The sequence below is a fragment of the Symphodus melops genome, assembly GCF_947650265.1.
Source record: "Symphodus melops genome assembly, chromosome: 18".
In the NCBI taxonomy this organism is placed as follows: domain Eukaryota; kingdom Metazoa; phylum Chordata; class Actinopteri; order Labriformes; family Labridae; genus Symphodus; species Symphodus melops.
In genome coordinates, this window is record NC_136708.1 from 7,166,350 (window position 1) to 7,294,526 (window position 128,177).

General features: G+C 40.4%; 9 protein-coding genes and 1 long non-coding RNA gene across 22 annotated transcripts; 7 read left to right on the forward strand and 3 right to left on the reverse strand.

Annotated features, from left to right (window-relative positions):
- Nucleotides 1-5,294: 5,294 nt before the first annotated feature.
- LOC306839879 (uncharacterized protein) lies at nucleotides 5,295-8,388 on the reverse strand (the record flags this gene model as incomplete). The annotated part of the gene is made up of 4 exons (XM_079368823.1): nucleotides 6,955-8,388; nucleotides 6,571-6,729; nucleotides 6,312-6,404; nucleotides 5,295-5,621 (listed from the first exon to the last, which is right to left on the reverse strand). The coding sequence occupies exons 1-4, from the start codon at nucleotides 7,942-7,944 to the stop codon at nucleotides 5,295-5,297; spliced, it is 1,569 nt and encodes a 522-aa protein (XP_079224949.1). The 5' UTR covers nucleotides 7,945-8,388.
- Nucleotides 8,389-14,414: 6,026 nt separating this feature from the next.
- kpna6 (karyopherin alpha 6 (importin alpha 7)) lies at nucleotides 14,415-31,516 on the forward strand. Its single transcript, XM_079368697.1, has 14 exons — nucleotides 14,415-14,625; nucleotides 16,538-16,671; nucleotides 16,765-16,857; nucleotides 18,769-18,868; nucleotides 18,975-19,069; nucleotides 20,026-20,157; nucleotides 20,308-20,396; nucleotides 20,513-20,612; nucleotides 21,124-21,287; nucleotides 21,387-21,465; nucleotides 21,709-21,834; nucleotides 26,959-27,086; nucleotides 27,822-28,006; nucleotides 28,594-31,516. Exons 1-14 carry the CDS (start codon nucleotides 14,622-14,624, stop codon nucleotides 28,779-28,781), a joined length of 1,617 nt encoding a protein of 538 aa, XP_079224823.1. The 5' UTR covers nucleotides 14,415-14,621; the 3' UTR covers nucleotides 28,782-31,516.
- Nucleotides 31,517-42,661: 11,145 nt separating this feature from the next.
- Nucleotides 42,662-45,389, forward strand: LOC306839802 (E3 SUMO-protein ligase ZBED1-like). Its single transcript, XM_079368702.1, has 4 exons — nucleotides 42,662-42,713; nucleotides 42,825-43,322; nucleotides 43,414-43,553; nucleotides 43,623-45,389. The coding sequence occupies exons 2-4, from the start codon at nucleotides 43,187-43,189 to the stop codon at nucleotides 44,367-44,369; spliced, it is 1,023 nt and encodes a 340-aa protein (XP_079224828.1). The 5' UTR covers nucleotides 42,662-42,713; nucleotides 42,825-43,186; the 3' UTR covers nucleotides 44,370-45,389.
- Nucleotides 45,390-45,648: 259 nt separating this feature from the next.
- On the forward strand, nucleotides 45,649-62,180 carry txlna (taxilin alpha). Its single transcript, XM_079368699.1, has 11 exons — nucleotides 45,649-45,786; nucleotides 47,287-47,470; nucleotides 55,584-55,832; nucleotides 55,966-56,057; nucleotides 57,363-57,533; nucleotides 58,169-58,363; nucleotides 59,144-59,263; nucleotides 59,354-59,428; nucleotides 59,683-59,775; nucleotides 60,239-60,334; nucleotides 61,122-62,180. The coding sequence occupies exons 2-11, from the start codon at nucleotides 47,296-47,298 to the stop codon at nucleotides 61,443-61,445; spliced, it is 1,590 nt and encodes a 529-aa protein (XP_079224825.1). The 5' UTR covers nucleotides 45,649-45,786; nucleotides 47,287-47,295; the 3' UTR covers nucleotides 61,446-62,180.
- A 1,794-nt stretch (nucleotides 62,181-63,974) lies between these two features.
- Nucleotides 63,975-76,190, forward strand: eif3i (eukaryotic translation initiation factor 3, subunit I). Its single transcript, XM_079368705.1, has 11 exons — nucleotides 63,975-64,094; nucleotides 64,374-64,466; nucleotides 66,417-66,504; nucleotides 67,251-67,316; nucleotides 67,452-67,601; nucleotides 74,252-74,379; nucleotides 74,650-74,760; nucleotides 74,890-74,979; nucleotides 75,545-75,618; nucleotides 75,741-75,833; nucleotides 75,939-76,190. Exons 1-11 carry the CDS (start codon nucleotides 64,092-64,094, stop codon nucleotides 76,018-76,020), a joined length of 978 nt encoding a protein of 325 aa, XP_079224831.1. The 5' UTR covers nucleotides 63,975-64,091; the 3' UTR covers nucleotides 76,021-76,190.
- Nucleotides 76,191-82,252: 6,062 nt separating this feature from the next.
- Nucleotides 82,253-84,079, reverse strand: marcksl1b (MARCKS-like 1b). The gene is given in 3 exon segments (XM_079368667.1): nucleotides 82,253-82,824; nucleotides 82,827-83,025; nucleotides 83,956-84,079. Coding segments are annotated over 3 exon segments (600 nt in total). The 5' UTR covers nucleotides 84,043-84,079; the 3' UTR covers nucleotides 82,253-82,510.
- A 1,719-nt stretch (nucleotides 84,080-85,798) lies between these two features.
- LOC306839449 lies at nucleotides 85,799-88,467 on the reverse strand. Of its 6 annotated transcripts, none has more exons than XR_013781192.1 (7): nucleotides 88,369-88,467; nucleotides 87,311-87,356; nucleotides 87,146-87,211; nucleotides 86,570-86,641; nucleotides 86,285-86,440; nucleotides 86,117-86,203; nucleotides 85,799-85,865 (listed from the first exon to the last, which is right to left on the reverse strand). It is a non-coding gene; the product is annotated as an uncharacterized lncRNA (long non-coding RNA). The 6 variants fall into 6 exon arrangements; XR_013781194.1 differs by lacking the exon at nucleotides 88,369-88,467 and adding an exon at nucleotides 87,682-87,742; XR_013781195.1 differs by lacking the exon at nucleotides 88,369-88,467 and adding an exon at nucleotides 87,682-87,703 and having other exon boundaries at nucleotides 87,311-87,353.
- A 7,681-nt stretch (nucleotides 88,468-96,148) lies between these two features.
- On the forward strand, nucleotides 96,149-99,042 carry LOC306839880 (uncharacterized protein; the record flags this gene model as incomplete). Its single annotated transcript, XM_079368824.1, has 5 exons — nucleotides 96,149-96,244; nucleotides 96,351-96,464; nucleotides 96,989-97,042; nucleotides 97,213-97,299; nucleotides 98,620-99,042. 5 exons carry the CDS (start codon nucleotides 96,149-96,151, stop codon nucleotides 98,728-98,730), a joined length of 462 nt encoding a protein of 153 aa, XP_079224950.1. The 3' UTR covers nucleotides 98,731-99,042.
- Nucleotides 99,043-99,705: 663 nt separating this feature from the next.
- Nucleotides 99,706-102,625, forward strand: LOC306839881 (uncharacterized protein; the record flags this gene model as incomplete). The annotated part of the gene is made up of 6 exons (XM_079368825.1): nucleotides 99,706-100,936; nucleotides 101,157-101,288; nucleotides 101,381-101,434; nucleotides 101,733-101,903; nucleotides 102,504-102,512; nucleotides 102,615-102,625. 6 exons carry the CDS (start codon nucleotides 99,706-99,708, stop codon nucleotides 102,623-102,625), a joined length of 1,608 nt encoding a protein of 535 aa, XP_079224951.1.
- A 3,454-nt stretch (nucleotides 102,626-106,079) lies between these two features.
- Nucleotides 106,080-119,906, forward strand: LOC306839227 (uncharacterized protein). 8 transcript variants are annotated; one of them, XM_079367798.1, is made up of 12 exons: nucleotides 106,080-106,201; nucleotides 106,982-107,084; nucleotides 107,406-107,513; nucleotides 108,824-108,916; nucleotides 109,350-109,463; nucleotides 111,313-111,641; nucleotides 111,725-111,805; nucleotides 111,964-112,026; nucleotides 112,128-112,187; nucleotides 112,589-112,648; nucleotides 112,931-112,978; nucleotides 119,012-119,906. In XM_079367798.1, exons 6-12 carry the CDS (start codon nucleotides 111,464-111,466, stop codon nucleotides 119,230-119,232), a joined length of 711 nt encoding a protein of 236 aa, XP_079223924.1. In that variant the 5' UTR covers nucleotides 106,080-106,201; nucleotides 106,982-107,084; nucleotides 107,406-107,513; nucleotides 108,824-108,916; nucleotides 109,350-109,463; nucleotides 111,313-111,463; the 3' UTR covers nucleotides 119,233-119,906. The 8 variants fall into 8 exon arrangements, with proteins under 8 accessions (XP_079223924.1, XP_079223923.1, XP_079223926.1 ...); XM_079367797.1 differs by having other exon boundaries at nucleotides 107,430-107,513; XM_079367800.1 differs by lacking the exon at nucleotides 106,982-107,084.
- The last annotated feature ends 8,271 nt before the right edge of the window (nucleotides 119,907-128,177 follow it).

Sequence of the window (128,177 nt, forward strand, 5' to 3'; positions counted from 1 at the left end):
TCTCTCCTCGGCTTCGTTTCCTCCGTGCATCTCCGGTGGGTGGGACTAAGACGCAAGTGGAGGAGACAGCTCGGAGGACACTCGGTGCAAATAAGACACTTGGGATGTACCCTGTGTCGTCCACACTCCGGAGCGGAGGTTGGGGTAGGGTGCATCCCAAGTGTCTTATTTGCACCGAGTGTCCTCCGAGTTGTCTCCTCCACTTGCGTCTTAGTCCCGCCCACCAGAGATGCACGGACACACACTGTATTATTTCTAATCAAACACACACAGTTACAGTGTTAAAACACCTGAAGAACAACCTGCAGTCTACTCATAACCAAAAGCACAGTTACTACTGACTAAAATATTTCATTTTTAATTGTCTATAATTATTGATTATTATTAAACAGTTTGGACTTAACCTAGCCTGTATTTAGACAACGAACTCTGTATTTTATAAACGGATATTTATGTGTCAGGATACTGAAAATGATTGATTAGAATCTAAATGATGAAACTTTGTGAAGATAAATAAGTGTGAATGTAAAACGGACTCCTCTTCATCAAACTGTCATCCTCATCATCATCAGACATTCAAACAGTCTGAGGGATGATGAACAGAACATGAAGCATGTATTGCTTTGATAGAAGTTATAGAGCTTCATATTTGGTTGTTAATCTTCATGTCAGACTCTGTTTAATCCCAGCTCATCACAGACCGACTCTTTACAAACTCACTGATGTTCATCATCTGTTTAAATGTCCCACGCTCCGTTTAGCGTCTTTTTAATATCTGTCTTTTCTCCCGTATTAAACTCTGCTCATGTTGAGAAGTTTCACTGAAGTCTGATCCTCTGCAGCGTCCAATCAATGAGTGATATACGAGAAGGGGCGCGTCTGTCAGTGAAAAGACTTCCGTGAAGTCAGCTCTCGTGTCTCCTCGGTCATCGCTCCTCGGATCAGCCTCCTCTCTCCTCGATCCTCTCTCCTCCGTTCGCTTTAAGAGCTTTGGGACGATCCTCAACATGGCGGCTTTGGAACTACTTCCGGTTCGGCCGAGGACCGAGGAGACTGCAAATAAGACACTTGGGGTCTTTTTCAAATCGTCCACTACACCCTAGCCCTACCCACTACCCCTCCGTTTGCGGAGAATCAAATAAAAGCCTCCTCTTCTTTTCTTCCTTCTGTTCACCTGTTTATTTCATTGTGTTTTATATTTAAAGGGACTGTTGCAAAAACTAAAGAATATGAAATGATGTTGCAGACAACTTCTCACTGTTATTTATTTATCATTGTTCTACTTTTGATTTCTTTGTAAAACTTAATTTAGGGACTTCCTGTTAAGGCGGCCATGTAACAAGACGTGTTTTTGACCGCTCCGCTGTTCGTGCTACATTTTTGTACACATTTGTACTCTATACCGCATACTACTGTTTGCATTGTCTGTGGGGACAAATAATGCCACCTAAAGTAGCTAAAGCCATTCAAGAAACCAGCGTGAAAATAAAACAGCCAAAGCTGACGGACTACGGCCTTCGAAGTGAGACCCAGAAAGCTAACGCTAGCGATAGCATCCCTCCCGCAACAACGACGGTGGAAATGGGTGAGGAAAGATCCCAGAGCAGCAAAGTGGATGAAATACTCTGCATAGTTACTGCCATTAAAAGTGATCTTGACAGTATTCGGGAGGATATTAAAGACTGCGTTGAGCGGGTGACACAAGCGGAAATACGCATATCTAGCAACGAGGACGAAGTTGAAACCCTGCGGGCTAAAGTTGACACATTGGAGTCGAAGCAGAAAACCTTGGAGGACAAAGTAATGGACTTGGAGACACGTTCAAGACGAAATAATGTTAGGCTTATTAATTTGGCTGAATCTACAGAGGGAAGAGACCCGTGTAAGTTTTTGGAAAAGTGGCTACCGGAGGTTCTGGGCATCACTTTACAGAACCCGGTGCTCATTGAAAGGGCGCACCGAATTGGCCCACGGCGAGAAGGCACCGCGGCGCCCCGCACGTTGATAATGAGATTCCTCAACTACAGGGATAAGGAGACTATCCTAAACGCAGCAAAGGCTAAAGGGGACATTCGCTACGAGGGACAGTGGATTCGGCTTTATCCAGACCTTGCCGCAGGTGTGCAGCAGCTCCGGAAACGGTTTGACTCTGTTCGGGAAGACCTGCGTAAACTGGGACTGAGACACGGCGTGACACACCAAGGGAAGCTACTGGTGACCTACAAGGAGAAGACTTACTCCTTTACGTCCCCAGCTGAGGCACGTGTGATGATAAACAAGATTCAGAAGAAGGGGGAAGATAATAATACGATGGACTGAAATGACTTTCTGTTTCAACAGTGAGTAATCCTAAACTACTAAAGTGAAGAATGGGCACTAGTTTTCATAAGCCAAGCAATATTTTCGTTTATTATCTGTTTGAAGTTTGCACAAAGCCAAAGAGATTGTATCAGTGCCTATGGACAATATTGTGTATTTCTTTAGGATATAAGGCGTGCAAATATCATGAAGACGGACTTTTCATGCAAGTTACTTTATAGACTAGCGGTAAAGAGTAAACAATTACTTATAGTTAAGCGCGAGCGGCGGCGGGTTTGTTGGTTTTGTTTTGGTTAGAGTAGAGTGGTTAGACTGCTCCTCACATTGTGTGGAACAGCCACACGCACTAATGGGAGGTGTAAAGAGGAGGGAGGGTCACCTGCAGAGGTGGGGAATGGTGAGGGAGTTTGTTTCAGTTTGTCGTGTTCTTGTGTTGGGCCATGTTAAGCTTCTCAAAAAAATGTTGTTATATTTTTATGTAATCATAAAGAATGTGACATTTACTTGGTTGAGCGAGGTAGTACTCAGCTTTTCGTTAAATTTAATTTGAATTGTTAAAATGGTACATGGAAAAGATATTAATTTTGTTACATGGAATTGCAGGGGACTTCAACGTTTTAAAAAGGTAAAACAAGTCATGACGAAGTTAAAGGACATGGAATCTAAAATTATATTTCTGCAAGAGACACATTTAGTGGAGGAGGATGAAAAAAGGGTTAGGAGAAGGTGGCAGGGTCATGTATTTACAGCAGCATTTTCTTCACGGTCAAGAGGAGTGATGACTCTAATACATGAATCGGTTCCATTCTGTGTCAACAATGTTATTAAAGACAAGAGGGGCAGATATTTGATAATTCAAGGATCCATATTGCTAGAAAATTTAAATTTGGTAAACGTGTATGGTCCTAACTCAGATGACTCAGGGTTCTATGAGGACCTGTTTCTTTTGCTTGCAACACTGCCGGGTCAATATGTAATTGCTGGGGACTTTAACTGTGCGCTTGTCCCGAGCTGGGATAGGTCTACAGGTGCAGACCAATCTCCTAACAACAGCAGATTAACCATAAAAAGATTCATGAAAGATTTAAAATTGCTTGACATTTGGAGAGAGCTACACCAACAAACCAAAGTTTACTCCTGTTATTCTGCAACATTCCAGACATACTCACGGATTGATTATTTTTTAATCTCTTCTGATTTATTATCTAAGGTAAAAAAATGTTTATATGAAAATATTGCAATTTCAGATCATGCTCCGTGTTGTTTAGTATATAGGGATGAAACGTTATGTACTGATCCACCTACACTGTAAAACATAATAAGTTGACCTTACTTAAAAAAAGTATGCAAACTCGTTGCCTCAAAAAAATTTAGTAAAGTTGACTTAAATATGATGAGTAAAGACAACTTAATTATTTTGAGCGTGCAATACTTTACTTACATATTTGTTTTAAGTTCATGCAACTTAGGTCATTCTTTGTGATAACTTAATTTTTTTGTTTTTTCTGCACTGATTAGAACAAATTTAACGCTACTTAAATCAATCAATAATCACAACTTAACACTTAGTTCTAATCACTCATTATTTTTTATGTTCACCTAATTAAAAAAATGTGTTTCCCTGAAGTGAGAGAAACAAAATTTAATTTATCTATAAATACATTATGTGAAATGTAACTACCTTAAAACAATGCATTGAAAACACTCTTTAGTTTGATTCTGTAGCATTAAAACATTTATTTTCAAATGCACAAAAGTAATTAAACCAAAGTTGAATATTGGATAGATATGGGCTGAACAATAAATGTGTATAATATTGCCATTTTATTATGATTTCAACACTGTCCAATTTAAAATTTACTTTTGCTTGCTTTGTATTTTAAATCTCAATTCTTTTATAATGACCTTACAACTATCAATAAAAAAACTGTTCTCCATCCTGTCATATGTAAAATGTATTTTTAAACTACTTTTAAATTGTCTGTAGTTTTTGTAATGTTAGTTACACTTACCATAGCAATATGAATTTCATCTATTGTTCAGCCTCAAGAGTGCAGTATCATGTCCCCAAATATTAATCTTGTGTATATTCAAGTATGTAACCATTAGCTCAAACAACAGCGGAACATGAAATGTGCATATATTGTATTATTGTAGTCAAGCAAAATGAAACCCATTTTTATGGATTTTTCCTTGCACCTTAATAGAAAGACCTATATAACAGGGGTGCCCAATCCTGGTCCTCGAGAGCCCCTATCCAGCATGTTTTAGATGTTTCCCTCTTCCAACACACCTGATTCAAATGATCAGGATCGTTATCAGGCCTCTGCAGAGCTTGATGATGAGCTGATCATTTGAATCAGGTGTGTTGGAAGAGGGAAGCATCTAAAACATGCAGGATGGTGGCCCTCGAGGACCAGGATTGGGGACCCCTGACCTATAAGCAATCTGGTGTCGTGGCACCTGTTCACCACATGACTGTGAAAATATTTAAGTGCATTTCTGATGAAACGGATTACAACAAACAGTTTTTTCTCAAATTTAGCATCAGTCCTGGGTTCAAACAAAACAACACTTTCCTAGAAAAGATCAACACTTGTAGGTATTTGGATCACATATCAGAAGAACTTGATTAAAACTTTCCAGAGTATAAATGCAAAACCATTGCTCGATGCATTGCCGGCCATTTTATTCTTGCCTCCTTTGTCTTACTTTTCAAAACACTATCACAAAACTCTGACTTTTCTTTCACAAGTAAAAATTCAAGTATTTAACTATTCCCTCATAACAATAGAGAGCAATATTTTACAAAGTATAAAACTTTACACTTGTAACAGTAGAGTGTAACATTTCACAAAAGCTTCTAACTTTTCTCTCACAACAGAGAGTAACATTTCAAAAAGTATTCAACTCTTTTATCACAACAATAATGTTTCAACCAAGTGCTATCTGTTAGCGTATGAGTCTTCACTGGTCTAAGCCAGTAGACTGTTTTTCAGAGTAAGCAGTTTTGGCGGGAGGGTTTTCTTCCCCAACCCAAGCATTACAGTCTGAATGAATTTGAGTGTATTTTCCATGCATTTTGGGTAATCCAAGTGTAAAGCATATGTAAGCCCAAATAACAGGCAAACTGCTTGAGGAAAGTCTTTAATGTTGTCGATGACAATACCTCCCTCAAGTACGATTGCTGTGGAGATGGGCTGAAGGTACATTGAGCTTGGACCCTCTTGAAGACTGTCTTCACTGAGAACAGTAAGCACACCAACCGTAACAGATGCTAGGGCCTCATCTCTTGTTGAATCCTACAAAAGAAACACAACATATATCAGCAAGTTATGCTTGTATCCCAACGGATTTAATCTTCTTCTTAGAATATTTTTGGGTGTTTTTCATTTCTTGGAGAATAGAGCTCTGAATATACATGCACGCTGCACTGTAGCCAATAAAATATATGTGGCATAAAAAACAAAAGCTATAGAAGCATAGTAGTAAGTACATTTTTGACCAGTGACACTGATTTTTTACTACTGATTACAACTCCTGCAATTGTATTACCTCCGCCAAGCGCGAAGCGGAGATTATGTTTTTGCTGGTGTTTGTCTGTCAGTCTGTTAGCAAAATAACTTGAAAAGTTATGAACGGATTTTGATGGAATTTTCAGGAAATGTTGATAATGGGCCAAGGAACAGGTGATTAAAATTTGGTGCCCCCCCCCCCAAAGTATATTCTTCATTAATTGGACCCCAACATCCATCGCAGCGGCTTACTTTTTACATTTTGGCGCCTCGCACCCCCCCTCCCTACCCTAGTTAAATTATTGTTTACATATCTATCAGACAAGTGGAGGAACTTGAGCCCAAAACATGTGTCGCTGTACAGAAACCTACAGACTTTCCTGATTATTGTGCAGATATAGTTGCATTGCTCTATTCTGAGTAATGAATATGATTTGTCAAAAATGTATTTGTACTTTTTTGTGTGGAAGTACTTACCAAGCATGTCTTGTAGAATTCACTGGAGTCATCGCCAACTACAACGGGAATGCCTTTGAGGACAACGGAGCGCAGTGAAGTCACATCTGATGTCTAATGATAGAGACACAAAAGATCAGCTAGGAGACAAATTTATAAAGGCACAATCCAAGTCAGACAAGGAGCAAAATAGGTTAGTCTGTATTAAGGTTCTAATTTTGAAGTAGTGTTATAAATATACATTAAATTAACAATACCTTAACGATATGAAATTACTTACCACCAAGTTGATTTGCTGCATTAACTCCGTCAGTTTCTGTCCAACAGTTCCCTTTTTGGATCTGAAGAGTTTGATGAAACGTGGCGTGTGCTGGTCAAGAGCCTCAAAGAATTCTCCCTCAAGATTCTTGCTGGCAATTCTATTAAACTCAGCAAATACCTGAAAAATAAAAGGGGAATGTCTGCTTATAACATAGAAAGTTGAGGTATGCTTCCAGCTTGCTAAATGTGTAACACTGTTTTCAAACAAATGAGAATAGTCCATGCCACTTTTTTACCAACAGAAAATATTGATTTGTATTATCTTGTGTAAAACAAACAAAACAACAGAGTTTATGATCCTACAACTGATATTTCTGGCCTCATGGCTTTGATCATGGCTTACCTGTCTTTCCGTGAACAGTGCTGGCCATCTTTCAATCATGTTCTTCACCTCAGGCTCATTTTTAACTATCTCTTGTCTGCGTAGTGGGAATGTCTGGTCCATCATTTTGGAGATGAGGATGCCATTTGGTCTTCTTTTCTTCATTTCCTCAATGAGAGTCTGTCTGTCATTTTCAAGACTTGTTTCATTATGTCCTTCAGGTAAATTCGGCAGATAGTTTGCTTCGCCTCTTTTTGGCCGTTTAATGTTCTTGCTGGATGAGTCTCCCTCTGGGTTGCCTTTACTCCTTTTACCCCCATTGATTGAGACATCCTCACATCCAGCTTTTCGAAGCTTAGTTCGGTAGTTAGCCATCTTAAATTTAAGACTGTTCTTCCAGCCGTACCATCCTGGCTGAGAACCAGGCTCAGTTAGGCCAGGGTGCTTGCTAATCAATGCTTTTGCAACACTGCTGAAGTTGTCGTCTTCAGGATAAGCCTTGTAAGAGTACATTGTCTCTGCAAGCTTTTCCAGTATGTCATGCTTCATATCTCGAGTCAGAGCTGTTCGTGTGCCATCTTTCATAAAAGCAAGATCTCCTTGTCTGAGTCTGTATGCAACATCAACTGAGAAATTGGGTATATCAAAGAATTCTGGCCACCGTTTTCTCAACAAAGGTGATGTTGCTGGGCTAGAGAGAATCTCAGTGTCTGCAGTGCTGCACTCAGTGTCTGAAGTTGTGGTTGGCGATGGCAGGGCTGTTACATGCAGAGTCATGAGAGGGATGATTTTCAGTGTAGCTTTATCAGGCAAATCTGTTATTTCAGTGAGATTGCAAAGAGCATTGCTGAAGTCTTGATCTTCATACTGCAGTTTAAAGTCATATTGCAGCGACAGTTTATCCTTCAGTTGCACTTTTAAATCTTCAATAGAATCCGGTCTCTCATTTAAAGTTACTTTTCTAATATCCTCTTCATCAATGACAACTCTCAGCAATAACTTTTGGTCCATTTTGATAACTTAACCTGAGAAAATAGGAGAAATCTGTGTTAGATTTTCACATTTCAGTGTTACATTTCAGCATACAATGTACCGTTTCAAAGTAACAAACTGTTTCCCTCTAACTCTGTAAAGGGACAAGGGGAAAATATCATTCAATTCAGACATCTGGGTTACCAAGAGGGCGGACAAATGGCTGCTGCAGAGCTCATATGCTCGAAGATGCTCATCAAACCATGAGGTCATGTGTCTGCAGACAAATATTATGTCGGTATTGATCACCACAATCGTTGCTATTTGTCTGAATTCTGGAAGCCCAGAGCACGATCCAACTGAAATGACCATGTCAGCACTGAACTTAATGCCATCAATGCAGACAGAAGATGCTACAAGGACTGTGTTCTGCTGGGCATTCCTCTCATGAAGAAAGTGCTGCACATTTTCTGGAAAAGTGGCAACCATCAGACTTGACTTTATTCATTTCAACAGATGGTCGGAAAAAAGGAATGGGGACAGAAAAAAACTATTCATGGCAACTTTAAAAAAAAAAAGTTGCAATCACAAACATGACCAAACCTCACCACACGTCACATGTACTGTCTAATGCAAGTTTAAGGATATATCAAAGACATTTCCAATATTTACATTTATATATCTTTGACATAAGCAGCGTAAACAATAATCTAGCAAGCTGAGTATGACACCCCAATATCTTAAGTACCTTACCAGGTTATGTAAAATTGAGAATAATCAATTTACACTTTGAAATATAAAATAACAGCTTTAGTTTCGAGATATTCAAGTTTAGTTGATTTTGTCATTGAGTTCTGAGATGAAAAAAATCCATCAATTATTTTTAACTGTCCAAAAAAGAATTAAAAAGAAATTTCATGGTACATGAAGCCGTCTACATTTTTTTCGATCCAATTAGTTGAGATAATAAGGGACTATGTTAAATGCATACCGAAGGACGAGGCCAAAGCGACATTTGAACTTTTGAATTTACTGCTTGATAACTGCCCGGGTCTCTGGATATGCAGCAGCGGACTGAGCTGGGCGGCTGCAGACCCGCTGCTCCGGCAGACAACGTGGCCGAAATAAAAAGCAATAAGTATCGCGACGCACACGGACTGCATGCTGTGGGGTCGGGTGTGTTAGCTAGAGCCCCCAAAAAACTTTTTTTTACCGTCATGTTCCACACGATGTCGCCACCGTTGTATGGCTCAGTTAAGCTAACGTTAGCCCGAATTAAAAAGTCAATGAACTGCGCACTTATTAATAAAAAGACAATCGCTCAGTTGTGAAAGAGTAAAGAATTTACTTACCAAATAAGTGTTCCAAGCACAAGAATCAAAAGAATGCCAACAAAAGTAACCACTGTTGTTGCACGGACGTCCTGCTGCACCTGGACTTGCCCGCACATGATCCGGAAGTTAATGAGCGCCAAGTAGATGAAGGCTTATTTGCGCATGTGTGAATTGATAAACTAAAAACAAACTTATTTTTTCTATGTCAACCCAGCTTAGATTTACTGAGTTGTTCAACTTTTTAAACTTCTAATTACAGGTTACTTGTGTAAAATGAGTGTTGATAACATATTGATGAAAAGTGAGTTAGGTTCACTTAGTATTTTTTATTAAGTTCCATGTTATGCTTTACAGTGTAGATGGCGTTTTCAACATAAATGGTTGCAGGATGAGGAGTTTGTCATTTATATAGGGAAGCAAATAGATGAGTATTTTCAAATAAACACTAACCAAACATCAGCATGTACAAAGTGGGATGCCTTTAAAGCATTTCTCAGAGGGCATATTATTAGTTATATAGGTTATAAATCTAAAAAAGCAAGGCAGGATAAACTACACTTGGAAAACAAAATAAAATACACCCAAAAGAAAGTCTTTGAAAAAAGTGACCCTGAAGCCGAAAAGGAATTATTGCTTTTAAGGGCGGAATGTGAGAAACAATCAAGCTTCAAAGCAGCATCCAGCCTTTTACGGCTGAAACAGACGTTCTATGAACAAGGGGACAGAGCAGGAAAATTATTGGCGTGGCAAATTAAACAGCTAGAAACTAAAACATCAATAACATCAATTGTTGACAATGGCCAAACAATAATAAATCCAAAAGATATCAATGATGCCTTTAGGAATTACTATCAGAAATTATATGAAGCCGAAAAAAATTGTAGCTTACAGGATATTAATGTTGCGTTAAATAGGCTAAATATCCTAGTCATTCCGGACGATGTCAAAGCAGACTTAGATTTGGAAATAAGTAAAGAGGAAATAGCACAAGCCATTGATGGAATGAAATCAGGTAAACAAGCGGGACCGGACGGTATTCCAACAGATATTTATAAAAAATTTAAGGATAAATTATTAATACCACTTTTAGACATGTTTAAAGAAACGCTTGAAAAGGATGCACTTCCCGATACTTTAAATCAAGCATTAATCATTCTCCTTCCAAAACCGGGTAAACCTGCTAACAAGTGCGAGAATATGAGACCTATCAGTCTTCTCAATTCTGACCTTAAGATTGTTTGTAAATTATTAGCAAGACGGATTCAAAAAATACTTCCTGATATAATAAATAAAGATCAGAATGGCTTTGTAAGTGGGAGACAAGGGTTCCATAATGTAAGACGGGTATTAAATGTCCTTTATTATAAAAAAGAGGAAAAAGATACGGCTCTCCTGTCACTAGATGCCGAAAAGGCCTTTGATAGGGTTGAATGGCCCTATCTTTTTAAGGTTCTTGAGAAATTTGGGATGGGAAACAATTTCATAAAATGGGTTAAGATACTTTATAGTAAGCCTACAGCAGAAATTTTAACAAACAAAATTTTTTCCAAGCCAATAGAAATCAAGAGAGGTTGTCGACAGGGATGTCCTCTCTCTCCCCTGCTCTTTTCTTTAGCAATTGAACCATTTGCGTTAGCTATTCGTGCACACTCTCAAATTTGTGGAATTACTATAGGACCCACTGAACATAAGATTTCTTTGTTTGCTGATGATGTAATATTGTTTTTGTCAAGGCTCAGCTCTTCAATCCCGGCGGTGTTGGAAGTAATTCAGCTATTTGGAAACATCTCGGGTTATAAAGTGAACCATACTAAATCCTCTATTTTACTGTTAAACACGACAGAACGAGCAAATCCTGTTCCACAAATAATACATTTTAATTTTAAAATAGCTGAACAATTTGAATATTTAGGGATACAGATAGTGCCAAATATAGAGCAGACTGTTAAAATTAATTATGAAAAAATAAAAGAGGAAATTGATAACTCAATTGACAGGTGGATGAAGTTGCCTTTATCAGTGATGGGAAGAGTTAATGTCCTCAAAATGACCGTACTACCAAAGTTGTTGTATCTATTCCAAAATATTCCTTTGCCTCCTCCTCCTGATTTGTTTAAATGGATAAAAAATGTTGTAACCAATTTTATTTGGAACAATGGTAAACCAAAACTCCGCCTCTCCCTCCTGTACTTACCATTTGATGGAGGGGGGTTAAAATGCCCAAATTTTTTATGGTATTACTGGGCCGCACAACTTCGCTCACTGACATTCTATTTTTCAGAAAAAGTTAACCCACACTGGGTAGAGAATCACACTGGAATCACAGAATTTAAAATTACCTCTTCCCTCATTTCTATATTCTGACACAGCTAAAAAAAAATGCTTAAACAGATCAGAAATCCAATTCTGAGACACATGGTAAAGGTCTGGAATGATGTCAGAAAATACCTGAAACTTCAAACTTCTTGTCACAGTTTAGCCCAGTTTGGGGTAATCAGTCGTTTATACCTGGGAGGGCAGATGTTGCATTTAAAATGTGGGCATCAAGGGGACTGAAAACGATTTGTAACCTTTACCCTCCACAGTCAGATGTTTTTATGTCATTTGGGGAACTACAAGTGAGGTTTAATTTGGACAAGAAACACTACTTCACATATTTACAGTTAAGAAGCTTTGTCAATACCAATCAAGGTGGTCTTAACAAGGTTCCTCACACACAACTGGAAAAACTGTTTGTAAAGAATGCTTTGAGGAAGGGTGTTATTTCAGACTTTTACAATTTGTTGCAGTGTAATACATCAGAAAATTCAACAAAGAAACTAATTTCTTGGAACGAAGATCTATCTGCGAATATCAGTGAACAGGATTGGGAAAGAGCATGCAGCAAAGTCCATACAATGTCAATTAATAGTCGCCTAAGGATATTACAATTCAAATGGCTAATGCGTATATATACAACAAGTGTGAAATTAAATAAGTACAATAGGAACATACCAGACACATGTATAAAATGTGGCTTAAAAGGTACGTTAATACACTGTATGTGGGAATGCAGTCGAATAAAAACTTTTTGGGTAGAGGTGAAAAACTTAATTGAAAAGATCATTTTAAAACAGATCATGTTGGATTCCAAATTATTTATAATGGCTATATATCCAGATAGACATATCTTCAGTAAAGCAGAAAGTACTTTTATTGATTTCAGCTCATTGATAGCAAAAAGATGTATTGCTTTAAATTGGAAAAATATGAATGGACCTGGCGCTTCCCAATGGTTAAAACAGATGTTGGCTAGCTTACCTTTGGAAAGAATAACATATATACATAAGTCAAAGCAACATGTATTTGAAAAGATTTGGAGGCCCTTTATTGACTTTATTAAGGACATGGATATTTCTGATGACTTGACTAATTTTTGAATCCCTTGCAGCCATGTACTGTATCTAGTGATGATTACCTCCTAAATACCAAAAGAGAAGCTAGGTTTGTGAAAGGCCCTGTTTTATTTTGTTTTATGTTTTATTTTCGGGTTATGTTATTTCTGTTATTGCTATTCTTTCTATATTTAGTTTCTATATATGTACAAAAATGTGATACTGAAATGCTTCGTAAATACAACTATAATTGAAATTGTATCACTTTGAAAAAACCCACAATAAAAATATTTATGGAAAAAAAAAACTTAATTTAGGCTACAACAAAAAAAAATAAACGTTTTGCTGCTGTTATGTTCATTTATAGTCCTCCTTGTCTGTGCTTTCATTTAAGACAACCTGTTCTTTGATATTATAATAAATTAACTTAACATTACATTATAAATTACAATAAAGAATATGGGCTCCATCTGATCGTTTTGCTATAAGTCTACGCTAATATAAATTTACTAGAGAAAAATAATCTACATAATGACTTTTACAGAATGTATTACGTACATTAATAATAAGCCGTTCCCCCAGGATGCCGCTGAGAAACCATGGTAACACACACTTCCTGTTTCCACCTGAGAGAGTGAAGTTTGTCCCCAAGCCTGTTGCTGTATTTCTACCCTACACCTGGGGTACGTCTCACTTTGCTTATTTGCAGTCTCCTCGGTCCTCGGCCGAACCGGAAGTAGTTCCAAAGCCGCCATATTGAGGATCGTCCCAAAGCTCTAATAGCGAACGGAGGAGAGAGGATCGAGGAGAGAGGAGGCTGATCCGAGGAGCGATGACCGAGGAGACACGAGAGCTGACTTCACGGAAGTCTTTTCACTGACAGACACGCCCCCTTCTCGTATATCACTCACTGATTGGACGCTGAACAGGATCAGACTTCAGTGAAACAGAGTTTAATAGGGGAGAAAAGAGGGACATTAAAAAGAGGCTAAACGGAGCGTGGGACATTTAAACAGATGATGAACATCAGTGAGTTTGTAAAGAGTCGCTCTGTGATGAGCTGGGATTAAAAAGAGTCTGATGAAGAGGAGTCCGTTTTATATTCTCACTTATTTATCTTCTGAACGTTTCATCATTTAGATTCTAATCAATCATTTTCAGTATCCTGACACATAAATATCTGTTTATAAAATACAGAGTTCGTTGTCTAAATACAGGCTAGGTCAAGTCCAAACTGTTTAATAATAATCAATAATTATAGACAATTCAAAATGAAATCTTTTAGTCAGTAGAAACTGTCCTTTTGGTTTGAAACAGACTGCAGGTTGTTCTTCAGGTGTTTTTTTATCAGGTAAAGACACTAAACACTAACTGTGTTTGATTACAAATAATACAGTGTGTGTGTTTGATTAGAAATAATACAGTGCGTGTTTGTGTGGACATAAACAGCTGTTCGGTTGATTGACAGTTGAACGTGATCAGCTGATGTCGCGTCATGTGACGCTGTCGAGGAAACGACGTCTCGTGTGTCTTAAAGCTGATTTCCTCGGTCCTCTCTCCTCGGCTTCGTTTTCTCCGTGCATCTCTGGTGGGCGGGAATAAGACGCAAGTGGAGGAGACAACTCGGAGGACACTCGGTGCAAATAAGGGAACTGAGAAAGGCCCCTGGATGGAGGGGACTTCATTCAGCTGCCAGTGTGACTTCTGACGGAGTGCACTCCGTCACGGAGGGGGAGTGTGTAGGGGTTGGTTTGAAAAAGGCCCTTGGGATCCACCCGTAATGAACCCACTACACTGGTTGCAAAAAGAAGAAGAAGACGAACAAGAGTCACTTTTTAGGTTGTTGCGTCCCCAAGTGGCAGTAAATCGGCATTACAGTTTGTCGTTTCCGTCATTGGCAGACATATTGTTTAGAGGAGCGAATTCTGGAAAGCAACAAAAAAGAGAAAGGATTGAGAATTATTTTTGAAATATCACTACTCGACACACGCGAACCACACACGACACAATGGGTAAGCTTTTCGATAGAGCATAAATGTGCTTCCAGGTTGTGATCAGATCGGCTGGTACAGTCAGAAGTAATGATGATGAAATCAGAAGTGCTTAGCTAACGTTAGTTTGCTAACTCATTAGCTGAGGAGCTTGTGGACTGTTACGCGGTGGGGCAAATCCCCTTGCTATATTTTAATCCGACGCCGAACTTTTTAGTCCTGTGACGCTGTCTAGTCTATTTTCATATATCGAGCAAGTTATGGTAACAACACAACCCGTGAGAACAGTGTCATCTGTTAACTTCAGAAAACTTGGCTAATAGCTTACCACATTAGCTCTGCGCTGTATCGTGTTCTTGAATGTGGTAAGACTCACGTCTCCTTTGTCCAAAACTGTTTACCCTTTTGTCAAGATATTGTTTGATCGTTGGCATTTGCAATCCACAGTCTGGGCGATTACGGTTTGTCTTTACGATCTTGAATTGTTACACCTTTTATTGTTTATGTTACGCTAGGGAGCTTAGCGTTAGTTGAGAATTCGAATTCAATGCTGACTTTAACTTTAGCAAAATATTTCCACTGACCCATAACCGTAAAAAATCAACACATATAAGGCTGGTCATTTGAATTTGTGTTTAATATGGACTCATACATGATGTTTTTATGTAGTGACAAGTGCTGACGTTAGCATAGCGCTACTTGCTAGCTATGTCTTTCTCACTGTTCAAGCTTGTTCGTTAAACCCAAATAATTATTTATTTAAATTGATCATTAGAAAACACTGAGTACGAACATTTTTCAACTACGTGGAAGTCATTAATCTACAAAATACAAAGCCATTGGGACATGGGGCCTTTTCTAGCGCTTGTTGTGTAAACATGACGTTGACATAAATGTTCAAGTCTTCATGTTTTATGAGTCATTCCGCTGAGGGTTATTCGGGCTTTTCTTTCCCCTAATTTTTCCCCTATGTGTTCCTTATTGTTAATTATACTGAGAGTACGAAGATATGAAGACAAATCAAAGGCAGCTTGTACACTATTTAATGATGAAGTGAAGTGTACTCATTAGGTTATGATTATGAGATGGGAGGAGATCATGTTCGGCCAAATTACAGTTGCTTCCATTTACTCTTGTTTTAAACTTTTCTGATTCAAACTTTAACATCTCCTCAAGAGACCTGGCAAATAGGGTCTAATCTGAGTTACCAAGGAAAACAGCTCAGCAGAGTTATCTGCACCATCCAGCCTAAACAGCAAACAGTTTCTGCAGCTAATGCTGCGTTCTGGTTGATCTCAGGAGTCAGGAACTCCAAGTTTCCAGTGTCAGCTGGAACACCCCGTGAAATCCTAATTCGGACTCTGAAATTCAAAGAAAATTCAGTAGCCTGAGTTAAAATCCAATATGGCTGTCACGTTTATCAACCATGACGTTAAAGCTGTTACTATAGTGTTTATCAGCAGCTTGTTCCGCTTTTTGTGTTTTCAATCACTCTGATAGTATTGTGCATTCTGTCTGTAGAGATGTTGTGATTGTATTTCTGTGCACAAACTATCACATAGTCTGGTGTTTACTCAGCACCCAATTGAGAGCATCCAGGCGTATCTTCTGCCTGTGTGTCATTCACCCCTGTGGCTTTACCATCTGGACACAACACAAATGCATAGACTTTTTTTTATAAGTGGTATTGCTAATGCCCTCAGACCATAACATGACCTTAATTTGTGCTACTTGTTTTGATTATTAAAGTAGGAATCCCCTACCGTCATAGGGGCTTTTGGTGCTCAAGGTTGGCACTGGTGACAGGTTAATGTGTTGTCTTTAACTCTCACTCTCTCTAAGTTCTACCTACATGAAATATGTTTGTTTTTTTTACATTGTCTCCTACCTCTCTTCTTAACCATGTCTTTTACATTTATCTGTGGCCCAAAAGAGCCGACTGCCAGTCCGGCCAAAGATAACTATAGGATGAACAGATATAAGAACAAAGCACTTAACCCAGAGGAGATGAGGCGCAGGAGAGAGGAGGAAGGAATTCAACTCAGGAAACAGAAACGGGAACAGCAGGTATTGAATCTGTCCATCCTATTCAACTTATTTGAAAGCATGCACTCTCTGTATACTGTTTCTAAGTGGGCTCGAACAATATCATAATTTCAGCTTTTCAAGCGGAGGAATGTGGATATTGTCAATGAAGAGGAGGCCATGTTTGAGGGTCCTCTGGTGGACTCGTACCTCAGCTCCCCGGTAACAGTGAGTGTCTGATTTCCTACAACCACACACTCACCATTATCAAAGCCATTTTAACCTATACACTCAAGAAAATATCTAGATTATTTCTTGAGAACTGCTTCATATATTATCCTGGCATGCCTGTTCACATAAGCACCTACCTCACAGCAGGAGACTACCCCTGTCATACAGGAGAGGGGGCGAGGGGTCTCCTAAGGTAAGACGTGAAGTGTCCAAAAGAAGTGGAAGTAACGGACAAAGCACCAGAGTGCGCTATATGATGCTACATGTCGGTCAACAGAATTAAACCATAAACAAAAGAGCAGACAACTTACTGAAGAACAGAAAACATGATGTGGCTGTTGAGTTACGTGCACAGAGATTGTGCAGACATTACATGAAGAATATTTCCCACTCAAAGGTGGGCCAACCAGACAAAAATGATTTGTGCATACATTTCCATCCATCTAAGATTATTCTCAGTGCAAAGTGAGATGTGCATGTTGAGTGTCACCACATGTGGTGACCTCAAATCAGTTATTATGTCTCTTTACCTGCTGACATAACTCTAAGCATGTGAAGAAGCTGCAGCACAAGTAGGCAAGTAATTTTAAACTTTTTATTGGCTACGTACTTACAAATTACGTCCTACAAATGATCATAATAAACTCATTTTTTAGTTTTCAGAATTACACAATTTCTGATGAGTCTATTTTTGGGGGGGGGGGGGCTTTTTGTTGGCCAATCATAGTTTCTGAAAAAAAAAGGTCATAACCCTAACCCTAGCAACAGGATCAACCAAGCCTCCTCACTAAGATACGGGTTAATGTCTTTTCTCTGAGTTGATCTGAGAGTGATCCTAAATCAATCCTGAGCTAAGAGTCCTTGCGAGGATTTTTAAGTTAAAGCCTGGTTCACACGGCAGGATAATTACGCCGATTTTGGCCCCGATTCTCCCCTTCCGATAATCTTAAGGACGCCCCGATCATCATAACATAATCTTATAAGATCATCCTGCCGTGTGTGGTGTGTTAAGACTGCTCTCGTCTGGTCGGAAGAATGTCGGGACCGCTCCGATCTCAAATCGGGGGTATTCAACATGTTGGATTGTTTTGGCCCGATCTCTCATCATGTGTGGTGTTTCCCCCCCGAGGAGAAAACGAGCACGAGCCTGTTGACTGTGACGCGTAGCCAATCAGAAAGCGAGGTGACGTAATAGCGAAAACGCCGGTAGCAAAACAACTACTCACCTCCATATCAACATGTAGCAAGTACAGTTCATGCCCCTGTAGTCTCCGCTCCTTTGACCGACGCCTCTTTTTAAAACGTGTTTTTTCAGATAAAAACAGCACAAACGATCCCTATTACATCCTCTTCGTCCCTTTGTTGACTCTGGAATTACGTTCGATCTCGAGAGGTTTTGCGAGATTTCCTGTCTGATCGGGGGACGTTCGCCAGTGAAATCGGTTCGTTTGTGGTGTGTTGCTGTTGCCGTGTGGCCGCACACCACACACTGTACAACTGAAACTATAAAAGCTCCGATTATTTATCGAAAGCGTGTGTGGTCTCTCAAGTTTGGGAAATCGGCCGACAATTTTAAAATCCTGCCGTGTGAACCAGCCTTAAGTTATGAACTATTTGAGAGGAATCTTAGAATGTTTGTGAATACTGGCCCAGGAGTTTTCTGCAAGTGTGAAAGCCCTTACAAGACAGGCTTACAAAGTAAAACATTTTAGGTTTGTGGTAGTAATTGTTTTTGTTTCTTTTGCAGCTTCTTCTTTTTTGGCGCGCAGCCCTTAAACTGTACTGTTTGGTGAAAAAGAATTTCCCCTCGGGGACAATAAAGTCTAAACTTCAAACTTTTTAGCCTGCAGGTTTGGAATTGTGTGGAACAGAGTGCTTTAAGTCTTAAAAATGTTTGTGTTTTTGCAGGAAGGAGTCATTACCAGAGACATGGTGGAGATGCTTTTCTCAGAGGACCCTGAGCTTCAGCTTTCCACAACACAGACATTTCGAAAACTTCTTTCTAAAGGTATACTCATTGTTGTGTTCTATAGTAATAAACTGTGGCACCCTTAATGATTGCACTTCATACCAGATTTAAATACTTAAATCTAGTATATCCTTATTTATTTTAGAGCCCAACCCACCCATTGATGAAGTCATTAACACACCTGGAGTTGTGGAGAGGTTTGTGGAATTTTTAAAGAAGAGTGTCAACTGCACACTACAGGTCAGTTTGTAAAGAAACTCACTTGGACAGAGTAAAATACTGTTTGTGTTGAATGTACGTTCAGTCCACCAATCAACAGTCAATAATTAAATCTCACCATAGAAAAATGTTTTTTAATATACATTCAAGTAATATTTCTTTTTTTTTTTTTCTTTTTTTTTTTTTACATTCAGCACAAAACTCATATCACAAACGTTGCAGTTCTATTGCTGCAAGTCACTAGACAGTGCCTGATGAGGAGTTAAACTGTATTTCTGTTTAACAAATTGTGGTATTCAATATTGTTGCCGTTTGACTAAGCAGTGATATGGCAATGCCTCAATCAAATCTTTCGTGAAATTAATTTCATTGTTAATTATATTCTGAGATGTGGTTTTTAAAGCAGGACTGTCTGTGTTATTGCATGAATCACAATGTGATCAAGGTTGGGAATTTGTGCATTTATCTTTAGTGGTGGCATTGGTCACAACCCATTTTGTCCCTTTTAGCCCATGAAAACTAGTGTAGTAAAGCCATGCAGTGTCTTCCTGCTCCTACAGTGATGGGAATGGCTAACACAGCTGTCTGTTTGAATGCTTCAAACTTCCGGAGAGCTCTCTTGATAAGGCAAAAGTAATATGCACCTGGTGACATCGAACATTCAAACTTTTTAATATTCCCTTTAGCTGTTTTCTGTTACTTTAAAATCTCTAGAAAGTTCCTTTTTCTGTGGTGAAATTAATACTCTGGGTTTTTATCCAAATGGGGGGATAAACTAGCCTAAGTGACAAAACAAATGACAAAAAAGGCATAACAAAAGATTATACAATTTTAAACATGAGATTAACTATTGAAATGTATAAATTAATGGCTATGTTATCATTTGACAGCCCGAGTTTAAAGATGTTCCCCATATCAACAATAACATTTCAAACTGTTTTTAAAAAGATTCAAATATATGTTTTATGCCCCTGCAGTTTGAAGCAGCTTGGGCGCTGACCAACATAGCATCAGGCACATCCATGCAAACAAAGACGGTGATCGAAGCTGGAGCAGTGCCAATCTTTATAGAACTACTCAACTCTGACTTTGAGGATGTTCAAGAACAGGTAACTCAGTGTTTTTTTTTGTCTGCGTTTAGTCATGGTTCTGTGTTAAAGGTTTGTAGTTGACGATGGTTTTGTGTGATTATTTTTTTTTTTTTTCCTTCTTTTTTTTTTTTCCTTCTTTTTTTTTTTTCCCTCTCCTCTCTCACACAGGCTGTTTGGGCCTTGGGTAATATTGCAGGGGACAGTGCAGTTTGCAGGGACTACGTGCTCAACTGCAACATCCTTCCACCACTATTATCGTAAGCCCTTATTATTCCCTCTGAAGAGGAAATTCTTTACTCTGACCTTTTCTTTCTGTTTTGAAAATGTTTGTACTATCACATGTATTGAGTTTTGCTTTTCTTTGTCGTTTCAGGCTTCTGACTAAATCTACTAGATTAACTATGACTAGAAATGCAGTGTGGGCTCTGTCTAATCTCTGCAGAGGAAAAAACCCTCCGCCTGCTTTTGAAAAGGTATCACTTCATTTTATTCACTTGTGTTCACGTAGCTATAGACAAGCTTTTTTATATATACGTTTTCAGTTGCAGGACAAATTCTTTTCTTACGGAATACACAATTTCTTGCAGAATCTTTGGTTTAGGGTTTAATTCTTAATTTACACTCCCTTGTGCCCACTATATTATGCCAATGTATGGTTCCTTGTCCAACCTTTACAATAAGGCCCTAAAACAATCGCTGGACTCTTCTGCTAGGTGGTGGAATGAGTTGCCAACATCTATTTGATCTGCAGAGTCCCTTTACCCCTCAGACCGCTCAGACTTAAAGTTGTTTTTACTGAAGTTGTTTCCTCCTCTTGAGAGCCTTGCTTGTGTTGTATTTACTCCTTGATGTACGTTGCTTTGGACAAAAGTGACTCCTAAATGAATTGTAGAATTGTGGAAGTTATGATTTAGGTTAATTGTCAGTATTACAACTCCCACCACCCTCATGCTTTTTAATATCAGTTACGTCCATGTGTTCTAGGTGTCACCCTGTCTGCCAGTGCTGTCCAGGCTTTTATTTAGCAGTGACCCAGACTTGCTGGCAGATGCCTGTTGGGCACTGTCCTACCTTTCAGATGGTCCCAATGACAAAATCCAAGCTGTAATTGACTCTGGTGTCTGTAGGCGCCTAGTAGAATTACTCATGTAAGTCCTGCCTCACTTTATTTATTCTTAGTCACAAATAATATAGCTTGTGATTTTATCTTTTTTTAATATTATCTCTATTATATTAACATTTTGCAGGCACACAGACTATAAAGTAGCTTCCCCTGCCTTAAGAGCAGTTGGAAACATTGTCACTGGAGATGACATCCAAACACAAGTAAGTTGTTTCTTCTTCTTCTTCTTCTTCTTCTCCTTCTCCTCCTTCTCCTCCTCCTCCTCCTCCTCCTTGTCTGAATGACCAAAATCTACACATAAAGCCACTATAGTCCTTAGCCTTCTCAGATGGGAGGAAGACGATTTTAGATGTTGTCAGTCTCTTTTAATGAAGCTTCAAGTACATCTTGCAGAAAGGGTTACTTTTTACCCTCACCACTTGTCTTCATCCCTTTTGCTATTATAGGTGGTGTTGAATTGCTCAGCTTTGCCATGTTTGCTGCACCTTCTCAGCAGTGCTAAAGAGTCCATCCGCAAAGAGGCATGCTGGACCATCTCAAACATTACAGCAGGAAACCGAGCACAAATACAGGTGATGAATACATTTCAATACACCTTTATAAATTACAGGGGACATATTATACCCTTTTTTCACCTTTTCAAACAGTCCCCTCTGCTCTAAATGAAACATCTGGCCCCAGAGAAGGTTTGTGACGGCTCTTTGATGTCTCTTTAAAATGCAACGACGGTTTCATTTTAATTAGAAGTTTCAATTATTAAGCTGGTCATACAAATCAAAAGTCACTTTGAACATCCTTATATATGTCATACATGTGAGCTACTAGTAGAGCTGGGCAGTTAATACAAAAAAAGAAAGACCTTCCGAACCTCTAACCGTCGAAATCTTGCATCTTCATGTCAATTATTTTCGTCACGTGACGACACGTCCAATCTGCAGCATGTCTGTTCTTAAGACACATTTTGTCTTCAGGGAAGATGACACCAAACTAAAAGAAGTCAAATGTAAACGATGCGGAAAAACTGTTTGAAAGAAATGCTTTCAAAAGTTATTTATTTTCTTCTGTTTTAGAGAAGTTAATTTCTATTTTAAAACTAAAATCAATCAATCAATCTATCTTTATTTATATAGCGTCAATTCATAACAGGCGTTATCTCAAGACACTTTACAAAAGCAGGTAAAGGACCTTACTGTTTGTCTGTTAACATTAACAAAAGAGCAGGTAACAAGACCATGCTCATCGTTATGTTTACAAAAAGCAGGTAAAGGACCTTACTTATGTCTATATTACAAGAGCCCAGCTTAATCCATCATAGCGTGGCAGGGATGGCCTGCCCTTGTTTGGGCAGGCCATCCCTGCCACGCTATGCAGGGATGGCCTGCATAGCGTATAACTGCCAGTTATCCTCACCAACAGTCCCAAGGAACCTAAGAGAGCTCAGGAGCTCCCAGAAAAAGGAGAGGTTAGAATATAAAGATGACAAGCAGTAATAAGATATGAAAGCTGGGCGAGAGAGAGGGAGAGAGAGATAAGAGATCCTGGTGCCAGTTCCCCCGGTAGTCTAGGCCTATAGCAGCATAACTATGAGCTGGTCCTAAGCCAGCCCTAACTATAAGATTTATCAAAAAGAAAAGTTTTAAGTCTATTCTTAAAAGTACCTAATGTGTCTGCCTCCCGGACCCTGACTGGTAGACGATTCCAAAGGAGCGGTGCCTGATAACTAAAGGCTCTACCTCCCATAGTACTTTTAGAGACTATAGGCACCACGAGCAGGCCTGCATTCTGGGAACGTAACGTTCTTGTCGGATAGTACGGTACAATTAACTCTTTAAGATACGATGGTGCCTGACCGTTTAGAGCTTTGTAGGTGAGCAGAAGGATTTTAAATTCTATTCTAGATTTTATAGGGAGCCAATGGAGAGAAGCCAATTCAGGAGTAATGTGGTCCCTTTTCCTAGTTCTAGTAAGAACACGATCTGCAGCGTTTTGGACGAGTTGGAGGGTCTTTAGAGATTTACCATAGCACCCTGCTAAAATAGAATTACAGTAATCCAACCTGGAGGTAACAAATGCATGAACTAATTTTTCAGCATCATTTTGTGACAGGATCTGCCTGATCTTAGCGATATTACGAAGGTGAAAATAAGCTGTCCTTGAAATTTGTTTAATGTAGGAATCAAAGGACATATCCTGATCAAACAGAACTCCTAGGTTCCTAACAGTGGTACTAGAGGCTACGCTAATACTACTAAGGGCCGTCATATCGGCAGAGAAAGTCTCTCTAAGGTTCTTAGGTCCAATCACTATAACTTCAGTCTTGTCTGAGTTGAGCAGTAAGAAGTTTCATGTCATCCAGGTCCTGATGTCTTTGAGGCAGGCTTCTAGTTTACGAAGCTGGTTGGTGTCTTCTGGCTTCATTGCTATGTAGAGCTGAGTATCGTCTGCATAGCAATGAAAGTTCATGGAGTGTTTTCTCATAATACTACCTAGAGGAAGCATATATAATGTAAATAGAATCAGCCCAAGCACTGATCCTTGAGGCACTCCATGGCTAACTTTGGTGTACAAAGAGGACTCATCATGAACATGCACAAACTGAGATCTGTCTGATAAATAGGATCTAAACCAACTTAAAGCAGTCCCTGTAACTCCAAGCAATTGTTCTAGTCTCTGTAACAGAATCTGATGGTCAATTGTATCAAAAGCAGCACTAAGATCTAACAGGACAAGCACAGATAGAAGTCCCCTGTCTGAGGCTAACAGAAGATCATTTGTTACTCTAACTAGTGCAGTCTCAGTGCTATGGTAAACTCTAAATCCCGACTGGAACTCCTCAAACAAGCTGTTGTTGTCGAGAAAATCACACGGCTGATTAGCTACCACTTTCTCTAAGATCTTGGAGATAAAAGGAAGGTTAGATATAGGTCTATAGTTAGCTAAAGTTCCTGAATCAAGAGTAGGCTTTTTAAGGAGCGGTTTAATTACAGCTACTTTAAATGACTGGGGTACATAACATGCCGCTAAAGATATATTGATCATATTTAGTATGGAGCTGCTAACTAGGGGAAAGACTTCCTTAAACAGCTTGGTTGGGATTGGATCTAAAAGACAGGTTGACGGTTTAGACGCAGAAATAATCGAATTTAGTTCTGAGAGGTTAATTGGAGAAAAACAGTCGAGGTTAGTATCAAAATTTGGAACCGTTTCTGCTGTATCTGCATTATAGGAGGAATCTGCACTTAGTACAGGTAGTAGGTTGCTAATTTTGTCTCTAATGTTTAGAATTTTATCATTAAAAAAAGCTCATGAAATCATTACTGCTAAGGGCTAGAGGAATAGATGGCTCAAACGAACTATGACTCTCTGTCAGCCTGGCTACAGTGCTGAAGAGGTATCTAGGGTTGTTTTTATTTTCTTCGATAAGAGACGAGTAATAGGTAGTGCAGGCCTGCCGTAGAGCTTTCATATATATATATATATATATATCATATTTAGAGTACGGGTTTCTGTGTTGTACCATGGAGCTGATCTCTGTCGTTTGATTGGCTTCTGTTTTAGGGGGGCGATTGAATCCAGAGTAACTCTAAGTGAATCCACCGCACTATCTACAAACTGATCTAGCTGAGAGGGACTAAAGTGATTATAGGAGTTTTCAACTGGGTTAGAGGATGGTTCTGAAACAAAGGCAGCTGAAATAGCTTCCTTAAATTTTGCTACAGCATTATCAGATAAACTTCTAGAGAGCACTTTTTTATTAAGAGGAGTTAAGGTTGGTAAGAAGAAATCAAAAGTTATTAGGAAATGGTCTGATATCAGAGAATTTTCCAGAAAAACCGACAAATTAATTTCAATACCATAGGCTAAAACAAGGGTGTGGTTAAATCGATGAGTAGGTTTGTTTACACCCTTGGTGAAGCCAATAGAGTCCAATAGTGACATGAAAGCCGTGCTAAGACGTTCATTAACAACATCCACATGGATATTGAAATCACCTACAACAATTATTCTATCACTGCTAAGAACTATGTGTGATAGAAATTCTGCAAATTCAGATAGAAATTCTGAATATGGGCCAGGAGGGCGGTAAACTATAACAATTAGAACTGGCTGAAAAGTTCTAGAGACTGGATGTGAAAGATTGAGTGCAAGACTTTCAAAAGAGGTATAATTCAGCTTTGGTCGAGGATTAATTATAAGACCAGAATTAAAAATAGCTGCTACTCCACCACCTCGACCAGTGTCTCGAGCTATATGAGTATTCAAATGACTGGGAGGGGTGGATTCATTTAAACCAACATATTCATCCTGAGAAAGCCAGGTTTCAGTTAAGCAAAGTAGATCAATATGATTCTCTGATATTAGATCATTTACCAGGAGAGATTTAGATGCTAGGGATCTAATGTTTAGTAAGCCGCATTTAATTGTTAGATTTTTTTGCCAAATCGTATTTGTAGTTTTGATTTTGATTACATTTTTATGATTTACACCTTTGCTTATAATGACAGGTCTGGGGCGGAGAACAGACACAGTAGCTATAGTATAAGTAGGGTTACAGCTATAAGAAGATCTAACTGAGTTACAGTTAGATTTACAGTCACAAGGACAGCTATAGTGGCAGGTAAACAGATCTAAAGGAAGCGCAGAGAAGTGTGTAAGACTGCAGCTCTGCATCCTGGTCTGAACTCTGATGGTTTGGGACTAATAAACTCTGCTACGTTTCTAGATAATAGAGCTGCACCAACCAGAGTAGGATGGATGCCATCTCTAGCTAGCAGACCAGGTTTTCCCCAAAAGGACTGCCAGTTATCTATGAAGCCCACATCGTTTGCAGGACACCACCTCGATAGCCAGCGGTTGAATGAAGACATGCGGCTATACATGTCATCACTGGTCAAATTAGGGAGAGGACCAGAGAAAACTACGGAGTCCGACATCGTCTTAGCAAAACTACACACCGACTCCACATTAACCTTAGTCATTTCTGACTGGCGAAGTCGGGAGTCATTTGTGCCAACATGAATTACAATTTTATCACATCTACGTTTAGCCTTTGTCAGCAGCTTTAAGTGAGCCATGATGTCGCCCGCTCTGGCCCCGGGTATACACCTAACTATTCCCACTGACTTCGCTAACTTCACGTTTCTGACTATGGAGTCTCCAATTATCAGAGTTTTTGTCTCAGCGGGTGCGTCGCTGAGTGGGGAAAATGTGTTTGAAACGTGAAGTGGTTGGTGGGGAGCCGTGAGCCTCGTTTTATGACTATGCCTCCCGCGGACAGTAACCCAGCCACTGCCTCCCGGCTGCTCGGGAGCTACCGGGGGAGATTTAACACTGTCGGCCCGCACCGGCTACAGAAGGCTGGCTAACTACTGCTGCGTAAGATGACTGTGACTCTGACTCAAAGGTGCGGAGCCTGCTCTCTACCTCAGACACAAAATGTGTCCTTTTCATTTCAACTAATGCTTGATTTCAGTTCAAAGTATTCAATAAATAACCACAAAATAGTTCATCAGATATGCACTCATTCATTGGAACACATATTCCAGCTTTAATAGTTGAGCACACTTACAGTAGAGAGCATATCTACATATCTAATAGCATATATTTTGTTCTTTTCAAATAAAAATACCATAAATTTGTTGAAGATACTTTTCAGATTTGCCCTTGAATTTAAATGTTATTTTTCCTCCCAACAGACAGTAATCGATGCAAACATCTTTCCAGTGCTAATCGACATTCTGCAGAAAGCAGAGTTCAGAACCAGGAAAGAGGCAGCCTGGGCCATCACTAATGCCACCTCTGGAGGAACACCAGAGCAGATAAGGTCAGAATAACGGTCAATCAACAAAAGTACCACCTTAGCTATAAGCTAATGGATCTGGACTAAATTGCCACATTCAACATCGCTCATTTAAAAAAAAAATTGTGCTTATTAATTTGGCTGAATTTCAACTAGTCAGATGGTCAATCTCTTAATGATAACAGCCGAAGCATGCATTTTAATGTGACATATTCCAATTGTTGTAAGCATTCTATAAACCTCCAAAACAGCATCTATAAATAAATTACAACAATTATTTCCCTGACAGTGAGGTTAAGAAAATGTTGTAAAGTGATGCTTTTAGAGTTCGAAAAGAACGACAAGTAGAATATCAAATTGAAATGCTTTTTCAAGCACATCCCTGTTATATATATATATTTTTTTGCACCAAATGATGGAGATTGGTATTCATAAGCACCATCAAAATCAATACAGATATATATACTATAGTTTACAACAAGACAAGATGGAGACACATTGCCCTTTCTGAATGAATGATCTTGACTATTTAGGATTGAATTGCATGCATTAAAGGGACTAAGGATGTTCTAAACAACTCACTGGTTTGCTTTAAACGTGGATAAGACCTTTGTTCTGTAATTCTTTTGATATTTTAGTAAATAAATGCTATGCAGTTGACATGTGTTGTAAATTGATTTGCATTCTGGTAAAATCTTTTGAAACACTAGGTGTCAAATCTTAAAACGTGTCATGTGCATTTGGTTTGTGTAAACGTAGATATCTGGTGAACCTTGGCTGCATTAAGCCCCTCTGTGATCTGCTGACGGTGATGGACTCGAAGATCGTTCAGGTTGCTCTAAACGGCCTTGAGAATATCCTGAGGCTTGGGGAGCAAGAAGCCAAGCAGGAAAACAACGGCAGCGGAGTTAATCCTTATTGCAACCTTATTGAAGAAGCATATGGTACTGGAAATGAGTTCCACTCTTGCACATACAGTACATTCTGCAACCCATTGTGTAGGATTTATATTTTGGTGGAAATACACACACTACCAGTCAAAAGCTCAGAAATACCATTTCAGAGACATTTTCATTCAGAGTTGTTAAAAGTTAAATGTTTGATGTGCTTCCGATAGAAATAGTGGTGTTGATACCTTTTGTTGGCATGCATTTCTATCCAAAACACAAATAAATTCAATGTTTGTTTTTTTTATATCTACTGTTCTAAAATGTGGAAAATATTAATAACGAAAACGCCTTCTATTACTAGGTGTGCCTTAGATACAGCTTACAGTAGCTGTATTATATTAGTATATATTATACTTTATTATTGATAATAATGTTACTTTGTGTTCAAACTTTTGACTGGTAGTGTAAGCAAACTGTAAACGCATTGTTTGTAACTTTCTGTTTGTATTACTGTTTGTAATACTTTTTTGGCCATCATACGTATTGAAATCCAAAACAATGAAAACAGACATTTATTCTCATGTGGGATTTCATCAGAGATAACACATTATCCATGATCTATATGTACTTGTTTTTTCCAGGTCTTGACAAGATAGAGTTCCTCCAGAGCCATGACAACCAAGAGATATACCAGAAGGCGTTTGATCTAATAGAGCACTACTTCGGGGTTGAGGATGAGGACAGCAGCCTAGCCCCTCAGGTTGACCAAGCCAACCAGCAGTTCCTTTTCCCCCAGCAGGAGGCTCCGATGGAGGGTTTTCAGCTATAAGTCAGCCCCCTTCTCTTCTAAAACACCATTGCCCTTCATTCTCCCCCATGTTATGGAGGGCCCTGAGATGCCCAAGACGTAAATTCATACCCCCTTTCTTGACCTGTCGTCTCCCCACCTCTACCATCACACATAGCCTTTATTCCTGAAGTCTGAAACGGTCTACCTGCAAAAGATGCTCCTCTCCCTCTTCATCCTCCTCTACCAGAGGCGCACCCCACATGCATTTAATAACAATTACAAATGGGAAGTGAACACCTCACAACCTGCTATTGTTGTAGCGTTTATATACTCTCATTGGCAGTAGTTTATTGATTGAAATGCTTTATTGCCTAAAATGTTCCTAAATTGTTTACGCAAGTTATCAGGATTACTTCTACATCTCAATACTAAGTCCACAGTGTCATGTGCACATACAACCAGTTTTGGATGTTGGTTTAACTTAGTGCAATTCAAACCAAAAAAAACAACTAAGCATTATCCCTCTTTGTTTGATAATGATTTAGTTCCCCATTCCTTAATTCAAATGTTCTTTTTATGTTTAAATTTTTTTTTTATTATTCTACTTGAGTTGATGGACAAAATAATGTATTGTGTTCCCTTATAGAGAGACAATTGCTCAACAGGCAACGGCCACAGTCTGATAGTCAGCTACGATCCCCTCATTCTCCCCCCCCTTTTATTTTGTACCTTTTTAATAGGACTTATTTTGTGGGCAGGCAGGAGAAGGGTATAACTTTAGGAATGCCTAAATATAGGATGGTTGATTTAGGTTAAGAGGATACATTTTAAGACAAAAAGAACAATATAGGTTTGAGATTGGAATAGAGTTAGAGTTCAAATATTTGTCGTGTGCTGTGTTTTAACAACAATATATTTGAATTATGAAGTGATCCAACTATGAAAATAAGGCATAGCTGTAAAATTATGGGCAAAATGAAACTTATTTTTACATTGGCATGCATTCAAGGGATTGCACATGTAAAAAAAAATATATATATATTTCTCTATCAACACAAACCAGGAATTTTAATGAGACGGACATCTAAAGTGAAGATTTTCTAATATTGCTGAAAACAAGTTATTGAAGGATAGCTCGGCCCTGTGCCTCCCAGATGTACACGGTGGTGTTTGCATGGCTTAGTATTACCTTGCTTTTTGTCACCGAGTATCCCTAGCCAAACAAACGGTTTTTACAGAGTACAGTGTGATGAGCTGCAAGACATTTTTGCACTGTGCTCAGTGTTTATTTTACAGAAAGCAGGAAGTGCGCCACAAGTGGTTTGTTTGATTGTTACCATTGATAAAGTTGTAGTGGTAATAGTGTTTATATGGTGGTAGAAGTGATTTATTGCGATACGCTTGTGGAAGGATAATTAAGCTGTTAATGATTTTGCGTGGGTTTCTACTGACGCATATTGACTTGTTATAAATAACAATATCTAATGCCTGCTTAGAGGTGTCGATGCTACTAATTTGTCCGTTTGTTGCTCTTGGAACAATCCAACCAGAGTTTGGCTTGGGATACAACACAAGTGACAAATATAAATATATTTTTGAGGGATGCACGCATGCATACAATGCCAGTAGACGGAGTATATCTCACACAGAGGAGTGGCTATAACAGATGAGTTTCCACAGCATTTTCAATGAGTTAATCTTTATTGTATTTTACCACAGTTCGTGGACATATTTTTTGTGAAAAAGCACTTTGTACATTTTCTTTATTTATATAAAAAAAAAAAGGTTTCCCTTTTTTCAGTTTAATTAAGACCCTGTTCTGTTTTCATAGAGAGAAAGAGGATGATTTTAAATAATTTGTGCATGCACATACTATGGGGAAGCTTTTTGTTGTTTCTAGCCACATGGTTTATGATGGTTTGAATTAGCTCTGTTGGCCTTGGCCTCAGACCAGCTTTTCCTGCAAGCAAGCTGTTTTTGGATAAGGCTTTATGCTTTGTGGATGCAGAGAGCTTCGTCCTGTTGTTTGTCTAAAAGGCACAGTGTGAGCAAAAGGTTGATTGACTCTGACTGGCCTGACCTGAGTCCACAAGCCCCACTCTGTGGATTACTGAACCAACCAAACATTAAATAATGGAACTGGGTAGAGAACGTTTATACTATTTTTTTTGATTGATCATTCTGAATATTGTTTATACTTGGATAAACATTTTCATCAGCATTTATTTTTTTAGATTGGAAAAAAAGTGTCAATATAAACATTTAAGTATAGCAAGGTGCTGCTTGACACAAGTGAGATGTTTCCATGAGTGAGTTAAAATCATGAATTACCAAGCTCTAAGAACAGATCTTAACCTCCAAATGACAGATGTATAGAGCAGCATTTATTACTCGACCATTTTAGACCATTCTGTGCTAGGTCTTCAACAAAAAGCCAGAACTGCAATGTAAAGTAAAAAGTGTATCAACAAGGACAAATTGTTTTTATTTCTGAAATGAAAATGCACTGCTTTTCACAAAAGTGCCAATTTATCCACAAAGACTGGAGGTTTCTATGTATCTGTGTTGCCCTGAAACTTTGTTTGCTTTTCTTTTTTACTTGAATGTGCACACACTTTGTGCAGAACATTGCTGCTTCAGTTTCCATATTTTTAAAGTAATACTCTTTTTTTGCATTTATTTGATTGAAGAAAAAAAAAACAAAAAAAAAACTGTGTCATTCAGTACTGAGGAAAGCTACATGGAAAATCAAATAAAGTCTGTTTAGTTGGTGTTATGGTTTCCATTAAGGCAGACTGGTTTTTACTATACAGTAGAGTTAAATATTGAGCATCGAGCCTTACATTGTAAACCAAAATAAGTTTTTGTGCCAATACAATTATTACAAATATATACAAACATGTTACAGTACTCAAATATGACACATGAAGCAAACAGAGAATATGCAAGGGACTATCAGATATATTTGTAGGCAAAATCCCTATTGTCCTCTTTCACAAAAGCTTTACATCCTGAAAACTGGTTGAAATTAACTGGATGTTTGTTTTTTTTCTAATGATTTAAGCCATTTCAAACGTGCGGCTTTTCACTACATGCTGCTAAAGCTCAGACCCTCTTTTATCACTACGATTGGTTTCTTTACTATAAATGTCAATAGAACTGAAATATCTCTGTAGTAATCTAGAAGACTGCAATAATAAAAATCAAAATAAATATTTTCTGAAATCCGGCACCCTGGAGATTCACCCCCCCCCCCCCCCCCCCCCTCAGAAATACTGCAATTATTTACATTAAAGTATTATAAGTTCACCTGTATGCATGTTCTGTTTCAATGACAGAGATCCAGATGCACACCTAATCACTTCTGAGAAGTGGATAAAAAGCCTCAGAACATGTTAAAGAAACAACAAAGACAATTAAATCAGAGACAAGGATACATGCCTCCTCTGCTTTTCATGATCTTTTTTTCTGATCAGGATATTCTTGGCTATATTTTTGGATAATTGTTTAGAGTAAAAGTTGGTCCTAGTCAGGATGCATGATTGGGAATCATTGTTCTCTAAAGGAGAATGAATAGACATCACTCAATATCTTAAATCTGACGTCTTCCGTCCTAGGAGCTTCTCATGTTTATCAAAATCTGAAGCCATGGTTGGCTTAATCAAGAAATGTCTACTCTGCAAATGTTTACAATGTTACATTTATGTAAAATACTTTTCATATGCCATCACTGGCCAGTGTCAGCTCTGGTCCTCTCATTTCTGTTACATGTATTTATTTTCACTACTCTTTATTTACTCAAAATACCCATCATAAACTGTGACTTGACTTTACCGACGGTATGAATGAGTGACAACAAACTAATAAACTTTCAACTGAACATGATACACATACATGAACATTACAAAATACAGGACAAAGCAAATATTGAAAGTTAAAAACAACATTGAATAGTTCAGTAAAAATACTGTACCAAACAAATAAAGCTATGTTGCAACTATATATTGTATGTGTCGTCATATATTAGTGGTATGTGTGTATGTCTGTGTCTGTGTAATAATTATAAATTCCAAGATGATTCTACAGAGAAGATTTAAGAATTTAAAAAAAATCTCTGTTTTTCTTAATCTGAAAAGATAATTATCTCCGAGTGAAGGCAAAGCTGATTGTCACTTGAGTTCCTATGTAGCAACCTAAATGCATTTTAGATGCAACAGCTTTTTATGAAACATGCTGATCCTGAAGAAACACAGATCACAACAGGATTTACAAATAAACTGCACCATCCTAATGTGCCTGTGCAAAGTTAACAAAATAATGCAAAATACCATCCATATTCCCAATTTAAATCCCGTGGCGGGTTTTTTTTACACAATTGTGACATTGTCACAATCAAAAAACAAGGGAAATTTTCCATGTAAACACGTTAAGATGAGAAAAGATACAACCAACAAAAACAAGTACTGTGAAATAATCTTGAATTGCCCCTCGGGGACTAAAAACGTTTTTTTGAATTTTAATTTTTGTTGAACTTGAGTATAAAGGACTCAAGTGAACTGTACAGGACAATTTAAAAGTTTAAGAATGTAAAATAAAAAGTGCTGTTAAATCACCTAATATTGTATAGTATCTACATATTGTGAATCACTTATTGGATGTCAATGGAGATGTTGTGATTCTTTATTTCAAAATATTGGAACGTTTGTGCAATTCATTGTTACACAGCTATAGGCCGCAATACTTTTATTGTGGAGAAACATGATTTGAAAAATCAAAGAATCATTAACTTGTTTGTCAACCTTGCAATAAAAGAGATCAGACAATGTTTCATCCATATAATTTTTAAACATACTAAAAGATATTTCCAATACTCTTCTGTCTTGGTTGAAAATGCTTCAGTTTATTCATAAATCATTGACTTCTACTTATTTTTGGGCATTTTTTTTACAAAATAGGTAAATCCAAACAAGAAAAAGGATGACATTTTAGAGAATAAAGGACGATAATAGTAAAAAGATTTTGATGAGGAGGAGAATATTTTGTATTTATTTTGGTAATTGTCCTGTTGTTGCATGTTTTTGGCAGCAGGTGGCAGACCAGCTAGCTGAACAAGTACTAAAGAATTAAAAATAAATAATATAATTACTAAAAAAAAAACTTGTATGAACTATAAACTATTCATTTCAATTGAAAAAAAGTTATTTGTCCACGGTGGGCAATTATAAAATAAAATATAGAAATTAATTACATAAAGTATTCATAAATTATATAATTATATATAACCTACATGTAACAGGTACAGGAATGTACCTGTGCACAGCTTAAAGTGTCTGGAGAAGATAACAAAACAGATTGAGTCGGCTGTTGTTGTTGCGTCTCTCGCTTCTGTCAGACTGTTTATTTAAACAAATGTTTAGATTAACAACATACTAACATGTATGTTAGTTATTCTCATGTGCAATTTAAACACAAATTTACAATACAACATATCCTATACCATACACAAGCATAAGATCAAATTATCTAAATTACTATTTTGCAACTGCAATATTATAAAATGGGCAAAGCCCATGTTAACTGGCAACTACTAGATAAACACAACATTGAACATTTAACTGTACAAAGAGTGGTTTTAACCAACATGAAGTCACAAAGTATTAAAACGGAAAATTAACGGTTACGCACGAGCCACTTTAGTTCGTCTGCTAGCTCTCATCTGTTAACACTCTGTAAACATAACTAATCTTTACAACGTATTATCACACAAACAAAACAATGACTATTACACATAATCCACCGGAAATGTGTGTTTTTAAACTTAAACTACTGACCTGGAGAAGATAACAAAACACAGATTGAGTCGGCTGTTGTTGTTGCGTCTCTCGCTTCTGTCAGACTGAAGCAGAGCGCTGTAACCATAGCAACAATACACAGCACGCTCAGCAGGGGAAGTGCTGCCCCCTTGTGGTTAAACAGAAATTACTCCAAAAGAAAATCTTTAACAAAAACAGAAATGATTCGTTTGTGTAACCTTTATACAAAACACCAAACACAATAACCAAAATGTGACAACACATTTCAGTGTGTCACACACACACATACAGTAATCAACTATGCTTACGCACCTTTGCATATACAGTACACCCAGGCACACGCTCAGACAAACATTTTAATTACATTGTATAAATACCATATTTTACAACAATCAATCAATCAATATTGCCCACATCCATAATTGTCAAAAAAAATATTAAATCATTTAATACATTTACTCATATTGTCAACAATAACATAAGTACACATTTATAGCAGTAAATGTCTTAAAGCAGGTCAAAGTAGTAATGTACCTATGAATCATGATAGGCAATTCTGAAGCACTTCAATGTGCTGTGGCTTAACTGCAGCACGCATGTGCCAGGCACCCATTTTTTTAATCTCGGCCTTACTAAGAAAGCCTACTCCTGACAAGATTAGGTTCACAGACTCAGTTCTCATAGTAACTGACTCAGAGCAAGTTGCCTCTCTTTTTGGAACGAGCTTTGGTTACCCCTCTTTCTTGGGTTTGAATGACCTCCCTTTATGAAAGGGAAAACCTACACTTTCTTTAAAACCAGGGTTAACAGACTCAGATTTTGCACTAAGATTGTGCTGACTGGAAACATCACCCAGTGGTACGGAAACAGCACTGTATGCGACCGAAGAGCCCTGCAGAGGGTGCCAAAGTCAGCAGAGCGCACCATGGGTAAAACACTCCCCACCCTCAAGGACATCTTCACAAGGAGGAGCACAGCCAGGGCAAAGAGGATCATGAGTGACCCCCACCACCTGGGTAACGGACTGTTTACATTTCTACCCTCTGCCAGGCACATTCGACACACCAAGGCGAAAACAGAAAGAAAGAGCTTCTTTCCTCAGGCTGTGCGGACTGTTAACTCCACTCTCCTTAGTTAAAAACGTAAACCTGCACATTGCACTTTGACACCCCTGGACACTGTTTACATTATTTTATATTTTCTACATTCAAAAATCCTTTTTTTTACATTTTTGAACATTTCCATTTAACTGGATCCTGGTCACTTTCCACTCTACACACTGACACTTTACACTGTTAATAATATTCTATTCTATATTTTATTATTTTGTACATTCAAATAACTCTTTTTTATCTTTTAGATTATAATCTATTATTATTAAATTGAGTGGTTATTGTTATTGTTATTGCATGGCCTTGCGGAACAGTCCTTACATTTCACTGCGCATCTGTATGAGCATGTGACAAATAAAAATCTTGAATCTTAAACCTGTTTCTGAAAAAACAGGGTATCTATAAGGATCCTTAATAAAGAACAAACATTTTCAAACTGCTCATCTCCTGGACTGTTTGGGGTTTCTAATCTATCAGTGAAAGTTTAGCTGTACATTTAGCTATAGATGCCTGTAGTTCTGTTGGCTGCTGGTTGCTTGTTTTTTCCATAGATTGTAAATGGTAATGGATAAAGCCTGAGTGACAATGGCGGTCGCCATTAAGGAAATGCTGTCTTGACCTAACTTTCAGTCACCCAATGACAGGCGAAGAGCGAGAGCTGACAAAACAGCTCAAGACAAACCGTCACACTATGCCTGCCTCTCAATCAGGTCATCTATGCCCTTTAGTGTGAACAATGCTTACCTTCGTATATCAAAACAGATCAGTTATCATAAAGTTCACCTTCTGTGCAGTGTGTGCCAATTGAAACATGAGCTTATCAGAACAATTTAGTTTTTGTAACCAGGTGGTAAACACGTTAATTTCTTCTTTTAAAAGAGGTGTATTTGTGTTCCGGTGCTCTTGCAGCCAGCCTCAAGCGGGAACTGGAAGAACTGCAGGAATTCGCACTCCCGCTTTTGCTTCATTTGTAAACACCAGAGAATGCCGCTTGAATGCATCCGGTATTGCCATTAGTCTAGGTGCAATCTGACATGTTTTTGTGAAAGGCTGTAGCTGACCTAATCAAATCAGAAACTCCACCTCCAACAGAGGATGCATATCAAAAAGACAAATTATCTTTGCTCAAGACTAGGGGTTCCTACTGTTCCTATTTCAGCTGGGTATGTCACACATTTACAGACCAGCTGACTGCCAGACAATTTTCAATGGACAGCTAAAAACACACATAAAAAAAAATACACCAAATCATCACTATTATGCTGAACTTAAAGCTGATATAGTCTGAACATTTCATTTACGGGTATGAATAATTCGCTAACTCAAACACATCTTAAAGCAAAGACATAGTAAAGAATTTCTTAAAGCAGACAGTGTCTGTTCTTTTGTGTTTGTGTTCTGAGTCAGAATTCAGCGATGATAACAGTTGCCAGGGATTAAATCAACACACCAACTTTAAGAACTTTAGCAAAGCCCTCCTGTCGCTCTACCTCATCTCCTCATCCAGACTGGTATAGTAATGACATATTTTTGTAGGCCAACCCGAAAAAATGGCGACGGTGGTTTCTACGAAAATTCGCCTATGGGATTTCTGCATTGGATTTTGGATGATTGCAGAAAATAAGCTCTGTGTCAAACACATGTTTCTGATGTGTAGCTGTTTTGTTCAGCGGGATAATCTTTACAGATGAACATCATTTATAGTAAGTTTGAAGAGTTAATGCAGCCGAGAGAAGTAAAAAGCTTACGTTATGCGCTAGCGAACTACACCGCGGTCGGTTTATAATGACGTCACGACCGTTAGGCCTCATCGATCTAATCAGCGGATTTGACAAGATAGCTAAACGTCAGCTTAATGAGTGTGAGCAAATACATCGAAGTGATGCTTCTGGCCACATCTTCAGTGATGTTCCTGGATTCATCGAGCATTTCGGGTCTTTCAACATCATACGCTCTCCTCCAGGCGACCCAGCTGGGGTTGATCAGGCCCCAGCTTGTGACCAGATGGCTACCTAGTTACTCTTTCCCCATGGTTCCCCTCTTTTTAACTGCTCATGATGTGCTCCAGTGATCCATGCTTCGAGCACAGTGCACATGCTGGAGATTCCACAATGCCCCAAGTGTGGAGATTGGCAGGGCTTGGGAGCACGTCGTACACTGCTTGGACCAGGAATTTAATCCTCTGAGGTTCCGCTTTCCACAGCTCCGCCCACGTCACTCGTCTCTGGATCGCACTCTCCCATCTTAACCACGCTCCTTGTTTGCCCATTCCCACTGCTCTGCATGATCTCTCCTCATCCAGGCCAGCTCGAACTTCCTCCTGGACTTGCTGCCGCTTTTCCGTACCTTTTGGTGCGCTCTTGGTCGGAACAGATCCCAAGCCGGCTCTTCCTCTTGTCACTGGCCCCACAAGCCTGTTGAAATGCAGCCTGGACTCTGCTTGTTGTACTGTCTTCTTTGCACACCACTTCCTCCCGGTCTTTACCTCAACACCAGCGTTGGATACCTTTGGATCTCTTGAGTCTCTGTATTGCAGCACCGCTCTGGTTTTTGTCACCTTGAATTCTTCCTCAAGGGATTTGAATGGCAGTTGCAGTTTGTTGCTGTTGCCATAGAGTGCAATGCTGCTAAGGCTCTTGGGTAGCCCCAGCCATCTTCTGAGGTGGCTGCTCACCTTCCACTCCAAAGTCTCCACCGTTGATAGAGGCACCTCATAGACCAGAAGTGGCCACAGGATTCTGGGGAGGATTCTGTGTTGGTACAGCCAAGCTTTAAACTTCCCCGGCAGCCCAGATCGCTCAACTGCTTTCAGCCAGCTGTCCAGCTCAGCGCAGGTTGTTTTAATGGATGCAGTGTCCCTTAATGAGCTGTCAAACATCTTGCCTAAGCTCTTAACAGGCTTCTCTGTTATGGAGGGGATTGCTGTTCCAGAGAGAATGAACCGGAACTTATCGTACCACCTTTCCCTTTCTCAGCACCATCGACCTTGACTTGGAAGGTTTAAAGCACATCCGCGCCCACTCCACAAGCTTCTGGAGACCTTGTAGGATCCACCGACAACCTGGGACAGAATCAGTGGTGACCGTAAGGTCGTCCATGTACGCTCGAATTGGTGGCTGCCGTTGAGCTGACTTAGTCTTGGGGCCCCTGCACTCTGGCTCAGCTGATTTCACTGACATGTTCATGGCCAAAGAGAACAAGATAACAGAAATGGTGCATCCAGTGATGATCCCAAGTTGAATCTTGTGCCAGCTGGATGTTGTCACTCCTGTTGAGACTCTTATTCTGAAGTTGGTATAATAGTCAGCAATAAGGTCTCTTACCCGTCCGGGAACGTGATGTTTTTCCAAAGTGAGCTCCACCAGCTTATGGGGCATCGATCCATATGCGTTTGCCAGATCGAGCCACAGCACCGCCAGATTGCCTCGGTTTTCTCTGGCCTCTCTGATGAGTTGCGTAACCACACCAGTGTGCTCCAGACAGCCCAATATTCCTGGGACCCCCCCTTTCTGGACTGAGGTGTCAAGGAAGCTGTTCTTTGCCAGATACACGCACAGCCGGTTGGAAACTACGCTAAAGAAGATCTTGGCTTCCATGCATAAGAGGGAGATAATCCGAAACTGGTCAACTAACTCACTTCCTGATTTCAGGACTCAAAACTACACCAGGCTATGGGTGCTGGTTAACCTGGTGGTGGTGTCTATTATGATGGCAATTGAAGAAAAAAACAAGGTACTACAAACCAAGGGAAACACAAACTTGAAGTGATTCTTTGACAAGAAGTTAGAACACTCTCAAACTTCTAACATACACTCAACAAAAATATAAACGCAACACTTTTGTTTTTGCTCCCATTTGTCATGAGATGGACTCAAAGATCTAAAATTCATTCCAGATACACAATATTACCATTTCTCTCAAACATTGTTCATAAATCTGTCTAAATGTGTGATAGTGAGCACTTTTGCTTTGCTGAGACAATCCATCCCACCTCACAGGTGTGCCACATCAAGATGCTCATCAGACACCATGATTAGTGCATAGGTGTACCTTAGACTGTCCACAATAAAAGGCCACCCTGAAATGTGCAGTTTTTGCTTTATTGAGGGTCTGGGGACTCAGAACCAGTCAGTATCTGGTGTGACCACCATTTGCCTCATGCAGTGCAACACATCTTCTTCGCATAGAGTTTATCAGATTGTCAATTGTGGCCTGTGGAATGTTGGTCCACTCCTCTTCAATGGCTGTGCGAAGTTGCTGGATATTAGTGGGAACTGGTACGCGCTGTCGTATACGCCGGTCAAGCACATCCCAAACATGCTCAATGGGTGACATGTCCGGTGAGTATGCTGGCCATGCAAGAACTGGGACATTTTCAGCTTCCAAGAATTGTGTACAGATCCTTGCAACATGGGGCCGTGCATTATCTTGCTGAAACATGAGGTGATGTTCATGGATGTATGGCACAACAATGGGCCTCAGGATCTCATCACGGTATCTCTGTGCATTCAAAATGCCATCAATAAAATGCACCTGTGTTCTTCGTCCATAACAGATGCCTGCCCATACCATAACCCCACCACCACCATGGGCCACTCGATCCACAACATTGACATCAGCAAAGCGCTCACCCACACGACGCCACACACGCTGTCTGCCATCTGCCCTGAACAATGTAAACCGAGATTCATCCGTGAAGAGAACACCTCTCCAACGTGCCAGACGCCATCGAATGTGAGCATTTGCCCACTCAAGTCTGTTACGGCGACGATCTGGAGTCAGGTTAAGACCCCGATGAGGACGACGAGCATGCAGTTGAGCTTCCCTGAGACGGTTTCTGACAGTTTGTGCAGAAATTCTTTGGTTATGCAAACCAATTGTTTCAGCAGCTGTCTGAGTAGCTGGTCTCAGACGATCTTGGAGGTGAACCTGCTGGATGTGGAGGTCCTGGGCTGGTGTGGTTACACGTGGTCTGCGGTTGTGAGGCCGGTTGGATGTACTGCCATATTCTCTGAAACGCCTTTGGAGACGGCTTATGGTGGAGAAATGAACATTCAATGCCCGAGCAACAGATCTGGTTGACATTCCTGCTGTCAGCATGCCAATTGCACGCTCCCTCAATGCTTGCGCCATCTGTGGCATTTTGCTGTGAGACAAAACTGCACATTTCAGAGTGGCCTTTTATTGTGGACAGTCTAAGGTACACCTATGCACTAATCATGGTGTCTGATGAGCATCTTGATGTGGCACACCTGTGAGGTGGGATGGATTGTCTCAGCAAAGCAAAAGTGCTCACTATCACACATTTAGACAGATTTATGAACAATGTTTGAGAGAAATGGTAATATTGTGTATCTGGAATGAATTTTAGATCTTTGAGTCCATCTCATGACAAATGGGAGCAAAAACAAAAGTGTTGCGTTTATATTTTTGTTGAGTATATATCATGGTGGAGGAATTCTTTTTCCCTGCCTTAAAAATAGGATAAAGACCTTAAACATCTAAGTCAGCCCGCAGTATAGGCAATATCAGTGGTCCTTGACTCGTTTTTTAAATTTGACATTTTAGAACGACATAGAAGTTAAACAGAATAATATTTTCGCATTACAGAGAAAACCTACTAATTTCTGTTTCCCCATGCAGGAAGAATCTAACCAGGACCCCAGGCTGGAGTCAACGTTTATGGGGGAGAATGGTACACGGGGTCTAGTCACGCCATCACAGAGGAGTCCGACATCAGTCAGAGGAGATATGTGAATGTAAAGTCCAAATACTTGGAAGAGAACACTGCAAGAGACTGATACCCACAGAGGCAGCAGCAATTGGCCCTGTGTTCAAACCTAAAAATATTTTTTCTTTGATTCTATTAATTTGTTGAATATCTATCCAAGTATGGCTTGTGTTTTTCCCCCATGTCTATTTTAAGTTTTTGTTTTTATCTTTTAACTTATTACTGTTTTTGTTTATTATTCAACTTTTTGTGTTGCCCTCCCTGCTTCTGCTTCCACTTTTTGTTAAAGCTCATTTCCAGAACGTCTTTTGGACACTTCTCTTTTTCTCTTAATCTTTAAAGGTTTTCCAAATAGGTTGATGTTGTGTGTCCTCTTTGGACTTCTGCATCGCCCTCTGTTTAGGTATAATTAGTCCATTCTTCACCCTGCACTTAGTGCTGCTGCTGCTGAACACTGTTTTAATACAACAGGACCACATCACATGCATTGTCCTCATTGCACAGTTGTCTGAAAATAACAACAAAAAAACCCTAGACAACTGAAATATGATATGCTACACTTTTTTTCCCATTGAAATGAGTTCAAAGGCAGCAAGACAAGTTAAAGGAAATACAAGTTTTGTCTTCTGCAAAGTTGTCAAGTGTGTTATTATCCTATCATAAGTATATGCACATACATACACATATATTGACTCTTTATCTTGCATTTGAGCTGGTTATCCTTCACTATGCACATTTCAGAGAGAAGCACCTGCTTACAGTGACTAAGTGATTCCTTTAGAGGGCAGTATCTGACTGTAGCTTTAAATTTATCCAACCTACTCCTGAGATTTCACCATAGACCGAATGTGTTGAATGTTTTAATTAGTGATGGGACAAATGAACTGAGGCATTGAGGCTTGTCTCGAGTAAAAGTGGGCGTGTAAAATGAAGCCGCGCTTAGAGGCCTGTATCGCTTCCGGAAAATGACGTAACCAATGACAAACGAGGCCTCGGTTTGGACAGATCACGTGATTGGTTCGTTCACCGTATCACTTCCCCATAAAACGTTTCAAACCTCGCGGCACACTGTGTGGGTGTAGTCGGCGTTGGTGAGAGGAGTTGGAGAGAGTTATTGCGAGTTTGAGACAGTTATTGCGAGTTGGAGAGAGTTAGTGTGAGTTGGAGAGAGTTTGTCAGGAGAGTAGGTGAAGTAGGATTAGAGTAGAATATTTCCCCCACTGTAGGGCGTTGATGTGAGATATAGTGTATATATATATATATATTTCTTTACTTCTACACTTGTGTGTGTGTGTGTGTTATTCTGTTTGTAAATGTCACTCTTGTATTTTAGTATGTCACCTTCTTCAGTCACATAAACTACACTCTACTTTGACTCATGTATGGGGGAGCCACGGTTTGACAGCAGTGTTACTCATTCGTAAAGACAACATGTTTAAGTGAAATATGTACAACTGGTTTATGTATCATGAATAAAAGAAGTTGAAAAAAAAAACCCACTGGTGTTGGGTAATGATTTATTCATGTGATGGTGCACGTATGTTATGGTAAGCGTGATTTTACAACAAGACACTAAGAGCATTTTGGTGAAGCACTGGAAGGAGCCAGTTTATTTTTTGTTTTGTTTTGCTACAAATCCCTTTTCTCACAGATGGAGCCAGCAAGAAAGAGGAAGTCCTCACCTGTATGGGAGTTTTTTGAATTGACTACTCATAACAAGGTTTGTATGTGTGAAAACTCACATACAGTGAAGTGAATATATACATTGAACTATCAGTCCTAATATGCATGACTTCGTTTAAGGTGAGGTGCTTGGTGTGTGACAAACAGCTTACATACAGCAACAACACTTCCTCAATGCTGCGCCATTACAGAGCCCTGCATGAGCATGCCCAGCCTGCCAACAGGCCAGATACAAGCCAAAGTACCATCACATATGTTTTTGCACGTTGACAAAATCTCATGTTCAGCTCCTACAACACAGCAGCATAACTGTTAATTTATAACTGTTACAGGTTCCAGAAAAGCAATGGTGGATGAGGCTGTGGTCAACATGATCATCAAGGACTCCCAGCCGTTCTCCATTGTGGAGGATGTGGGCTTCAGGGAGCTCATGCATTTAATGGATCCCAACTATATTCTCCCCAGTAGAAAGGTGTGTAAACAGAGCCAAAGTGTTAATTTTTATGTTGGTCATCATAACAGCTCTTCTTTTTACCCTCAGGCTCTGAAAGCAATGGTGGATAAAAAATATCATGAGGCCAAGGAGAAGGCCAGAGAGCAGGTCCAGAAGGCTGTGGCTGTCAGCCTGACGTCTGACATGTGGACATCCATCAATATGGACGCCTACCTCGCTGTAACATGTCATTTCATTGACGATGAAGACAAGCTCCGCACCAATCTGCTTGGGGTACAACATTTTCCGAAGGCCCATACTGCAGAAAACCTGGCAGCAGGACATGTCCAGCTCATGGAGGAGTGGGGCATAAGAGACAAGGTTAGGTGTCTTGTCACTGATGGTGCATCTAACATGGGCGCATGTGTGAGGCAATTAAATGTGAGGCATACAGTATGCATAGCCCACACCATTAACCTAATGGTTCGCAAGTCATTTGATGATGTAGAAGGACTGAATGAATTGAGGCAGAAATGCAGAAGGTTGGTGACTGTCTTTCGAACCAGCACTACTGCCAAAGAGAGACTGGTCCAGGTGCAGGTGCAGATGGCAAGGCAGCCCTACAAAATGATAATAGAAGTAGACACGCGTTGGAACAGCACATTCCTCATGTTGCAGCGGCTGTACGAGCTGAGAGAGCCAGTGGGGGCAGCCCTGGCGTCACTAAAAACAGACGTCATGCCCTTAACAGCAGCTGAGTATGACACGTCAACAATACTCTTTGTGTACTTGCTCCATTCCATCAAGCAACAACTGAGGTGTCAGCCGAAAAGCGAGTTTCTTCATCCAAAGTAATACCGCTTATGAAGATGTTGCATCACGCCATATCGACCAAGATGCAGACAATTACATCCACCATTGCGAGGCAGCTGGGGGACAACCTGTTCGACGTCTGAGGGACCACATCAATTCTGTTGAGTCCGCAGGTGCCCTGACAATGCCAACACTACTAGATCCAAGATTTAAAACGCTAGGATTTGAAAACGCCACAAGAAGACAAGAAGCAGTCAACAGGCTGAAAAATGAATGTGCTGTCCTCATAAGGAATGAAGCCTCTGCCTCCCCAGAACAGCTGCACACCCGCGTGGCTCAATCTGCAGGCAATAGTAAGTAACCCCATCTGTGTCCTTGATTATGATAATGGTATTGTGCTGTGTATGACCCCCCCCCCCCCTTTTGTTGTTGTTAGGTGAACTTTGGCAGCTGCTGGATGACGCAATAAGCAGCAGCGGGAGCAGCACAAGTGTGGTGGCAGATGCAATCATCGAAGTTGATCGATACATGGCGGAAATGAATATTTCCCGGGATGAGGATCCAATGGTGTATTGGCATGAACATAAAACTATGTATCCTCACATCTACAAACTTGCGTTAATGTGGTTATGCTCCCCAGCATCATCTGTGCCTTGTGAACGGGGTTTTTCCAAAGCTGGAGAAGTCTTATCAAAGCGAAGAAACCGCCTAAATCCAAAGACATTGGAAAAATTGTTGTTTTTGAATAAAAATATGAAGTCTTGAAAAGTTGTCATTGTTTTTTTAATTTAGAACAGAGCTCCATATCTGTGTTGTTTTCCAGATACTTAAACATGATCATACCATAGAAATATCCATTGTTTATTTTTTCTGCACACATAAGTAAATTATACATTTCAGCTCAGGTCACGGTACTTTGGCATTGAATGTAATGTTATTTTGTCCAGCAGATGGCAGTATTCACTGTTTCAATGAGGCCTCGAGGAGTGAACCTTTTGGTGAAGCAATTGGCTAGAAAGCCTCAGTGATTCATGGGGCTTCATTTGCCCATCACTAGTTTTAATGTGATTTGCACAGGATTCCCTCTCAAAAACTGCGATTGAATAGAATATTGTGAGAAAGGAGAACTGACCCGTATAGGATATATGAACTCGAATAGAGATGGAGTTTGGATTTTAGGGAGAAGTGAGTTTTCTGAAAGATACAGGTTTAGATTGTAAAATGTGCATTATGATTATCATTCATAATCATCATACTGCATTCATAATAAATGCCGAAATTCTCGGGGGGTGGGGGGGATATTATTAATCACTTACAAGTAATATGAAACCTGGTGGCAGTATCCTTTACACATTGGTTTGTGATCCGCCATTAAGCTCGAGAAGAAGAAGAAGACCGGAAGACATCTAGTTCACACCATTGCGGAAACACATTAGCCGTTTACTGCTCGAGCTTAAAGGTAAATAATCCCATTATATCTGAGGAAATTATATTTAAAAAGTTAATGTGTGGTAGCTTATGTTTATATTGTTTTGTTCTCTGTTTGCACGAGGTTGCATTGGCTAACTAGTAGTCGTCCTGGCACTTTGGTTAAACCTAAGTGCTATCAGACGTTAGCATGTGCTAGCTTACTGAAAACCTAAGTAGGGGGGAAATAAAAGCTTTTGAGTAATGAGCAGACTAAATGGAATGTGTTCCTTTAATAGACATTTATAATTCAGCCCACGTGAGATGTCACAGTATTTTGATGTTGCGTTAACGTAGATCTACGTTATCAAAAAAAATGCGTAGTTTTACTGACTCTAAATTAATGGTCACTTAAAAACCCTCGGGATACATTTCTGTCAGTGCATGTAGTTACTATGAGAAACTCACAGCCACTGGCAATTTCTTTTTAGCTGCTATGCTTAATTCCAACATTTACTTTTCGTACAAACTAGAGATCGTTAGCAATAACACGAGGTTCAAAAAGCGGCATGTGGCCTTCTCCGACTCTTTGGAAACATCTGCATGTCGCTGTTCAGCGACACTATGCCACTATACATTTCTATTTTGGTATTAATATCGGACTGACTATCGATTACACATGTGGTTTCACTGTAATTGCAGGCTATTACTGTGTTAACGTTATAGAGGCTGATCTGCTATGAGGGGGGCTCCATAATGACATTACTTTAGGACTCGTCATTCATTGCTTTCAACAGCCATGTAAAAAAAGATATAAAATAATGTATTGAGAAAAAAGATATAAAATAATGTATTGAGAAACAGTTGCTTTCACAAGGGCTTATTCTGTCACTGATCTAGAGCTGTATGTTAGTATCACCAACACATGGCTCGAACCCCTGACCTTATGGTACTGAGAAAAGTGTCCAGTGTTTTATTCACATCATGAAAGCAATCACATACAAGTTAGGGCTGCAGGAACTGAATTAAAATATAATTTGATAATTAAAACTAATAATATTAAAATGCTGATTTGCCATTCAGCTATAAAAAAGTGTTTCACATTCTGGTTTGCTTGTGGTTTTTCTTGCAGATTTTAGCTTTATCATGCCATCCTATCGGCTGTGATTTGTACTTTTGAGAAATTATCCTCTTTGAGCAGGGTCATAATGTGTTTTTTAGTTCAAACAATAGATTATTATTGGAAAGATTTGAATCCCACCAACACTAATGAGGCTTTTAGCCTAGATTATGTGTTTAACATCTTTGTGGGGTTTTTTTTTAAGATGGGAGACAGTTGGGACAACTGTGTCCCTTAAGAAGGGACACAGTTGTCCCTTCATTTAGTTAATTATGCTATCTGTTGCCTGTAGGCCAGTCCATGTGTAAGGTTGGTCAATTGCAGTAAATGCTGCCCATTCTTTGGGAATGTCTGTGTGGGTCATAGCTACATTTAGAAACTGTGTCTTAATGGGTTATTGAGTTAATTGCCATTGTTTTTCTATTCTAATAGAAACTGGAGATGAAAAAACAAGACACAGAAGAGTCTGCCTCCCAGAGCAGTGAGGAAGCTCTACCTGGGAAAGGAGGCATGGAGTCACCTACAGCTGCAAAAGTTAACTTGGATGGTGACAGACCCGAAGAGTCTCAACAAGACACAGACACACCTCCACAATGTGATGAGGTGGGAAGTGAAGGTAAAAATGTAATATTTACAAGGTAAATTGCATGTCAAATAGGGCTCGGGCAATTCATAGAAAATGAATTGAAACCGACATTTAAAACCTAACCGTTGTAATCTTCCCCATGTTGATTATTTTGATTTTTTTCTGGGGTCACATGACAACACGTCCAATCTGTGACGTCTGTAGTTTGGGCACATTTTGTGTTCAGGGAAGATGACACTGAACAAAAATGAGTAAAATATAAATACAGCAGAAAAATTGTTTACAAGAAATACAAGTTATTTATTTTCTACTATTTTAGAGAAGATGATTTCTGCTTTAAAACTGTGTTTTTTATTTCAAGCATATTGTAAAGTTTATGAAAAACATGTTTTTCAACACAGCACTTACAGCTGGTGTTTCATTTTTTAATTATTGAGAAACAACTATGTTCACTACAGGGACATAAGCAAAAGGTGACTTTTGACCCTCTCTAGCCTCAGCCAGTCAGCTACTTGACTCAAAAACAATGGATAGTAAATCAACATGACCCAGCAATAAAAGAGTAAGGATCCAGAAGTGCTGTGCATTTTAAATTTCTCTCCCAGGGGATCCTATCGTGTGAAAAGGGGGCATACTGCTTCACCTCTGAGCAAAAGCCACTAGTGTATGTGTGTAATAGTGTTTAAAATCAAATATAAACTTTCAAAAGTTTAACCAGCTGAACTCCAAATTGCTGCGAAAGGTGTAACCTGGATTTGTGTGTGTAATATTCAATGTGGCATGTTGGGCTGTAGCCAACCAAAGAAAAACTCAAACCAATGAATTGGTTTTTGACAAAATAAACTCATCTCTTGGCCAACCTCCTCAGCGATCGTGTTGACAGTGCACCCTGGCAGGAAGACGAAATGAAACTGAAAATGAGCATATGCCTTTTGCAGTATAATATATTGTTATTATTCATTAAGCGAAATACTGACCCAAAGCCATGCAAGATGCAAATGCCTATATTCATATGATTTCCAAACAAATATGAACTGGTGATGTCAGCTCAATAACTACTTGAGTGTTTGTGAAAAGAAGTTTTGCACTTTACTGAAGTTTTTCTTCTGTTGATCAGACTTATTTAAACCTACTCCCACTGTCATCTCCAGACAGCCTCCACAGATGTTGAATCGCTGACTGATATGACCTTTTTAGTAATTGCATTGTAAGAGTGTTATTTACCGACTAAAGGCTGGTTCACTCGGCAGGATCTTAAAATTGTCTGCCGATTTCCCAAACCTTACTGACCACACACAGCGATAAATAATCGGAGGTTTGACAGTGTTGGTCATACAGTGTGAACCGATTTCAATTGCGAACATCCCCCGATCAGGCGGGAAAACAGGGCATCCTTAAGATTATCAGAAGGGGAGAATCGGGGACAAAATCGTTCTTATTTTCATATGAACCGTCTTTTAATATAATGGCACTTTATTTTTAAGGTCATACAGGGTTGCATTAGTTTTCCTGATCACTGGAAAGTTTGTGTATGGTTCAGTTACCACTAGGGGTGGCAATTAACTGTTATCTCTGTAGTCGAGTACTCTAATAACCTAATGAAAGGGTACTCGAGTACTCACAGATTATTATTTGCATGATATTTATTTTTTATCATAAAAAAAATCTCGCATGAAACGCAAGATTCTTTTATGCCTGTAAAATGACAAACACCCAGTAAAATGCCTTTTATGCCTATTAGAGATTATTGCTTGGAGATTATTAGTGCATTAAAGACTGTATGTTCTGGAACACTTCATCCACACAGTTGCTCCGGTCAGAGAGAAAGAGGAAGGAAGGATACACCGGTCAGTCCTTTCATGTCTTTTATATGCAACGGCAAACAACCTTCCAGCTCCTTTTGAGATGATATGATGGTATTCTGGGAATAACAAGAGAATACAAACACTATGAATCACGTGACCTGCTAGTCACGAGTTAGCACAGCGCGAGTTAGCATTAGCTAATAACGAAAAGGCAAAGAAAACATAAGAAATTTATAACAGCCGCCCCCAGAATAGCATGGCTATTATGTAAGAACTTGTAAATTCCCTATGGGGCTGCAGAAGTCCCTCAGTCCGTACAGCCATCCAGAATGGCCGGTAGCTGGACCAGACGTGCCACTGGACGCAGGTAAGTCTTGTCCCCAACGTGGACCTCGGCAGAACGGATGCATCCACCGGAACCTGCATTCAGCTTCACTACCCTCCCGACCGGCCAGTGAGCTCGTGGTAGCTGAGGATCAACCACCATCACCACAGTGTCCTGGGCAATATTGTCAGCAGGTTGCCTCCATTTCTGGCGTACTTGAAGGGTCGGTAGGTAACTCCGGAGAAACCTCGCCCAGAAGTGATCCACCATAATCTGGCAGTGGCGCCATCGCCTCTTTGTAAGTGTGTCCGCTGCATAGGTCACCTGCCGCCCCATCAACAACATACTTGGCTTCACAGGATCCGGGTCAGCCACACCTGAAGAAACATAACCTAATGGTTTCGCGTTGAGGATGCCTTCTACTTCAATCAGGAGCGTCAACAAGACCTCCTCCTGGAGGGACTGTGTGCCGATGACCACCTGTAGGGCCTGCTTGACAGACCGGATCTCCCTCTCCCAGGCACCGCCAAAATGAGGTGTGGCTGGTGGATTTAACTTAAACTTAATCTGGTGCCTTTCAAGTCCTTCCTGAAGCTGTGGACCCATGGCCCCAAACGGATCAGGCCCATCGTGAGATCCATCTTGGGTGAAAGCATACTGAGCTTACTGCTTGGTGGTACTGGTTTCCCTACCCTGAGACACTTCATCTCCTCTGGAAAGCAGTCTGCTTGGCTGGCCTGGAGCTGGAGGGTGTCAGCATCACGAGGTCCAGGCAGATGTGCGGAAGAGTCCATAACTGCCTCTTGAGTGGCCTTAACCAGTTCCGTCCAACTGCTGAACTGTATGGCGTCTGGTGTCTTAGGTTTTGGGCCTGTCTGTGTGAGACCGCAGAAGATACTTTGCTTTAGCTCAGAAATGTCTTCTGAGCCTGCAGAGGAAGGAAGCGATGGCCAACTGTCATGGGAAGCATGCGGGAACGGTGGTCCTTGAATCCATCTGCTTGATGTCGCCAGCTCAGCCAAAGTCTTTCCACAGGTGAGGTCGTCAGCTGGGTTGTTTGCTGTATCAACATACCGCCAGGTGTGCGTGGCTGTCAACTCCTGAATCTCAGAGACTCTTGTACCCACGAAAACTTTAAACCTACATGACTCAGATGTCATCCAAGTCAGGACTGTAGTGGAGTCGGTCCATAGGAAGGTCTGAGTGATGTTAAGGGTGAGCTCTTGATGGATAAGGGACGACAACTGTGCACCAGTCAATGCTGCACAGAGCTCTAGCCGTGGCATTGACTGTTGACGCTTTGGAGCCACCCCAGCTCAGGAAGCTCCTGTTCCCAGCTAGACCAGGCCTCGACTATGTCCGGTGGAAGGTTTGGGTCGTCCCAACTCCTCTTTTTTGCCCACAACCTCTGAACAAGAATCTTGGCCCTGGTTGTGTAAGGTATAATCACTCCAAGTGGATCATTCTGTCGGGCTAACACTTTGTATATGTGCCGCATCGTGGGGGTCTCACGGTCCATGGCTTTGGACCGGTAGCCAAGTTGATCACTAGGACAGTGCCATCGCAAACCCAGAGCTGGCTCCTGAGGGTCAGTCTGCTTCTCAGCTAGCCAGAGTTCGGATCTGACCGTAGATGGTAGATGGGAGACGGGAGACGACTGTTGGGATGTTGCTTGCCCACTGCCTGATCTCAAAGCCTCCTGAAGCCAGGCACTGCCTCAGCTTGTCTTCCGGAAGGAGGCCAACCTGATGGAACATAGCTCGGATGTCTCCACTAATTGCTACTGCATACTGCCGGAATCGCAGGAGGACCCTGTATGATGCAAAGAAAACATAGGAAATTTATAACAATGCCAGTTATTCTTGTAAACTGACATAAACATACAATATTTAAAGATAAATATAAATAAATTGCCAACAACAGAAAGCGATCGTCATGTCACGATAGCAGCGTAGGCTATATGTACTTTATACTGTGTTGCTTAACACTCTAAAAGAGCAGCCTCATACCTGTTGTTCTCTGTGATGGCAGCTTGTACTCTGGCTCGTCAAACACCCTGAGGTCTTAATGGAAGTGTATCTCCAGTTACCATTTTGTTTATTAGCAGGCTAACGACATGACGCGAGACTGCCTGTTTCGGTCTCGCTGTTTTCCAATTGTGTTATAAGTATCAAACTAATATTTCTTAGGTATACAATTTTAACACCAGAAATCTTGCACTGAACATTCATTTCATCGTTTTGTCATCACTTTTCTTGACTGACATGTCGCAAGTGTAGCAGAAAGTTCTGTATTTGTTATGCTTTTGCTTTCTGTCTGATTTGTCCCTTGAGATTTGCCGTAGAGTCTATTGTTTTTGTTGACATCTGGCTCGTGTGTACTTAAGCCGTGGCCGGAGAAGTCATACTCTTGTATCCCGTTCATCATTTCCCGCGAGTATATTCAGTGAGGCGAAAATAAAAAGCTGGGTTACAAGAATAACGCTGTATGAGCCAAAAGCAGCGCGAGTAATGACTCGGAAGTCAAATAATCGAGTCAGTGGCGAGTACTCGAGTGCTCGTGCCCATCCCTAGTTACCACATAGTCTCTGCAAGCGGCTTCCCCTCCAATCTTAACTGTGGTTTCAGTCTCTACTAGAATGGGAGAGTCCAAAGTCAGCTGTTATGATTTAATAAAACTGAAAGCAAAAAGTATTTAAATAGTATTATTTATTATCAATTTTGTTTGCAACACCATATAACTCAAAATATACTAATTTAATCTAAAGCTGAAACGATTCCTCAAGTAATTTGATTTCAAAAATTGTTAGAGGAATTTCCGCTGCCTCAAGGCCTCATTTAGGTGTTTTTTTTTCGTTATTAATACTATGCTATGAGTATTAAACGCGTTTAATGTAGCTGCAGCTACCTGCTCCTCTCTTTGTAGCTGCAGCTACCTGCTCCTCTCTGCTGCACATGAAGAGTCTGACACGCAAACGCACGCACATACACACGCACTTGTGCACACACACACACAAGCACAGCGCTGATGCACACAGTTGAACCATGATCTTTACATCAGAGTCGGGAACACGTGATTCGGTCAAACGGCGGCTTTTTTCCGTTCACTCTCACCATGTCTGCAGCTAACGTGACAATGGCAGCATTCTCTCACAGTCTCTGTAGTCTTAGCCTGTGAGCGCGCTGAATGCACGCACAGCATGATAATAGACTGGTATAGTAATGACGTAATTTTGTAGGCCAACCCGAAAAAATGGCGACGGTGGTTCCTACGAAAATTCGCCTATGGGATTTTTGCATTGGATTTTCGATGATTGCAGAAAATAAGCTCTGTGTCAAACACGTTTCTGACGCGTTGTTTTGTTTAGCGGGATAATCTTTACAGATGAACATCATTTATAGTAAGTTTGAAGAGTTAATGCAGCCGAGAGAAGTAAAAAGCTTACGTTATGCGCTAGCGGTCGATTTTTAATGACGTCACGACCGTTATGCTTCATTGATCTAATCAGTGGATTTGACAAGATGGCTAAACGTCAGCTTAATAAGTTTATCAACCTAATATTTGCAAGAGCACTGAAAAACATGACTAGAGGCTGTAAGGAGGATTAGGGAGAGAGTTCCCGGCGTGATGACGTTTAATGTCTGTGACAACCACTGTAGTTTCAGTTAGATACTCGTTATCAACCGGCGTTTAAAGTTTGCGTATAAACTTTAAAAGTCACAAGTGGGGTCTTAGGTGACGTAGTTTTTCTCGTCTAACAAAACGTCAACATCTCTTCAGCTTGTTAACCACAGACCTTTTTTCAGGCGTCTACACACAAACCCATTCAAAATCCCCATTGACTTTTAGAGTTAGGAACCCATGGCGCTAAAATGCTAACTCACTTCCTGGTTTTAGGACTCAAAACTACACCAGTCTATGAACAGACTGATTTATATTAAATGTCTAATGTTGTCAAAGCTAAATCAAGAGAGAACTTGTTTGGTAAATTAATAATTAATTATTCTTTGATGGATCTAAGTTTTTTGTCTATAATGACGTTTAATGCAGGGGGGTTCAGAGAGCAGGGGGCTCTAGGAACTACCGAAGGCAAGCAAATATATATTATAATATATATATATAAAGTTTCTCAATTTCCTGATCTGATAAAATTACTGAATCTATGACACAGTCAATCTGTGATTGATTCAACAGAACATAATGCTTTCTCAATTAGATGTACAGCAACAGATGTTTAGGTGACACAAAAACACTATCTGTTATTTCAGCCATTAAAACATGTTTGGCCTGTATTTTTCATCTCCCTGCCACATTGACCAGTAAATCAAAAAGTTAATTTGGGATCCGTCAGTAATATGGTGAGCATCAGCAGCTGTAGAGCAGAGGTGGTTGGTTGTAACGAGCAGGTGTTACCATGGTAGCTGCAAAGACTACAAGCAGGTTTGTAAGGACTACCCAAGACGAGTTTAACCTTAATTAAGCAAAAGTATGATTTACTCGTATTCAGACCCCTATTAAATGTTTCACTGTTTAATTGCAGCCATTTGCTATTTCTCATTCTCTATTTCTCATTAATGTACACTCGGCACCTTATCTTGACAGAAAAAAAACAGAAATGTATACATTTTTGCAAATGTATTAAAAAAAGAAAAATATCACATGGTCCTAAGTATTCAGATTCTTTTCTGTGACAATCATATTTAACTCACATGCTGTTTCTTCTGATCCTCCTTGAGATGGTTCTGCTCCTTCATTGGAGTCCAGCTATGTTTAATTAAACTGATTGGACTTGATTAGGAAAGGCACACACCTGTCTATATAAGACCTTACAGCTCACAGGGCATGTCAGAACGAATGAGAATCATGAGGTCAAAGGAACTGCCCAAGGAGCTCAGAGACAGAACTGTGGCAAGGCACAGATCTGGCCACGGTTACAAAAGAATTTCTGCAGCACTTAATGTTCCTAGGAGCACAGTTTAATCCTTAAATGGAAGTTTGGGACGACCAGAACTCTTCCTAGACCCTTCCGTGCAGCCAAACTGAGCAATCGTGGGAGAAGAGCCTTGGTGAGAGAGGTAAAGAATAACCACAAAGTCAACTATCTCTGAAGCCCTCCACCAGTCAGGGCTTTATGGCAGAGTGACCCGACGGATGCCTCTCTTCAGTGCAAGACATATGAAAACCCGCATAGAGTTTGCCAAAAAACATGAAGGACTACCGGACTATGACAAAGAAGATTCTCTCGTCTTATGAGACCAAGATTGAACTTTTTGGCGTTAATGCTAAGCGGTATGTGTGGAGAAAACCAGGCACTGCTCATCACCTGCCCAAAACAATCCCAACAGTGAAACATGGTGGTGGCAGCATCATGCTATGGGAGTGTTTTTCAGCTGCAGGGTCAGGAAGACTAGTTGCAATTGAAGGAAAGATGAATGCAGCCAAGTACAGCGATATCCTGGAAGAAAACCTCTTCCAGAGTGCTCAGGACCTCAGACTGGGCCGAAGGTTCACCTTCCAACAAGACAATGACCCCCTAAGCACACAGCTTAAATAACAAAGGAGTATCCGGTCTGAATACTTACGACCATGTGATATTTCAGTTTTTCTTTTTTAATTAATTTGCAAAAATGTCTGCATATGTTTTTTTTCTGTCAAGATGGGGTGTTTAGTGTACATTAATGACAAATAAAATGAACTTTTTGATTTCTAGCAAATGGCTGCAATGAAACAAAAAGTGAAACATTTAAAGGGGTCTGATACTTTCTGTACCCACTGTATATAGCAATGTGTATCGTGAAAGGAGGACTTATGGCATTAGCTAAACTTGACATCATTTAGTCCACAAATACTGTGAGATAGATTTAAACTTTAGCAATCAACTGGTCTGAATTTAAATTCCTGTTCAGTCAATGGGAATGTCCCTTGTACAAAATGATTTCGGTGGTTGTCAGATTTTTATAAATAAATAAAAATTAAAAAAAACTTAACCTGTCATTTATTTACCCCCCTGTAGATGCAGAACTGACTCAATGTGACATGGCTGAGGAATTGAGCAGGCAGTTGGAGGACATTCTTAGCACCTACTGTCGTGAGAGCATTTCTGCTGATGCTAGCACCCTGCCTAATGGCCAGACACACAAGCTGGAGCTCAATGGCCTGACCAATGACAGGGAGGATGAAAAACCTGGGAAAGTCAATGGAGCAAATGAGATGCAGAAGGAGCAGAAAAAAACTCAAGAGAAAAAGAAAGTAAAGGCTCTGGGTAAAGAACTCACTCTTTTTGCAATGGATATACTTTATAAAGTCACTTTTGCTCCCAGACCACCTGAAGACAAAAATAGGAAATTCACGTCTAAGTTGTAATTTTCCGTGCTTGTTTTTCAATTTTTTTACAGGCAAAGAGATCACTCTTCTCATGCAGACTCTGAATACATTGAGCACCCCAGAGGAAAAGCTTGCAGGTCTTTGTAAAAAGTATGCAGAGTTGGTGAGTGTTTCATACAAGGTTTTTAACTGGTGGAGTAACCTTGTGGCACTAAACTGTTGTAAAAATGTGCAGATTTTGATTTCAGGTCATATAGATCCCTTCTACTGTGTATATATTCTTCTAGATCAGAAAAAATATAGAATACATGGTTATTTATAATTGTCAGAAATCTACAATTGTATAGGTTATTTTAGACTGTTACTTTTTTGTTTTAAATGTGACTAAATTCGCCACCTTATTTCAGTGTTTAAAACTTATTGCAACGCACCAAAACAATAAAAAAAAGATGACTTTGAGGCAGGTAGGGAATCAAGGGATTGATTATCTCTGATACTACCGTGGATGAAAAAAACTCCGAGTTTACAGTCGCAAGATGAAACAGAGACTGTGTACCGACGATGTATCCAGGTATAATTTACATGACATTTTTATCACAGCAGCACATACAGCAACAGTGTGGCAGGTTTTAATAGAAGCTCCCGTTTCCATGGCAATGATAAACATGTCTGTCATGGCTGCCTTTTAAAACTTTCAAATGAAGGATTTCTCTGGCTTTGATAACTGTTGGAAATGTTAAAGGCAATGTTAGTATTCAACAACAAAACTATTTCACATAATTTTAATCAATATTTAATTAATAATGATATTTTAGTGTAAATATTTTACATATTACCCAGTGGTGACCATATGAGTTATAAGTTTATGAAAAAATCATTAGAATGAATAAAAATAAATGTTTGGGGCACATAACAGAAATGACTCAACTTTAGGAGCTACTTGTGTTTTCTAATCTTCTACCATCACTTTCAAACCGCATGTTTCACCAAAATGCAGGTGTGGTAATGGTGAAAGGATGTTTGACATGTTGTCATTCAAACAGATGCTGATTGGCCAAAAAGGAATACAGTTTATTTATTTAAAACAGGCACAGTGCACATTTATTAACATAAATGTTTATATGCCATATTGTAGCCATAGTCAGAGATATATTCAATGACGAGCAAAAATGTCAATGAGTTAAAAGAGACTCATATAAAACCATTAAAAGTGCATCAAAACAAACAAGGATAAAAAGACCTTTAGAGTTCAAGTGCTGCTACAGGTGGCGAATCTTCGCTCAGTGGCTCTTCCATATCAATTTGATGTCTCAGAACTTGATTTGAATTGTGAAAACAAACTGTTGAACTGTAGGATAAAACACGGTTGAATTCAAACTGAATTCAATTGTAGAATTTAGCAGAATGGTTTCGATCTGTTACTTATTTACTATAGTGCAACCTCAACATGTGTTCATGTGTTTGACAGCTGGAGGAGCATCGCAACACTGAAAAGCAGATGCGTGTGCTGCAGAAGAAGCAGAACCAGCTGGTCCAGGAGAAAGACAACCTGAGGACAGAGCATAGCAAGGCCATCTTGGCTCGCAGCAAACTGGAGAGTCTCTGCAGAGAGCTGCAACGACACAATCGCACTCTAAAGGTACAAATTAGCCCCAATTTTTAGGCTTATTGATGTGTGGATTATATGTAACACAGTATATGAAAAGCATTGATATTTACTTTAGGCACCCCTTACCCACCCTTGAAAGTTAAGTTAATAAAAATAGAAAAATAACTTATTTTAGAGATAGGATAGTGACTAGAGTCGGAAATCAGGGAAAGGGAGTGGGAAATGCCGTGAAGGAAAGGAGCCACATGTCAGATTAGAACCCAGGCTACCTGATTGTAGGACCAAAAAAAAAAGCTGTAGACCTTGGGGAAACACTGATCTCCCATTACTTTGAGCAGCTAATGTTGGCTGATTGGCAAAGAATTTGGATCCATGGCAATTTTTACATGTAACTATTTTACGTGGTGTTTCGGCAGTCTTGTGTTGTATTCTCATCTAATTAACTGTAAAAAATGGTTAGTCTATACTAATGTTTAACAACCTTTAGTTTGCAGATACTCATTTCAAGAGGAGGGAAATGTCTTTTTTAAATTACTCACAGAATGTATCTTTTAAGCTCAGATTCTTAAGGAAACCAACTTCCCAGGGTTGAGGCGGGCATTGCATTGTGAATGTTCTCCTTCACAAACATAATGAAATAATTTTCAATGTCTTCCCCTCTGCAGGATGAGGGAGTGCAAAGAACACGGCTAGAGGAGGAGAAAAGGAAAGAAGTGACTTCCCATTTCCAGGTGACACTAAACGAAATCCAAGCTCAGATGGAGCAGCACAATGAGAGAAATGCCAGTCTTCGACATGAAAACACAGAGCTGGCTGAAAAACTGAAAAAACTTTATGACCAATATAAACTACGAGAAGAGGTGGGTGGTCATGTGCATAAGGAAAACTGCTTTGTGATTTCAAACTGAAATATCTTCTGGCTTGTTCTGACGAAACTGTTCAAGTTGTCTGAGAAACTATCTGGAAATTGTTTTCTGCAAAAGCCTATCAGTATTCAACATTTCATGGTGATCAGGGCCATATCAAAAATGATCAATATTGCCTCCTTGCAATTATCTACCTACAAAGGAATAGCCCATACCACAGACAGAGTGAAATCTCACCTAGCTAGCAGGTCATCAAATTGAAACCTTGTCAGTTTCAACTGGATTGAAGCATTTGAAGATGCTTGTATTTAATCATGGAATGGCAAATGTTATTTTATCTGGGCTTGCTAATTACGGAAATGACACAAATGGCAGAATTATAAACTCAGCCTCTCATCTGCTGCTCCATGTGGTTGCAAGCCTGTGTCCATGTAAATGAAACCATTCTGATCGCTCCACACTTCACACTTGATAACAGCAGTATAAATTGTCTGACTTTGTGTGGTTGTATGAGTGGGATGTACCTCGCCCTCAAACAACAATGCACTTGAGCAGCAATAAATAAAATAGGTAAGGCAACGAAACTGACCATTCTGTGTTACCTCTGATGGGTTGTATGTACTTAATCACAACTCTTTATTTTGTGAACATAATACATCCCCCAGTTTCACCCTGTATAACAACCTCACTCAAATTTATGGAAAGTAATAATCAGTCTTGCAAATTAATGGGTATGTTTTTGTTTTATCTCTGTCCCTTTGAAACCATTACCAGCACATTGACAAAGTTGTAAAGCACAAAGACCTTCAACAACAGCTGGTTGATGCCAAGCTGCACCAGGCCCAGGAGCTTCTGAAGGAGTCAGAGGACCGCCATGACAGAGAGAAAGACTTTGTAATTATCTGCTTCATAATACAATTGCACAAAATAATGGGACAAAATACAAATACAAAAAAAAAATGTTTTGTCTTTCTTTGGTCATAGCTGCTGAAAGAAGCAGTAGAGTCACAAAGGATGTGCGAGTTGATGAAGCAGCAGGAAGTTCACCTCAAACAACAGGTGTCCTACACTTTCTATTCTGTTTCTATTAAATGTACAAACGTGTGGAATTTAATTGTATTAAAATACAGGATAAGCACTAGGTAAAAAAAGACACTTTTAGAATTTTGATATTTTTTAAATGTGTAAATATAATCCCACATTCTTACTGAGACATCTAAATATTGGATCTTAAAAAGTATAAACATTTTAATTTAGTACATATCCTACAATCACAAACGTATATTGATAATGAAAAGTTTGTTGTTTTCCAGCTTTCATTGTACACAGAGAAATTTGAAGAGTTCCAGACAACATTGTCAAAGAGCAATGAGGTCTTCACTACATTCAAACAGGAAATGGAGAAGGTAAAGTAAAGGGTTGTCAAAAACCAGAAGTTGTCCTTATCATAGTGGTATTAAAACTATAATGTCTTCTAGATCCATTACAGAAGATGGACAAAAGTCCTATGCAGACAAAAACAATAGTTTTTTTTTTATTTATTTTTTTATGTAGAGCTGGGAAACATGACATTTAGTAACTGCATTATGTTGAGGTCTTTGACCCCACTCAAAGTGGACAGAGTGTGCAGACTAGGTGTGGACGAGTGTGTTGGTTATTTGAACCGAGCCACCATTAAAGACTAATAGAATCATGCTTGCTTTGCAATTTTAAGTTTAGAAGTCTGATTGTAAAAATGCTATTTTAAAATATATTCTCTCCTTTCATATTTTTAATCCTGTAAATGTAAATTTGTCACAGATGTTCTTATAAACAACCGGTATTGAAAAGGTTTTATGTCTTTAACTATTGATTCTGTCCTTTTTGTAGATGACTAAAAAGATTAAAAAGCTGGAGAAGGAGACAGCCATCTATCGATCCAGATGGGAGAGCAGCAACAAGGCTCTACTGGAGATGGCAGAGGAGGTTAAGCATAATTGTACCCTGAACTTGCCATTTTGGTCACTTGCTGAGTATCCTAATATGAAGCTTAAAAATGCACATGGACATCTGGCTTTAGATGGCTTGATTGAGAGAAAAAAAAAGTTGATATTTAGGTCTATTAAAATGACCAAGAACTTGTAATGCATTTTATCCAGACATAAAATGTAAAAATAGTTGATGATTTTGCCAGAACTTTACATTATTACGCACCATATGATTCAATTTTAATGAATTGACTGAAGAAAAAATGTACATGGCCTGATAAACATAATTGGCTTGGGAAAACTTAATTTCATAGTGTATTAATGAACTTTTTAATTTTGTCAGGTATGTGACTCTTCCAGAGAAATCAGTAATTCTGGAAGAGGTTCTGTTGCCCATGTCATACATGATTTCTAAAAACAAATTTTCAAAGAAGGGGGTGGCTTTTTAGCGAAGTATGGACAATTTGGGGAAATCTACAAGCTAATAGTTTAATGTACACACACACACACACACACACACACACCTGTGATTTCTTACAGGGTGTGGTTCCTGCTATTTTGTCTAATGCAAATCACATGCTTGATATATAGATACATTTTTATTTGTTGAGGGACCTTGTTCAATATTTAACATAAATGAAATAAAAGGCTATTTGAGGCATTGTAGAAGAGATGGCTTAGAGCTTGTTTACATCTGCAGTCTCAACAATTCACAATTAAAAACTCGTACATATCCCTCTAACAAACAATTTTTATCATTTTGTGTTTTTTGGGGGGGAATGCAGAAATCAACGCGGGACCGGGAATTTGAGGCACTTCAAGGTAAAGTCCAGCGCCTTGAAAAGCTGCGGCGGGCACTTAAAGTAGAACGCAACGAGCTCAACAAGAAGGTTCAGAAGCTTGGTGATCCTCAAAGTGGCATTGCTAGTGCCTCTGTGTCCAACCCAGGCACTGAATCACCCTCTCCACCACCTACAGACTCTTTGCTGGAACTTACTAGCAACCCAGACACCATGCCCTACTCCCAGCCCTGCCACTGTGATCCAGAACTAGACGTAGATGCTACATTAGAAGGGGAAAATTCACAGTCCATAGCTGTACAGGAATGAAGCAATAATTCTTACATTCTTTTCGCTCCCCTCCAGCATCAAGTCAGCAAACAGCACATTCCCTGTCTGCAAACCACTACTTTCCCTTTGGTGAGCTGATGTTAAACATCAGTCCAGAGCAGGTGAAATTACAAGGTTAAAATGTGTCCTACAAGTATGCCTTGCAGGTTTTTATATGAATGATTAGAAGGTTGGGTTGCACACCTTTCATGATGTTTGCTTTTTAAGTTTATTCATGAATGATTTCAAGTTATTCTATTGCTACAAATATTATGGGGTTTCTTTTGTATAGGAAAATACTGAAAATTGAAAGAAATTAAGCATAAGATATAAAGTGTTGAAAAAAGCTAGGTGATAAGTTATCTTGCTCACGATAGCTGCAAGAATATGTTTTGCAAGTGTATCTTACAAGACTATGATTGTCCCCTCCCAGCTCTAATAATTTCAGTTCAAAACAAGTTTACTTGAAGAATGTTCAAGGAAATCTATGCAACTCTTGGCTCTTGTTTTGTTTTCTTTATGTGGCAGTCTGACTTGGCTGAGAACATGTATTCATTATATCCACTGTCCTACATGAATGTATTGCATAAACAGACAGTTGTAGTTTTGCTTGGGCTTTGAACCTGTCATTGAGTCTCACTATCTATTTAACTTAATTTTGTGCATTTCTCTTCTGATTTTAAAACATGCACTGACGTAAGTGAGTTGGAATAAAGAAGGGAATTTAAAAATGTATTGTTGGACCACTGAATTGTTTCTTTCACAAAAATTGCAAATTTCTTCTCATTCCTAAAAACCATTTTATACATTTAGCGTAACTTCTGGAATACTTTTCCAATTAAATTGAAATGGAAAATCTTACTGTCTTCCCATTTAATGGCTGGACTGATTCACAAATTCATTGTATCTCTGTGGATATGAAGATTCACTGACTATGTGAAGTAACCAAATGTCCGTTACTAAATGTATCTGGTCTTGTATATTTTGTTTTATTGTTAAATAAAAGATTAGACAGTTACAGTTTTAGTAGGTTGATTACATTTTTTTGCTATTGAAGGAAAAAAATGTTAAAACATTTAACATCAAGATGAGTGCAATCTTGGAACCAATCCATCGTCTTTCATTTCTGCTCCTGTCTACATTAAGGGACTTTCAGATTTGTGGCTTTAAGACGAGAGCAGTATCTGAAGACAACCTTGAAGTTATGGTGTATTGTTCAATGCTTAAAAATCAGCATGGAGTTGGAATCATTCTCTATACCTATTGTCAATGCCTTATGGTTTCTTTTTATGGTCTTTTGTTCTTTTTATGGTTTCCAGTCAATACCAGTGTTCCTCAGGGTTCTGTCCTGGGTCCCCTTCTGTTCATCATCTGGCATTGTCTTCTGTAAGTTTAACATCTAGTTCTATTGCTATGCAGATGACACCCAGCTCAACCTGTCTACCAAACCCAACTCTTCCCTCCCACCTACTTCCCTGAATGACTGAAATAAATTCCTGGTTCTCCTGCAACTTTCTCATATTAAACTGTGACAAACTGAGCTTCTCCTCATCGGCACCAAATCCACAATTTCAAAACTTGACCGCTTTTCACTTACCATTGATCACTCCACAGTCCCTCCCTCCCCTCAGGTTAAGAGTCTGGGTGTTGTCCTTGACAACACACTGTCTTTCCAAGCTCACACCAATAATGTTACCCGGACTGCATATTTTTGTCTGCGTAACATTAATCGCCTCTGCCCATCCCTCACTCCCAACAGAACAGCCATCCACATCAACACCCTGGTTACATCCTGCATTGACAACTGCAACTTACTTCTCTTTGGTCTCCCTCAAAAGTGCATGCATAAACTTCAAATGGTCCAGAACTCTGCAGCTCTCCAGAACCCCCTCTGTTAATCACATCACTCCTGTCATTCAGCAGCATTAAGGCCATCCATAACCTCAGCCCGCTGTACCTTTCTGAACTCCTGCACATCAACACACTAACCCCACTCTCAGGTCTTCGTCTTCTCTTCAACTCACTACCACCCTCATGCCTGTCCAACATGGAGGCCAAAGCTTTTAATTGACCCCCCACCCCACCTCCAGTACTTCCTTCCACCTCACATCCATAACATTAACTCTCCATTTTTAAATCTCATCTTAAAACACGTATTTTTAAACTTGCCTATTCAGTCTTCACCCTGTAATTGTTACTTTGCTGTTTTTGTCTTTGGTTTGTAAGGAGACCTTGAGTTTTGAAAGGCGCCTTCAAATAAAATGCATTATTATTATTAAGAATACTGTCCCCTTCTCATCCTTTTAATGACTGGAATAAAAACTTGACACATTAAATCAATTTGATTAAGTAATTAAAATAGAAATTACGTGGATTTCCAGAGCAAGCTTAAGGGCTTCGCTTTAATGGCGATTTGATCATAATCTTTCGCCATTTCTTTCAGGTTGGCCTACAAAAATACGTCATCACTATACCAGTCAGGGCGTACTCGGGCATGGCTCTGCGAAGACTCGCGTACAAAACACTTTGACACCGGAAGTTAAATCCCTATTTCCGCCACAGCTCTGGCGCTGGAAACACGAGTCTTTTCTGTATTACGGGAAACCACTTAACAGAGCAATTTGAGGCAATACCTAGACGACAAAAATGGTATGTATATTTCTTGGTGTCCGTCTGCTACAAGATTTACATTCTCCCAAAGATTGTGTTGTTTTAACTGTTTACTCCATTTGAGATAGAATGTCTACCAAGGCTAACGCTAGCTTAGCCTTTAATTTAGCCAATCTTAACCGAAATGATCGCCAAAAGATTATTCAAGGAAACTAAGTAAACCCTAACGATAGCTTGCTTCTTGTCATAGATTATAGCACAGTATTATTCGTTGTGTTGTTTGTTTCCTGATTGGTCAGACTCTCCTCTTGTTCTCAGAGACCCATTCTGCTCCAGGGCCACGAGAGGTCAATCACTCAAATAAAGTACAACCGAGAAGGAGATCTGCTCTTCTCCGTAGCGAAAGACACGGTAAGTTTATGGTTTTTCATGTAACTTTTCTAAGTCAGAGAGATATTCACAGATTTGGCCGGGTCAATAACTCATGAGCGGAACACTGTTTTCCAAAACTGACGTTTCTTTTTACTTATAGTAAGGTAGACTGTAAACTAATGTTAACATAAAAACATCTTAAATTGCACTAACCACATTTTGCTATTGTGATTGCAGTAGTTTAACCAAGAGAAGACTAGTTAACAATAAAACTGCACTGCAAGTTTGGTGGCACTCTCATAGCGCAGTAAGTGATGTAGTTCAACCAGGAGGACATTATTGTAGTGCCACCAAATTCATAGTACACTTTAATAATGTTGCAGTTATTGCTTATTTTAACCAGACACAATCCTAAAATGACAAAGCACATTGCTACTAAGTGCTGTAGTGTAACTGAGAGGAGAATATTTACTTGAACACAATACACATGATAGTAGGTCGGTTTTACTTTATAAAATTATTCAAAAAAATAGTTGTCTGAGACTTTGAAATGTAGTATAAACGAAGATATTTTTTGTAACATTTGATTAGAGTGTGACCCTATGGCTTATAGTAGCAGTTTATTATATGTAATATAATGTTTTATTCTTGGGAAAAAATGTCACCCTGCAGCTTATTGGGGATTTTATTGAACATTCTTGTGAAAGATTAAATCAAATTTTGGCGACTACTACCTGTGGCTCCTTTCCCCACATGTCATTCCAAATTCTCTCCTCGATTTATGACTATGCACTCGCCACTGTCCTGTCCCTGAATAAATGCAAAAACATCCCAAAAAGAACTTCAAAATTATGTGAAGGTATATTTTTCCAAATTATGACATGGTGTATAAGCAACATGAGTTCATGTGTTTTAAGTGATTTTGTTGACTACACCTTTCCAGTGGGAAGTAGTAGAATATTTCTGATGCATCTAGTATCGCTATTGCAATTTGCAGATGGTCCTTGAACATTCCAAACACAGCTGGTTGTGAATTGAGGCCAAGGTAAGCTGTCCTGCGTTGAAGAGGGCTCATTCTGAGGAAAACAAGGGTGTAGCTCAAAGTTAACCTCACTGCAATTGACTATGTGATGGTTTTGCTATACAACTGTAACCCGCGTCTAGTTTCTGCATTGTTATGGTGTTTTGGCAATGACTCGAAGACAGCTTGTGGTTTCTGGTTTATATTCTGTATTCAACAGAGAAAAAAAGCACAGATCACCAAGTGGTTTGTGTTGGAGTCAAGCATCTCTCTTCGGACTAAACTGTCAACGACTCTCTTATTTACAATAATACATTGCACATTAAGTACAACATGAGAAAATATGTAGAAAAACAAACATATTATACACTAAAACAGCAAATAATTCATATGAAGCCTGAAATATCTACACAGAAAAATCCATTCAGCACTTATGTATACAAATTCACATTAGTAACACTAATATTTATATAAATCACAGCTGATATTCATCAAGCAATTAACAATTTACATGTACTAAGAAATGAAAGCCACCTCTCCATACCAAAACTGATGAAGGTTAAATCTAATATGATCGGAAACAAATCACTGTTTGCTGACATCTAAACAAAAAATATATACTTTTAAATAAGTCTAGAGACAGAACGTCAATCATTATTAAGCTAGCTCAGACCAAACTGTCAACGGCTCTGACCAGAACAAGCACTGCGCATGCACATACTGCGCACACACCTCCTTCATCACGCACACTACTTACCAGGCAGGAGGATATATAATAAGTGTTTTTTTGTGAAATTCATGTCAATATCAACCTGTTACACGTTTGGCTCCAGGAAAAGAAAATTCTGTGAATATCTTCCCAACTTACTGAAGTCGCAGAGTCCTGCCATGAACTAACTTGAACAACTATAACTTTGTTTGGCAAGTACAAAAAATTGTTACATTTATTTTTTGTTCTCCCGTTGCAGGTAGCCAATGTGTGGTACTCCGTCAATGGCGAGAGACTTGGAACATACAATGGACATACAGGAGCTGTGTGGTGTGTTGACTGTGACTGTATCCTTTAAAGAAATGTACCTGTTCAAGGTGTATAATTACAAATACAATGTTTGCCCTGTGTTTTTCACAGAATGACGTTATACCTTAGGGGTAGGGTTGGTGGGTGCAGGGTATCGGCATACAATTTTTTAATCTTGTGGTATATTTTAACATTGTTTATTTTATATCAAATGTCTTTTGCCTTCTAAATTGATCTGGCAATAAATAAATCTGCCCAATTTATCCACACACCCGCACAGACACGAACACCAGAAGTCCTCCCTGTGTTTTGAGAAGTTCCATTGATAGGAGTTCAGCACAGCCTCAGCAGCAAGCACCTTTACATTGACATTATTCAAACAAAGCCATGAGAAGCTTCAGCTTTGATATGGGCAAGGCAACTCAAGTGGTGTATTTATGAGAGGTGTACAGACGGTGGACCTTTTCTTGACCACACTCTCTTTCTCTGAAGCTAATGTGATTTTGCTGTCTTGATTTGGCTGTGTCTTATCCCTCCGCATGACTGAAGTTTAAAAAAAACAAAACCGTGTTGCTGTGAGCCCCTCATGGCACTCTCTCTCTCTCTCCTTCGCTCTCCCATGCACATAATAAGTTTAGGAATAAATAAGAAAATAAAATAAAAACGGGTCCGAAATACTTTGGCCCCCCACCCAGATATGGTCTATGTTTGGGAAACAGTGATGCCATAGAATGACTAACTGTGTTAAGCGCACATGTTGAGTTTCTTAACCTAAACTCTTAAGGGGACACTAAAAATGTATTGACCGGTTCAGCAGACAACAGCTGTCGCCTGTGGGATTGTGAGACTGGTAGGTAAAAACAAAATGTTGAATAAGACTGAAGTGTGTGCATCATAGTTTTTCCAGTAAATTATTAATTCTTAAGATCCAGTAGTTCTTTTCTGTGCTTATTTGACCCCCCCCCCATGCTACTATGCTACACAGGTAAACAGCTTGCCCTGTTGAACACGAACTCTGCTGTCAGAACATGTGGCTTTGACTTCAGCGGCAACATCATCATGTTCTCCACGGACAAGCAGATGGGTTACCAGTGTTTTCTGAACTTCTTTGACCTGAGGGATCCACAGCAGATTGGTACATATTAACCAATTCATGCACTTACATTTTGCAAGCACTTTGATCATTTTACAATGTTAACCTTATGAACGGTTGATAAGCAAAAGCGACAAGAAAGCCACTTTCATTTGTGTTTGTTCGGGAGTTACTCGCACACAAAAATTCATGGTAAATCATTCCATTGTGGATTATTTCTGTTGCACGATTTTGATTTGATTTTGACATGTGTTGCGAGAAGATGTGAGATCAACATAGTTTGTAAAATAGAGGAAGAGGGAAAATATCAATGGGCAAAGGATGAGAGAATAAGGACTAGAAATAGAGCTCCTGTTCTTTGTTAAGGGTAAACTGTAAATACACCTTTTTAAAACATTCTAGGCCAGTTGAGAAATGTTATTCTGTGAAATATGAAACCTGTGTTGGTAGTGTCTGGCTGGTGTGGGCTTGCTGATAGCCCCACAGCTAAGCCGCCACGTGTTGGAGTTCACCCCAGTGCAAGAGAGGGCCATGCCCCTACGCCTTCAGTTAGGAGACAGCTGTGGGTTGCACCAGCTTTGCGTAAGTTTAAACGTAGACTAGTTTGAGCGTAAATTCTAACTTACGACAGAGTTTAAGCTGTATCTTAAATGTAGGTGTTGCACCAGCTGACATAGTTCCAACATACGTCTAAGTTATAACTTATTTCTTATACCCAGCTCCTAGTAGGTGTAAAGTTCACCGTAAAATCAGGTAGTCATGGCGCATTGTTTTGAGAGGTTGATAATTTAGAGTGAGGACGATCGGAAGGTTTTAAAGAGAACTACGCAACACTTTATGTTCACTAATGTTTATTGTCTACAAGCAGTGTAAGAAGATTTTCTAACAAGTGATTAAAATGTCAGTTTAAAGGGTCTGCATTATTTGGTCTCTGTAATATGGTTACAGTTTACTTATTGATTCCTAATATCTGATTTCGGTGTGTTGCAGTTAACGGTTTTGCCACTCGATGTCACTGTTATATTAAACTACCTTTAGATAGGCTAATAGTTACAGTATGTGCTTCATTAATCAACATGATGGTTTTTCACATTTCACTTACGTTTCTTAGATAGCTCAAGATAGATAGATAGATGGGTACTTTATTGATCTCGAGGGAAATTCAAGACGAGTACGACAGGGACAGACCTACTGAATGTGCGACCTCGGCGTCTCGGTGCACAGGTGAGAAGAGGAAAAACCTGCAAGTGCTACGTAAAAAAAAAGTTAAAAACTGATTGGCTGCAGAAAGCGACAACGTCATATCTGCGACAATGTTTTGGCTAGTTTGGACGTTATGCTCTAGCTAGGTAAGACGTACCTTACATCTCTGTGGTTCAACCAAACAATGACAGAACATAAGTTAGAACGCATCTAGTTTGAACTTACTGTTTCGTGTGGACTTTACACCATAACTTAAGACATACTTACACACAGCTGGTGCCACAGGACTCTTGACAGGGTCCTTGTCTCAGCCTAAGGACCAAACATCAGTGTGGAGTACCTGGCCTTCTTGGAGTTCCTGGGAGGGATAGTGCTCCAACTGGAGACTCCATTGTTCTGTTGGGAGACTTCAACGCTCACATGGGCAATGACAGTGAAACTTGGAGAGGGTTGATTGGGATGATCTGAACCCAAGTGGTTTTCTGTTGTTGAACTTCTGTGCAAGTAACAGTTTGTCCATAACAAACTCCATGTTCGAGCACAGGGATGTCCATAAGAGCATGTGGCACCAGGACACCCGAGGTCGTGTCATCTGACCCCTGCTGTGTGTCTCGGACAATTGCGTGAAGAGATGGGCTGAGCTGTCAACTGATCATCACCAGGTGGTGAGTTGGATGCGCTGACGGTGTAGAAGCCAGTCAGACTCAGCAAGCCTAAACGTGTTGTGAGGGTCTCTTAGGGACGTCTGGCAGAACCCTTTGTGTGGGAGGTCTTCAACTTCCCTCCTCCGGTAGAGCTTCTCACAGATCCTGGAGGAGGCTAGAGACATTAGCCTCGTTTCCACAGAGATATTTGGATCGGTTCGTCTTGGTACAGCACGCGTTTTGCAGTGTTGCCATTCACTAATGTTAGTTAGTACTTTATTGCCTCTGTGGGAAGATTCATTTTCACAGCTGTACAGGCAGGGAGACACCATAGCACACACTCACACATATAACACATTACAGTCCTTTGTGGCAAAGTATAGATATCTATGTCCATGATCACATATTGTTCAGAGTTTTGATGGCTGTGGGGATTAGACTGTTTTTAAAACGTACCTTTGTATCTGACGGACCTGTATCGTCGACTATAGGGTAACGGGGAGAAGCAATGGTGCGGTGGATGATTGATGATGGTCCTGTGTTGTTGTTTATGCGATGCATGTAACGGCCTTAGTGTTTAACTGTGTGAGGTTTGGAGAGGGGAGACCAATGATTTTAGTTGCTATGGAGGTTATTTTAGTGAACATCTTCCGATTTTTGACTGTGAGCATTGTCATGAAACAGGGAGAACAGTATAGAAGGATTGGCTGGATGATACATTTTGTACAACATTAACAGAAGGTGTGGGGAAACCTGAAGTCCTTTGAGTTTATGGATAACAAAGTCTTTGGTTGGATCTTTTGTGAATGTCCATTGTGTGTGGGTCGAAGCTAAGTTTATTGTCCAGTGTGACTCCCAGGTATTTGAAATACTCAACTATGTCAATTGTGGTATTGTCAATGATGATGGGATGAGGTGTTGCGATACCAAGACATTTGGTAAAATAGTTCTGAGCAGCAGATGCTCAAGGCATTTCATGGTTAAAGATATTAGTGCAATTGGTTGTCATCGGTTTCCTCTACGTTTGCTCCTTTTCTTCCACCGCACCTCTCTGTTTAGTGGTATGACTGGTTTGGTGTTGCTTTGTGGGGAGCTGCTAAGGAGCAGCAGTTCTTCTCCACTATAGGTGAGTAGCTTGTCACCGTTTGCTGTGTTTTTTTCGAAGCACTCACAGAGCAGAGATAATGGAAAGATCATGCAGGTTAAAAGGAGATACCTGTACTTTGTCATTTTGCCGGTACAAACATGACATTCATGACAGACGGGCGCTCAGCCTGTACAGACCATGTTGTTGCAGCAGAGCATGCAGCATATAGCCCTCGGTACACCCCCAATCCGGGAAAGATTCTGAAATAACTGTCCTACTTTTTGGGACCCTTCCTTTGGAGTGCCAAGAATATCAAGAGCTAAACACTGCAGTCCGCTCGATTTGTTGAAAGGATTGTCACTTCCCGTATGGCAAACAAAACTCCGCCATGTTAAGATAGATAGATGCTTTATTAATCCCGAAGGAAATTCAAGGTTGGTACAAGAGACCGGTTCTGCAGCGATACATTTCACGCTGATTTGGCTTCATCTCGGACCTTTGGAAAGGGGAGGGGGAGGGCATGTTACAGGTAGGATGCCCTTGGAGGGGGGGGCATAAAAAACACTACTTCCATGCTATGCCTGTAGAGGGAGGCACAGATTGAATGCAGGGAAAAAACGTTGCCCTTAACACAAACGTACAGTAGCAGAGTGTGTAAGGGGGTGGGGTGGGGGGGGGGGTGTGTGTGTGCAAGGAGCGTGCGTCATGTGTTTGTGTGTGCCTGGCCTCTCCGGGCTCGCTCAGGTCAGAATGTTCTCACTCGCGATATCCGGCGAAAACACTGCGTGTGCTGCGGAGACAACCTTGGCGCCTCTCAGAGTTCGCTTATAGGACTTCTGAGACTGCTGACGGGTACCGGCAGGCCAGGCGTGCCAGGGCTGTTGAAGAGGCAAAAACTCAGGCCTGGTAGGAGTTCAGGGAGGCCATGGAGGACTTTCGGGCAGCCTTGAGTAAATTCTGGCAAACCGTCCATCCAGGAAGGAGAGGCAGTGCTTCAACAACACTGTTTACAGTTGGGGTGGGAAGCTGCTGACCTCAACTGAGGACATAGTTGGGCGGTGGAAGGAATACTTTCGGTGGAATAATCTTCTCAATCCCACCCTCAAGTCTTCCATTGTAGAAACAGAGACTGAGTCCTCAGAGGTAGACTCGTCCATCACCCAAGCCGAAGTCACCGAGGTGGTTGGCAAGCTCCTCGGTGGCAAGGCATCTGGGTGGATGACATTCTCCCTGAGTATCTTAAGTCTCTGGATATGCAGGGACTGTCATGGTTGACACGGCTTTGTAACATTGCATAGAGGTCAGGGACAGTGCCTCTGGACTGGTAGACCGGGGTGGTGGTCCCTCTTTTCCTTTTTGCAGATGTGGTCCTGTTGGCTCTATCAAACCTGGACCTCTAGTGCGCACTGGGGCGGTTTGCAGCTGAGTGTGAGGCAGCTGGGATCAGCACCTTTTTAAAATCTGAGGTTCTCGACCGGAAGAAGGCGGCTTGCCCTCTATTAGTTGGTGGGGAGTGGAGCGCGAGATTGACAGACGGATGGGTGCAGCGTCTGCAGTCATACGGCCGCTGTATTATTCCGTTGTAGTGAAGAAGGAGCTAAGCTGAAAGGCGAGGCTCTCGAGTTACCCGTCAATCTCAGTTTCTACCCTCACCTATGGTCATGAGCTTTGGGTCATGACCGAAAGAACAAAATCCCGGATACTAGCAGCGGAGATGAGCTTCCTCCGCAGGGTGCCTGGGCGCATGCTCAGACATAAGTTGCGGAGCTTTGTCACCAGGGAGGAGCTCGGAGTTGGGCCGCTACTCATCGAGAGGAGTCAGCTGAGGTGGCTTGGGCATCTGTTCTGGATGCCCCCTGGACGTCTCCCTAGGGAGGTGTTCCAGGAGAGACTATGGCGGGATCCCAAGTCCCTTATTTGCACCGAGTGTCCTCCGAGTTGTCTCCTCCACTTGCGTCTTAGTCCTGCCCAACAGAGATGCACGGAGAAAACAAAGCCGAGGAGAGAGGACCGAGGAAATCAGCTTTAAGAGACATGAAACGTTTCCTTGACAGCATCACATGACGCGACATCAGCTGATCACGTTCAGCTGTCAATCAGCCTAACAGCTGTTTATGGCCACACAAACACGCACTGTATTATTTCTAATCAAACACCTGAAGAACAACCTGCAGTCTACTCATAACCAAAAGGACAGTTTCTACTGACTAAAAGATTTCATTTTGAATTGTCTATTTATTATAATACAGTTTTGACTTAACCTAGCCTGTATTTCAAAAACAAACTCAACAAACAAACTCCTAACCTTATTTTATAAGCACAGATATTTATGTATCAGGAATACTGAAAACAATTGATTAGAATCTAAGTGATGAAACGTTCAGAAAATAAATAAGTGAGAATATAAAACAGACTCCCTCTTCATCAAAATATCATCCTCATCATCTTCAGACATTGTTCAGAACATGATGGATGTATTTATTTTTGAGAAGTTAAAGAGCTTCATATTTGGTTGTTAATCTTCACGTCAGACTCCCAGCTCATCACAGACCGACCCTTTACAAACTGACTAACTGATGTTCATAGTGTCTTTAAATGTCCGACGTTCCTTTTAGCGTCTTTTTAATGTCCGTCTTTTCTCCAGTATTAAACTCCGCTCATGTTGAGAAGTTTCATTGAAGTCTGATCCCGTGCAGCGTCCAATCAATGAGTGATATACGAGAAGGGGGGGTGTCTGTCAGTGAAAAGACTTCCGTGAAGTCAGCTCTCGTGTCTCCTCAGTCATCGCTCCTCGGATCAGCCTCCTCTCTCCTCGATCCTCTCTCCTCCTTTCGCTATAAGAGCTTTGGGACGATCCTCAACATGGCGGCTCTGGAACTACTTCCGGCTCGGCAGAGGACCGAGGAGACTGCAAATAAGGGACTTGGGATCCACCCTATGTCTCTTGGCTGGCCTGGGAGAGCCTTAGGATCCCACTGGAAGAGCTGGAAAAAGTGTCTGGGGTGAGGGAAGTTTGGGCGTCTCTGCTTAGACTGCTGTCCCTGGCCCTGGATAAGTGGTGGAAAATGGATAGATGCACGAGGAAAAGACGGGAAGTGTCTCTTTGACTCATGGCGATGAAAGACAACTGCCAGAATGCACAGCAGGCAGCTCCCACTGTAGCTGAAGTGCTCTTGTATATTTCTTTTTTTTTTACAAGTCTGCCACATGAGCCGTCCCCGGCCCCTCACAGCTGCCGGCAGTAAGCAACTGCCTTACCGCTATATTGCGGCTCGAAGAGAAAGCCACAAACATCCAATTTGACAGCAAGACCATCAAAATCCCCTTCATCCTGATCAGATTGAAGTAGAAATGTCCTTTTTTCGCCATTCTCCTTTATCAGCATTCAAGTTTTCTTGTCTCTGGGGAAGATGAGGGCGGGATGCACAACCATTAAAAAAATACTACCAGGTTTTTAATAATACAAAGCTTAATATGTGAAGTATCCATTGAAAGTCAATTCATTACAATTTTTATTATAGAGTCATGGTTTACTTAACTATTTTAAATGTACTTCTTACCTTAAATGATTTATACATTACCGTTATAGTTTGTACGTCAGTCTATTGTCTCTTTGGTTAGCTCCTGTTGTTTGTTTCTAATTTTTTTGTTTTATCCTGTTTCTGTAATAATGTATTTATATTTTGACAGTACACTGTAGGAGATTCCATTTATTGCTTTCTGTGGTATGACAAATGATCTCCTTCTCTATCTTGTAGAAGACAACCAGCCCTACCAATCCATACCCTGCAGTGATTACAAGATTACCAGTGCTGTGTGGGGTCCTCTTGGAGAGTTTGTTATTGCTGGCCACGAAAACGGGGAGATCAATCAGTTCAGTGCTAAGGTGAGACACGTATGTTGTTAGGGAATCAAACAGAAGAATTTTTTAGAAATGGTGGTTGGCCTAATACTCTAAAACAATAAAATGGAGTGTTGAGGACTTAAATTTACAGTCAATTTTATTTAATATCTTGCATTAATGCAGAAAATCAAATACTCAAAGCACATTTGAGATTATTGCGAGCTATCCAGGAGCTCAGCTCACAGAAAATGTGTTTCATTTGAACTTATAGATTTTAGATCCTAATGTTGTGACTGTGTTTCTTATGGACAGTCTGGAGAAATCCTAAAAAAGGCCAAAGAGCATACCAAACAGATCAATGACATCCAGACATCAGTGGATCTCACTATGTTCATCAGTGCCTCAAAGGACAACACTGCCAAGGTTGGACGCCTGTTTATGCAACATCTACATGGATTATGTATTCAAAAATACTGTTTGATTTTGATATTGTTTTACTCTGTCATAATCATAATTTTAATTGTATTTTTTTGTCATCTTTTTTCCACTAAGCTCTTTGACTGCACTTCTTTGGATCACATCAAGACTTTTAGAACAGAGAGACCAGTCAACTCTGCTGCCATCTCCCCCATTATGGATCATGTAAGTTAAGACTTTAAAAGTTATCTCTGAAAACAAGTCAATCAACCTTTATTTCTATTGCGCCAGTGTCTTAAGACACTTTACAAGAAATGGGGACCAACTTTTATCAATCATGAGCACAGTACTTAGCAACATTTAGCGAAGTAACAGTGGCAAGAAAAAACTTCCTGACATACCAAGCAGCCGGCAAAGAACTAGTGGCGACAAAGGCAAACTGGCGTGTCCTCATGTAACTTCTATCTTGTCAAAAAGTTGCGCTTGAGCACACCACAAAGACTATAGCCATTAGCCCAATTTGTAGCATAGGTACCTATTGAGAATTATGTCTGACAGAAAATTGAAAATGGCACGGGCGTTGTCAGTCCTTGTCTTGTTGTCTTTTAGTGGAAAAAGAAAAATGCCTGGAAATAAATGGAAGTGGTGCATAACCTGACACATTGATCAAATCTAATGTAGAGCTGTTAACTAAGGGGAATACTTCAGCTTGGTTGGGATTGGGTCAAAAAGACAAGTACGAGCTGTTTAACGAAAGACGTACAAATGGAATGTTTGTGTGATTATGTAGGTGGTGATGGGAGGTGGACAGGAAGCAATGGAGGTCACAACGACCTCTACCAGGATCGGCAAGTTTGAGGCCAGGTGAGGAAAGTTTTGCCGTTAAATGTTGTAAAAACCTCTTCAGCACATTTGTTTACATCTAGTGACTGGTTACTTTTTCCCTCTACATGTTGTATCTGATAAGTCTTTTTCTTTTTTATAAGATTTTTCCATGCAGCATATGAAGAGGAGTTTGGCAGGGTCAAAGGTCATTTTGGCCCAATTAACTGTGTGGCATTCCATCCTGATGGCAAAAGGTTAGAGACAAAAATACTTTACATACAGCATCCTGAGGTAGTCTGGTCAAAATATCCATGTGTTTCACTACTAACAACTTCTTGTATTGTGCTTATTCTTTACAGTTACAGCAGTGGAGGTGAAGATGGATATACAAGGATTCATTACTTTGACCCACAGTATTTTGACTTTGAGCTTGAAGCATAAAGTCAGACTTCTTGATTCCACAGCTTCAAGTAAAATGCCAGAGGAGGCAAAACAGACTAGACCTAAAACCATATGCTTTCCATTGATCACCTTGCCTCTTGTCCTTTATCTCATGCATAATGTAATATGATGTTGATAGATAACTTCTATTAAAGATAAAGGTAATTTCAGTGGCTATTGACTTTGTGGAGTCTTTTTAGTCTAGAACTGTATTGGTAGAATTACAGGCTCTTGATCCAAAATTGACAAGACATTACAGCTAAACTCCCTAGATTAAATGTGATGCAATTTATAGCCTATTTTTATCTGGAAGTTAGAGCCCATTAAAACAAAGTAATAAAGTAAACGTATATGCATTACAAGCATTTATTGTAAACCACCTCCCATCTGCTGTAAGGAAAAACAGACCAAAGAAACTGAACCAATGGCAAGCTTCCTGCATTTAGAAACTGCAGGCTACTGAACACCCTGGCAAAATGAAGTGCAAGTACAAAGACTTGTTCCGAGTGACATTTCTACCATTGTCTTCTAAGAATGCAACTTAGAATTGAGACAATACTATTGTATAGATAAGTCACCCACAAAGAGGTAATGTTAACAGTAGTGACAATGACTATTCAGATGAATGAATGGCAGATACTAAATAATACAGTGAAGTGGTGCATTGGAGATAATAGAAAAACAGACTAAATGTATTCTAGAGCTACATAAGAAAGATGAATACTGAAAGAATAAAGTGACCATAGTGCAATAATAAGCTATGAGAACTGATATCAAACACAATAAAGTGGACTAGTGCATGAAGACCAATATAGGCATAATAAAAAGCATTAGGGGATGTAAAGGAGCAAAAGTGCCTATTGAACGCATCATGAATCTAGGGCATTATTAACCCCTGTTCCTGACATGATACCATGTCATTTTTGGTAGCATTGGATTCAGGACTTCACTGACTTTCAATAGATATCTATATATCCGCTGTAGGTTTAAAATTGAGCCAGATACGCCGTGCTACATATAAAAGAATTACAGGCACTTCAGTTTTTTACGGTGATTTCCGGTTTTAACCACAAGATGGAAGCATTGCCGTATTTTTGAAGGTGGAAAAGCGGTGCGCCGAGACATCAATGTTTGATGGTACGCCATGGCCACGCCCTTAAACGAAATAACGTGCGGAGCACAACGAGAGATCTTCAACATGTCTAGAATACACTGACACTGAGTTTACGATGATCGGATAAACACTGTTGTAGGAGTTCGTTCAAATAGCTAACCTGTGAAACGTGAATTTCGGCCATTTTTGTTGCATTCAAAAAAATATGGCGGACTTCCTGTTTGGTTATGACTATAGGTGTAAGAGGATTTTATGTAGGTCCTGACATGCCCAATGAGCATAAAAAAATGTGTGTATGTAGGACAAAAAAACCTCAATGGGGAGGCCTTTTTGAACATTTCAAGGGGGCGCCACTGAGTAAATTAGCCACGCCCACTTTTTATGCCAACATGTCTAGTTTTATTTTTCCACTGGGATCATGTGTATGATGTTTGATGAATGTATGACTATAATAAGGCCCATAACAAACTACTTCCTGTTTGTGACGAACAACGTGTCCGTATGACCACGCCCTTTGAGGAAATAACGTGCAGAGCACAACGAGAGATCTTCAACATGTCGAGAACACACTGACATTCTCATTGTGTCAATCAGATAATTGCTTTTGGAGGAGTTTGTTCAAATTGCTAACCTGTAAAACGCGAATTTTCTTCCTTGAAAAAAAATATGGCGGACTTCCTGTTTGGTTTTGACTATGGGCGTAAGAGGATTTTATGTGAGATCTCGCATGCTTAATGTGCCTAAAAATTTTCATGCACGTACGATGAAAAAACCTCAATGGGGAGGCCCTTTTGAAAATTTGAAGGGGGCGCCACTGAGTCATTTTGTGATTTTCTTTTTTACGAAATGACGAAAATATCAAATTTTTCGCCAGACCCGATGACGTTGGAGATTTTCATGAGTTTTCATTCACGTTCAAGCCTTCAAAAGTGGCTCCAAAGAGATGGACCGGAGAAAAAAAATAATAATAATAATCATTTGAAAAACAATAGGGTCCTTCGCACTGGTCAGTGCTTCGGTCCCTAAAAAAAAAAATCATTAGGGTTACAATAGGGTCCTTCGCACTGGTCAGTGCTTCGGTCCCTAAAAATCTTTTGGGTTTCAATAGGGTCCTTCGCACTGATCAGTGCTTCGGGTACTAATTATATATTGACTTGACACAAACACCAACACATCACCCCCATCCTCAAATCCCTTCACTGGCTCACCGTCAAACTCAGAATTGAGTATAAGGTCTCCCTCCTCACCCCTCAGTGCATCCACGGATTTGCCCCCCCCCCTTACCTCATCACCCCCCAGACCACTTTACCCCCAACCTCTGTTCAACGTCCACACAAATCTTTTATTTAAATCTCATGATTCATATCTGGCAAAAACAGGAATGTTGGGACTTTCCACTGCACGGATGACAGCAGAAACTAGTAAAAAGAGGCCCGGTCTCCCATGGTGTGCAGTTTAGTCCTGAGGCCTATACTACGAAGTAGGATTTGAGCTTAGCGGGGTAACTTCAGGGTTAACCCTGGGATTTCAGTCCTACGAGGGTCGATTACTTTATACCTGGGTATATCGCCACGGTAACTTATTCTGAACACCTAACCTGCTCCAGAGCAGGTTATGTTGGAGAGAGGAGATCAAACTTTGAACATCTCCGCCCAATCAGATCTTTTGATCGTGGAGCTCCCGGAGCTGATCGAGAGGGGGGAGGACACTTAATGTGTCCCGCATGGTTTTACATTAGACTATAGTCCATTTAGTTAATGATTATGTTTCACTGATATCCTTCAACTGAAGAAAGCGCTGTAATATTTTTGTTGAAGATGTACAATTACGAATATTTTCTTGTGGCTTTGAAATGTATACTCATTAAAGTTTAATGTCTCAAAGTCGCTCTGTTTGTGATGGTCAGAGCTGCAGTTTACATATAACTTCTAAAACATTTTCTACTCTCCACTTTAAAGAGTCAGAGCAACACATTCAGTTCAGAGAAGAAATGAATTATTATAGTCAGTTCTAAGGTGAACTAACGATGGGACAAATATAAGCTGCAGTTTTTACTCGCAGATTTTCCCCCCTTTTTTTTGTCTTGCACCTGCATTTGTTACTGCAGCTGTGTCTCTTTGGAGCCTATTTGTCTTAACGTATTTATATCGTTAATATAGTTTTTAGTTTTTGTAAATATGTTTGGAGATATGACGATCTGCTGACGCGGTGATGATTGTGATAGGTTAAATGACGCTAAATCTGCCCCTTTTACTTGAACGCGCTCTTGGCAACCCTGGGTTGACGGATCAGGTTGATAACCGGCATCATAGGACTGATAATCACGATCTAGTATGTCAGAGTTTGTTAAACCAGACAACCCAAAGAGACTCTGGATATGTTGAACTCGCTTCGTAGTATAGGCCTCTGGGGGGGATGGAGGAGGTTGTTATTTCCAGAGCAGAGGCTCAATGTGGAGGATTGTGGGGTGACACAGTGTCGTTACCATCTTCGTTGTATGAACATTTATTTGCGTGTTACATCAATTTCATTATGTAACCCGGTTAAATTAGAATCTGTTATGTGATTCTGAGGTATGAGATTTACTAATAAAGAAACATACTGTAAGTGCAAAATCAAAGTACTCAGAACTCCTTGCCTAGGAGGAGTGATACATATAGTAAATAGTTCAAGTGATGTTGTTCTTCTATATTGTAAACCATGGAATACCTCTTGTTCGAACATTTTGCTAGGTTTGAACTGCTGTATTAAATGTGACTACAAAGAATATACATAATTCAGAGAAGATAGTCTGTGGTATCCTGTAGAATCACACAAAGTAGTAAGAGTGATGTAGAAGGTTTGAACTTTTTGACAACACCCCAGTTTCATGTAGGCTGTGGAAATAGTTGGGTTGGTGAAGCAAATAATATTGATATTTATTACTTTTTACATCTGCCTGTTGTATTAAATAAAGTAATATCATACTCAAAGTCAAGATACTGTATTTGGTGATGCCAGAGTGTTATCGCAACATGTTTAAATATATGGAAAATAAAATCGGTCTGGATTTGGACAAAAGCAGAAGAATTACCAGTAGTCTTCTTAATTGCAGTCTGCTTTCTTGGTTTCTTTGGACAGCCCCATTCCACAAATGCTCAGCAGCCCCTATGGAGTAAAACTGTAATACTGGGAACAGTATTACATCAGTAACAGTAACAGTATTACATCAAAGAAATGCCCTAATAAGCATAAATAAAAAGTGGACTCACAACAATCTACAGCCATCTATTTACATGTCTGGACCAGAGACAGTTTAGAAGACAGAGGATTGCGTAAAAGCCTTTTGCACAATTTAAAGGACAATCCCATTAGTCTGAAAGGTTCTACATAAATAAAGTTTGATTGACTGAACGATTGATTTGAATATACTTTGAAAATTTGGGATCATAGGCTATTGCTGTGTGATATTCCAAAAATGGCCACATGGTGTCAGTGTATGCTCAAACATGAGCTCATTCTGACACTTCAGGGCATCTTCAAGGCAAATCTTTGGTGACCCTGTTATGGTTGAATGAGATGGTCTATTTTGCACCCCCAAGTTCTCCTGTCACCGAGTCTCATTGTATGCAGTGCAAACAACACAACTACAGAAAAAACAACACAACAAAAGTTAGTCTTTGTAAAGCTAGTATTATTATTTTACAGTCTAACATGCTGCAAGTGTATAGCACCTGGTGGGAGTAAAGCAAGGCAATGCTATACAATTTATTTAAGTATAATTTCTTTTCTTGTTATTTAAAGGGTTAAACAAACAGTTGCTGCTGTTTCAAGTTAACGTGCCTCTAAATTTAGAAAGCTAAATCAGTACAGGGGGGTTCCATTTGGTTTAAATAATTCATACATATCTGAGGGGTGAGTCAATGTAGCTCTGAACTCAACCCATAATATTACCATTTCAACGAGGTCAGTTCTGATCTGCTATAGCAGATGGCTGTGTTTAATTAGTCATGTTCAGGAGGCCACTGGCCCTGAAAATGTAAGTAAGACTGTAGATGTGAAGGTTGAGTAAGGAGAATGTGGTCGTAATACTGCTGTTTCTCAGGCCACAAGGCTAAAGGTCAAACAGAGAGCAGGGTTTTAATGAAGTTCACCTTTGTGTATTATATCTTAACCAACTGGGTGGTTTTGACTCACCTAGTGATCACAGAATGATGCACTTGGTCTGTTTATAGGAGACATTTTCAATGTAGTTGTCACTAATTAACTTAATCAAAAAACAGTTCAGGTTTGTTTTTATATTAACTGATGAATATTTCTGTTAATCAGTTTAATCTTTAACTTTGTTAGAGGCAATGACAGAGTAACTGACAGTCCAATAATGGTTAATATCTATACTACTATTTTGATTTCCTCTTTGCAAATATTATGAACATAGCTCAGCTCTAATAACATACAGTCTAAGTGTGTCACCCTGTACTGCAAATCTTCTCCAGTTCTTTTTTCCCCATTTATTTTTGCTTATAGACCTCTGCCAATGGCTATAATGTCACCAAAGTTCCTTAAAGCTCTTTAATATTATCAATGGGCTTTAGAAAGCTTTGAAGTGTATTGATTTTGAAAACCACAAATATTCTTAAAAAAAAAACATTCAGACAGAAACTAGCAGAGAACCCACATTTATTTAACATTATCAACTTTACGCTAACACCAGAAACATCTGTCAACATTATCAAAATAAAGAACAGAAATCAATCCAACATATTTACAGAGACAAGCAGATTCAGACTGACTCAAAACAAACAGTTTCATATGAAACTGCAACAGTGAATATAGCAAGCCTGTGTTCTTTTTTCATAGTAACTTAAAAATTAAAAATCTTTTTTCTCTTGACAAACAATAGCTTCACTGAAACTTTAAGATTGTTCTCTGTAATACATCACAAAATAGTTAATATTTGGATTAAAATATAGTAATATATAAAGTTAGTAAGTCTCTATTTAAAAGACATTTTAAGTGGCTATGGTGTCCTAGTTTCTAATTGCTTCTTTCCTTCAAGAAGGGAGGCATCTTCATTCTCTCCATCAATCTTCTTCCTTCTCTCCTTCATGGTGTTATTACCCTGGTTAGAGCAACCATTAATATCCATTTTCATTTCATATCCTAAAACTCATTCCAGGTCAAGATGTTGAGCAGTGATCTAGTGAATGTAGTCTGTCGTCTTGTTATCATGACGAAAAGTGGCATCTTAAAGTCTCTCACACACGCATACATATTTACATTTACATATATCCATACACATATGTATACATATACACACATATATATAAATATATACTCTTAAATATTTCTACTCTGCAAAACAGTTCATCCAGTACACTTTGAGATAAAGGTCGATCACTCTTTCTTTTCAGAGGGAGAGGGGCTCTCCTCTGTTGGTTGCATGGCCTCAGGGGCTGGAGCCACTGCCTCCTTTGCCTCCTCTTTAGGGGCCCCCTCTTTAGCTGGTTCCTCCTCTGCTTTTGGAGCATCTGTGGCAGCAGCGGCCTCCACCTTCAATTCCTCCTTTTTCTCCTCTGCAGCAGAACGTTTCTCCACTGGCTTCTCCTCAGTGGGTGTGGTGGCTGCTATAGCTTCCTCTTTTACAGCCTCACTCTTTTTGCTCTTCTTTAAGTTCAGTTTGAAGTTGAAGGTCTTCTTCAGAGAGAACTTTTTTTTTTAGGTGTCTCTTTAGCTGCAGCCTGTCCTTTTGGTTTGGCAGTCTCTCCATCTGCAGAGGGTGCAAGCTCAATAGTGTTACCTCCAGTACCAGCTTCATGCTCCGGGGCTGCCTCAGCTGAGCCATTGGTCCCAGCAGCATTCCCATCACGCTTTGTAGAAACATCCCCATTGGTTTTCACATGGCCATTCTCCTAAAAAAAAAAAATGGTTGTAAAAAATTGGTAATCTATTATTGTTTCTGAACAATTCACCCTATCACGCAGAAACAGTAGGCTATACAAATAAAAAGACTTCCCTCTGCACATGCAAAAAAATGTAATGTAAATTTTATCCATTAACCTTTTTTTCTGCTCATCAATTAACCGCCGTGTCGCTTGTCTCAGAGGCGATGCCTTGCAGTCCCCACAATTGACGATACGTGGCGGTAGCATCCCGTAGACAGACTAATGTACCAGACCGACAGTGGTTAAACAAAGACAAGGATGAGGCTCATTGACGGAAAAACGAAAATCCTTTCAATTTCTGTCTACTTCAGTGGGGGGGATACATCATATAGCCCACATATAGCCCACTTAGGCGAGAGGAGCCTATATCTCCCTTTTTCTGGATAACAAAAGCCTATGTAATTCTACCAAATTGGCTAAATCCAAATCATAACCACCCAACAAGGGTCAAACGTGTTTAGGTAGCCTTAATGTGCGAAAAAGTAACCAGGTCACCAAGAGGCTTTTATTTAAGGGAGGATAGGGAGACTGCCTACATGCACCCCACCCCCACGCCACGGCCAGCCGGTCGTTTCTTGCATTAGGTCTCGTTTACCAACAAACACAACCTGCTGGATGTGATCATGAATGTATCCTTTCCACCTAAATAGCCTGGTACAAGATGTATTTTTTTAGTTAGTTCATGAACAGCCTCGGCAGGAGATAATGATGCCAACAAGACCCAGCAGACTCACCTAACATGTCCCCACATTCAAGTTTTATCAATTCAACATCGGGTAAATATTTGCGATGTAATTTTTTTCAGTGTGAGGAAAATGATCTTAATTAGCCTACTATTCACATTGTAGATTAACTGAATTAAAAGAAAGTAATCGCAACTCAATGCATGGCAGTTACCTGTCCATTGGTTTTAACAGCTGAAGCTTCAGGGGCAGAAGCGTTTGCCTCTCCTGCTACATCTGCCTTGGATGCTTGGGATCCCATTGCTTCGGCGAACTTATGTCAAAAGCAAAACAAAAACTTCAAATTAATCCAACAGCAATTTGAATAAGGAATCCAGTGGTGAAACGGTGAAATATTAGGCTTCTCCTCAAATAACTGCAACTTCCCTTCAGTGCTTCTTCAGACCGACCACCCCTATAGAAAGAGAGCAATCCTGTATGCTTAACAGTGGTTCTACGCAAGGCTCCAAAATGCAGCAGGTTCCAGGTTCCATTGTGCATGACTGACATCAATCACTCAAATTCTCCATAATTGCTCCCGCCTCTTCAAAGAATAAATATAGCTTAGTTGTCTGTTCAATAGACTACACTAGTATATAATTGACACAATATGATTTTGCTACGTAAGCATGGGTCAGCTCCTATGAAAGGGTCTGGGAAGCACAGCTAGAACACTTAAACTCAAATAATATAACACAATATTTGCATTTGTAAGAAATGTTACAGCTATTTCTGTGGACTCTTGTATCACTCAAACTTTAACTTATGTTGTGTTTTTATTAGTGTATTTTTGGAATCCAATGTATTTTTAAAATAGGTTCTATTATATGTTTTACCTCTGCACTATAAAAAGCAACCTATAGAATCTACTCAATAAAATTGGTGTAACAATTTGCACTCAGTTTGATTGTGTACATTTTACCTAATTTTTTGGAGCAGAGATTACCTGAATGTATCAGCTATAATATACTCACATAAATTAGTTAAAGTCTACTTAATCTTTTGAAATACATTTAACAACTAGATACCTATGAAAAGTGAGTCATATTTACTCACGATTATAGTGTATTTGTAGCACATATTTTATGTACTTAATATTTTTTAATACTTATTAACCAAAATAACAAGTTAATTACTTTTTTAAAGAAAGTTTGTTTCACCCAAAAATCAATGACAGACACAAGAGACAATTTTAACCATGACATGTACTTTTTTAATTGTTTTATCATTAAACATTAAGGACAAGTAGCATTGAGCCCGAAATATGTAACATGTAAACAAACAAAACCTGTATGAGACAAGCATCTTTTACAATTCAGGAAAACAAAGTGTTGTACAATAGAAAATATTTTTGAGACCTGAGGCAGATTGTATTTTGCTAAACTTTTGGCTAAATGGTGTTAAATATATTAATACAATAAAATAGTGTAAAAAATGTATCAGTAAAAGTCAAGTCCAGAAATAATCTACACACAAGAATTTCAAAGGGATGAAAAAGAAAAAAGTGTACAAAATATATTGACGGTGTATTTCAGTGTCTAGGTGTCTGAAATACAGTATGTAATGTGTAAACTTAACAGATGCTGTTCATGGAATCAGGTTAGATCATAACTTTACTCGAGTAGTATTCAAAACATGAAGTGTTTTGTCTCTTTCCCCTGAGAAACAGTCATCCAAAAAAAAGATTTTTTTTTAAATCTAGACAAACGCTGAGAGCCAAAAAAAAAAGATCTCAATTCACAGAACACACTTTGTACTAAAAAGTCCTACAGTATGCAACAGGTAAGGTCTCATTGAGCCCAAATGATATGAGTTCATTCAACAACCATACTTCTGAGGAGCTCAACCTTATTGCTCCATCGGTTTACAGAATACTTCGAATGTGTATTTCCGTCTTTTGGGTTACTCAAGATTGAGAGCGTAAATCAATCCCACCAACAGCATACATGCCTCTTGGTTTGATTTCCACACCTGTTCAGTACCTTGTCGCCCTTGATAGAAACATTTCCTGGGCACACCTCAGCTATAGGGTCCTAGATCACAAGCACCTTCATGGTTTGATCTGTGGTCCTCGTGTTCATCCTCCTGGAAGAAAAGAAAAAGAGATTTCTCTGTAAATTGAACATCAAAAATAACTAATCCATTCATACACCCCTGATGTAGCAGGGAGAGCATTTCGGGCTGTGGCGTTGGGCTGACTTGCCCAAGGACACATTGGACATGTTGCTCACAGGAGCTGGGGATCGAACCCTCTACCTTTCGGTTGAGAGACGACGAAATTCAGTTGTCAAAAATGTAACCATTGTGTCAGAGTTAATAATGAATTAATAACATACCTGGCAGTCTAGGAACAGCTCTTTCTTTTGTTCTCCAAGGTACTCGATGAGGCAACAGACAACCACCTTTCTGTCAATACTGAGGGACTGAAATGACATGCAGTTAAGTTACTTTACTCATGTCTGCAAACTGAGTTCTGCAATTTTCAAGAAAAACTGAAGAATTACCTAGTTTTTAGTATTTAAGAGAGGCTGCATCCTTGTAGCAGCTGCTCCTCGTTTGGCATGCATCAGCTGCAGAAGACTTGGTGTGTGCTCATGTAGTTTCAGCAGAAATGTCTATTCCCAGGGAACAGTGGTTAGACATCGGAACTCTTCCTCGATCTAAAAATCAGTTAAGGGACAATGTTCTCAACTTCAAAGGGTCTGACTAGTATTTATTAGACTAATTAGATTAATTGTATGAATGCAATAATTTATTTGATTTATAAACAATAAACAAAACTTTCTTACATTTCATTCCTCACTTAACAGTCCAGGCCACCTCTCTTTGAAGGCAGTGAGCAGGACTGAGGGTCACTTGGTCTGAAAAGGTTTTTGACATATTTTCTCCAGTTATTTTTGTGTTTTGATTTAGTAAAGCTACATATTTTACACAAGCAATCATTGACAGCAAAGAGCCTTTCAGATAGGATACAGTGGTTGCTGTGCACCGGTGTCAAGCCCATTCAGTCTACTGTTAAAAAAATAAAAAACTGTTTTGCTCTGCATAAGAGTGTATCTCTTCGCCATTGACTTAAGCGCTGGTCAGGGTCCCGCTTGCCGCTCTTGCGAGCTGTGCAAAAATTTAAACATTTTCAACTTGAACGCAGCGCTTCCTGACGTCACCTCAGTACGACCAATATGACGGCTTTTTACTCGTGTGCTCTACCCTTTTGCTTTGTGTCCAATGCCGCGACCAGCTCAGTGTGCACCTTGTCCTTTATCTGAAAGGCCCTCAAGGTAGTATTCCCCATATATTCCACAGTTGAATGTGTCCACACAGGGTTCAGTCATGGTCAGTTAAATGTATGTGTCTGGAAAACATACCTGAATGTGTTTAAATAGGTTGTAGGTTTTTCAAGTAGCCCTCCAATGGTTAAAATATAGATCCAGCTGTGAAAGACAAACACACACATCATACTGTACAAGTGCTTATTTATGGAAAAAAAACTGATTCTTAAGCTTATTTATCTTTTGTTAAAATTGAAATACCTTAGTAATGCATTTCAATTGTCATCAAAGGTTTTCATAGAGCCTACTGTATAAGTAAAAGACAGAAACATGGAATATTTGATTGTGTTTAAACTTTAAGATTTAGTCAGGACAAAAAATAGTTTGCCAAAACAGATCAGCAGTATGTTGAAAAAAATGCACGGATATACAAGCTGCGTATTTACATCAAGGCTTTAAAGTGGAGACTTGTCCTTCAGCTTCAGTTTTGTGAAAAATAATAAAACCGTCTGATTTACCTATAGCAGCTGGAAGGCAACACACAGACTTTACCTGAGTTTTAAGGCGCTGTAGTGCTATTGTCTGACAGCGTGAATTCAACACTGTATATTTATAACTACTTTACATCTTACTTGTACGCCGGTCGAACAGCTGTCCGTTCAGCGTGACCGTCTCTCTCTCTCTCTCTCCCCCCCCCCCTCTCTCTCTGTCTGTCTCTCTCTCTCTCTCTCTGTCTCTCTCTCTCTGTCACTCGCCTACACACTCACTGCTCGCTACGCGCAAAGCTGACTTTATGAGAATCAAGTAACTCTCTAAACATCTGTTTGAAAGTTTGTCCCGCATTTCTTGGTTTGTCTAAACGCACCGGAGCTTTACGCTAACGCTAGGTCACTATCACATACGTGCATCCCGTATTTATGCCCCCTTACACCATGTTGCATGTCATGACTGTGGAAAAACAGAAGCGTCACCATAGCAACGAGGGCAACGGTAGTCGACGAAGGACATACAATGCCACATATGACATTATTATGACCATAGAAAGTTAGCTAGAGGAGCAGTACATTTATTCCCCAATTAAATATCACATTATGTAGATAATTTTAATGAATCTACATTCTGACCACCAACTCAACTATTGTTGTTCTCCTGAAACAAAACGTGCTTGTGCTCGATTAGCCGTGCTAACATTAAGGGAAGTCGCTGTAATATCTTTGTTAACAACAGGCTTCCTGATTAAATTAGCGATATATCAGACTAATAATTGTGTTCACAATTTCATTTACTGATTGACAAACAGTTTTATTATCAATACCTACCTTCCACCACGATGCCAAAACATGGCTGGAGGGTCCCGCCAATAAGTTCCTCAGCAAAGAAGTGATGACGCATGCGCACTCTCCAATGCACGCCCAATAACTTTAGGTAGATTTTATTCAGTTTATTTGTGAAGACACAGTTACTGTTAAAAAATAGGTATACGGGGTAAAATCCACCTGTTATAATGCAGTTCATTGCCTGACTTATATTCTTTAAGCATAACTTAAACAATTTGTATGGATTATATTTACTGACAATGGTACTGTACATAGTAAATGGACTGGAACTTGTATGGTGCTTTCATCATCTAATGCACTAAAAATTTTGCTCTGTATAAAGTGTGTCTTTGTGTGTCTGCAAATGTGTATGTGTTTCATGTAGTTATAAGTGAAGCATTGTCATGGGGCAATAGAGTGTTAGGTCTTGAACAGCACAGAGAATCCTATTGACAAACATGATCAACCAATAAAAACAAAGGTGCAAGAAATAGCATTAGATATTAGATGCAAGTCATCAAACAAGCAAGTACCAAATTCAATGGGGATTGGAGGGCAAGATAGAGAATATTTTCTTGAAAAAGGATGAGTCATATTTAAATCTAAATATAATTTATCTTTGAGTAATAAATATCTTATTTCAATCCAGTGACAAACATAGGTGATCAGAATTCAGTATTCCACACAGCTGTTTAATTGCATTGTGTTTTAAATGAATTTGTTGAGTTGAGTTTCTCAAGTAGTTTCTCACAAAAAAGGGGGGGGGGGGTGTTTGTTTGGTTGTTTAAGTCAGCCCCCCTGAAAGCATACATAGGTTACAGACATTGCAGTTTCTTCTACAGCAGAAGACATAATAGACCAGTAAAGACCATACAGACATAATATAACTAGGCATATATATATAACTTAAGAGCAGCTTGAAAGTTGAAAACCACAGCAAATGAACTTTTGGCAAATAGCATTAAAATGACCCTTTCAGTTAAAATTATTAAGTGATTCCTGTGGTCATTTTTTGTCAATGAAGAGGAAGAAAATGTTTATTCATATCGAAACATATTAGTGTAGACAGTCTGTAGGAGCAGATTATTAACACAATATGCAGGGTGTGTGTGCGTATGTGTGTGCGTCAATTAACGGGTGTCCCACAATTTCTATATAAGGTAGGAACCTTTGTTACTGGTCAGGTGTTCCACCCGGAAGGGCAAAACAGTTTTTGACCGCTAACGCTCAGGGAAAGCACGGTTACCTGTGGTGATGTTGATCTGTGAAACAAGGAAATGAAGAACTAAATGGATGAAAATAAATCAATGGCATGATCAACAACAATGAATCAAGTGGACTTTAATTCATGAAACAAGGTAACAATGTTCAGCGAGTCAATTAGTAACCCAGGTGCAACACCTCAGTGGCTTAAAGCGTCGGCTTAGCCTCTACAATCAAAGTCAAAAACTGTAAAAACATATTGGGAAGTTCAATTATTGCTGGAGCCAAAAACAATTCGTTTCGTGCTATTGGGGCACGCGACAAGGTTGGGAGCTTAAGTGAAAGTTGAATGTTTGGAGCGGTGCATCAGCTGATTGTTAAACTGCACGCCTGAGTTGAGGCCTGCCGAAGAGGAGAGGCTGTGCCGGTGAGGACGCGGAGGAGCTCGTGGCTGTGCCGGTGAGGAGAGCTCGTGGCTGTGCCGGTGAGGACGCGGAGGAGCTCGTGGCTGTGCCGGTGAGGAGAGCTCGTGGCTGTGCCGGTGAGGACGCGGAGGAGCTCGTGGCTGTGCCGGTGAGGACGCGGAGGAGCTCGTGGCTGTGCCGGTGAGGACGCGGAGGAGCGCGTGGCTGTGCTGGTGAGGACGCGGAGGAGCTCGTGGCTGTGCCGGTGAGGAGAGCTCGTTGCTGTGCCGGTGAGGACGCGGAGGAGCTCGTGGCTGTGCCGGTGAGGAGAGCTCGTGGCTGTGCCGGTGAGGACGCGGAGGAGCTCGTGGCTGTGCCGGTGAGGACGCGGAGGAGCTCGTGGCTGTGCCGGTGAGGACGCGGAGGAGCTCGTGGCTGTGCCGGTGAGGAAGCGGAGGAGCTCGTGGCTGTGCCGGTGAGGAGAGCTCGTGGCTGTGCCGGTGAGGACGCGGAGGAGCTCGTGGCTGTGCTGGTGAGGACGCGTAAGGTCTGCTCGTGGCTGTGCTGGTGAGGACGCGGAGGAGCTCGTGGCTGTGCCGGTGAGGACGCGGAGGAGCTCGTGGCTGTGCCGGTGAGGACGCGGAGGAGCTCGTGGCTGTGCCGGTGAGGACGCGGAGGAGCTCGTAAGGTCTGCTCGTGGCTGTGCCGATGAGGACGCGGAGGAGCTCGTGGCTGTGCTGGTGAGGACGCGTAAGGTCTGCTCGTGGCTGTGCCGATGAGGACGCGGAGGAGCTCGTGGCTGTGCCGGTGAGGACGCGGAGGAGCGCGTGGCTGTGCTGGTGAGGACGCGTAAGGTCTGCTCGTGGCTGTGCTGGTGAGGACGCGTAAGGTCTGCTCGTGGCTGTGCTGGTGAGGACGCGTAAGGTCTGCTCGTGGCTGGGTTGGTGAGGACGCGGAGGAGGTTTGATCTTCGGAAATAGGTATGTGTAGCGCTACCAACAATATAGATGGCCATCTGAGTTATAAATGTGTGCACACATAATTGCGTAATTCCAATGCATTGGTCGCGGAAGATGATAAACGTTTAACTTTGTATCAATTGACTTTTTTGCGAACTGTCGGACTATTAAGTATGGATGAATGTGCGGAGAATGTTGACACACCGACTGGTGTCAATGCGCCGCCTGGTGCCGGCGAACCGGGCCCTGCGGTCAGCTGCGGTGACACACGAACAAGCAAGCGGGTTGTCAAACTTTCTGCTAAAGCTCTTGCTGATAGGTTAGACAGATTGCAAAATAGTAGAACGTCTAAACTTAATAAAGCAAACGGGTTAAAGAAAACGATTCAAGGTTATATGCAATATTATAAAACATCCGAGGTACAAAAATCTATTGTTGGGTTTATTGAATTGTGTGATGAAATACGGTGTGTACATGATTCTATTTTGTGTTTATTGCCACTGGAGGAAAAGGAAAGACATGAAACTTGGTTTAAGGCGAAAATGATGTTCAATGATGAATTTATTGACAATGTGGAAGAGTGGGTGAAAACAAGTGGAACATATGTGTCTGAAAATGGTGACAATGGTGTTGAAAATGATGATATTGGCCCAAATGATAGTGTGTCTAATGTGGGTAAATATTCAAACAAAAGTTACACCAGTAATAAGTCAAGTACCACTTCTTCTGCACAAATAAAAGCAGCAGCAGAAAGAGCTGCACTTGTTGCCCGAATGGAAGCTTTAAAGGAACGACATTCATTGGAGGAACAGGAACGGTTTGAATGTGTAAGTTTGGGAAGTTTTAACAGCTCAACTGTGTGTGTGTGTGTGTTAAATCCAACCCAGCTGGAGGACACCGCCACCCAACGCTCCGCCAGACGAAGGCTCTGTCATCAAGGACTGCATAGACTTGAAGAGGAGTGAGTGGAACGACGGACGCCAAAGGAGACATGACGCCCGTACCGCACCTCGCCTCCCTTGGACTTACCTGCTCTGACTGTGGTGGACAGCTCACTATTCCTCACCGATGTCAAAAGTGAGGAAACTTCAATTCCCAGAGACGACATTGCACACCGGGGTTTGAGCTTCGGATTAAATAGCATATTGCAGGTTAAATCTTTTTTTTTTTTTGTAATTTAACACTTCACCTCGTCCGATAATTGCTGTAGAATAAGCACATTAATTTTCTGTATGTTCCTCACCACTAAAGGGCTCTAATTTAGAGAATAAAGTAGCTGTTTTTAGTGTAGCTGTGTTTAGGACGGCGTGCGTGGATTACATTCAGTGGATGTGCGCTGTGAACTCGCATCAGGAGCATACTACACTATAGATTTTATTTTTCACAACAACTTGACCACTGGGCTGCATCAGGAATAAAATAAAATATACATCAGTGCTGCATTTGCACAGGCTTTGCTCTCTCTCGCTCTCGCTCGCTCTCACACGCACAGATAATGATTCATGGGGGACTCCCTGGTGTCACGTTACAGCTGAACTAACGCTAGGCGAAGGCTCTGTCATCGAGGACATACAGCGAAGTCTTGATATAAAATTTTAGTGAAGAGAATGTGAATGTCTCAGGTTTGAATGTGTAAGTTTGAGAAGTTTTAACAGCTCAACTGTGTGTGTGTGTGTGTGTGTTAAATCCAACCCAGCTGGAGGTCACCGCCACCCAACGCTCCGCCAGACGAAGGCTCTGTCATCAAGGACTGCATAGACTTGACGAGGAGTGAGTGGAACGACGGACGCCAAAGGAGACATGACGCTTGTACCGCACCTCGCCTCCCTTGGACTTACCTGCTCTGACTGTGGTGGACAGCTCACTATTCCTCACCGATGTCACAAGTGAGGAAACTTAAATTCCCAGAGACGACGTTGCACACCGGGGTTTGAGCTTCGCATTAATTAGCATATTGCAGGTTAAATCTTTTTTTTTTTTTTTTGTAAATTAACACTCCACCTTGTCCGATAAGGGCTGTAGAATAAGCACATTAATTTTCTGTATGTTCCTCACCACTAAAGGGCTCTAATTTAGAGAATAAAGTAGCTGTTTTTAGTGTAGCTGTGTTTAGGACGGCGTGCGTGGATTACATTCAGTGGATGTGCGCTGTGAACTCGCATCAGGAGCATACTACACTATAGATTTTATTTTTCACAACAACTTGACCACTGGGCTGCATCAGGAATAAAATAAAATATACATCAGTGCTGCATTTGCACAGGCTTTGCTCTCTCTCGCTCTCGCTCGCTCTCACACGCACAGATAATGATTCATGGGGGACTCCCTGGTGTCACGTTACAGCTGAACTAACGCTAGGCGAAGGCTCTGTCATCGAGGACATACAGCGAAGTCTTGATATAAAATTTTAGTGAAGAGAATGTGAATGTCTCAGGTTTGAATGTGTAAGTTTGAGAAGTTTTAACAGCTCAACTGTGTGTGTGTGTGTGTGTGTTAAATCCAACCCAGCTGGAGGTCACCGCCACCCAACGCTCCGCCAGACGAAGGCTCTGTCATCAAGGACTGCATAGACTTGACGAGGAGTGAGTGGAACGACGGACGCCAAAGGAGACATGACGCTTGTACCGCACCTCGCCTCCCTTGGACTTACCTGCTCTGACTGTGGTGGACAGCTCACTATTCCTCACCGATGTCACAAGTGAGGAAACTTAAATTCCCAGAGACGACGTTGCACACCGGGGTTTGAGCTTCGCATTAATTAGCATATTGCAGGTTAAATCTTTTTTTTTTTTTTTTTGTAAATTAACACTCCACCTTGTCCGATAAGGGCTGTAGAATAAGCACATTAATTTTCTGTATGTTCCTCACCACTAAAGGGCTCTAATTTAGAGAATAAAGTAGCTGTTTTTAGTGTAGCTGTGTTTAGGACAGCGTCCGTGGATTACATTCAGTGGATGTGCGCTGTGAACTCGCATCAGGAGCACACTACACTATAGATTTTATTTTTCACAACAACTTGACCACTGGGCTGCATCAGGAATAAAAAAAAAATAGACATCAGTGCTGCATTTGCACAGGCTTTGCTCTCTCTCTCTCTCACACGCACAGATAATGATTCATGGGGTGTCATGTCACAGCTGAACTAACGCCAGGCGAAGGCTCTGTCATCGAGGACATATATCGAAGTCTTGATATAAAATTTCAGTGAAGAGAATGTGAACGCCTCGGGTTTGAATGTGTAAGTTTGAGAAGTTTTAACAGCTCAACCGTGTGTGTGTGTGTGTTAAATCCAACCCAGCTGGAGGACACCTCCACCCATCGTTCCGCCAGGCGAAGGCTCTGTCATCAAGGACAGTGTGTGTGTGTGTGTTGGTTTATATGGTATCGACTGACAAAACACCTGAGAACACCTGGGAAAAGTGGTTGATGGGTAATAGACCGACACGGCCAGTGTAATTCAAGAGTTGTTTTTAAAAAATTTTATGGTCAAAAAATAATATTTTTTCTCCAAAACATGTGCAAAATGAGCCTACTAGACAGCTGGGATAATAATCAGATGTTTATTCATTTCTAAACATCATATAAATATGATTTTTTGGACTGTCAGTCTAATACCCTGACCTGTAATTCTGTGTATGTGTGTAGCGTCCAAGCCGCAATTCTAGATTTTTTTTTCTAAACTTACACACACACAAACCCGGAAAGAAGCTGACGTCATTTCAATGTGGGCGTGTCTAAGACCGGAGTCGCGGGAGACTCCGGTGAAAGTAAAGGTAAACGGCTCATTTATATATTTTCTGACATGAGGTTTAAGTTTTAAATGAACCCGAGTTTTTCTGTGAAGTGGAAGTTTATTTTTTTAAGCGCTCTGGTAACGTGTTAATGTTACTTTCACTCAAAATCACGCAATATTTAATGCATGTTAAATTAAAAGGGGGATTTAAACTGTTACGTTTGCTGACGATGTGCAATTTCTATCACTAATATGGCGTCTTAATTTACAAAATCGTATTAGACCGTAACTCTGCTGATTTAACTTTAAATTAGCAGAGCTGCTGCATGTCCGGTTAGCGTAGCTGCTCACCGACGCGCACGTGATTACGGCTCCGCGTGGCCCTTTAACTCAACAGGTAGACCTGCTGTGATCAGCTAGAAGCAGGACTGCGTGTTTCCGTGTTTCTGTTCATGGATGATGACGCTCCACCACGTCGTGCCAGGGCTATCTTTGTTATTGTCTCTATTGTTGGGGTGTTACAGTATATACTATTACTTATTTAATTAGAATTCAGACCACATAGAAAAAGCACTCATGTAAATAACAATGTCCCTAAATTATTGTGAGTAGGCACAATGTAACGTTTCCATCAGCAGAAAATGTGTAAAGATGTACGCTGGAATAAACACTAATATTATACATTGTGATATCAAAATTCAGCTCAGTCACAAAAAATTAATTTTAAGTCACATAATGCATGCATGCAAGACAACTGTAAAATGTAAAGTTTCTGTGTGGAAATCACATTTTTACTGTAGTGAGCTTTCACATTGATGCATGCTTTTAAAGGTGCTATATAAATATAGTTATTAATATTATGTCTTTGTGTACCAGGTGATTGTTAACCCTCCCTCTGTCTCTGGACACATAGGGTTACAGTACACACAGGAATGCAGAGACGGAGGCATTTAAACCCAAAGGAAGATGCAATGACCTGTATTGCGTCTGGGAAGGACAAAGGTGACCTCGATGTCAGGTTCATCAGCTCTTTTAAGGGAAAGATAGGTCTGACTAAGGACTGTTGGCCTTATAAAATGTCCTGGTTCTCCTGACTTCATCACTTGTGTTTGTGTTTTAACAGGGCGGGGCGTCTTTGCTTGTGCTCAATTTGAAAAAGGAGACTTCCTGTTGGAGTATCGTGGTGAACTAATAAGCAAACAAGAATGTGAGAGGAGACAGCGAGTTTATCACAACAAGCTGAAGGTCTTCATGTTTGAGTTTCGCCATAATGGAACATTTTGGTGGTATGTATTAAAACTCAATGCTTTATGTCAGTGACTTAACACAGAGCATTTGATAGTCCAGATCTTAATAGGCTCTTAATCCAGAAAATATACACATGCATGTATTTAATATTGATCGTTTGTATTTGAAGTGTTGATGCCCAAAAGAAGATGAGTCACTTGGAAGGTTGGTCAACAATGATCACATCAAACGCTAAAATGAAGCCCCATCTGTGTCTGTTTGCAAGACGAGACATCGAGCCAGGAGAGATCACCTATGACTATGGTGACTCGGACTGGCCTTGGAGAGGACAGGTGATTATATGAACATGTGCTGAAAGTGATCATTGTTAAGAGGGAAACAAAGGAGGGAAATAAGGCTGAATGCTTTACAATGAATCTGCTGTTTTTCAACACTTAGGAGTGTGGTGAGGAGTCGTCCACTGAGCAGCGTGGTGACACATCCACCTCTGAGCTGACCTCTGAGGGGGGCACGTCTACAGCCACAGAGGACTGTGGGGAACTCTTTAAAAAGGTGAATATATGTAGAGCTTCAGAGTGCTCTTGAACAGCTCATAACTATATTTTAATAATGATGACAAATGAAGCTGGCACAATGCTGTGATGAAAGGTAAACACTCGTACCTGGTTGTGTTAGATATCTACCCTACATGTGCTTTACTCACATTAAACACTTGACTTATCATACGTGTGCTTTCAAACGCCTAAACAGCCGTGTGCTTTATCTTCTTTACATATTTTATTTGGTCCACAAATGTTATATGGTCCACTGTCAGTTGTTTACATTCTTTCATTGTTAGTGAACATCATGGGTTTTAGATTTGTCTATAATTATCTTCTCAATAAAGCACTAATCAAGACTATTTTCATTTCCTGGACCCGTCCTCTACCAGAACTATTCTCCAAGTGTTTCATTTGGTGCTTTTTCTGAAGCATGAAATCAGATGAATCACATAAACATTTGACCTCTTGATAATTATGTCATAACTTCTGCACTGTTACTTGGTATTGTTTAACCGCTCCCTGTTGTCCAGTCAGCCTGCTGACGTGGACACGTCTCCCAGAGTGTCTGAGGCTGGACATCCTGATCAGGTGAGTCAACATGCTTGAATGATTTCTAAGTCATCTTAGTCTGTAAGAGTTAAAACTATTCAGGATGCACTTCAGTGATTTTGTGCCCTCTTTTGAGGTTAATAGTGATAGTGAGAACTCTATTGAAATGTCATTGTGCTTCCTCTCATGTATCATTGTTTGTTCTTTAGTGTGTGCTGGAGACAGAGGACTCACCTGTGTCTCTAAGCCACAGTGAGCTGAGTCCAGGACACGGGCAGCAACCCAGTTTTAAAAAGGTAAGGTAAGTTTTCTAATAGGCTCTGTTTTTACTATCAGACTCATAATGTTTACATGTGCTGTGTTTGTGTATATAGTCTGAAATGATTATAATGTATGGACCAGTTTACTGGAGACTTCCCTCTACTTAAAAGCTACACTTGAATCAGAGAGAGTCTGCAGTCATTTGAGTATGTGACTTGGGCTCAATCCCAAGTCCCTTATTTGCCCCGAGTGTCCTCCGAGTTGTCTCCTCCATTTGCGTCTTAGTCCCGCCCACCAGAGAGGACGGAGGAAACGAAGCCGAGGAGAGAGGACCGCGGAAATCAGCTTTAAGACACATGAGACGTCCTTTCCTCGACAGCGTCACATGACGTGACATCAGCTGATCACGTTCAGCTGTCAATCAGCCTAACAGCTGTTTATGTCCACACAAACACGCACTGTATTACTTCTAATCACACACACACTGTATTATTTCTATTCTATTTCTATTTCGGTGCTGTTAAACATATTTAAACATAAATGACTTCTGGCCATTTTCTTTTTCAAAGAAATGAACAAGCTTGCTCGACTTCTTGGCCTACACCTTCACTGACAGGAGGAGACAGCCTGCTAGTGTTTGGAAAGAGCCTCCATGTTTAAACCACATTTAAAATCTGAAGGCTGTGCACTTGAAAGTTTTTTCAAAAAAATCTTTTTGAGGTATAGAAATGTGATCTATTTCCTTATTAAAGTTGTGCGTCTGTGAAAGCTCTTAGTGTATTGTGAATGTGTAGTAATCAATAATGGAGACCTTGAACATGACATTATCCTCTGAGTGTTTTACTCTGTCCACATATGTGGCTGTGGGGGCGAGGCCTTCTTGTCCTTTTAAAGTCAGCCTAAGTCAAAGGTCAGCCTAAACACCTTCCCAGTCAGGTGTGATAGTGTGTATATGTAAATATGTGGCTTTGGGGGCGAGGCCTTCTTGTCCTTTGAAAGTCAGCCTAAGTCAAAGGTCAGCATAAACACCTTCCCAGTCAGGTGTGATAGTGTGTATATGTTGTGTAATCAAACACACACACTGTATTATTTCTCATCAAATACACACTCCTCGGATCAGCCTCCTCGCTCCTCTCTCCTCCGTTCGCCATAAGAGCTTTGGGACGATCCTCAACATGGCGTCTCTGGAACTACTTCCTGTTTGACCGAGGAGCGAGGAGACTGCAAATAAGGGACTTGGGATTGAGCCATGGATGTGCATGTGGCTTGTTGGCCCCTTTTATCTGTCAAAAACACAAATATGTCTCCCATGTACTGTAACACAGTGGCTCTGATGCTAACTGTCTCTCTTTCAGCCCCCTGATGTTGACATGTCTCCCACAGTGTCCGAGGCTGGACATCCTGAAGACGTATGTATACATATATACATGTTAGTGTGTGCACTCAGTAAGTCTGACTTAAAATGAAGGCCTCCCATGAATTAAGATTTTGTGTGGGATTATTTTTGTTGTATTTGAAGTGAAATCCTACAGGAGGTTTACAAAAGGTTTTGTCCTTCAGGGTCTAAAGAGATGTTTTTCTCTGCAATGTCCCAAACATCGTCTGCTGTGCATTACTATGTCGGCCTTGGACAGCTGTCTTCATTGCCTTGGACCCTTTACCCCTTTGCCGTGGGTCGGGTTTAAATGCAAAGGTACTTTATCTAACGAATTATTGTGCTAAATTAAAGTTGTCAAATTGAGCAGATAGAGTAAGAAACCAAAACAACAAAGACATGTATAACAGAGAAAGCTGCTTCACCTAGTAACTCCACATCTAACATTTTGGACACAAGTATTCCTGTTACAGCTGCTCCATACAGAAGTAGGCCACTTTCTTCTGCTCACATGTATCCTTCAGACACAACAGATTCAACTTCTGGAGATTTGGATGGCACTGCAACTGAAACATCAGATTCTGCACTGTCTGACAAAGGCTCATCAAAGAAGGAAGATAAAGACCCAACTGCTCTCAGTTTGACTGTTAGAAACTACTGTTTTATATATGGAAGGTCACAAAGCAGACTGACTCGTCACCTGAAAACACACATGTCCCACCCAAAAGTTTCGTATGCCTTCTATCTCCCTGAGGATTCAACGGAGCGCAAGATATTATTTGAAAAAATGCGAAATAGGGGGAACTTCAAACACAACTGTTCGGTACTCCAAGGTGGAACAAGACCATTGAAAGTGAAAAGGAAGCCAAAAGCTACAGCTATGGTTGGACGTTTTGTGCACTGCTTGCACTGTCAGGGGCTTTACATCCGCAAAGAACTGTGGAGACATGTCAAAAGATGTCCATGCAGGCCAGGAAACAAGGATCTTGAACAAACTGGTCGACGCTGAGTGCTGGCTCTGGCTGCAGCCCAAGAAACAGTATTTAGTCAACAATTTTCCAGTGGAATGTGGAAGATCCTGAGCACCATGAAGATGGACGAGGTTGGCCTGGCTGTGCGGAACGACCTCTCTATTGTTCATTTTGCCCAGTCACTTTACAACAGGCACGGACAGGACCCCACAAAGTGTGAATATATGCGTCAAAAGCTCCGTGAGGTGGGACGACTGCTGATATGCCTGCGCACAGACTTCTTGATTCACAGCTTGGAGGAGGCATTAAAGCCTTCCTACTTTCAGAGAGTTGTTCAGGCAGTCAAGAAAGTTGCTGGATTTGATGAGAAGACTCTCTCCTATAACACTCCAAGCCTGGCTTTGAAGTTGGGGCACACACTACATCAAATCTGTGACATTGTCCGGTGTAGGGCCCTGATGGCAGAAGATGATGGACTGATCAAGTCATGTGAAACATTCAGTAAGCTTTACACCTCCACGTGGTGTGAGATGGTTTCCCACAGTGCTCTGAACACGCTGAGTAGTGCAAAGTATAATAAAGCAACAACACTGCTCTTTACAGAGGATGTTAGAACACTTCACCAGTACCTGCAGAAGACTGGAGAGGCAGCTGTCGGCAGCTTGAGAGGAGAGGCCACATGCAAGAACTATGCTGAGCTTTCAAAGGTTACTTTGGCACAAATCATCGTGTTCAACCGGCGACGTGCTGGAGAAGTCTCCAAAATGCTCCTCAGGGGTTTTGAGGAGAGAGACAGAACAACACTGCACCAAGATGTGGCCATGGGACTGTCTAAGCTGGAGCAGAGGCTGTGCAGCTGTTTCACCAGAGTAGAAATAGTTGGAAAAAGAGAAAGAAAGGTTGTTGTTCTTCTCGCACCATGGATGGTAGATGCTCTGACGCTGCTGACTAGCAAGAGGAGGGAATGTGGTGTCCTTGAGAAAAATGTCTTTCTTTTTGCGAGACCCAAAGCTCTGAGCCACTACAGAGGACAAGACTGTTTGCGTTTTTATGCAGGTCAGTGTGGAGCCGAGCACCCGGAGCTCCTCAGGTCAACCCATCTCCGAAAACATGTGGCCACTCTGTCACAAATCCTGAATTTGAAGAACAATGAACTCGATCAGGTTGCAGACTTCCTCGGACACGACATTCGTGTCCATCAGGATTTTTACAGGTTGCCAGTTCCAACCACACAATTAGCAAAGATCTCAAAACTACTGTTGTCCATGGAAAAAGGCAATCTCGCTGGCCTGCAGGGAAAATCCCTGGATGACATTGAAATTGAAGGTTTGTATTAATATTGATACCATTTGACTTTCAAGCAAGTACATACAAGCTGTTTTTGGATATCTCAACCTTGATTTTTCTACCCTGTCTCTACGATTTACCCAAACTAGCAGTATTGAAGAATGAGAACATGTCTTTTTGTTGCAGATTTTTTCTCTGAAATATAAATTCCAATGAAAATCCACTAATGTCCAGCTGTTGTATGAATTATTTTCTCTAGATGAGATGTCATTCACTGATACTGAAGCCAAAGACAGTGGCAGTGACTCAGAGGGCAGAAGCACAGAGGCCAAACAACTAGAGCCTGTAGATGAAGAAGACCTGGGTCAGGCCCAAACCTCCGAGGGCCTCAGTAAGTCCCTCATATGGGCTTCTCTTTTAGCAGAGGTGGGGAACAGTCTATTGATGAGACTCTTTTCACAAGTCATGTTTGGTCTTTTTCAGAGATACTGCCACAAGAGACATCCTCAGCAGGAGAGATGGCCCCTTCATCTGAAGGTATGACAGTCTTCAAAGCCTTGTTGAAATGATAAGAAACAATGAGACCTCCAGAACAGGTAAATGTAGAGAAATGAAATTCATTAAATTAGGCCATAGAATTACAGATAAGTGACAGTGATATCTTTAATACATCTTTAATGTGTCTTCCCGATATCTTGTGTACATCTTTAATGTGTCTTCCCTATCCCTGCAAAAACCCTTTTTTCTTAAATTTATTAACAAACTTAAAAGAAAGGTTTGATTTAATCTAACTATCTTTATCTTTCATTTCTTAATTTACTGGGTTATGTTTCAGGAAGAAATGCAGATCTGGAGTTTGAGGCAACGAGACCAAAGAAGATGTGGACAAAAGCTGAGGTTGCTGCAGTGATGAGACACTTTGCACTTCACATCTCCAAAGGAAAACTTGCCTCCAAAGCTGAATGCAGCCAATGCCAGCAGGCAGAGGAGCCGGTGCTGTCGCAACGTTTGTGGGAAATGACCTAGACGTTCAGGAGACACCAAATGAACAGAGGTGTCAGAGAGCCACAGGAGGGCCTCCTCCTTCGCAGACAGCACCATACGAATGTAAATGTTATTTGATTATCACAGAGTCACTGTCTCCAGACAGACAGAATACACTAAACTTTAAGATCACCATTTGTTAAGTGTAAGGTCACCTCCCCATATCTCTCTGTATTGTATAAAAGGACTTGTAATGTAAAGGTTCGGGAGAAGATGCTCTGGCCTCTCCTCCGTGCTGCACGTATTAAAAGAGATCTGATTCAAGCGCCACCGTGAATTTTCTTCTTGAGAATTAGCAACTCTCCACCTCGTAAAAGGAGAATTTTCCACGACACGTTCAGTTCAGAACATAAGAGACTTTGTGAGAAACAGAATTATCACAAACAAGAGGAAGGCGAAGATGAAACGGTAACCCCATCATGTCAGTGTTCAGGGTTCATGCTGGTTTTTTCCTCACAGCTCAACCCACTTTATGTTTAGACTCTTTGCACTGTGGTACAGACCACTACTGAGAGGCTGTTAACACATGCCTCTGTTTACATGTTCTTTTTGTGATTTTCAGTTTGCCAAGGTATGTAGCTGTTATGTTTCATTCTGTTTCATGTGAGCTTCCTCACAGTCACTGGTTTACTTACCAGAGTTTTAATTTGTTGTATCCTGTACCTCCCTTCAGTGAAAGCATAGGCCAAGAAATCTAGCAGGCTTGTTAATTGTTTTTGATAACGAAAATGGCCAGAATTAATTTATGTTTAAAGCCAAATTTAGAGTCTGAAGGCTGTGCCCTTGAAATGTTTAAAAATATATATATTTTTTTGAGGCATTGTATGTAGCTATATAATGTTACATTATGTTTCATGTGAGCTTCCTCACAGTCACTGGTTTATTGACCAGAGTTTTGTGTGTGTGTGAACTTTCTTCTGTTTTTAAAAATGGTCCCCAGGTGCTCAATTTTTCATAAAGTGTGTGCCCTAGTGGATACACACGGGTACTGCAGGCTGTCAGTTTGACGGGTGGGGACCTTTTCCGGTGTAAGGGTATAAATCATATTAAACGGCTAAATTCAAAGTGTGTGTAAGCGTGTAAATCATATTAAATGGATAAATTCTGAATATGCGTTGAGTCTATGCATTAGAAAACACTCAGACTCATCACAAATTATATTTTAACCAACAACATAACATTTTATAGCTATTTCATGATCATACTAAACACAAAAAAACTGATAATTATATCTGATAATATTAATAATCATGCCCAACTGGGTTGTCTTTAAATTATGGAATGCTGTTAAAACAAATTTCAAAAAAGTATGTAATATTTCAGTTACACAAAAGCTTTTTATTTGTCTTCTTCCCAGTTGTGCTTGAGAGAGCAGATGAGGAACAGGAGAGGAGGAGCAGAGCAGAGGAGGAGCAGATGAGGAACAGAGGAACAGGAGAGGAGGAGCAGAGGAACAGGAGAGGAGGAGCAAGGGAAAAGAGAGGAAGAGCAAGGGAAAAGGAGAGATTATCTTGTCCCAAGCCCAAGCAAGACCGTCATCTGGCATGATAATAATAATTCTAATAATCATCATCATAATAAAACTGAATATTGTATATATGTATATACTTTTGTAATATCGTTTTGCTTTTCTTACCTCAATAAATTCAGGAAGTTTAGTAAATGACAGCAAAACAAGTCCTTTCTTTGGGGGGACTTTAATGACTATGTATAGTATATGTAACCATTCAATGCTAATACTAAATTCTACGAGGAATACACTATAAAAGGCAACTGTTATGATTGAATCAGATTCAGAGGAACAACAATTTTGAAGAAATTGAAAGGGTAAGTTCAAGCTGTAATGTACAGTATCTATCAGAAATCAATAGAAGTAGCCCAAATGAATGACTCATGCATTCTGAGAAATGGTAAATGGACTTGAGCTTGTATAGCGCTTTTCTAGTCTTCCGACTACTCAAAGCGCTTTTACACCTACCCATCACACCTACCCATTCAACTAAATCATGATTTTCTGCCATTAGAGCTCATGTGGAGCAGTTATGAGTCTGAAATTGTCATGTGCTTCAACATATTCTGGTGAAATAAAGTTGAAAACTTTTCTTCAAGTGTGTGTAAAGCTGGGGTATAGTGTGTTTTTTCCAAGAAAGGGATTTTTTAGAAATGCATCAACCCTGCAGGCTTGTTTGTCGTGCAGAGTGTTACCAAGATTAAAATTTTCAAGAGAATCGGCGCAGCCGTTTTGCTATTATAAGCATTGAAAGGTTGGCGATTTGGCCTTTGACCTCTGACAGCTCACAGGCTCCTGTTCGGCCCCTGGAACAGTGGGAGACCTGAAATTCAAACCGGCTGACCTCCAAATAAGGCTCTATCATGTTGTGGTGTAACCGAGTCGATCGGTCAATCACACATGGGTTGGGGTCAGGTAAGGGTCGGTTCTGGCGGGAAAACACCTTATTGACTCTCATTTGAATTTGGTGATGGCTACAAGCACAAAAATTCTGTTGATTGATGTTGGCGATGTGGGCAACTACTAATTTTAAATGTGGAGCTTTGCGTGGTTCCAGTCCAAAATGGCGGCAAAAAAGACACATTTTTCAAATTCCAATGTTGACCTTTGCTCTTTTGAAATCAGGAGGCCCCTGAATGAGCTGAGAGCCTGATTTTTGGACTGTGCAATCTCCCTGAATTATCAATTCATAGAGTGGTGGAAGCGAGTCGATAGCTCCGCCCACAAACAAGTTAGCTAACGGGTGATGGAGGCGGGCCCAGCTTGGGATATGTTGTTCTCTGATTAAATCAGAGTCCCTCCTGAAGATTTCACTTGATTTGGACTGATTTTGACGGATTGGCAGGGCCGTAAAGTTGAAAAAATCTAAATTTTGGCGCCTCCATGTGGCCAGACGAAAAGAGCGAGGGGTGTGAAAACACAACAGGGGGGGCCGCCTGGGGCCCCTGTACAACATATAAAAATTTGGGCCCTCTAGGTGGTCCAGAAAAAAAGTTGCTCTGTTTGGATTCAAAATAAATCAGGGTCTTGGACATGATGGAGCTAACACCATCTGTGATTCTCAATTTGATTCAAGGGTCAAAAATCAAGGAAAAGAGCTACAGTTACAGAATTCCTCACACGTCATCTGGCCCTCACTGGGGTCATGCTCTGAAAATTTCAGACCTCTGGGTGTTAAGGAGCCCGAGCACGGGGCCGTTGAAAGTTGGGTCTTGGACTGCCCCCCCCCACCTGAAACGAGTCTGGAGCCGTAACTTGGGTTCCGTAGCGGCTAGGGACTTGAAATTTCTACTGCTTCATGGTGGGGCAATGAAGATATACATACACCGAGCTCGGACCTGTAGGTACTTCCGTTCCCAAACGGGAGCCAAATAGAGTCTTAATTGAAGGAAATCATGATTTTCTGCCATTAGAGCTCATGTGGAGCAGTTACGAGTCTGAAAATGTAGATTCTGCATCTCTGTCATGTGCTTCAACATATTCTGGTGAAATAAAGTTGAAAACATTTCTCCAAGTGTGTGTAAAGCTGGGGTATAGTGTGTTTTTTCCAAGAAAGGGATTTTTTAGAAATGCATCAACCCTGCAGGCTTGTTTGTCGTGCAGAGTGTTACCAAGATTTAAATTTTCAAGAGAATCGGCGCAGCCGTTTTACTATTATAAGCATTTAAAGGTTGGCGGTTTGGCCTTTGACCTCTGACTGCTCACAGGCTCCTGTTTTTTAAAAACATTTTAAAAAAAATAAATGTTATAACAGTAATGAAATTCTGTTATGTCCCTGAATAACACTATGAGGTTTAATTTTTGAATTTCAAAGTATTTTAATGAATGCCCTGTAAAGGGTTAAAAAACAAACATTCAACACAGTAAATATGATCAACTTGACACACACTTCCAGATTTTTGCGCTCCCCAACGCACCTATGCCCATCCCCCACTCAGAGTGACAGTGTGGGTTTGTAAAACAGACAGGATCACAATTTTATTTTCTAAACAGGATGATGACATCAGCACAGCTTAATTAAGTTATATTGTAGGATAATTATCTGAAATATTTTATTTCTAGTTTAATCATGCAATGACAGGGGGGGGTCTGACACACTTCCTGACATGTGCAGTCCCCATATGACCTCTGCCCCTCCCCCACTCACACAACCTAACTGAAAGTGAGGAGAAGGTCAGTCAGGTTGGAGAGAGGATGGAGACAGGTGGACACAGCAAACGGAGGAAAACATTAACACATGGGAAAACTAAGTAAGTTTCCAGTTTTTGTCACATAAATTATTAATAATAATGAGCATTTTGGCTAGCGTGTTAGCTGCTAAGAGCTCACTAGTTTTTATATTAGCTAGAAATAACGATTAGCATTGTGGCTAGCGCGTTAGCTGCTAAGAGCTCACTAGTTTTTATATTAGCTAGAAATAACGATTAGCATTGTGGCTAGCGCGTTAGCTGCTAAGACCTCACTCATTTCTATAGTAGCTAGAAAGTGCTAGCTTCTCATTAGACAATGTTTGTAAATTTTTTCTGATAAATTAGATTTTTGCGCTGATATTTCCAGGGGTTAAAGTGGGAGTCTGGAGCTAAGCTCTGGCACCTAAATTATTAAATTGAAACTGGCAGTAGCACCATGGACAACAAATTATTTTCACTCTTCAGTAAGGATCAGGATAAGGATAATATTTATTGATAGTGTGCTGTGTGAAACTGCTGACGTGTGACGGAGCGGATCCAGTGTGAGTTCACATATTGACTTTAATTGAAACCAAGTTAGACAACCGGAGCAGCACCGGAAACGCATCAGGTGTATTTTGGCCTGCCAACACAGTATATATATATCTTTTTTTTTCCATGTACAGTCTGTGTGTGTGTAGCTAACAGCAGATACCCTCAGTCTGCTGTGTTCATATGCAAGTTAATGTGCATGTGATGTAAACAAAGCAGCTTGTCAGCTGCATCAGACCAGTGACATAACTCCAGTAAAAATGTACCTGCACTCCCCGATGGTTTTGTTGTTGTTTTTATGTCCTGCAGACAGAGTACTCTGTCTAGGTATTCTGCACACTTACAGCGTTTGAGGGATCATCATCATAAATGCTTATCCAAGTACATGGAGTATGTGGATCACCAAACCGAGGTAAAGATGATTGGTCTTTGTTATTCACATCTGATATAATATTGATGTTGCATGAAGGTAAGAACGCAAGCAAACTGTACTCAGTTGTTGCCAGAAAAGAAAATTAAGAATATCACTAGCCCTGCATTTTTTTTAGGTCATTTATATTATGGTAGAAATTGCATAATTGTATAATTCCTCATGCACCTATCTGCGGTAGATAGTAAACACAGGGGAAAATTGTTCATGCAAGCATTTGAAAGCTTGATGTTGTATAATGACTCTAACTTATTTCAGAGGGCCTCTTACACAATGTGTTTTAGTTGTGTGTTATTTTTTTAGGTCATGCAGGTGTCTATATTTTAGTCCTCAGGACTGCCATACCAAGAAAGGGACTGTACGTCACCACAGGATAAGACATCTGAGTTAGTGCCAGCCTCCAACAGCTCGGTAAGCTCAAGGAAGTCCACTCCACACACATAATGCATGATCGGGCTTGGGGAATGATGGAATACATGTAACGACCTTATGTGATTATGATGCAATAAAAAAGGTAAACTGTACTACAGTTACAGAAAAAAAACATCAGATGACAATGACATTTAGTAAATTTGGTATTATTTTGCAGGATTATAATTTTAATGCATTTTATGATATATTTTTTTTTCATTTAAAACCTGTGATTTTGACCTGTGATGCTGATATGGTGTGTGGGGTTGGGAGGGATTGTTTTGTTAAACAATGGCGCTGATTTGCCTGTAATTAAAGTTGGTGCCTCTGCATTCACATCAATGTGAAAATCCCACACCACACACCCACCACTGGCAAAGTTTCTCTCACGTACATAAAAATGTACATTAATGTATCGTTTGCGTGTCAAATACAAACCCGGGAAAGCAATGCTAACCACGTCATATATTACTACCATTGCTGCCTTGTAGCTTCTTTGGGAAAAAGCCCACTGTCTGAATTTACATCATGATGTTCATTATCTTTCATTTGTTTGGCATTTTTGTTGAAAATGTGGCAGGTGAACACTGTGTGTTTAAAACAGCATTATGGGAGCTCTTAATCCATACTGTGAACTAAAACGGAGCATATTGTGTCTGCCATGTAAAAGAAGCAGTTTACTTTTTGCTTAATAGACTTAACAATGTGGTCAAGACTTGAACATTTTCATTGTAGGACTATAAACTACTGCCTAAACTTGGTTTTCTCAATTTCTTTTACAAGCTCACATTGTTCAGCTGTCTTACAGAATACACAAACATTAGTCATTTTATTGATATTTAGTTTCTTTTGATTTTATTAGCTTATTCTGTATTGGAAAAATCCAAAGTAATTGAAAGTAATCAAGTTACATTACTTTAATATTATGGTACTTGGATTACATTACTGATTACATTTTTTAACTAGTAACTGTATACATGTTTATAGAAATCCTCCCAACCCTGCGCATGATATACACAAGTACTGCACCAACCTACCATGTGTTTAAGAAATGAATCAATAGAGTCTATCAGGATTTCCTTGACTTAGGTTGCAGAATTGGAATTTGAATCAAATGTGTAACTATCTAAGTCAGTGGTCTTTACCGTGGCAGTGATCTGTCATCTCGATCTCTGCACCACATCCTAATGTTCAGCCCTAGTTCATTGTATCAGCACCAAACCATTCCACCATGATGCTATCTCACTGTGTGTGTACAGACACAACATCAGAAACTGTAGCAGTAACTTCTGTGTGCTCTACCTCTTTAGCCCTTCGTGATGAAGCCTCATGAAGAGGAGGAGGCAGAGGAGCAGGCTGCATCAGAACCTTCTCCTGAACACCTAGCACCTTTCAACAGTTTGGTAAGTATTCAACAGTTATTGTTATAAATCAGCAGCAACCCACCAGGAAATTAGAACATACAACATATCGTAGCATAGTGGATGTGCAGCTGCATTTATATGAATAGAGACACTTATGCCTTAGTTGTGTGAAGGGGCCTTGAACACATTGTCTTAAAAACGCTGCACTGTCAGTTTTATTGATTCTTATTGACTAATCAGAAGTCTGCTTTGTTTACATCCTAAGTACAGCCAGGCCCTCAGACTGCCATTAAACTGGGTCTGGCCGACTGCAGCCCCTGACATTTAATTTGACACTAACTTGATGAAAACGTCTTGCTTTTAAAGTTAGAACAGTATGTTAATCAAAGGATCTAATTGTGTTATATCACCTTTCTGTGTATTATGGTGGCCAATGTTGACTGTGGTTTGTATTACTATTTTTCCAACAAAGGAAACAAGCTTCAACAGTGGTAACAGTACAGAGATATTCACTCCTGAAAGCTCAAGCTCTGCTCTCAGTGCTGACCCAGAACTTCCAACACTGGAAAGAACTGACTCCATATTTGTAAGTTTACATACTGAATATTTTGTATTATCCTCTATTTAACCTCTTTGCTGTTGATACTCTGACAGTAATACTTAACACTGACTCAAAGTTTGGCAGTGGGCTCATAGACATTTTATGACTGGTTATTGTTTTGGTAGAAAATTTAGCATGTATTATATTTATATTTTCAGCTCAATGAAGAATTAATTAACCCTAACCCAAGCTCTGGGGCGCCTGCTAACTCGGACACCTCTTTAAGCTGCATTGAGACTAGTGGGGATGAATACCGTCCATCAAAAGGCTCAGCAAAGGAAAGCAGTTCAGACGGATCAGATGATCTTAGAATTGAGATTTCACCGCTGAAACTGAAGAGAAAAAAGACGTCAAAGAGGACTTACTGCAGAAAGACTGTGTCCAGCAGGTTATCTGCTAAGGATGATGGGAGAGCAGAGAGTGGACTCTCAAGTGAAACAAGCTCTGGAAATGTGTCTGTTTTGAAGCTCCAGAAAAAGAAAGATGGTGCTCGAGTTTACAATAAAAAGCACTATTGTCTGTACTGTCCCTTGAACTGCCATAAAATGGCACGACACTTGATGCGCAAACACAGCAATGAACCAGCTGTGGCACAAGCAAAAATGTTTCCGGTGAACTCAAAAGAACGGAAATTGCATTTGAACTTGTTAAGAAACAAAGGAAATCGTGCACATAATAATGAGGTTCTAAAAGTTGGTTCTGGAACACTAATCCCAAGACAGCAATCTGAGAATCATGTGAAAGCTAGTGATTATATGCACTGCATCAACTGTGAAGCTTTGCTTAAACGAAAGTCATTATGGAGACACATGTCCAGGTGCAAGCTTGCACAAAAGTGTGCGACAAAGAAGCCTGGTAGAAGTCGGATCCAGTCGCTCTGTGCCTTTGCGCAGCCAGTCCCAGAAGGAGTCAGCAGAAAGGTTTTGGAGCTGGTGAATGCTATGCATCAAGATGAAGTTGCAGTCATCATCAAAGAGGAGAAAAGTATCTTGAGATTTGGAGAGCATTTGTATGCAAAGCATGGACATGACAAAACCAAACATGAGTACATTAGACAGAAAATGTGAGAAATAGGCAGACTAGTTTGCCACTCGAGAAAATCTGGTAAATTTAAAAAAATGGAAGACTTTTATATACCCTGCAACTTCAACTCTGTGGTTGAAGCGGTAAAAGATGCTGCTGGCTTTGATGAAGACAAAAACATTTACAAAACTCCTTCATTAGCTTTGAAGCTCGGTCATAGCCTGAAGAAGATTTCAGATATTCTCGAGTGTGAGGCGCAGATGGCTGGGTCTGATGGTGAGGAATTTCTGAAGAATGTGCAGAAGAGCCGCAGTTTGTATGAGAAAAAGTTGGATGCGAGTATTTCATCACGAGCCCTACAAACTCTGAAAGAGGCTAAATGGAACACTCCCCATCTCCTCCCCTTCACTGAAGATGTGAAGACGATGCACATGCATATTGAAAAGTGTAGGGAAGAATACAAAAAGACGCTTACAAATGATCCCAGTAAGAGAAACTGGTCCAAGTTTGCTGCTTTGACTCAGTGTGAGGTCATTTTGTTCAACCGCAGGAGAGAGGGTGAGGTGTCAAAGATGCCACTGAGTGCCTTTACCCTGAGAGACATCTCAGAAGTCCATTCTGATCTGGCACAAGGACTTTCCCCACTGGAGCGAAAGCTTTGTCAGCATTTTCAGCGCATTGAAATAAGGGGGAAGAGAAACAGGAAAGTTCCCATCCTTCTAACACCAGACATGCTCTCTTCCATGGAAACTTTGGTTGAACATCGGAGGACCTGTGGTGTTCCTGATGAAAATCCCTTTTTCTTCTCAAGACCTGAAGCAGAGACTCACCTGAGGGGATCAGACGCCATCAGACAGATTGCAAAGGAATGTGGAGCCAAACATCCTGAAACTCTTTCCTCAACCAAGCTGAGGAAGCAGATCTCCACACTGTCCACGGTCCTGAACCTGAAGGATCATGAGATGGATGTGCTTGCAAATTTTCTTGGCCATGACATTCGGGTTCATAGACAGTATTATCGACTACCTGAAGGAACTCTGGAGTTGGCTAAAGTCAGCAAAGTCCTGTGCGCGCTTGAACAAGGACGCCTATCAGACTTCAAGGGAATGAGCCTGGACCAAATCCAAATAAATCCAAACGGTAAACACATTTATTCAGTTTACATTCATATTTCTCTGAGAGGAGATGTTTGTTTTTTCACACTTTTGAACCCTGTTTTTCAGAAAAAGTTCTGGAAGCGGTGGACAGTGAGGTCTCAGACGTGGAGACAGACAAGGACTCATCTTTCAGCAGTCAATCAACAGGTGATTTTTACATGTAAGTCTTTCTTCTGGGCAAGTGCCCTGTACAGCACATGGTGCTGTATGTCTTTCTTTATGGAGGGGCAAGGAGGGAGATGCATGTGGTTAAAGAACATTAAGACAGCATTATTGGTAACTTCATAATGCCTGATTTGTTAAAGGATCTTCAAGAGGAAAAAGAAAAATGCCTCCCAGTGACTCTGGGGAAGATGCCACACCATTAGGTGACCTACTAACCAACTACACATGTCATTCTTTCCTCGTTTATGTACACTGACAAATAAAAAAAAGACAAGGATTGAGTTATTGTTTGTTATTTTAACAGCATCCTCTACACCAAGAAGGCAGCAGTGTGTCCAGCTAGACGATGATGATTTTGAGAAAGGTATTTCACACTCAAGCTGTGCATGCTACTTTTTAAATATCATAACTTGATAAACTTTAGGAAAAGTTAACATAGTGCTGGATGGTATGGCAAAAAAAAAATTGTATCACAGTATTTTTTAACATTATTACATAATTTTTTTCATGATTTGGTTAAACCAGTAGTTTGGTAATTAATCTAATCGCCACATAACTGTATAACAGGCGGTGCGAAAAGAGCAACGGGAGCTAAATACCCTACGCCCGGAAGGTGAATAATATGAGAAATGACAGTATACCGCTGCCCTGAAAATCCATACTGTCATGAAGTGGGCCGACGATATAACGTGGACACCAGTATACGGCACAGCACTAAATTAACATTCACAAAATAACAGTGCTGCCTTTCTGCATTATTTTCAGCAGGCCCTTCTGCACCTAAGAGACAGACTTTGACATCCATCACTGATGATCATGAAGATGGTATTTTATACACTGACATTTTGCTCTCCCTCTTGCTTCTTGTTTGTAACTTTATTTCACAAAAGCAGAAAAATTAATATAATCATGTGTTAGTATTCCAAAATTAGCTAAATAATGTTTTTAATGAGGCAATTGATCAGAAATCTGTGAATGGAGTTCATAACCTGGGTTATTACTGATGGGATACTTTCAGCTGGATGGTAGAGCTGCTGCCTGACACAGAAAACCTGCTTTAAGCTGACCTTATTTCTTAGGTCAGTTTATTCTTTATTCTTTTCTTAGGACCCCAAATAGATGACAGAGCACAGCAAGATGAATCTTCTGCTACAGGTATGACACAAGCTGGACTGTTTGCCTTTTACCTTTTTTTTTTTTTGACTTGCAATTTTTATTTTCTGATATTAGAATCAACATACACAATATGTTAACAAATGTACAAACCATCAACACCCTAAATCCCACCCCCCACCCACCCCTACTCCTGACGGGTCAATCACTCTCAGAGGTGGCTTGCATCTCAACCCACATCTTTGCGCGTCTGCCTGATCTTTACTGTGACATCTGGATATAATCGAGGTACATATCCCACTTTAGACAATATTTTTCAGTTCTGTCCAGCATCCTATATGACATTCTTTCATAAGCAGCAGTTCTGCCCACTTCAGTCATCCAGTCCTGAAAAGAAGGTTCTCCAGGTTTCTTCCAATTCCTGAGGATGATCCGTCGGCCAGTCATGATAACAGTCTGTGTCCAATATTTCAGTGATTGTGGAAGACAAGACAGAACTGTACAGTCCCCTAAAATATAAAGTTTTGGACAGAGCACATATTGCCTTTTGATAACATTGACAATGTAACTATGAATCTTCCTCCAATACTGACTGATCATGGGGCATGACCATAACACATGTACCAGTGTACCTTCCTCCCTACCACATTTCCAGCAGGTGGCTGCATCCTTTAGGCCAAGCCTAAAAAGCCTGCTTGGTGTCCAATAAAATCGATGTAGTATTTTAAATTGAATGAGCCTCACCCTCAGGTCTCTTGACATCATTTGGGAGTTGCCACATATTTTAGCCCAGTTCTGTTCATTAAAAGATGCCCCCAAATCTCTCTCCCAGGCCAATCTAAGTGCTGAGATACCTCCATCTTCTCCATATTCCGTTACCATCTTATAATATTTAGCTGTTTCATGACCCCCTCCCAACACCTTAAGAACTCTATTCAATTCCTCCGCTGACCTTGGAGGGTGTGATCCAAAAGTCTGTTGCAATAAATGACGTAGTTGTATATATCTCCAGAATTGGGATTTAGGTAAGTCATATTTACATTTTAGGTCATCAAATGAATGAAGTGAGTTACCATTATACAGATTTTTTAATGCAAAAATTCCTCTGTCTACCCACTCCTTCCAAAGAAATGTTATTTTATTAATCTTCAACTTAGGATTCAGCCAAATGCTGGAGGATTCATTTAAGTAAGGATCTAACCCTATCAGCCCTGAGACCTTCTTCCATATACTTTGAAGATGAGATATAACTGGGTGAGCCTTTAACAGTTTAGTGGACAGACGGTAAAGCAGTGGGAGAGGAGCCGATACAGATTGCTCTATACTGAACCATGGTGGGGCCCTCTGTGGGGGCAATGCCCAGTGCGCCAGATGCCTCAAACTAAATGCATAATAGTAATATAGCACATTTGGGAACCCTAGACCACCAGCATTGACTGGTCTCTGTAATTTTTTCATGTTCATACGTGGTCTCTTTCCATTCCAGAGAAATTCCTTAAACATATTGTCTAATCTTTTAAAGTAACTGCCTGGAATTTCTAAGGGGAGAGACTGAAGCAGATAGTTGATCCTGGGGATACAGTTCATTTTGACGGTGTTAACTTTACCCCATAGAGACAGATATAGTGATGTCCAGCGTTTTACATCAATACCTAACTTCTCTATGAGAGGGTCAAAGTTCACTTTTATAATATCCTCCAATAAAGGGGGAAGAGAATACCGAGGTATCTCATCCCCCGCTTGGGCCATCTGAATCTGCCTGCCTGGAAGAGTGTAGTGGGACAGAATTTTGTTAAGGGGAGGGCCTCTGATTTATCCCAGTTTACCTTATATCCTGAAAACTTGGAAAAGCTATTAATTGTATTTAACAATGCTGGCATTGAAATCACAGGGTCAGACACCAGCAAAAGAATATCGTCCGCGTACATGAACAATTTATGGACAGAGCCTTCATATACCACTCCTGGGAAGTTTCCATCCCCCCTGATCGCTGCTGCCAAGGGCTCCATTACCATACAGAATAACAGAGGGCTGAGAGGGGAACCCTGGCGCGTGCCTCTTCCTAACTCAAAATATGAAGATATGTACCCATTGCTTTGTACTGCTGCTTCTGGCCGGTTATATAATAAACGCACCCACTTAATAAATTTTTCTCCAAAGCCATATCTTTCTAATATCCTAAATAAATATCCCCACTCAACCCTATCAAACGCTTTTTCAGCATCAAGTGAAACAGCAGCAATTGGCAAATTGGAATTTGAGAGTGCCCACATAATATTAATAAACCTTCTTATGTTATCTGCCGAAGTACGTTTGCGAATGAAACCCACCTGATCTTCATGTACTAAAGAAGTCATGACCTTCTCCAGCCTATTAGCTACCACCTTGGACAAGATCTTGGTATCTATTGGAATAAGGGAGATTGGGCGATAATTTTTACAGTCACAGGGGTCTTTATCTTTTTTCAGAATAAGCGTTATTATAGCTTTTGATAAGGTATCTGGTAACTGCCCTCTTTCAAATGCCTCGTTGTACATACTCAGGAGTAGTGGTGTTAGCTCAGAGGCGTAGCATTTAAAAAATTCGGCTGTAAAGCCATCCGGCCCTGGGGCTTTCCCACTCGGCAGCTCTTTAATCACCCGAATCATTTCTTCCCTGATTATTGGACGATCAAGTTCGTTTTTTTGTGAGTCCGACAACCTGGGAAGATCCAATCCCTGCAAAAATGTCTCCATACACTCCCCATTATGTTGGTGATCAGCTGTATACAATTTTGTGTAGAACTCTCTAAACATACTATTGATGTCCACAGATTTGACCTTAAGTTCACCTTCCTCTGTTCTGATGGCTGAAATATTTGATGCTAGCTCTCTCTGTTTTAAACAGTTCGCCAGTAATTTACCAGCCTTATCCCCTGATTCATAATATTTTTGTCTCATCCTGAAAAGCGAGAATTCAACTTTCTGTGACAAGATACTATTATACTCATATTTGAGCTGTGTTAGAACCCTAAGGTCATTAGCATTAAAATGTTTTTTTAAGTTGGTCTCAACCTTTTTAATTCTTCAAGTTCACTCTGTTTTGCAATATTCTTTTTTTTCTTATGAGAAGCATACTGAATTACGAAGCCTCTCAGCACCGCTTTCAAAGCTTCCCAGGCCGTCCCCGCAGAGGGCGCTGTGGGCTCGTTAGTCTCAATATACATCTTAATTTGACCTCTTAATGCCTCTTTAAACACAGAATCTTGTAATAGGGATGAATTAAATCTCCACCTTGGCATTCGAGTCCTGTCACTAAAAGGCTGGACCTCCAGGCTAACTAGTGCATGGTCCGAAACTAAAATACTGCCAATGGAGCATGACATTACTGACTGTAAAAGGTCATTGGAAATAAGGAACAAATCTATTCGCGAAAAAGTTGTGTGTGGAGCTGAGAAAAAGGTGTAGTCCCTTCCTTTGGGGTTTAAAATCCTCCACACATCTATCAAACCTAAAGACTCAGCCATGCGTCTCACTACCAGGGTAGCTTTAGGCATCCTGGTAGCTATGGTACTACTACGATCGAGTATCGGATCCATTATTAAATTAAAGTCCCCACCAATTATAGCCTTATAGTTACCAGCCTGTTGCATTTTTACCTCTAAGTCTATGAAAAATTGTGGCTCATCTCCATTTGGAGCGTAGATGTTTGTTAGCATAATTATGTGACCTTGTATCTCTGACACTACTATAAGGACCCTACCCATCGTATCTTTAATCTGCCGAACAAATTTAAATTGCAATTTTTTATTTATGAGTGTTAAAACCCCACGGCTTTGACTGGTTCCTACACTGTAATATACATGGCTCACCCAGTCTCTACATAACTTCTCAGCTTCTACAGCAGAAAGGTGCGTCTCCTGCAGAAACACCACATCGAATTGTTTGGACTTCAGCACAGAAAATATTTTCTTCTTTTTAATTGGATGACCCAGGCCCTTCACATTCCAAGTGGCAATGCGCAAATTGTCAAATTTAGCAGCCATTATTAACTTTAAGATACCAACCTCTGAGATGCAGCCACCCTTCAATTATGTGCTTATGATAACTAACTTTAGACCCTTCTAACCCAAAAACCCTCCCTACCCAGAGACAGCGCCTAACATAGAACTCTGCACTGCTCCGTTTAACAGAACCTAACTGACGGTCCATGACTGTCGATCGATAAGTGACTTACCCCACACAAATCCCCAGCATCATTATCATTTGTTTATAACTCAAATATTATGAGGAGGGCACTGCCATTAAAATACAGGGGAATAACAACTGGTCAACAGTTATGTAAGTCTTGTATTTTGTTCGTTTCCCCCTTTTTTAGATAGAAAGAAAAAGAATTAAAACAGGTAAACAAAAATCTGGTGGGAGACAGGGGAGAGGAAGGGGAGATATAATACAAACAACTCTTAACCAAGTAAAAACGACACCAACCTCCCTCTCTCCGTCACCCCACATATTTGAAACAGTCACCTCCTCCTCCTTGTCGTGTCCCGCACATAATTAACGAGTCCAGCAACTTTGGTCCTGATCATATCCAGGAGACGGGTCACACCGCGGCCCCCCGAATATATTCCATAGCCCTCTTCGGATCCTCAAAACGCTTCTGACCTCCGTTGCAATCAACCCTCAGAATAGCAGGATACAGGAGAGCAAACTTCATGTTGCGCTCCCTCAAAGCCTTCTTGCACTCCCTGAATTTATCCCGTTTCAACTGTGTGGCCCGTGAAAAGTCAGGGAATATCATAATGCGGTTACCTTCCCAGAGAAGCTCTGATTTATTCCGTGCTGTACGTAGGATGAGCTCTCTATCAGCTGAGCGCAGGAAGCGAGCCAGGATCACCCGCGGTCTCTCCTCTGGATTTGGCCTTGGTATCGGTGCCCTGTGTGCCCGGTCAATCTCCGGTGGCCGCACAGTGTCGTCCCAGTCCAGGATCGATGCTAGTAGTTTCTGAATAAATGGTATCATATCTCCGCTTTCTTTGCCCTCTGGGACACCCACAAAACGTAGATTATTACGCCTGTTGCGGTTCTCCAGATCGTCCAGTTTATCACGGAGATCCTCCACCTCCGCTTTGGTGGCTAACGGGTTAGCCTCCAGCGAAGCTCTCATCTCCTTATCCGCGTCCTCCAGCCACTCCACTCTCTTCTCCACCTCCACCATGCGCGAAATTAGTGAAGAAAGTTTACCTTCAACAGAGGCTGTGGATCGGCGAATTTCCTCGAGGCCGGCCAAATCACTGGATATTTTTTGCAACGCAGCAAAAATGTTAGTGATATCCTGTCCCACCTGTGTAGCATCGGGGCCTTCCGAGCTGTTGCCGTCGCCATCATGATGTGGGTTTTGAGACCTCAAATGCTTCTTAATGTCCCCGCTTTTTAGATGCTTTGCCATTCTGATTGATCGGGAAGATTTCTATGCGCAAGACACGTTTTTATAACTATAATTAACAATGATCATAGAGGATATTTGGTGATGCTAGTCGGAGCTTCGGTTCAGGCGGCCATCTTCACCAGTCGCGTCACGTGACTCCGCCTATTACCTTTTTCAATACAGAACCACTTAGCAGATATTTTTATTATTAGCATTATTAAGACAAGTTGTAGTTGGTACATTTCTTATCCTGTATGATGCTTTTATGTAAAAGCAAAGAAAGAAATGAAAGATTGTACATGGAAAACAAGATAAACGAGCGAAAATGATCTTCTATACCTGGCTCAGTTTAAACAGATGTCGCTGCCGTATGCTTATTACTTTGAATAGTAACTTTAATTGGTGCATTTGTAGAAAAATGCCAAAACAAATACGTAACTGGTTTAGTACCACATCAGTCAGTACAACTGGTGATGTAATCCATTTTAGTTTCTATCAAAATATCAGCTTTCAGGACATCGCTTGATGTAATTACACATCTGATCAACTATTAAAGCTGGTTGGTCTTTGAAATCTGACGTTAAGACAATGTGAATGTGTTGAGTTTGAGTGAGACTAGCAATGGGGTCTATAGATCTAATTGTCTTTTTTTCTGTCTTCCTGTCATAGAAACCTCAAAGAAGAGGATGTGGACACATGTTGAAGTTCGTGCAGTGGAAAAAACACTAAAGGTGTTCATAGACTCGGGGAAAGTTCCTGGGAAAGCAGACTGTTTGGATTGCATCGAGACATCACTGCAAGAGCTGAAGACAAGAAGCTGGAGGGCTGTGAAGTATTATGTTAAAAATCGAATCACAGCAGCTCAGCGTGAAAGTGCAAAACGATCCTAAAGATTTAGTCAGGCTTTTGTTTTGAACAGTTTCCTGTTGTTTCTGCCAGTTGTGGGGTTTTTGAGATTTGAATACTCCACAGATTTTTTTTATAATCATATAAAACTACAAAAATGTTGTAGTTCAAAACCTTGGTTTAAAATGATGTTTTAATTCATCCCACCATGTTAGTGTGGCATTACTACAACTAAACAAAATTTGGTGAGCTAAAAAATGTTTGAAAATCATTTTGCTCAGTGTTCAAAGGTTACACAAATATTTGACATAAAAGTACAAGCACTTTTTTTTAAAGGTTTCCATTTAATGTATGACAGACACCAAATCAATGGCAGAATACATCACTACACAGGATGCAACTCTGCAATCCAGTCAACGGTTGAATCCTGTGTAGTGATGTATTCTGCCATTGATTTGGTGTCTCTGTCATACATTAAATGGAAACCTTTAAAAAAAAAGTGCTCGCACTTTTCAGTCAAATTTCGACTTTTCAGTACATTTTCATATGCACTTTTTTAAATGTTTCCATTTAATGTGTGACAGATACCAAATCAATGGCTGAATACATCACTACACAGGATGCAACTCTTGACTGGATTGTAGGGCCTTTTCCATAGTGTTATTTGTTATTGAGACACAGAGTCCAAAGCACTCAAATCTTGCATGAATAGGTGCGTTTTGTTTTTGACAGTGTAGTAAAATTGTCAAGTGTTGATTAAGGGTACTGCCTCATATCAAATGGAAACGTGCACAAAGGGCAGTTCTTGCTGTTGGACATTTGGAGGACATCTGTTAACTTTGATCACTTTATTAATGGATGTTCAATAAAACCATTGTTCAGTACAGAATCTTGATTATCTTTGATTGAACAGGTATTTGATGTCACAGTGAAGGTTCCAGGACCAGGCTGTGGTCATAATAGAACAAGGTTGTCCTAATGGTACACTATGATCTATTAACAAACCAAACCACAATTTAAATTAAAAACAACTTTATTGACAACACATCTCTAATCAACCAATAATTCATCTTGCTCAAACGTTGACAACTGTGAAAGCAGTACAAATGTTGGATTGTGTTGGTGGCATGTCAGTACTAGCGTTAGGTGATTTCTATCAGCTCCCCCCAGTTGGAAGACACAAACCGCTCTGTGTACATGAGGACGATGTGATTGACTTCTGGCAAAGCCACTTTCAAATGATCACTCTGACTGAGATCATGCGACAGAGAAATGATCTTCCATTTGCTCAGTTTCTCAACAGAATCAGAGTCAGAGAAAAGACAGCTCCATTGAGCGACATTGACAATGCTCTGATTGCTCAGGCTGTGACAAACCCCGCCCATTGCTCAAAGAATGTTCTGCACATCTTTGCCACCAACAAAGAGGTTGCCGAGCACAATTCAGCAACTCTCTGTGCTCTTCATTCCCACATCACTGACATAGATGCAGAGGATTGGACAAAGGATCCACGCATGGGAGGGATGAAAAGATTTCCAAGACCTTGTAAAGGCCAGAAAAAGGATCTACTTGACACACTTCAAGTTGCAGAGGGTGCCTGTGTCATGATCACCAGGAACATAGACATTGAACATGGCCTTGTCAATGGCACCTTCGGCCAAATTGCTAGAATAGTCACACAGACAATCAGCGGTGCAACAGTAGTAACCAAGCTGGGGCTTCTACTAGACAATGCAGATGCAGGACAGGGATGCCGTGGAAGGAAATCTGCTGATGCTGATAACATAGTGTACATTGAGAGGGTAGAGGAAAAGATGAGTAACAACAAAGTGGATCGCAGGCAGTTCCCCATCAAGTTGGCATACGCATGCACAATTCACAAAGTGCAAGGCATGACGACGCAATCTGCTGTGGTGTCATTGAAACGGATCTTTGAACCAGGCATGGCCTACGTTGCTCTGAGTAGAACAACGTCGCTGCAAGGACTGCACATCGCTGACTTCAATGACAGCAAGTTATTTGCTGATCCTGCAATCACCGCGTCACTAGAGTCCATGAAGAAATCTTCACTGGACCGTGTTATGCCACTATTACATTTTGTGCCGCCAACAACCTACGCCCAAACATTCGCTATTGTCCACCACAACACGGAAGGATTACAAGCTCATATTCAGGATATCAAACAACATCATGAGTTAAAACTCGCAGATATTCTGTGCATTACTGAGACTCACCTCTCTGGATCTTCCATCGCTGAATGTCTGCAGTTGGAGGGCTACACAATGTTCAACAGGAACAGACATGACTCATACACAACTCAGGTTGCAGAAAGAGCAGGTGGTGGTGTCGCTGTCTACGTAAGAAACGATTACCAGGCATGTGAAAGGCACTACCTGCACAATGTGACAGACCTGGAGTTTGTGGTCGTCAAGGTTGAGTCGCCTGTCCAAGCTTTCATCGCTGCTGTGTACAGACCACCAAATTTCAGTCTGTGTCAATTTCTCCCAAACCTCCAGGCACTTTTAGACTCTTTAGCCATCATGAACCATGATGAAGTGCCAATAATAGTCTGTGGAGATTTTAATGAAGATCTGCTCTCAAGATCAAAGAAGCCCGTATCCGAACTGTTTCACAACACAGGATATGAACAACTGATCCAGGAAGCCACCACTGACAAGAACACATTGTTGGATCACATTTACATCTCAAGACCACAGCATTGTTTACAATCTGGACTCTTGCGCACATATTGGAGCTATCATAATCCTGTGTACTGTGTTTTGAGCTCAACTTAGGGATACACCATAGAACTGACACACCACATCCTTCTGCACAAAATATCCTCATCCACCACAAGGAAGCAACACCTCTCTGACCAGAGACAGCCTCTCAAATCCTAAAAACATCAGTCTGCACTGCTGAGCGGGCTATTTTCAAGCCAGCAGTGTCAGCTATCAATCAACAACAAGGAAGTAACACCCCACCAACCACAGACAGCCTCTCTAATCCGTCAATCAAAGACTAGGAAGCAACACCCCACCGACCACAGTCAGCCTCTCAAAACCTCAATCTGAACTGCTGAGCGGGCTATTTTCAAGCCAGCAGTGTCAGCCATTAATCAATCACAAGGAAGCAACACCCTAACGACCACAGACAGCCTCTGAAATCCTCAAATCGTCAATCTGAACTGCTGAGCGGGCTATTTTCAAGCCAGCAGTGTCAGCTATCAATCATCAACATGGAAGTAACACCCCACCGACCACAGACAGCCTCTCAAAAACACAATCTAAACTGCTGAGCGGGCTATTTTCAAGCCAGCAGTGTCAGTTATCAATCAATGACAAGGACGTGAAACCTCATCGAAATCAGACAGCCTCTCTAATAATCAAAACCACAATCTGAACTGCTGAGCGGGCTATTTTCAAGCCAGCAGTGTCAGCCATTAATCAATCACGAGGAAGCAACACCCTAACGACCACAGACAGCCTCTGAAATCCTCAAATCGTCAATCTGAACTGCTGAGCGGGCTATTTTCAAGCCAGCAGTGTCAGCTATCAATCATCAACATGGAAGTAACACCCCACCGACCACATACATTTGACACAGGATACACCATACAACTGGCACACCACATTTGACACAGGATACACCATACAACTGACACACCACATTTCACACAGGATACACCATACAACTGACACACCACATTTCACACAGGATACACCATACAACTGGCACACCACATTTGACACAGGATACACCATACAAATGACACACCACATTTGACACAGGATACACCATACAACTGACACACCACATTTGACACAGGATACACCATACAAATGACACACCACATTTGACACAGGATACACCATACAAATGACACACCACATTTCACACAGGATACACCATACAAATGACACACCACATCCCCCGCCCACGTATCTCGTCATTCTGTGGGAAACACTGAAGCCTAAGGTTTGTATTGATAGTTTAATAAATAATAATTAATTAATAATTAAACCAATTAATAATTAAACCAATAAACCTCTATGACAACCTCTGCTGTAGTGTAACATTTACTCACCTCTGCCACTCGTACAAATTGCCTCTACAAGGTAAAATGTACTAGAGTGGAGAGAGTGAGACTTTCCCGTTTGCTGTGACCTTGACGTGGTGGGAAAGCTTGCGTGCCCAATGATCCTGAGTACTATGCCAGCATGAGCAGATGCTCAAGGGTTCAACTTTGCTGGACTAGTTCCGGGTGAGAGGCCAGACTAACAACAGCAACATACTCTTTAATTACAAATGTGCTTATGTTACTTTAGGGCACGGGGCCAAGTTTGGTAGCTATACAGTGATCGACATCGACATCAACAAGAATTCTGCATATTTATCTGGTCCAGGTGAGGGGAATTGAAAACTGATTTTCTTGGTACCGCCGCCTCCTGACATCCAGGAGATGGTACCAGAGCTTCTGAGCCAGCTCCACCAGACTAATGAACAGTTTCATCCTCCAAGCAATCAGGAAACTAAACTCTCTCCCCTTTAAAATTTTATTATATCACTTGCTAAGTTAGTGCCTTACATGTATTTACTTGCGGTGAATACAAGTCCATGTACATCTGTTGTTGCTACTGTTGTTTTTTCTATATGCACATCTTTGCACTGTATCTTTAACATTTTGTGAATCTGTACTTTTATTTTTACCCTTCATATTTTTGTATACATTTTTAAAAGCTTTCTATGAAATTTTATTATTTACAACTTGAATTCAATTCAATTTAAATGAAATGTATGATTATTTTACTTATTTAGACTGTTAGTTTACACTGTGGCTCAGAGAGAAACGTTTTTTCAATTATTGAGTATGTCCAGCAAATTTGAAAAATGTGTGTGTGTGTGTGTGTGTGTGTGTGTGTGTGTGTGTGTGTGTGTGTGTGTGTGTGTGTGTGTGTGTGTGTGTGTGTGTGTGTGTGTGTGTGTGTGTGTGTGTGTGTGTGTGTGTGTGTGTGTGTGTGTGTGTGTGTGTGTGTGTGTGTGTGTGTGTGCGTGTGTGTGTCACATCCATCAAACATCCTCAGGATCAGTTTGGTAGCTATACACTGATCAACGTCAACATAAAAAAAACATTTTGCATATTTAACTGCTTCAGGTGAGGGGAATTAATAGAAATAGAACTTGATAGAAATATAATCATTTTGATTAAATTAAAACAATGCTTTATTGTACAAACAACGCATGTTGACGTATTGCAATAATGACAAAAACGGATCAAAATGTGTGAAAGATATAACAATGAGTGAATCTCCTTGGTTCCGAAATTTCCTTCATTCCCATTGCCATTGAATGCCTCACTCGCAGACTCGTCCCTACGTCAGCGCGTTAGCACGCCAGACAGACAGTCACTCTTCTCTGAACTGTCAATCGGTAAGTATTGAAAGTCTATCTGTCCTCTGCGACTTTCACGGTACACATACGCGTTTGGTGTTTCTAAAGTAGGGCATTTTATTAATATATAATTATTACCCTCCTTTACAATGGAGGTAAGTGACAATGGCATATTTCACATTATTACCACCCAGAGTCCTACTTATGAGCTAGTTAGCTAGTTGCTAGCTGCTAATGACTGGACAGAAAGCACACTGGTAAATTTCATCAATTAATAATGTATTAGTACATCGTCAGCTTTGAATTCTACGCTTTGAATTATGTAAGAAAAATCTAACTTTTACCTAAAAACAAAGCTGATGGTTAATGCTTAAAGTTATAATGGTTGTGTCTCAGCGCACACGCTGCATCACGAGCACGCTGTCCAGCACTAGCCTTGTAACTGCAGTTGTACCCTAGAACCGCAAACGTAGGCTGACAACCGCGGGAAAGTCAGAAGTCGCCATGATGCTCGTCTAAACAAGGTCTTACTTAAAGTTGTGGCTGGTTTGACCGAGGTTTTGTACATTAATGCTCACTTGACTGCAGTGTCTGTCAAACGTTTGCGTTTCCATGATGCAAATAATTCAGTTTAAATGAAAAAATACAAGCATCTAATTCTTTAAATTACCCATGATGTATGTTTTCTGAAGTTTATAAGTTGGAGTAATGCCCAATTTACTGCTGTTATTTTCTCTAAATCAACAAAATATTTGCCACAAAACTTAAAATGTATGCTTTATTTTATGTATCCGGAACACACATTAGTAAAGCAGATATAATGTATTGATTTTATTGTTGAGATTTGGTAGTAAAACTTCTCAAACATGCAAAACTAATATATTTCCTTTTCTTTCCTTTCACCTACACCACTGTACCTTCTACCATAACCTCCTCCACTTTTCCAACTGACTGGACTCCTTTCCCTAATCAGAAGAGTAAGTATGAATCACACATGAATTGTGACTTTGCCATCAGTAAATACAAATCTTACACCTGTTGGTGTTGGTGTTACATGTAAATGATAGGCTTTAGAAAACATACATTAAGGATCACTGTGATGATCACACTCAACTGAAAACATGGAGTCATAGTGCTGTTATGTTGTCTAAGTCAATGCAATATAACTGTCTCTGCTTTTACCTGACTGCAGTTACACACTGTTAATGCCATTACACACACTTCATCATTAAGATTGATTACTTCTTTATACTGTAAATGAGCGCTTATGAAATGTTTTTTGTTATATCAAACTGTGAACTCTGGGATTGGCCCTTAATAGTTTATTTATGTCTTGCAGCATGGCAGGAAGGTCACCACTTGTTTGGGTCATCGGGAGCTCACTGATCGCAAGGCTGCGGGGCTATTTGGAGACCCATGGACTGGATCCAGATCTGGGGACGGATTGCCAGATCATCTGGGATGGGAAAGGTGGCCGGCGTTGGGAGCAGCTCCTGCCGCTTCTCCTCTCCAAGCAGGCCACAGGCCTGCCTGACCCGGATGTAATGATAATTCACCTTGGAGGGAACAGCTTCGGGCAAGGTCACAATCGGGTTAGCCTAATGCGTCGTATGAAGGCAGACATCAGGGAAATCCACTACCTTTTTCCCTACACCAAATTGATGTTTTCGGACATCCTCCCTCGCTGGAACTGGAGGGGCCAGACCGCTCGAAGTGGATACGGCCTTGAAAGATGCCAGCGATGGCTAAATGGGGTTATGTCTGGCTTCATGACAGACATTGGTATGGCTTGCATTAGGCATGCCAACATTGGCTTGGGTCAATTACTAAGGGACGGGACGCACCTAAATTTAGACGGGAATAGGTTATTTGCCCGAAATATTTCCACCGCCTTGTCTTCAGTGCTTTGATGTTCGTGACTTACTTCACCCAAAGGCTCTTTTAAGAGCCAACCATCTATAAAAAGAGCATTTCCTGATGTTAATGGCTAAGGAAGCATGGCATAGGTGTAGTGTGTCATTACTTTTTAAGGGTTTGTTCAATAATAAAAAAACATACATTGTTTGATCAGCCACTTTATTTATGGTATCTTGAGAAAGGTGAGTAAGTAAATGCATTATGCCTGCCTTCTCCTAAACTCTTAATCTGCTGTTTCTCGTTCTTACTATGACGTTTTTGTTCTACAGGTTACTGGCAATCATACTATTGAATAAATGTATAAACAGAACACTTAGAAATATCGAACAGATTCATACAAAAAAACAAAAATTGATTAATGCAAACAATAACTATTGTGGGTAAATTACAGTAATGATGGCAAAAGCGTTAACTAATATAATTTAATTTGTACATTTGTAAAACTGCTCAAGAAAAATCTTTAAAATCATCTCTGTGCAAAAACACAGCCAGAAATAAAATGGCCTGCATGGCCCCAATGTCAGTTAATGTCCTTTTTTCTTAGTGCCAGTGAATGCCTCGCATGCAACCTTTGCTGTAGTGTAACGTTTACTCACCTCTGCCACTCGTACAAATTGCCTCTACAAGGTAAAATGTACTAGAGTGGAGAGAGTAAGACTTTCCCGTTTGCTGTGACCTTGACGTGGTGGGAAAGCTTGCGTGCCCAATGATCCTGAGTACTATGCCAGCATGAGCAGATGCTCAAGGGTTCAACTTTGCTGGACTAGTTCCGGGTGAGAGGCCAGACTAACAACAGCAACATACTCTTTAATTACAAATGTGCTTATGTTACTTTAGGGCACGGGGCCAAGTTTGGTAGCTATACAGTGATCGACATCGACATCAACAAGAATTCTGAATATTTATCTGGTCCAGGTGAGGGGAATTGAAATCTCGTTTGCCATGTCAATATAATAAGGTAACTTATGATACTCGCAATTGCGATTTTTGGAATCCAATTGTTATAAAACATGAATTGATGTTGAATTGTTTATGCAGAGCAATGCGGATGACAGTTTACAGAAGAGCATGCCAGGGATTGTGTCAAAGCGGTGGTGACAGACGCACATCATCATCAGATGCATTAATTGTTGAGTGAGAAGACATCTTTGCTCTAGAGTGAGTATATAACAGGAAAAGGAGTGAAAAGACTTTTACACAATGTCTGATTTAATATTGTGAGTAAGAAAACGGGTACAAATGGTAGTATATATATTTTTTTCATACCACTGACACCATTAATTGTTTAGCACACAGTGCGATGTGCATAGAGGGCAACCACCCTCACAATTTCTGCAGGAATTGTCTAGTTATTAATACGACCTTACAGTAAAGACACTTTAGAGCGACACTTGTTGTTTCCTTTCTCTGTGATCTATTGTAACATGTTTGATACCAACATGATTATTATAATATACTGATTTATATTTCAGTAGTGTCTTCAAAACTGACTCAAAACAAATTCCTCAAGAAAATGGAAATATGATCCACTAAATGTCAGTGTTTAAATTTAATTGAAGTAAGTACTTTTCTCTCTCTCTCTCAATTTCTCTCTCTCTCTCTCTCTCACTCTCTCTGTTTGTTCTCTCTCTTTCTTTCTCTCTCTCTCTTTCTCTCCCTCTTTTCTCTCTCCCTCTCTCTC

Bases quoted from the DNA above. Each gene is read 5' to 3' on its own strand.
- txlna (XM_079368699.1), top strand. From the start codon at position 47,296: ATGAAAAAACAAGACACAGAAGAGTCTGCCTCCCAGAGCAGTGAGGAA. The intron at 47,471-55,583 runs GTAAAAATGTAA...ACCCCCCTGTAG, and splicing joins TGATGAGGTGGGAAGTGAAG to ATGCAGAACTGACTCAATGT. The intron at 57,534-58,168 runs GTACAAATTAGC...TCCCCTCTGCAG, and splicing joins GACACAATCGCACTCTAAAG to GATGAGGGAGTGCAAAGAAC.
- LOC306839802 (XM_079368702.1), top strand. From the start codon at position 43,187: ATGACTTCGTTTAAGGTGAGGTGCTTGGTGTGTGACAAACAGCTTACA. The intron at 43,323-43,413 runs GTACCATCACAT...TAACTGTTACAG, and splicing joins CAGGCCAGATACAAGCCAAA to GTTCCAGAAAAGCAATGGTG. The intron at 43,554-43,622 runs GTGTGTAAACAG...TTTTACCCTCAG, and splicing joins ATATTCTCCCCAGTAGAAAG to GCTCTGAAAGCAATGGTGGA.
- eif3i (XM_079368705.1), top strand. The intron at 64,467-66,416 runs GTAAGTTTATGG...CTCCCGTTGCAG, and splicing joins TCTCCGTAGCGAAAGACACG to GTAGCCAATGTGTGGTACTC. The intron at 75,619-75,740 runs GTGAGGAAAGTT...CTTTTTTATAAG, and splicing joins ATCGGCAAGTTTGAGGCCAG to ATTTTTCCATGCAGCATATG.
- LOC306839227 (XM_079367793.1), top strand. From the start codon at position 111,233: ATGCTCTCTTCCATGGAAACTTTGGTTGAACATCGGAGGACCTGTGGT. The intron at 111,806-111,963 runs GTGATTTTTACA...GATTTGTTAAAG, and splicing joins TTTCAGCAGTCAATCAACAG to GATCTTCAAGAGGAAAAAGA. The intron at 112,188-112,588 runs GTATTTCACACT...CATTATTTTCAG, and splicing joins CGATGATGATTTTGAGAAAG to CAGGCCCTTCTGCACCTAAG.
- kpna6 (XM_079368697.1), top strand. The intron at 20,158-20,307 runs GTAACTCAGTGT...TCTCTCACACAG, and splicing joins TTGAGGATGTTCAAGAACAG to GCTGTTTGGGCCTTGGGTAA. The intron at 27,087-27,821 runs GTCAGAATAACG...GTGTAAACGTAG, and splicing joins GGAACACCAGAGCAGATAAG to ATATCTGGTGAACCTTGGCT.